This window comes from Salmo salar, chromosome 26, assembly GCF_965601325.2.
Source record: "Salmo salar chromosome 26, fSalSal1, whole genome shotgun sequence".
NCBI lineage: Eukaryota > Metazoa > Chordata > Actinopteri > Salmoniformes > Salmonidae > Salmo > Salmo salar.
The window spans coordinates 54,663,745-54,802,500 of NC_138316.1; the positions used below are offsets into that span (position 1 = coordinate 54,663,745).

The 138,756-nt window shown below is 41.9% G+C and overlaps 1 protein-coding gene and 1 pseudogene across 4 annotated transcripts; both read left to right on the forward strand.

The window, feature by feature from the left end:
* The first annotated feature begins 55,009 nt into the window (after positions 1–55,009).
* LOC106597058 (b(0,+)-type amino acid transporter 1) lies at positions 55,010–111,151 on the forward strand. Of its 3 annotated transcripts, none has more exons than XR_014382876.1 (15): positions 55,010–55,115; positions 64,680–64,753; positions 70,850–70,990; positions 82,918–83,065; positions 88,205–88,447; positions 88,698–88,823; positions 90,604–90,703; positions 91,222–91,266; positions 98,652–98,775; positions 98,943–99,046; positions 99,281–99,377; positions 107,954–108,103; positions 108,605–108,779; positions 109,366–110,046; positions 110,133–111,151. XR_014382876.1 is itself a non-coding variant. In XM_082969866.1 (14 exons), the coding sequence occupies exons 3-14, from the start codon at positions 70,856–70,858 to the stop codon at positions 109,425–109,427; spliced, it is 1,509 nt and encodes a 502-aa protein (XP_082825992.1). In that variant the 5' UTR covers positions 55,010–55,115; positions 64,680–64,753; positions 70,850–70,855; the 3' UTR covers positions 109,428–111,151. The 3 variants fall into 3 exon arrangements, 1 of the variants encoding a protein (XP_082825992.1); XR_014382875.1 differs by having other exon boundaries at positions 109,366–109,611; positions 109,783–111,151; XM_082969866.1 differs by having other exon boundaries at positions 109,366–111,151.
* Positions 111,152–111,287: 136 nt separating this feature from the next.
* On the forward strand, positions 111,288–119,059 carry LOC106606356 (acyl-coenzyme A diphosphatase NUDT19-like; annotated as a pseudogene). The gene is made up of 3 exons (XR_014382877.1): positions 111,288–112,270; positions 112,667–112,874; positions 117,329–119,059. The product of XR_014382877.1 is annotated as an acyl-coenzyme A diphosphatase NUDT19-like (transcript).
* Positions 119,060–138,756: the final 19,697 nt, after the last annotated feature.

Genomic DNA, 138,756 nt, shown 5'->3' on the forward strand with positions numbered 1-138,756 from the left:
AGCCCCACTCAGAACCCTACTGTATAGAGAATAGGGTGCCATCTACTACACAGCCCCAGTCAGCACCCTACTGTATAGGGAATAGGGTGCCATCTAGGACACAGCCCCAGTCTGCACCCTACTATATAGGAATAGGGGCAGGAGAATAGTGGTAAATTCAATTGATTTGCATGTCAGACCAAAAACCAAGCCATGAGATCGAAGGAATGGTCTCTAGAGCTCTGAGACAGGATTGTGCCGAGGCACAGATCTGGGGAAGGGTACCAAAACATTACTGCAGCATTGAAGGTTCCCAAGAACACAGTGGCCTCCATAATTCTTAAATGGAATTAGTTTGGAACCACCAAGACTCTTCCTAGAGCTGGCCGCCCGGCCAAACTGAGTAATCGTGGGAGAAGGCCTTGGTTAGGGAGGTGACCAAGATCCTGTTGGTCACTCTGACAGAACTCCAGAGTTCCTCTGTGGAGATGGAAGAACCTTCCAGAAGGACAACCATCTCTACAGCACTCCACCAATCAGGCCTTTATGGTAGAGTGGCCAGACGCCACTCCTCAGTAAAAAGCACATGACAGCCTGCTTGGAGTTTGCCAAAAGCCACCTAAAGAACTCAGGCCATGAGAAACAAGATTCTCTGATCTGATAAAACCAAGATTAAACTCTTTGGCCTGAATGCGAAGCGTCACGTCTGACGGAAACCTGGCACCATCCCTACGGTGAAACATGGTGGTGGCAGCATCATGCTGTGAGGATGTTTTTCGTGGGCAGGGACTGAGAGACTAGTCAGGATCGAGGGAAAGATGAACGGAGCAAAATACAGAGAGATCCTTAATGAAAACCGGCTCCTTAGCGCTCAGGACCTCAGACTGGTGTGAAGGTTCACCTTCCAAAAGAACAACAACCCGAAGCACACAGCCAAGACAACACAGGAGTGCCTTCGGGACATGTCTCTGAATGTCCTTGAGTGGCCCAGCCAGAGCCCGGACTTGAACCCGATCAAACATCCTTGGAGAGACCTGAAAATAGCTGTGCAGCGATGCTCCCTTTTCCAACCTGACAGAGATTGAGAAGATCTGCAGAGAAGAATGGGAGAAACTCCACAAATACAGGTGTGCCAAGCTTGTAGAGTCATACCAAAGAAGACCCAAGAAGAGGCTGTAATCGCTACCAAAGGTGCTTCAACACAGTACTGAGTAAAGGGTCTGAATTCTGATGTAAATGTGATGTTTGTTTTATTTTAAACACTACAGGTCAGAAGTTTTAGGACACACCTTCTCATTCCAGGTGTTTTCTTTATTTTTACTATTTTCTACATTGTATAATAATAGTGAAGACATCAAAACTAGGAAATAACACATATGGAATCATGTAGTAACACAGAAAAAGTGTTAAACAAATCAAAATATATTTAATATTTGAGATTCTTCAAATCGCTACACTTAGACCTTGATGACAGCTTTGCACACTCTTGGCACTTTGGGATAACTGTATTCATCTCTTATTACAGCATCTTGCTTTGTGGAGCGATTATTCCAACAAGACGCCAAATGTCATGCTTTCCAACCCTCCAACTCCACCTAAGCACTCATGGTACTGAACAGCTCTGGTCCAAAGCGTTAGAGACCGTTCCTCCACTAATACTACAGCGGCAAATTGTTGTCGTCGCAGGATGGACCAGAGCGAGGGAATGTTCAGCAAGGTTTGTTTTGGCTCCGCGACAAGAGGGTTCAGTCCCAAATGGCACCCTATTCCCCACAAAGTGCACTACAAAACCCTGGTCAGCTGTAGTGCACTGTATAGGGCATAAGGTGCCATTTGGGACGAGTAAGAGAGAGGGAGGCCAGCTAAAGATTAATTAGTTCCTGTGTAAAGGATTAGAAAACACAGGGGAAATGTTCTCACAGAAACAGTAAGTTTATATTATGTCTTAAATACTACTGGAGTTAAGCTATAAAACTACCGGAGTTACACTAGGATATAAACTACTGGAGTTACACTAGGATATAAACTACTGGAGTTACACTAGGATATAAACTACTGGAGTTACACTAGGATATAAACTACTGGAGTTACACTAGGATATAAACTACTGGAGTTACACTAGGATATAAACTACTGGAGTTACACTATAAACTACTGGAGTTACACTAGGATATAAACTACTGGAGTTACACTAGGATATAAACTACTGGAGTTACACTAGGATATAAACTACTGGAGTTACACTATAAAACTACTGGAGTTACACTAGGATATAAACTACTGGAGTTACACTAGGACATAAACTACTGGAGTTACACTATAAAACTACTGGAGTTACACTAGGATTTAACCTGTTAGGGCTAGGGGGCAGTATTGACACGGCTGGATAAAAAACGTACCCGATTTAATCTGGTTACCACTCCTACCCAGTAACTAGAATATGCATATACTTATTACATATGGATAGAAAACACCCTAAAGTTTCTAAAACTGTTTAAATGGTGTCTGTGAGTATAACAGAACTCAAATGGCAGGTCAAAACCTGAGAGATTCCTTTACAGGAAGTGGCCTGTCTGACCATTTCTGGAACTTCTTTGCCATCTCTATCTTTTACTAAGGATCTCTGCTCTAACGTGACACTTCCTACGTCGTCCATAGGCGCTCAGAGCTCGGGAAAAACCTGAATGTTGTCATCCCAGCCCCAGGCTGAAACACATTATCGCCTTTCTCAAGTGGCCGATCAAGGGACTGTGGGCTTAGGCGCGTGACCTGACCGCCCCCGTCTTTGTGATTTTTTTCCTCTGTTTGCCGAAAAGGAGATTCCCGGTCGGAATATTATCGCTTTTCTACGAGAAAAATGGCATAAAAATTGATTTTAAACAGCGGTTGACATGCTTCGAAGTACGGTAATGGAATATTTAGAATTTTATTGTCACGAATTGCGCCATGCGCACGACCCTTCTTTACCATTTCGGATAGTGTCTGGAACGCACGAACAAAACGCCGCTATTCGGATATAACGATGGATTATTTTGGACCAAACCAACATTTGTTAGTTATTGAAGTAGCAGTCCTGGGAGTGCATTCTGACGAAGACAACAAAAGGTAATCAAACTTTTATAATAGTAAATATGATTATGGTGAGTGCTAAACTTGCCGGGTGTCTAAATAGCTAGCCCGTGATGCCTGGGCTATGTACTTAGAATATTGCAAAATGTGCTTTCACCAAAAAGCTATTTTAAAATCGGACATATCTAGTGCATAGAGGAGGTCTGTATCTATAATTCTTAAAATAATTGTTATGCTTTTTGTGAACGTTTATCGTGAGTAATTTAGTAAAATGTTAGCGAATTCCCCGGAAGTTTGCGGGGGGTATGCTAGTTCTGAACGTCACATGCTAATGTAAAAAGCTGGTTTTTGATATAAATATGAACTTGATTGAACAAAACATGCATGTATTGTATAACATAATGTCCTAGGGTTGTCATCTGATGAAATCATCAAAGGTTAGTGTTGCATTTAGCTGTCTTCTTGGTTTTTGTGACATTATATGCTAGCTTGAAAAATGGGTGTCTGATTATTTCTGGCTTGGTACTCTGCTGACATAATCTAATGTTTTGCTTTCATTGTAAAGCCTTTTTGAAATCGGACAGTGTGGTTAGATTAACGAGAGTCTTGTCTTTAAATAGCTGTAAAATAGTCATATGTTTGAGAAATTGAAGTAATAGGATTTTTAAGGTTTTGAAAATTGCGCCACAGGCTTCAAGTGGCTGTTACGTAGGTGGGACGAATTCGTCCCGCCTAGCCCATAGAGGATAAACTACTGGAGTTACACTAGGATATAAACTACTTGAGTTACACTATAAACTACTGGAGTTACAATAGGATATAAACTACTGCAGTTACACTAGGATATAAACTACTGGAGTTACACTAGGATATAAACTACTGGAGTTACACTAGGATATAAACTACTGGAGTTACACTATAAAACTACTGGAGTTACACTAGGATATAAACTACTGGAGTTACACTATAAAACGACCGGAGTTACACTAGGATATAAACTACTGGAGTTACACTAGGATATAAACTACTGGAGATACACCGGGATATAAACTACTGGAGTTACACTAGGATATAAACTACTGGAGTTACACTATAAAACTACTGGAGTTACACTAGGATATAAACTACTGGAGTTACACCAGGATATAAACTACTGGAGTTACACTAGGATATAAACTACTGGAGTTACACTATAAACTACTGGGGTTACACTATAAACTACTGGGGTTACACTATAAACTACTGGAGTTACACTAGGATATAAACTACTTGAGTTACACTATAAACTACTGGAGTTACACTAGGATATAAACTACTGGAGTTACACTAGGATATAAACTACTGGAGTTACACTAGGATATAAACTACTGGAGTTACACTATAAAACTACTGGAGTTACACTAGGATATAAACTACTGGAGTTACACTATAAAACGACCGGAGTTAAACTAGGATATAAATTACTGGAGTTACACTAGGATATAAACTACTGGAGTTACACTAGGATATAAACTACTGGAGTTACACTATAAAACTACTGGAGTTACACTAGGATATAAACTACTGGAGTTACACCAGGATATAAACTACTGGAGTTACACTAGGATATAAACTACTGGAGTTACACTATAAAACGACCGGAGTTAAACTAGGATATAAATTACTGGAGTTACACTAGGATATAAACTACTGGAGTTACACTAGGATATAAACTACTGGAGTTACACTATAAAACTACTGGAGTTACACTAGGATATAAACTACTGGAGTTACACCAGGATATAAACTACTGGAGTTACACTAGGATATAAACTACTGGAGTTACACTATAAACTACTGGGGTTACACTATAAACTACTGGGGTTACACTATAAACTACTGGAGTTACACTAGGATATAAACTACTGAAGTTACACTATAAAACTACTGGAGTTACACTGGGATATAAACTACTGGAGTTACACTATAAACTACTGGGGTTACACTATAAACTACTGGGGTTACACTATAAACTACTGGAGTTACACTATAAACTACTGGAGTTACACTAGGATATAAACTACTGGAGTTACACTATAAAACTACTGGAGTTACACTGGGATATAAACTACTGGAGTTACACTAGGATGTAAACTACTGGAGTTACACTATATACTACTGGAGTTACACTATAAACTACTGGAGTTACTCTAGGATATAAACTACTGGAGTTACACTATAAACTACTGGAGTTACACTATACAACTACTGGAGTTAAACTTGGATATAAACTACTGGAGTTACACCAGGATATAAACTACTGGAGTTACACTATAAAACTACTGGAGTTACAGTAGGATATAAACTTCTGGAGATACACTGGGATATAAACTACTGGAGTTAAACTAGGGTATAAACTACTGGAGTTACACTAGGATATAAACTACTGGAGTTACACTATAAAACTACTGGAGTTACACTAGGATATAAACTACTGGAGTTACACTAGGACATAAACTACTGGAGTTACACTATAAAACTACTGGAGTTACACTAGGATATAAACTACTGGAGTTACACTAGGATATAAACTACTTGAGTTACACTATAAACTACTGGAGTTACAATAGGATATAAACTACTGCAGTTACACTAGGATATAAACTACTGGAGTTACACTAGGATATAAACTACTGGAGTTACACTAGGATATAAACTACTGGAGTTACACTATAAAACTACTGGAGTTACACTAGGATATAAACTACTGGAGTTACACTATAAAACGACCGGAGTTACACTAGGATATAAACTACTGGAGTTACACTAGGATATAAACTACTGGAGTTACACAAGGATATAAACTACTGGAGTTACACTAGGATATAAACTACTGGAGTTACACTAGGATATAAACTACTTGAGTTACACTATAAACTACTGGAGTTACAATAGGATATAAACTACTGCAGTTACACTAGGATATAAACTACTGGAGTTACACTAGGATATAAACTACTGGAGTTACACTAGGATATAAACTACTGGAGTTACACTATAAAACTACTGGAGTTACACTAGGATATAAACTACTGGAGTTACACTAGGATATAAACTACTGGAGTTACACAAGGATATAAACTACTGGAGTTACACTAGGATATAAACTACTGGAGTTACACTATAAAACTACTGGAGTTACATTGGGATATAAACTACTGGAGTTACACTATAAACTACTGGGGTTACATTATAAACTACTGGGGTCACACTATAAACTACTGGAGTTACACTAGGATATAAACTACTGGAGTTACACTATAAACTACTGGGGTTACACTATAAACTACTGGGGTTACACTAGGATGTAAACTACTGGAGTTACACTATAAACTACTGGAGTTACACTATAAACTACTGGAGTTACTCTTGGATATAAACTACTGGAGTTACACTATAAACTACTGGAGTTACACTATAAAACTACTGGAGTTACACTAGGATATAAACTACTGGAGTTACACCAGGATATAAACTACTGGAGTTTCACAAGGATGTAAACTACTGGAGTTACACTATGATATAAACTACTGGAGTTACACTATAAACTATATGAGTTACACTATAAAACTACTGGAGTTACACTAGGATATAAACTACTTGAGTTACACTATAAACTACTGGAGTTACAATAGGATATAAACTACTGCAGTTACACTAGGATATAAACTACTGGAGTTACACTATAAACTACTGGAGTTACACTATAAAACTACTGGAGTTACATTTAAACTACTGGAGTTACACTAGGATATAAACTACTGGAGTTACACTAGGATATAAACTACTGGAGTTACACTATAAAACTACTGGAGTTACACTAGGATATAAACTACTGGAGTTACACTATAAAACGACCGGAGTTACACTAGGATATAAACTACTGGAGTTACACTAGGATATAAACTACTGGAGATACACCGGGATATAAACTACTGGAGTTACACTAGGATATAAACTACTGGAGTTACACTATAAAACTACTGGAGTTACACTAGGATATAAACTACTGGAGTTACACCAGGATATAAACTACTGGAGTTACACTAGGATATAAACTACTGGAGTTACACTATAAACTACTGGGGTTACACTATAAACTACTGGGGTTACACTATAAACTACTGGAGTTACACTAGGATATAAACTACTTGAGTTACACTATAAACTACTGGAGTTACAATAGGATATAAACTACTGCAGTTACACTAGGATATAAACTACTGGAGTTACACTAGGATATAAACTACTGGAGTTACACTAGGATATAAACTACTGGAGTTACACTATAAAACTACTGGAGTTACACTAGGATATAAACTACTGGAGTTACACTATAAAACGACCGGAGTTACACTAGGATATAAACTACTGGAGTTACACTAGGATATAAACTACTGGAGATACACCGGGATATAAACTACTGGAGTTACACTAGGATATAAACTACTGGAGTTACACTATAAAACTACTGGAGTTACACTAGGATATAAACTACTGGAGTTACACCAGGATATAAACTACTGGAGTTACACTAGGATATAAACTACTGGAGTTACACTATAAACTACTGGGGTTACACTATAAACTACTGGGGTTACACTATAAACTACTGGAGTTACACTAGGATATAAACTACTTGAGTTACACTATAAACTACTGGAGTTACACTAGGATATAAACTACTGGAGTTACACTAGGATATAAACTACTGGAGTTACACTAGGATATAAACTACTGGAGTTACACTATAAAACTACTGGAGTTACACTAGGATATAAACTACTGGAGTTACACTATAAAACGACCGGAGTTAAACTAGGATATAAATTACTGGAGTTACACTAGGATATAAACTACTGGAGTTACACTAGGATATAAACTACTGGAGTTACACTATAAAACTACTGGAGTTACACTAGGATATAAACTACTGGAGTTACACCAGGATATAAACTACTGGAGTTACACTAGGATATAAACTACTGGAGTTACACTATAAAACGACCGGAGTTAAACTAGGATATAAATTACTGGAGTTACACTAGGATATAAACTACTGGAGTTACACTAGGATATAAACTACTGGAGTTACACTATAAAACTACTGGAGTTACACTAGGATATAAACTACTGGAGTTACACCAGGATATAAACTACTGGAGTTACACTAGGATATAAACTACTGGAGTTACACTATAAACTACTGGGGTTACACTATAAACTACTGGGGTTACACTATAAACTACTGGAGTTACACTAGGATATAAACTACTGAAGTTACACTATAAAACTACTGGAGTTACACTGAGATATAAACTACTGGAGTTACACTATAAACTACTGGGGTTACACTATAAACTACTGGGGTTACACTATAAACTACTGGAGTTACACTATAAACTACTGGAGTTACACTAGGATATAAACTACTGGAGTTACACTATAAAACTACTGGAGTTACACTGGGATATAAACTACTGGAGTTACACTAGGATGTAAACTACTGGAGTTACACTATATACTACTGGAGTTACACTATAAACTACTGGAGTTACTCTAGGATATAAACTACTGGAGTTACACTATAAACTACTGGAGTTACACTATACAACTACTGGAGTTAAACTTGGATATAAACTACTGGAGTTACACCAGGATATAAACTACTGGAGTTACACTATAAAACTACTGGAGTTACAGTAGGATATAAACTTCTGGAGATACACTGGGATATAAACTACTGGAGTTAAACTAGGGTATAAACTACTGGAGTTACACTAGGATATAAACTACTGGAGTTACACTATAAAACTACTGGAGTTACACTAGGATATAAACTACTGGAGTTACACTAGGACATAAACTACTGGAGTTACACTATAAAACTACTGGAGTTACACTAGGATATAAACTACTGGAGTTACACTAGGATATAAACTACTTGAGTTACACTATAAACTACTGGAGTTACAATAGGATATAAACTACTGCAGTTACACTAGGATATAAACTACTGGAGTTACACTAGGATATAAACTACTGGAGTTACACTAGGATATAAACTACTGGAGTTACACTATAAAACTACTGGAGTTACACTAGGATATAAACTACTGGAGTTACACTATAAAACGACCGGAGTTACACTAGGATATAAACTACTGGAGTTACACTAGGATATAAACTACTGGAGTTACACAAGGATATAAACTACTGGAGTTACACTAGGATATAAACTACTGGAGTTACACTAGGATATAAACTACTTGAGTTACACTATAAACTACTGGAGTTACAATAGGATATAAACTACTGCAGTTACACTAGGATATAAACTACTGGAGTTACACTAGGATATAAACTACTGGAGTTACACTAGGATATAAACTACTGGAGTTACACTATAAAACTACTGGAGTTACACTAGGATATAAACTACTGGAGTTACACTAGGATATAAACTACTGGAGTTACACAAGGATATAAACTACTGGAGTTACACTAGGATATAAACTACTGGAGTTACACTATAAAACTACTGGAGTTACATTGGGATATAAACTACTGGAGTTACACTATAAACTACTGGGGTTACATTATAAACTACTGGGGTCACACTATAAACTACTGGAGTTACACTAGGATATAAACTACTGGAGTTACACTATAAACTACTGGGGTTACACTATAAACTACTGGGGTTACACTAGGATGTAAACTACTGGAGTTACACTATAAACTACTGGAGTTACACTATAAACTACTGGAGTTACTCTTGGATATAAACTACTGGAGTTACACTATAAACTACTGGAGTTACACTATAAAACTACTGGAGTTACACTAGGATATAAACTACTGGAGTTACACCAGGATATAAACTACTGGAGTTTCACAAGGATGTAAACTACTGGAGTTACACTATGATATAAACTACTGGAGTTACACTATAAACTATATGAGTTACACTATAAAACTACTGGAGTTACACTAGGATATAAACTACTTGAGTTACACTATAAACTACTGGAGTTACAATAGGATATAAACTACTGCAGTTACACTAGGATATAAACTACTGGAGTTACACTATAAACTACTGGAGTTACACTATAAAACTACTGGAGTTACATTTAAACTACTGGAGTTACACTAGGATATAAACTACTGGAGTTACACTAGGATATAAACTACTGGAGTTACACTATAAAACTACTGGAGTTACACTAGGATATAAACTACTGGAGTTACACTATAAAACGACCGGAGTTACACTAGGATATAAACTACTGGAGTTACACTAGGATATAAACTACTGGAGATACACCGGGATATAAACTACTGGAGTTACACTAGGATATAAACTACTGGAGTTACACTATAAAACTACTGGAGTTACACTAGGATATAAACTACTGGAGTTACACCAGGATATAAACTACTGGAGTTACACTAGGATATAAACTACTGGAGTTACACTATAAACTACTGGGGTTACACTATAAACTACTGGGGTTACACTATAAACTACTGGAGTTACACTAGGATATAAACTACTTGAGTTACACTATAAACTACTGGAGTTACAATAGGATATAAACTACTGCAGTTACACTAGGATATAAACTACTGGAGTTACACTAGGATATAAACTACTGGAGTTACACTAGGATATAAACTACTGGAGTTACACTATAAAACTACTGGAGTTACACTAGGATATAAACTACTGGAGTTACACTATAAAACGACCGGAGTTAAACTAGGATATAAATTACTGGAGTTACACTAGGATATAAACTACTGGAGTTACACCGGGATATAAACTACTGGAGTTACACTAGGATATAAACTACTGGAGTTACACTATAAAACTACTGGAGTTACACTAGGATATAAACTACTGGAGTTACACCAGGATATAAACTACTGGAGTTACACTAGGATATAAACTACTGGAGTTACACTATAAACTACTGGGGTTACACTATAAACTACTGGGGTTACACTATAAACTACTGGAGTTACACTAGGATATAAACTACTGAAGTTACACTATAAAACTACTGGAGTTACACTGGGATATAAACTACTGGAGTTACACTATAAACTACTGGGGTTACACTATAAACTACTGGGGTTACACTATAAACTACTGGGGTTACACTATAAACTACTGGAGTTACACTATAAACTACTGGAGTTACACTAGGATATAAACTACTGGAGTTACACTATAAAACTACTGGAGTTACACTGGGATATAAACTACTGGAGTTACACTAGGATGTAAACTACTGGAGTTACACTATATACTACTGGAGTTACACTATAAACTACTGGAGTTACTCTAGGATATAAACTACTGGAGTTACACTATAAACTACTGGAGTTACACTATACAACTACTGGAGTTAAACTTGGATATAAACTACTGGAGTTACACCAGGATATAAACTACTGGAGTTACACTATAAAACTACTGGAGTTACAGTAGGATATAAACTTCTGGAGATACACTGGGATATAAACTACTGGAGTTAAACTAGGGTATAAACTACTGGAGTTACACTAGGATATAAACTACTGGAGTTACACTATAAAACTACTGGAGTTACACTAGGATATAAACTACTGGAGTTACACTAGGACATAAACTACTGGAGTTACACTATAAAACTACTGGAGTTACACTAGGATATAAACTACTGGAGTTACACTAGGATATAAACTACTTGAGTTACACTATAAACTACTGGAGTTACAATAGGATATAAACTACTGCAGTTACACTAGGATATAAACTACTGGAGTTACACTAGGATATAAACTACTGGAGTTACACTAGGATATAAACTACTGGAGTTACACTATAAAACTACTGGAGTTACACTAGGATATAAACTACTGGAGTTACACTATAAAACGACCGGAGTTACACTAGGATATAAACTACTGGAGTTACACTAGGATATAAACTACTGGAGTTACACAAGGATATAAACTACTGGAGTTACACTAGGATATAAACTACTGGAGTTACACTAGGATATAAACTACTTGAGTTACACTAGGATATAAACTACTGCAGTTACACTAGGATATAAACTACTGGAGTTACACTAGGATATAAACTACTGGAGTTACACTAGGATTTAAACTACTGGAGTTACACTATAAAACTACTGGAGTTACACTAGGATATAAACTACTGGAGTTACACTAGGATATAAACTACTGGAGTTACACAAGGATATAAACTACTGGAGTTACACTAGGATATAAACTACTGGAGTTACACTATAAAACTACTGGAGTTACATTGGGATATAAACTACTGGAGTTACACTATAAACTACTGGGGTTACATTATAAACTACTGGGGTCACACTATAAACTACTGGAGTTACACTAGGATATAAACTACTGGAGTTACACTATAAACTACTGGGGTTACACTATAAACTACTGGGGTTACACTAGGATGTAAACTACTGGAGTTACACTATAAACTACTGGAGTTACACTATAAACTACTGGAGTTACTCTTGGATATAAACTACTGGAGTTACACTATAAACTACTGGAGTTACACTATAAAACTAATGGAGTTACACTAGGATATAAACTACTGGAGTTACACCAGGATATAAACTACTGGAGTTTCACAAGGATGTAAACTACTGGAGTTACACTATGATATAAACTACTGGAGTTACACTATAAACTATATGAGTTACACTATAAAACTACTGGAGTTACACTAGGATATAAACTACTTGAGTTACACTATAAACTACTGGAGTTACAATAGGATATAAACTACTGCAGTTACACTAGGATATAAACTACTGGAGTTACACTATAAACTACTGGGGTTACATTATAAACTACTGGGGTCACACTATAAACTACTGGAGTTACACTAGGATATAAACTACTGGAGTTACACTATAAACTACTGGGGTTACACTATAAACTACTGGGGTTACACTAGGATGTAAACTACTGGAGTTACACTATAAACTACTGGAGTTACACTATAAACTACTGGAGTTACTCTTGGATATAAACTACTGGAGTTACACTATAAACTACTGGAGTTACACTATAAAACTACTGGAGTTACACTAGGATATAAACTACTGGAGTTACACCAGGATATAAACTACTGGAGTTTCACAAAGATGTAAACTACTGGAGTTACACTATGATATAAACTACTGGAGTTACACTATAAACTATATGAGTTACACTATAAAACTACTGGAGTTACACTAGGATATAAACTACTGGAGTTACACTAGGATATAAACTACTGGAGTTACACTAGGATATAAACTACTGGAATTACACTAGGGTATAAACTACTGGAGTTACACTAGGATATAAACTACTGGAGTTACACTATAAACTACTGGGGTTACACTATAAACTACTGGGGTTACACTATAAACTACTGGAGTTACACTAGGATATAAACTACTGGAGTTACAGTATAAAACTACTGGAGTTACACTGGGATATAAACTACTGGAGTTACACTATACAACTACTGGAGTTACACTAGGATATAAACTACTGGAGTTACACTATAAAACTACTGGAGTTACACAAGGATATAAACTACTGGAGTTACACTAGGATATAAACTACTGGAGTTACACTAGGATATAAACTACTGGAGTTACACTAGGATATAATCTACTGGAGTTACACTAGGATATAAACTACTGGAGTTACACTAGGATATAAACTACTGAAGTTACACTGTAAACTACTGGAGTTACACTAGGATATAAACTACTGGAGTTACACTATAAACTACTGGAGTTACACTATTAACTACTGGAGTTTCTCTAGGATATAAACTACTGGAGTTACACTATAAACTACTGGAGTTACACTATAAAACTACTGGAGTTACACTAGGATATAAACTACTGGAGTTACACTAGGATATAAACTACTGGAGTTACACTAGGATGTAACCTACTGGAGTTACACTAGGATATAAACTACTGGAGTTACACTATAAAACTACTGGAGTTACAGTAGGATATAAACTTCTGGAGTTACATTGGGATATAAACTACTGGAGTTACACTGGGATATAAACTACTGGAGTTACACTAGTATATATACTACTGGAGTTACACTAGGATATAAACTACTGGAGTTACACTAGGATATAAACTACTGGAGTTACACTAGGATATAAACTACTGGAGTTACACTAGGATATAAACTACTGAAGTTACACTATAAACTACTGGAGTTACACTAGGATATAAACTACTGGAGTTACACTATAAACTACTGGAGTTACACTAGGATATAAACTACTGAAGTTACACTATAAACTACTGGAGTTCCATTAGGATATAAACTACTGGAGTTACACTATAAACTACTGGAGTTACACTATAAACTACTGTAGTTACTCTAGGATATAAACTACTGGAGTTACACTATAAACTACTGGAGTTACACTATAAAACTACTGGAGTTACACTAGGATATAAACTACTGGAGTTACACTAGGATATAAACTACTGGAGTTACACTAGGATGTAAACTACTGGAGTTACACTAGGATGTAAACTACTGGAGTTACACTAGGCTATAAACTACTGGAGTTACACTATAAACTACATGAGTTACACTATAAAACTACTGGAGTTACAGTAGGATATAAACTTCTGGAGTTACACTGGGATATAAACTACTGGAGTTACACTAGTATATAAACTACTGGAGTTACACTAGGATATAAACTACTGGAGTTGCACTAGGATATAAACTACTGGAGTTACACTAGGATATAAACTACTGGAGTTACACTAGGATATAAACTACTGAAGTTACACTATAAACTACTGGAGTTACACTAGGATATAAACTACTGGAGTTACACTATAAACGACTGGAGTTACCTTATAAACTACTGGAGTTACTCTGGGATATAAACTACTGGAGTTACACTATATACTACTGGAGTTACACTATAAAACTACTGGAGTTACACTAGGATATAAACTACTGGAGTTACACTAGGATATAAACTACTGGAGTTACACTAGGATGTAAACTACTGGAGTTACACTAGGATATAAACTACTGGAGTTACACTATAAACTACATGAGTTACACTATAAAACTACTGGAGTTACACTAGGATATAAACTACTGGAGTTACACTAGGATATAAACTACTGGAGTTACACTAGGATGTAAACTACTGGAGTTACACTAGGATATAAACTACTGGAGTTGCACTATAAACTACATGAGTTACACTTTAAAACTACTGGAGTTACAGTAGGATATAAACTTCTGGAGTTACACTGGGATATAAACTACTGGAGTTACACTGGGATATAAACTACTGGAGTTACACTAGTATATAAACTACTGGAGGTACACTAGGATATAAACTACTGGAGTTACACTATAAAACGACCGGAGTTAAACTAGGATATAAACTACTGGAGTTACACTAGGATATAAACTACTGGAGTTACACTAGGATATAAACTACTGGAATTACACTAGGGTATAAACTACTGGAGTTACACTAGGATATAAACTACTGGAGTTACACTATAAACTACTGGGGTTACACTATAAACTACTGGGGTTACACTATAAACTACTGGAGTTACACTAGGATATAAACTACTGGAGTTACAGTATAAAACTACTGGAGTTACACTGGGATATAAACTACTGAAGTTACACTATAAACTACTGGAGTTCCATTAGGATATAAACTACTGGAGTTACACTATAAACTAATGGAGTTACACTATAAACTACTGTAGTTACTCTAGGATATAAACTACTGGAGTTACACTATAAACTACTGGAGTTACACTATAAAACTACTGGAGTTACACTAGGATATAAACTACTGGAGTTACACTAGGATATAAACTACTGGAGTTACACTAGGATGTAAACTACTGGAGTTACACTAGGATGTAAACTACTGGAGTTACACTAGGCTATAAACTACTGGAGTTACACTATAAACTACATGAGTTACACTATAAAACTACTGGAGTTACAGTAGGATATAAACTTCTGGAGTTACACTGGGATATAAACTACTGGAGTTACACTAGTATATAAACTACTGGAGTTACACTAGGATATAAACTACTGGAGTTGCACTAGGATATAAACTACTGGAGTTACACTAGGATATAAACTACTGGAGTTACACTAGGATATAAACTACTGAAGTTACACTATAAACTACTGGAGTTACACTAGGATATAAACTACTGGAGTTACACTATAAACGACTGGAGTTACCTTATAAACTACTGGAGTTACACTATAAAACGACCGGAGTTAAACTAGGATATAAACTACTGGAGTTACACTAGGATATAAACTACTGGAGTTACACTAGGATATAAACTACTGGAATTACACTAGGGTATAAACTACTGGAGTTACACTAGGATATAAACTACTGGAGTTACACTATAAACTACTGGGGTTACACTATAAACTACTGGGGTTACACTATAAACTACTGGAGTTACACTAGGATATAAACTACTGGAGTTACAGTATAAAACTACTGGAGTTACACTGGGATATAAACTACTGAAGTTACACTATAAACTACTGGAGTTCCATTAGGATATAAACTACTGGAGTTACACTATAAACTACTGGAGTTACACTATAAACTACTGTAGTTACTCTAGGATATAAACTACTGGAGTTACACTATAAACTACTGGAGTTACACTATAAAACTACTGGAGTTACACTAGGATATAAACTACTGGAGTTACACTAGGATATAAACTACTGGAGTTACACTAGGATGTAAACTACTGGAGTTACACTAGGATGTAAACTACTGGAGTTACACTAGGCTATAAACTACTGGAGTTACACTATAAACTACATGAGTTACACTATAAAACTACTGGAGTTACAGTAGGATATAAACTTCTGGAGTTACACTGGGATATAAACTACTGGAGTTACACTAGTATATAAACTACTGGAGTTACACTAGGATATAAACTACTGGAGTTGCACTAGGATATAAACTACTGGAGTTACACTAGGATATAAACTACTGGAGTTACACTAGGATATAAACTACTGAAGTTACACTATAAACTACTGGAGTTACACTAGGATATAAACTACTGGAGTTACACTATAAACGACTGGAGTTACCTTATAAACTACTGGAGTTACTCTGGGATATAAACTACTGGAGTTACACTATATACTACTGGAGTTACACTATAAAACTACTGGAGTTACACTAGGATATAAACTACTGGAGTTACACTAGGATATAAACTACTGGAGTTACACTAGGATGTAAACTACTGGAGTTACACTAGGATATAAACTACTGGAGTTACACTAAAAACTACATGAGTTACACTATAAAACTACTGGAGTTACACTAGGATATAAACTACTGGAGTTACACTAGGATATAAACTACTGGAGTTACACTAGGATGTAAACTACTGGAGTTACACTAGGATATAAACTACTGGAGTTGCACTATAAACTACATGAGTTACACTTTAAAACTACTGGAGTTACAGTAGGATATAAACTTCTGGAGTTACACTGGGATATAAACTACTGGAGTTACACTGGGATATAAACTACTGGAGTTACACTAGTATATAAACTACTGGAGGTACACTAGGATATAAACTACTGGAGTTACACTATAAAACGACCGGAGTTAAACTAGGATATAAACTACTGGAGTTACACTAGGATATAAACTACTGGAGTTACACTAGGATATAAACTACTGGAATTACACTAGGGTATAAACTACTGGAGTTACACTAGGATATAAACTACTGGAGTTACACTATAAACTACTGGGGTTACACTATAAACTACTGGGGTTACACTATAAACTACTGGAGTTACACTAGGATATAAACTACTGGAGTTACAGTATAAAACTACTGGAGTTACACTGGGATATAAACTACTGGAGTTACACTATACAACTACTGGAGTTACACTAGAATATAAACTACTGGAGTTACACTATAAAACTACTGGAGTTACACAAGGATATAAACTACTGGAGTTACACTAGGATATAAACTACTGGTGTTACACTAGGATATAAACTACTGGAGTTACACGAGGATATAATCTACTGGAGTTACACTAGGATATAAACTACTGGAGTTACACTAGGATATAAACTACTGGATTTACACTATAAACGACATGAGTTACACTATAAAACTACTGGAGTTACACTAGGATATAAACTACTGGAGTTACACTAGGATATAAACTACTGGAGTTACACTAGTATATAAACTACTGGAGTTACACTAGGATATAAACTACTGGAGTTACACTAGTATATAAACTACTGGAGTTACACTAGTATATAAACAACTGGAGTTGCACTAGGATATAAACTACTGGAGTTACACTAGGATATAAACTACTTGGGTTACACTATAAACTACTGGAGTTACACTAGGATATAAACTACTGGAGTTACACTAGGATATAAACTACTGGAGTTACACTAGGATATAAACTACTGGAGTTACACTATAAAACTACTGGAGTTACACTAGGATATAAACTAATGGAGTTACACTAGGATATAAACTACTGAAGTTACACTGTAAACTACTGGAGTTACACTAGGATATAAACTACTGGAGTTACACTATAAACTACTGGAGTTACACTATAAACTACTGGAGTTTCTCTAGGATATAAACTACTGGAGTTACACTATAAACTACTGGAGTTACACTATAAAACTACTGGAGTTACACTAGGATATAAACTACTGGAGTTACACTAGGATATAAACTACTGGAGTTACACTAGGATATAAACTACTGGAGTTACACTAGGATGTAACCTACTGGAGTTACACTAGGATATAAACTACTGGAGTTACACTATAAAACTACTGGAGTTACAGTAGGATATAAACTTCTGGAGTTACATTGGGATATAAACTACTGGAGTTACACTGGGATATAAACTACTGGAGTTACACTAGTATATATACTACTGGAGTTACACTAGGATATAAACTACTGGAGTTACACTAGGATATAAACTATTGGAGTTACACTAGGATATAAACTACTGGAGTTACACTAGGATATAAACTACTGAAGTTACACTATAAACTACTGGAGTTACACTAGGATATAAACTACTGGAGTTACACTATAAACTACTGGAGTTACACTAGGATATAAACTACTGAAGTTACACTATAAACTACTGGAGTTACACTAGGATATAAACTACTGGAGTTACACTATAAACTACTGGAGTTACACTATAAACTACTGTAGTTACTCTAGGATATAAACTACTGGAGTTACACTATAAACTACTGGAGTTACACTATAAAACTACTGGAGTTACACTAGGATATAAACTACTGGAGTTACACTAGGATATAAACTACTGGAGTTACACTAGGATGTAAACTACTGGAGTTACACTAGGATGTAAACTACTGGAGTTACACTAGGCTATAAACTACTGGAGTTACACTATAAACTACATGAGTTACACTATAAAACTACTGGAGTTACAGTAGGATATAAACTTCTGGAGTTACACTGGGATATAAACTACTGGAGTTACACTAGTATATAAACTACTGGAGTTACACTAGGATATAAACTACTGGAGTTGCACTAGGATATAAACTACTGGAGTTACACTAGGATATAAACTACTGGAGTTACACTAGGATATAAACTACTGAAGTTACACTATAAACTACTGGAGTTACACTATAAACGACTGGAGTTACCTTATAAACTACTGGAGTTACTCTGGGATATAAACTACTGGAGTTACACTATATACTACTGGAGTTACACTATAAAATTACTGGAGTTACACTAGGATATAAACTACTGGAGTTACACTAGGATATAAACTACTGGAGTTACACTAGGATGTAAACTACTGGAGTTACACTAGGATATAAACTACTGGAGTTACACTATAAACTACATGAGTTACACTATAAAACTACTGGAGTTACACTAGGATATAAACTACTGGAGTTACACTAGGATATATACTACTGGAGTTACACTAGGATGTAAACTACTGGAGTTACACTAGGATATAAACTACTGGAGTTGCACTATAAACTACATGAGTTACACTTTAAAACTACTGGAGTTACAGTAGGATATAAACTTCTGGAGTTACACTGGGATATAAACTACTGGAGTTACACTGGGATATAAACTACTGGAGTTACACTAGTATATAAACTACTGGAGGTACACTAGGATATAAACTACTGGAGTTACACTATAAAACGACCGGAGTTAAACTAGGATATAAACTACTGGAGTTACACTAGGATATAAACTACTGGAGTTACACTAGGATATAAACTACTGGAATTACACTAGGGTATAAACTACTGGAGTTACACTAGGATATAAACTACTGGAGTTACACTATAAACTACTGGGGTTACACTATAAACTACTGGGGTTACACTATAAACTACTGGAGTTACACTAGGATATAAACTACTGGAGTTACAGTATAAAACTACTGGAGTTACACTGGGATATAAACTACTGGAGTTACACTATACAACTACTGGAGTTACACTAGAATATAAACTACTGGAGTTACACTATAAAACTACTGGAGTTACACAAGGATATAAACTACTGGAGTTACACTAGGATATAAACTTCTGGAGTTACACTAGGATATAAACTACTGGAGTTACACGAGGATATAATCTACTGGAGTTACACTAGGATATAAACTACTGGAGTTACACTAGGATATAAACTACTGGATTTACACTATAAACGACATGAGTTACACTATAAAACTACTGGAGTTACACTAGGATATAAACTACTGGAGTTACACTAGGATATAAACTACTGGAGTTACACTAGTATATAAACTACTGGAGTTACACTAGGATATAAACTACTGGAGTTACACTAGTATATAAACTACTGGAGTTACACTAGTATATAAACTACTGGAGTTGCACTAGGATATAAACTACTGGAGTTACACTAGGATATAAACTACTTGGGTTACACTATAAACTACTGGAGTTACACTAGGATATAAACTACTGGAGTTACACTAGGATATAAACTACTGGAGTTACACTAGGATATAAACTACTGGAGTTACACTATAAAACTACTGGAGTTACACTAGGATATAAACTAATGGAGTTACACTAGGATATAAACTACTGAAGTTACACTGTAAACTACTGGAGTTACACTAGGATATAAACTACTGGAGTTACACTATAAACTACTGGAGTTACACTATAAACTACTGGAGTTTCTCTAGGATATAAACTACTGGAGTTACACTATAAACTACTGGAGTTACACTATAAAACTACTGGAGTTACACTAGGATATAAACTACTGGAGTTACACTAGGATATAAACTACTGGAGTTACACTAGGATATAAACTACTGGAGTTACACTAGGATGTAACCTACTGGAGTTACACTAGGATATAAACTACTGGAGTTACACTATAAAACTACTGGAGTTACAGTAGGATATAAACTTCTGGAGTTACATTGGGATATAAACTACTGGAGTTACACTGGGATATAAACTACTGGAGTTACACTAGTATATATACTACTGGAGTTACACTAGGATATAAACTACTGGAGTTACACTAGGATATAAACTACTGGAGTTACACTAGGATATAAACTACTGGAGTTACACTAGGATATAAACTACTGAAGTTACACTATAAACTACTGGAGTTACACTAGGATATAAACTACTGGAGTTACACTATAAACTACTGGAGTTACACTAGGATATAAACTACTGAAGTTACACTATAAACTACTGGAGTTACACTAGGATATAAACTACTGGAGTTACACTATAAACTACTGGAGTTACACTATAAACTACTGTAGTTACTGTAGAATATAAACTACTGGAGTTACACTATAAACTACTGGAGTTACACTATAAAACTACTGGAGTTACACTAGGATATAAACTACTGGAGTTACACTAGGATATAAACTACTGGAGTTACACTAGGATGTAAACTACTGGAGTTACACTAGGATGTAAACTACTGGAGTTACACTAGGCTATAAACTACTGGAGTTACACTATAAACTACATGAGTTACACTATAAAACTACTGGAGTTACAGTAGGATATAAACTTCTGGAGTTACACTGGGATATAAACTACTGGAGTTACACTAGTATATAAACTACTGGAGTTACACTAGGATATAAACTACTGGAGTTGCACTAGGATATAAACTACTGGAGTTACACTAGGATATAAACTACTGGAGTTACACTAGGATATAAACTACTGAAGTTACACTATAAACTACTGGAGTTACACTATAAACGACTGGAGTTACCTTATAAACTACTGGAGTTACTCTGGGATATAAACTACTGGAGTTACACTATATACTACTGGAGTTACACTATAAAATTACTGGAGTTACACTAGGATATAAACTACTGGAGTTACACTAGGATATAAACTACTGGAGTTACACTAGGATGTAAACTACTGGAGTTACACTAGGATATAAACTACTGGAGTTACACTATAAACTACATGAGTTACACTATAAAACTACTGGAGTTACACTAGGATATAAACTACTGGAGTTACACTAGGATATAAACTACTGGAGTTACACTAGGATGTAAACTACTGGAGTTACACTAGGATATAAACTACTGGAGTTGCACTATAAACTACATGAGTTACACTTTAAAACTACTGGAGTTACAGTAGGATATAAACTTCTGGAGTTACACTGGGATATAAACTACTGGAGTTACACTGGGATATAAACTACTGGAGATACACTAGTATATAAACTACTGGAGGTACACTAGGATATAAACTACTGGAGTTACACTATAAAACGACCGGAGTTAAACTAGGATATAAACTACTGGAGTTACACTAGGATATAAACTACTGGAGTTACACTAGGATATAAACTACTGGAATTACACTAGGGTATAAACTACTGGAGTTACACTAGGATATAAACTACTGGAGTTACACTATAAACTACTGGGGTTACACTATAAACTACTGGGGTTACACTATAAACTACTGGAGTTACACTAGGATATAAACTACTGGAGTTACAGTATAAAACTACTGGAGTTACACTGGGATATAAACTACTGGAGTTACACTATACAACTACTGGAGTTACACTAGGATATAAACTACTGGAGTTACACTATAAAACTACTGGAGTTACACAAGGATATAAACTACTGGAGTTACACTAGGATATAAACTACTGGAGTTACACTAGGATATAAACTACTGGAGTTACACTAGGATATAATCTACTGGAGTTACACTAGGATATAAACTACTGGAGTTACACTAGGATATAAACTACTGGAGTTACACTATAAACGACATGAGTTACACTATAAAACTACTGGAGTTACACTAGGATATAAACTACTGGAGTTACACTAGGATATAAACTACTGGAGTTACACTAGTATATCAACTACTGGAGTTACACTAGGATATAAACTACTGGAGTTACACTAGTATATAAACTACTGGAGTTACACTAGGATATAAACTACTGGAGTTACACTAGGATATAAACTACTTGGGTTACACTATAAACTACTGGAGTTACACTAGGATATAAACTACTGGAGTTTCACTAGGATATAAACTACTGGAGTTACACTAGGATATAAACTACTGGAGTTACACTATAAAACTACTGGAGTTACACTAGGATATAAACTACTGGAGTTACACTATAAAACGATCGGAGTTACACTAGGATATAAACTACTGGAGTTACACTAGGATATAAACTACTGGAGTTACACCAGGATATAAACTACTGGAGTTACACTAGGATATAAACTACTGGAATTACACTTGGGTGTAAACTACTGGAGTTACACTAGGACATAAACTACTGGAGTTACACTATAAACTACTGGGGTTACACTATAAACTACTGGGGTTACACTATAAACTACTGGAGTTACACTAGGATATAAACTACTGGAGTTACACTATAAAACTACTGGAGTTACACTGGGATATAACTACTGGAGTTACACTATACAACTACTGGATTTACACTAGGATATCAACTACTGGAGTTACACCTTAAAACTACTGGAGTTACAATAGGATATAAACTCCTGGAGTTACACTAGGATATAAAATAATGGAGTTACACTAGGATATAAACTACTGAAGTTACACTGTAAACTACTGGAGTTACACTAGGATATAAACTACTGGAGTTACACTATAAACTACTGGAGTTACACTATAAACTACTGGAGTTTCTCTAGGATATAAACTACTGGAGTTACACTATAAACTACATGAGTTACACTATAAAACTACTGGAGTTACACTAGGATATCAACTACTGGAGTTACACTAGGATATAAACTACTGGAGTTACACTAGGATGTAAACTACTGGAGTTGCACTATAAACTACATGAGTTACACTTTAAAACTACTGGAGTTACAGTAGGATATAAACTTCTGGAGTTACACTGGGATATAAACTACTGGAGTTACACTGGGATATAAACTACTGGAGATACACTAGTATATAAACTACTGGAGGTACACTAGGATATAAACTACTGGAGTTACACTATAAAACGACCGGAGTTAAACTAGGATATAAACTACTGGAGTTACACTAGGATATAAACTACTGGAGTTACACTAGGATATAAACTACTGGAATTACACTAGGGTATAAACTACTGGAGTTACACTAGGATATAAACTACTGGAGTTACACTATAAACTACTAGGGTTACACTATAAACTACTGGGGTTACACTATAAACTACTGGAGTTACACTAGGATATAAACTACTGGAGTTACACTATAAACGACATGAGTTACACTATAAAACTACTGGAGTTACACTAGGATATAAACTACTGGAGTTACACTAGGATATAAACTACTGGAGTTACACTAGTATATAAACTACTGGAGTTACACTAGGATATAAACTACTGGAGTTACACTAGTATATAAACTACTGGAGTTACACTAGTATATAAACTACTGGAGTTGCACTAGGATATAAACTACTGGAGTTACACTAGGATATAAACTACTTGGGTTACACTATAAACTACTGGAGTTACACTAGGATATAAACTACTGGAGTTTCACTAGGATATAAACTACTGGAGTTACACTAGGATATAAACTACTGGAGTTACACTATAAAACTACTGGAGTTACACTAGGATATAAACTACTGGAGTTACACTATAAAACGATCGGAGTTACACTAGGATATAAACTACTGGAGTTACACTAGGATATAAACTACTGGAGTTACACCAGGATATAAACTACTGGAGTTACACTAGGATATAAACTACTGGAATTACACTTCGGTGTAAACTACTGGAGTTACACTAGGACATAAACTACTGGAGTTACACTATAAACTACTGGGGTTACACTATAAACTACTGGGGTTACACTATAAACTACTGGAGTTACACTAGGATATAAACTACTGGAGTTACACTATAAAACTACTGGAGTTACACTGGGATATAACTACTGGAGTTACACTATACAACTACTGGATTTACACTAGGATATCAACTACTGGAGTTACACCTTAAAACTACTGGAGTTACAATAGGATATAAACTCCTGGAGTTACACTAGGATATAAACTAATGGAGTTACACTAGGATATAAACTACTGAAGTTACACTGTAAACTACTGGAGTTACACTAGGATATAAACTACTGGAGTTACACTATAAACTACTGGAGTTACACTATAAACTACTGGAGTTTCTCTAGGATATAAACTACTGGAGTTACACTATAAACTACTGGAGTTACACTATAAAACTACTGGAGTTACACTAGGATATAAACTACTGGAGTTACACTAGGATATAAACTACTGGAGTTACACTAGGATATAAACTACTGGAGTTACACTAGGATGTAACCTACTGGAGTTACACTAGGATATAAACTACTGGAGTTACACTATAAAACTACTGGAGTTACACTATAAACTACTGGAGTTTCTCTAGGATATAAACTACTGGAGTTACACTATAAACTACTGGAGTTACACTATAAAACTACTGGAGTTACACTAGGATATAAACTACTGGAGTTACACTAGGATATAAACTACTGGAGTTACACTAGGATATAAACTACTGGAGTTACACTAGGATGTAACCTACTGGAGTTACACTAGGATATAAACTACTGGAGTTACACTATAAAACTACTGGAGTTACAGTAGGATATAAACTTCTGGAGTTACATTGGGATATAAACTACTGGAGTTACACTGGGATATAAACTACTGGAGTTACACTAGTATATATACTACTGGAGTTACACTAGGATATAAACTATTGGAGTTACACTAGGATATAAACTACTGGAGTTACACTAGGATATAAACTACTGGAGTTACACTAGGATATAAACTACTGAAGTTACACTATAAACGACTGGAGTTACACTAGGATATAAACTACTGGAGTTACACTATAAACTACTGGAGTTACACTAGGATATAAACTACTGAAGTTACACTATAAACTACTGGAGTTACACTAGGATATAAACTACTGGAGTTACACTATAAACTACTGGAGTTACACTATAAACTACTGTAGTTACTCTAGGATATAAACTACTGGAGTTACACTATAAACTACTGGAGTTACACTATAAAACTACTGGAGTTACACTAGGATATAAACTACTGGAGTTACACTAGGATATAAACTACTGGAGTTACACTAGGATGTAAACTACTGGAGTTACACTAGGATGTAAACTACTGGAGTTACACTAGGCTATAAACTACTGGAGTTACACTATAAACTACATGAGTTACACTATAAAACTACTGGAGTTACAGTAGGATATAAACTTCTGGAGTTACACTGGGATATAAACTACTGGAGTTACACTAGTATATAAACTACTGGAGTTACACTAGGATATAAACTACTGGAGTTGCACTAGGATATAAACTACTGGAGTTAAACTAGGATATAAACTACTGAAGTTACACTATAAACTACTGGAGTTACACTAGGATATAAACTACTGGAGTTACACTATAAACGACTGGAGTTACCTTATAAACTACTGGAGTTACTCTGGGATATAAACTACTGGAGTTACACTATATACTACTGGAGTTACACTATAAAACTACTGGAGTTACACTAGGATATAAACTACTGGAGTTACACTAGGATATAAACTACTGGAGTTACACTAGGATGTAAACTACTGGAGTTACACTAGGATATAAACTACTGGAGTTACACTATAAACTACATGAGTTACACTATAAAACTACTGGAGTTACACTAGGATATAAACTACTGGAGTTACACTAGGATATAAACTACTGGAGTTACACTAGGATGTAAACTACTGGAGTTACACTAGGATATAAACTACTGGAGTTGCACTATAAACTACATGAGTTACACTTTAAAACTACTGGAGTTACAGTAGGATATAAACTTCTGGAGTTACACTGGGATATAAACTACTGGAGTTACACTGGGATATAAACTACTGGAGTTACACTAGTATATAAACTACTGGAGGTACACTAGGATATAAACTACTGGAGTTACACTATAAAACGACCGGAGTTAAACTAGGATATAAACTACTGGAATTACACTAGGGTATAAACTACTGGAGTTACACTAGGATATAAACTACTGGAGTTACACTATAAACTACTGGGGTTACACTATAAACTACTGGGGTTACACTATAAACTACTGGAGTTACACTAGGATATAAACTACTGGAGTTACAGTATAAAACTACTGGAGTTACACTGGGATATAAACTACTGGAGTTACACTATACAACTACTGGAGTTACACTAGGATATAAACTACTGGAGTTACACTATAAAACTACTGGAGTTACACAAGGAGATAAATTACTGGAGTTACACTAGGATATAAACTACTGGAGATACACTAGGATATAAACTACTGGAGTTACACTAGGATATAATCTACTGGAGTCACACTAGGATATAAACTACTGGAGTTACACTAGGATATAAACTACTGGAGTTACACTATAAACGACATGAGTTACACTATAAAACCACTGGAGTTACACTAGGATATAAACTACTGGAGTTACACTAGGATATAAACTACTGGAGTTACACTAGTATATAAACTACTGGAGTTACACTAGGATATAAACTACTGGAGTTACACTAGTATATCAACTACTGGAGTTACACTAGTATATAAACTACTGGAGTTACACTAGGATATAAACTACTGGAGTTACACTAGGATATAATCTACTGGAGTTACACTAGGATATAAACTACTGGAGTTACCCTATAAACGACATGAGTTACACTATAAAACTACTGGAGTTACACTAGGATATAAACTACTGGAGTTACACTAGGATATAAACTACTGGAGTTACACTAGTATATAAACTACTGGAGTTATACTAGGATATAAACTACTGGAGTTACACTAGGATATAAACTACTGGAGTTACACTAGGATATAAACTACTGAAGTTACACTATAAACTACTGGAGTTACACTAGGATATAAACTACTGGAGTTACACTATAAACGACTGGAGTTACCTTATAAACTACTGGAGTTACTCTGGGATATAAACTACTGGAGTTACACTATATACTACTGGAGTTACACTATAAAACTACTGGAGTTACACTAGGATATAAACTACTGGAGTTACACTAGGATATAAACTACTGGAGTTACACTAGGATGTAAACTACTGGAGTTACACTAGGATATAAACTACTGGAGTTACACTAAAAACTACATGAGTTACACTATAAAACTACTGGAGTTACACTAGGATATAAACTACTGGAGTTACACTAGGATATAAACTACTGGAGTTACACTAGGATGTAAACTACTGGAGTTACACTAGGATATAAACTACTGGAGTTGCACTATAAACTACATGAGTTACACTTTAAAACTACTGGAGTTACAGTAGGATATAAACTTCTGGAGTTACACTGGGATATAAACTACTGGAGTTACACTGGGATATAAACTACTGGAGTTACACTAGTATATAAACTACTGGAGGTACACTAGGATATAAACTACTGGAGTTACACTATAAAACGACCGGAGTTAAACTAGGATATAAACTACTGGAGTTACACTAGGATATAAACTACTGGAGTTACACTAGGATATAAACTACTGGAATTACACTAGGGTATAAACTACTGGAGTTACACTAGGATATAAACTACTGGAGTTACACTATAAACTACTGGGGTTACACTATAAACTACTGGGGTTACACTATAAACTACTGGAGTTACACTAGGATATAAACTACTGGAGTTACAGTATAAAACTACTGGAGTTACACTGGGATATAAACTACTGGAGTTACACTATACAACTACTGGAGTTACACTAGAATATAAACTACTGGAGTTACACTATAAAACTACTGGAGTTACACAAGGATATAAACTACTGGAGTTACACTAGGATATAAACTACTGGTGTTACACTAGGATATAAACTACTGGAGTTACACGAGGATATAATCTACTGGAGTTACACTAGGATATAAACTACTGGAGTTACACTAGGATATAAACTACTGGATTTACACTATAAACGACATGAGTTACACTATAAAACTACTGGAGTTACACTAGGATATAAACTACTGGAGTTACACTAGGATATAAACTACTGGAGTTACACTAGTATATAATCTACTGGAGTCACACTAGGATATAAACTACTGGAGTTACACTAGGATATAAACTACTGGAGTTACACTATAAACGACATGAGTTACACTATAAAACCACTGGAGTTACACTAGGATATAAACTACTGGAGTTACACTAGGATATAAACTACTGGAGTTACACTAGTATATAAACTACTGGAGTTACACTAGGATATAAACTACTGGAGTTACACTAGTATATCAACTACTGGAGTTACACTAGTATATAAACTACTGGAGTTACACTAGGATATAAACTACTGGAGTTACACTAGGATATAATCTACTGGAGTTACACTAGGATATAAACTACTGGAGTTACCCTATAAACGACATGAGTTACACTATAAAACTACTGGAGTTACACTAGGATATAAACTACTGGAGTTACACTAGGATATAAACTACTGGAGTTACACTAGTATATAAACTACTGGAGTTATACTAGGATATAAACTACTGGAGTTACACTAGGATATAAACTACTGGAGTTACACTAGGATATAAACTACTGAAGTTACACTATAAACTACTGGAGTTACACTAGGATATAAACTACTGGAGTTACACTATAAACGACTGGAGTTACCTTATAAACTACTGGAGTTACTCTGGGATATAAACTACTGGAGTTACACTATATACTACTGGAGTTACACTATAAAACTACTGGAGTTACACTAGGATATAAACTACTGGAGTTACACTAGGATATAAACTACTGGAGTTACACTAGGATGTAAACTACTGGAGTTACACTAGGATATAAACTACTGGAGTTACACTAAAAACTACATGAGTTACACTATAAAACTACTGGAGTTACACTAGGATATAAACTACTGGAGTTACACTAGGATATAAACTACTGGAGTTACACTAGGATGTAAACTACTGGAGTTACACTAGGATATAAACTACTGGAGTTGCACTATAAACTACATGAGTTACACTTTAAAACTACTGGAGTTACAGTAGGATATAAACTTCTGGAGTTACACTGGGATATAAACTACTGGAGTTACACTGGGATATAAACTACTGGAGTTACACTAGTATATAAACTACTGGAGGTACACTAGGATATAAACTACTGGAGTTACACTATAAAACGACCGGAGTTAAACTAGGATATAAACTACTGGAGTTACACTAGGATATAAACTACTGGAGTTACACTAGGATATAAACTACTGGAATTACACTAGGGTATAAACTACTGGAGTTACACTAGGATATAAACTACTGGAGTTACACTATAAACTACTGGGGTTACACTATAAACTACTGGGGTTACACTATAAACTACTGGAGTTACACTAGGATATAAACTACTGGAGTTACAGTATAAAACTACTGGAGTTACACTGGGATATAAACTACTGGAGTTACACTATACAACTACTGGAGTTACACTAGAATATAAACTACTGGAGTTACACTATAAAACTACTGGAGTTACACAAGGATATAAACTACTGGAGTTACACTAGGATATAAACTACTGGTGTTACACTAGGATATAAACTACTGGAGTTACACGAGGATATAATCTACTGGAGTTACACTAGGATATAAACTACTGGAGTTACACTAGGATATAAACTACTGGATTTACACTATAAACGACATGAGTTACACTATAAAACTACTGGAGTTACACTAGGATATAAACTACTGGAGTTACACTAGGATATAAACTACTGGAGTTACACTAGTATATAAACTACTGGAGTTACACTAGGATATAAACTACTGGAGTTACACTAGTATATAAACTACTGGAGTTACACTAGTATATAAACAACTGGAGTTGCACTAGGATATAAACTACTGGAGTTACACTAGGATATAAACTACTTGGGTTACACTATAAACTACTGGAGTTACACTAGGATATAAACTACTGGAGTTACACTAGGATATAAACTACTGGAGTTACACTAGGATATAAACTACTGGAGTTACACTATAAAACTACTGGAGTTACACTAGGATATAAACTAATGGAGTTACACTAGGATATAAACTACTGAAGTTACACTGTAAACTACTGGAGTTACACTAGGATATAAACTACTGGAGTTACACTATAAACTACTGGAGTTACACTATAAACTACTGGAGTTTCTCTAGGATATAAACTACTGGAGTTACACTATAAACTACTGGAGTTACACTATAAAACTACTGGAGTTACACTAGGATATAAACTACTGGAGTTACACTAGGATATAAACTACTGGAGTTACACTAGGATATAAACTACTGGAGTTACACTAGGATGTAACCTACTGGAGTTACACTAGGATATAAACTACTGGAGTTACACTATAAAACTACTGGAGTTACAGTAGGATATAAACTTCTGGAGTTACATTGGGATATAAACTACTGGAGTTACACTGGGATATAAACTACTGGAGTTACACTAGTATATATACTACTGGAGTTACACTAGGATATAAACTACTGGAGTTACACTAGGATATAAACTATTGGAGTTACACTAGGATATAAACTACTGGAGTTACACTAGGATATAAACTACTGAAGTTACACTATAAACTACTGGAGTTACACTAGGATATAAACTACTGGAGTTACACTATAAACTACTGGAGTTACACTAGGATATAAACTACTGAAGTTACACTATAAACTACTGGAGTTACACTAGGATATAAACTACTGGAGTTACACTATAAACTACTGGAGTTACACTATAAACTACTGTAGTTACTCTAGGATATAAACTACTGGAGTTACACTATAAACTACTGGAGTTACACTATAAAACTACTGGAGTTACACTAGGATATAAACTACTGGAGTTACACTAGGATATAAACTACTGGAGTTACACTAGGATGTAAACTACTGGAGTTACACTAGGATGTAAACTACTGGAGTTACACTAGGCTATAAACTACTGGAGTTACACTATAAACTACATGAGTTACACTATAAAACTACTGGAGTTACAGTAGGATATAAACTTCTGGAGTTACACTGGGATATAAACTACTGGAGTTACACTAGTATATAAACTACTGGAGTTACACTAGGATATAAACTACTGGAGTTGCACTAGGATATAAACTACTGGAGTTACACTAGGATATAAACTACTGGAGTTACACTAGGATATAAACTACTGAAGTTACACTATAAACTACTGGAGTTACACTATAAACGACTGGAGTTACCTTATAAACTACTGGAGTTACTCTGGGATATAAACTACTGGAGTTACACTATATACTACTGGAGTTACACTATAAAATTACTGGAGTTACACTAGGATATAAACTACTGGAGTTACACTAGGATATAAACTACTGGAGTTACACTAGGATGTAAACTACTGGAGTTACACTAGGATATAAACTACTGGAGTTACACTATAAACTACATGAGTTACACTATAAAACTACTGGAGTTACACTAGGATATAAACTACTGGAGTTACACTAGGATATAAACTACTGGAGTTACACTAGGATGTAAACTACTGGAGTTACACTAGGATATAAACTACTGGAGTTGCACTATAAACTACATGAGTTACACTTTAAAACTACTGGAGTTACAGTAGGATATAAACTTCTGGAGTTACACTGGGATATAAACTACTGGAGTTACACTGGGATATAAACTACTGGAGTTACACTAGTATATAAACTACTGGAGGTACACTAGGATATAAACTACTGGAGTTACACTATAAAACGACCGGAGTTAAACTAGGATATAAACTACTGGAGTTACACTAGGATATAAACTACTGGAGTTACACTAGGATATAAACTACTGGAATTACACTAGGGTATAAACTACTGGAGTTACACTAGGATATAAACTACTGGAGTTACACTATAAACTACTGGGGTTACACTATAAACTACTGGGGTTACACTATAAACTACTGGAGTTACACTAGGATATAAACTACTGGAGTTACAGTATAAAACTACTGGAGTTACACTGGGATATAAACTACTGGAGTTACACTATACAACTACTGGAGTTACACTAGAATATAAACTACTGGAGTTACACTATAAAACTACTGGAGTTACACAAGGATATAAACTACTGGAGTTACACTAGGATATAAACTTCTGGAGTTACACTAGGATATAAACTACTGGAGTTACACGAGGATATAATCTACTGGAGTTACACTAGGATATAAACTACTGGAGTTACACTAGGATATAAACTACTGGATTTACACTATAAACGACATGAGTTACACTATAAAACTACTGGAGTTACACTAGGATATAAACTACTGGAGTTACACTAGGATATAAACTACTGGAGTTACACTAGTATATAAACTACTGGAGTTACACTAGGATATAAACTACTGGAGTTACACTAGTATATAAACTACTGGAGTTACACTAGTATATAAACTACTGGAGTTGCACTAGGATATAAACTACTGGAGTTACACTAGGATATAAACTACTTGGGTTACACTATAAACTACTGGAGTTACACTAGGATATAAACTACTGGAGTTACACTAGGATATAAACTACTGGAGTTACACTAGGATATAAACTACTGGAGTTACACTATAAAACTACTGGAGTTACACTAGGATATAAACTAATGGAGTTACACTAGGATATAAACTACTGAAGTTACACTGTAAACTACTGGAGTTACACTAGGATATAAACTACTGGAGTTACACTATAAACTACTGGAGTTACACTATAAACTACTGGAGTTTCTCTAGGATATAAACTACTGGAGTTACACTATAAACTACTGGAGTTACACTATAAAACTACTGGAGTTACACTAGGATATAAACTACTGGAGTTACACTAGGATATAAACTACTGGAGTTACACTAGGATATAAACTACTGGAGTTACACTAGGATGTAACCTACTGGAGTTACACTAGGATATAAACTACTGGAGTTACACTATAAAACTACTGGAGTTACAGTAGGATATAAACTTCTGGAGTTACATTGGGATATAAACTACTGGAGTTACACTGGGATATAAACTACTGGAGTTACACTAGTATATATACTACTGGAGTTACACTAGGATATAAACTACTGGAGTTACACTAGGATATAAACTACTGGAGTTACACTAGGATATAAACTACTGGAGTTACACTAGGATATAAACTACTGAAGTTACACTATAAACTACTGGAGTTACACTAGGATATAAACTACTGGAGTTACACTATAAACTACTGGAGTTACACTAGGATATAAACTACTGAAGTTACACTATAAACTACTGGAGTTACACTAGGATATAAACTACTGGAGTTACACTATAAACTACTGGAGTTACACTATAAACTACTGTAGTTACTCTAGGATATAAACTACTGGAGTTACACTATAAACTACTGGAGTTACACTATAAAACTACTGGAGTTACACTAGGATATAAACTACTGGAGTTACACTAGGATATAAACTACTGGAGTTACACTAGGATGTAAACTACTGGAGTTACACTAGGATGTAAACTACTGGAGTTACACTAGGCTATAAACTACTGGAGTTACACTATAAACTACATGAGTTACACTATAAAACTACTGGAGTTACAGTAGGATATAAACTTCTGGAGTTACACTGGGATATAAACTACTGGAGTTACACTAGTATATAAACTACTGGAGTTACACTAGGATATAAACTACTGGAGTTGCACTAGGATATAAACTACTGGAGTTACACTAGGATATAAACTACTGGAGTTACACTAGGATATAAACTACTGAAGTTACACTATAAACTACTGGAGTTACACTATAAACGACTGGAGTTACCTTATAAACTACTGGAGTTACTCTGGGATATAAACTACTGGAGTTACACTATATACTACTGGAGTTACACTATAAAATTACTGGAGTTACACTAGGATATAAACTACTGGAGTTACACTAGGATATAAACTACTGGAGTTACACTAGGATGTAAACTACTGGAGTTACACTAGGATATAAACTACTGGAGTTACACTATAAACTACATGAGTTACACTATAAAACTACTGGAGTTACACTAGGATATAAACTACTGGAGTTACACTAGGATATAAACTACTGGAGTTACACTAGGATGTAAACTACTGGAGTTACACTAGGATATAAACTACTGGAGTTGCACTATAAACTACATGAGTTACACTTTAAAACTACTGGAGTTACAGTAGGATATAAACTTCTGGAGTTACACTGGGATATAAACTACTGGAGTTACACTGGGATATAAACTACTGGAGATACACTAGTATATAAACTACTGGAGGTACACTAGGATATAAACTACTGGAGTTACACTATAAAACGACCGGAGTTAAACTAGGATATAAACTACTGGAGTTACACTAGGATATAAACTACTGGAGTTACACTAGGATATAAACTACTGGAATTACACTAGGGTATAAACTACTGGAGTTACACTAGGATATAAACTACTGGAGTTACACTATAAACTACTGGGGTTACACTATAAACTACTGGGGTTACACTATAAACTACTGGAGTTACACTAGGATATAAACTACTGGAGTTACAGTATAAAACTACTGGAGTTACACTGGGATATAAACTACTGGAGTTACACTATACAACTACTGGAGTTACACTAGGATATAAACTACTGGAGTTACACTATAAAACTACTGGAGTTACACAAGGATATAAACTACTGGAGTTACACTAGGATATAAACTACTGGAGTTACACTAGGATATAAACTACTGGAGTTACACTAGGATATAATCTACTGGAGTTACACTAGGATATAAACTACTGGAGTTACACTAGGATATAAACTACTGGAGTTACACTATAAACGACATGAGTTACACTAGGATATAAACTACTGGAGTTACACTAGGATATAAACTACTGGAGTTACACTAGTATATAAACTACTGGAGTTACACTAGGATATAAACTACTGGAGTTACACTAGTATATAAACTACTGGAGTTACACTAGGATATAAACTACTGGAGTTACACTAGGATATAAACTACTTGGGTTACACTATAAACTACTGGAGTTACACTAGGATATAAACTACTGGAGTTTCACTAGGATATAAACTACTGGAGTTACACTAGGATATAAACTACTGGAGTTACACTATAAAACTACTGGAGTTACACTAGGATATAAACTACTGGAGTTACACTATAAAACGATCGGAGTTACACTAGGATATAAACTACTGGAGTTACACTAGGATATAAACTACTGGAGTTACACCAGGATATAAACTACTGGAGTTACACTAGGATATAAACTACTGGAATTACACTTGGGTGTAAACTACTGGAGTTACACTAGGACATAAACTACTGGAGTTACACTATAAACTACTGGGGTTACACTATAAACTACTGGGGTTACACTATAAACTACTGGAGTTACACTAGGATATAAACTACTGGAGTTACACTATAAAACTACTGGAGTTACACTGGGATATAACTACTGGAGTTACACTATACAACTACTGGATTTACACTAGGATATCAACTACTGGAGTTACACCTTAAAACTACTGGAGTTACAATAGGATATAAACTCCTGGAGTTACACTAGGATATAAAATAATGGAGTTACACTAGGATATAAACTACTGAAGTTACACTGTAAACTACTGGAGTTACACTAGGATATAAACTACTGGAGTTACACTATAAACTACTGGAGTTACACTATAAACTACTGGAGTTTCTCTAGGATATAAACTACTGGAGTTACACTATAAACTACATGAGTTACACTATAAAACTACTGGAGTTACACTAGGATATCAACTACTGGAGTTACACTAGGATATAAACTACTGGAGTTACACTAGGATGTAAACTACTGGAGTTGCACTATAAACTACATGAGTTACACTTTAAAACTACTGGAGTTACAGTAGGATATAAACTTCTGGAGTTACACTGGGATATAAACTACTGGAGTTACACTGGGATATAAACTACTGGAGATACACTAGTATATAAACTACTGGAGGTACACTAGGATATAAACTACTGGAGTTACACTATAAAACGACCGGAGTTAAACTAGGATATAAACTACTGGAGTTACACTAGGATATAAACTACTGGAGTTACACTAGGATATAAACTACTGGAATTACACTAGGGTATAAACTACTGGAGTTACACTAGGATATAAACTACTGGAGTTACACTATAAACTACTAGGGTTACACTATAAACTACTGGGGTTACACTATAAACTACTGGAGTTACACTAGGATATAAACTACTGGAGTTACAGTATAAAACTACTGGAGTTACACTGGGATATAAACTACTGGAGTTACACTATACAACTACTGGAGTTACACTAGGATATAAACTACTGGAGTTACACTATAAAACTACTGGAGTTACACAAGGATATAAACTACTGGAGTTACACTAGGATATAAACTACTGGAGTTACACTAGGATATAAACTACTGGAGTTACACTAGGATATAATCTACTGGAGTTACACTAGGATATAAACTACTGGAGTTACACTAGGATATAAACTACTGGAGTTACACTATAAACGACATGAGTTACACTATAAAACTACTGGAGTTACACTAGGATATAAACTACTGGAGTTACACTAGGATATAAACTACTGGAGTTACACTAGTATATAAACTACTGGAGTTACACTAGGATATAAACTACTGGAGTTACACTAGTATATAAACTACTGGAGTTACACTAGTATATAAACTACTGGAGTTGCACTAGGATATAAACTACTGGAGTTACACTAGGATATAAACTACTTGGGTTACACTATAAACTACTGGAGTTACACTAGGATATAAACTACTGGAGTTTCACTAGGATATAAACTACTGGAGTTACACTAGGATATAAACTACTGGAGTTACACTATAAAACTACTGGAGTTACACTAGGATATAAACTACTGGAGTTACACTATAAAACGATCGGCGTTACACTAGGATATAAACTACTGGAGTTACACTAGGATATAAACTACTGGAGTTACACCAGGATATAAACTACTGGAGTTACACTAGGATATAAACTACTGGAATTACACTTCGGTGTAAACTACTGGAGTTACACTAGGACATAAACTACTGGAGTTACACTATAAACTACTGGGGTTACACTATAAACTACTGGGGTTACACTATAAACTACTGGAGTTACACTAGGATATAAACTACTGGAGTTACACTATAAAACTACTGGAGTTACACTGGGATATAACTACTGGAGTTACACTATACAACTACTGGATTTACACTAGGATATCAACTACTGGAGTTACACCTTAAAACTACTGGAGTTACAATAGGATATAAACTCCTGGAGTTACACTAGGATATAAACTAATGGAGTTACACTAGGATATAAACTACTGAAGTTACACTGTAAACTACTGGAGTTACACTAGGATATAAACTACTGGAGTTACACTATAAACTACTGGAGTTACACTATAAACTACTGGAGTTTCTCTAGGATATAAACTACTGGAGTTACACTATAAACTACTGGAGTTACACTATAAAACTACTGGAGTTACACTAGGATATAAACTACTGGAGTTACACTAGGATATAAACTACTGGAGTTACACTAGGATATAAACTACTGGAGTTACACTAGGATGTAACCTACTGGAGTTACACTAGGATATAAACTACTGGAGTTACACTATAAAACTACTGGAGTTACAGTAGGATATAAACTTCTGGAGTTACATTGGGATATAAACTACTGGAGTTACACTGGGATATAAACTACTGGAGTTACACTAGTATATATACTACTGGAGTTACACTAGGATATAAACTATTGGAGTTACACTAGGATATAAACTACTGGAGTTACACTAGGATATAAACTACTGGAGTTACACTAAGATATAAACTACTGAAGTTACACTATAAACGACTGGAGTTACACTAGGATATAAACTACTGGAGTTACACTATAAACTACTGGAGTTACACTAGGATATAAACTACTGAAGTTACACTATAAACTACTGGAGTTACACTAGGATATAAACTACTGGAGTTACACTATAAACTACTGGAGTTACACTATAAACTACTGTAGTTACTCTAGGATATAAACTACTGGAGTTACACTATAAACTACTGGAGTTACACTATAAAACTACTGGAGTTACACTAGGATATAAACTACTGGAGTTACACTAGGATATAAACTACTGGAGTTACACTAGGATGTAAACTACTGGAGTTACACTAGGATGTAAACTACTGGAGTTACACTAGGCTATAAACTACTGGAGTTACACTATAAACTACATGAGTTACACTATAAAACTACTGGAGTTACAGTAGGATATAAACTTCTGGAGTTACACTGGGATATAAACTACTGGAGTTACACTAGTATATAAACTACTGGAGTTACACTAGGATATAAACTACTGGAGTTGCACTAGGATATAAACTACTGGAGTTACACTAGGATATAAACTACTGGAGTTAAACTAGGATATAAACTACTGAAGTTACACTATAAACTACTGGAGTTACACTAGGATATAAACTACTGGAGTTACACTATAAACGACTGGAGTTACCTTATAAACTACTGGAGTTACTCTGGGATATAAACTACTGGAGTTACACTATATACTACTGGAGTTACACTATAAAACTACTGGAGTTACACTAGGATATAAACTACTGGAGTTACACTAGGATATAAACTACTGGAGTTACACTAGGATGTAAACTACTGGAGTTACACTAGGATATAAACTACTGGAGTTACACTATAAACTACATGAGTTACACTATAAAACTACTGGAGTTACACTAGGATATAAACTACTGGAGTTACACTAGGATATAAACTACTGGAGTTACACTAGGATGTAAACTACTGGAGTTACACTAGGATATAAACTACTGGAGTTGCACTATAAACTACATGAGTTACACTTTAAAACTACTGGAGTTACAGTAGGATATAAACTTCTGGAGTTACACTGGGATATAAACTACTGGAGTTACACTGGGATATAAACTACTGGAGTTACACTAGTATATAAACTACTGGAGGTACACTAGGATATAAACTACTGGAGTTACACTATAAAACGACCGGAGTTAAACTAGGATATAAACTACTGGAATTACACTAGGGTATAAACTACTGGAGTTACACTAGGATATAAACTACTGGAGTTACACTATAAACTACTGGGGTTACACTATAAACTACTGGGGTTACACTATAAACTACTGGAGTTACACTAGGATATAAACTACTGGAGTTACAGTATAAAACTACTGGAGTTACACTGGGATATAAACTACTGGAGTTACACTATACAACTACTGGAGTTACACTAGGATATAAACTACTGGAGTTACACTATAAAACTACTGGAGTTACACAAGGAGATAAATTACTGGAGTTACACTAGGATATAAACTACTGGAGTTACACTAGGATATAAACTACTGGAGTTACACTAGGATATAATCTACTGGAGTCACACTAGGATATAAACTACTGGAGTTACACTAGGATATAAACTACTGGAGTTACACTATAAACGACATGAGTTACACTATAAAACCACTGGAGTTACACTAGTATATAAACTACTGGAGTTACACTAGGATATAAACTACTGGAGTTACACTAGGATATAATCTACTGGAGTTACACTAGGATATAAACTACTGGAGTTACCCTATAAACGACATGAGTTACACTATAAAACTACTGGAGTTACACTAGGATATAAACTACTGGAGTTACACTAGGATATAAACTACTGGAGTTACACTAGTATATAAACTACTGGAGTTATACTAGGATATAAACTACTGGAGTTACACTAGTATATAAACTACTGGAGTTACACTAGTATATAAACTACTGGAGTTGCACTAGGATATAAACTACTGGAGTTTCACTGTAAAACTGCTGGAATGGCGCCGACAGAGATGGTCTCCTCGCTTCGCTTTCTTAGTAAACTATACCATTTTTTTGTTTTTTTATGTATTATTTCTTACATTGTTACCCCAGGAAATTTTAAGTCTGAATACATACAGCTGGGAGGAACTATTGGATATAAGAGCAATCTCAAAGTACCAACATTACGACCAGTAATACGACTTTCCTGAAGCGGATCCTCTGTTTGGACCTCCACCCAGGACAATGGATCGGATCCCAGCCGGCGACCCAAAACAACGGCGCTGCAGATTGGGCAGACGGAGCGGTCTTCTGGTCAGGCTCCGTAGACGGGCCCATCGCGCACCGCTCCCGAGCATACAACTCACCAATGTCCAGTCTCTTGACAAAAAGGTAGATGAAATTTGAGCAAGGGTTGCCTTCCAGAGAGACATCAGAGATTGTAACATTCTCTGTTTCACGTTAACATGGCCCATTCCGGATATGTTATCAGAGTCGGTACAGCCACCCTATTTCTTCACGCATCGCGCCGACAGAAACAAACTTCTCTCTGTTAAGAAGTGCGGGGGGGTGTGCCTTATGATTAACGAATTGTGGTGTGATCATAACAACATACAGGAACTCAAGTCCTTTTGTTCACCTGACCTAGAATTCCTTACAATCAAATGCCGACTGCATTATCTACCTAGAGAATTCTCTTCGATTATAATCACAGCCGTGTATATCCCCCCCCAAGCAGACACCTCGACGGCCCTGAAAACTTAATTGGACTCTGTGTAAACTGGAAACCATATATCCTGAGGCTGCATTTATTGTAGCTGGGGATTTTAACAAAGCTAATCTGATAACAAGGCTCCCCTCCCCCGCCCTCCTTTCGGCAAATCTGACCACGACTCCATTTCGTTGCTCCCAGCCTATAGACAGAAACTAAAACAGGAAACGCCCGTGCTCAGGTCTGTTCAACGCTGGTCTGACCAATCGGATTCCACATTTCAAGATTGCGTCGATCAAGTGGACTGGTATATGTTCCTCAGACAATAACATTGATGCATACGCTGATTCGGTGAGCGAGTTTATTAACAACCTCAATTGGCAGCTTCTTTAAATAGTTACCCGCAAAACACCAGTCTCAACGTCAACAGTGAAGAGGCGACTCCGGGATGCTGGACTTTTAGGCAGAGTTGCAAAGAAAAATACATATCTCAGACTGCCATAAAAAAAGAAAAGATTAAGATGGGCAAAAGAACACAGACACAGGACAGAGGAAGATTGGAAAAAAGTGTTATTGACAGATGATTCTAAATATGAGGTGTTTGTATCAGCAAGTGCATCGTTGATGTTGTTCCCACGGTTACTATTAAAACCTTCCCCAACCAGAAACCGTGGATTGATGGCAGCATACGTGCAAAACTGAAAGCGCAAACCACTGCTTTTAATCATGGCTAGGCGACTGGAAACATGACCGAATACAAACAGTGTAGGTATTCCCTTCGCAAGGCAATCAAACAAGCTAAGTGTCAGTATAGAGACGAAGTACGAGACGTATGTGGCAGGGTCTACAGTCAATCAAAGATTACAAATAGAAAACCAGCCCCGTCGCGAACACCGACGTCTTGCTCCCAGACAAACTAAACAACTTCTTTGCTCGCTTTGAGGACAATACAGTGCCACTGACATGGCCCGCTACCAAAACCTACAGGCTCTCCTTCACTGTGGCCAACGTGAGTAAAACATTTAAACGTGTTAAGCCTCGCAAGGCTGCCGGCCCAGATGGCATCCCTAGCCGTGTCCTTAGAGCATGCGCAGACCAGCTGGCTGGTGTGTTTATGGACATATTCAATCAATCCCTATCCCAGTCTGCTGTTCCCACATGCTTCAAGAGGGCCACCATTGTTCCTGTTCCCAAGAAAGCTAAGGTAACTGAGCTAAACGACTATCACCCCGTAGCACTCACTTCCATCATCATGAAGTGCTTTGAGAGACTTGTCAAGGATCATATCACCTCCAGCCTACCTGACACCCTAGACCCATTCCAATTTGCTTACCGCCCCAATAGGTCCACAGATGACGCACTCGCAATCACACTGCACACTGCCCTAACCCATCTGGATAAGAGGAATACCTATGTAAGAATGCTGTTCATCAATTACAGCTCAGCATTCAACACCATAGTACCCTCCAAACTCGTCATTAAGCTCGAGACCCTGGGTCTCGACCCCGCCCTGTGCAACTGGGTCCTGGACTTTGTGACGGGCTACCCCCAGGTGGTGAAGGTAGGAAACAACATCTTCACCTCGCTGATCCTCAACACTGGGGCCCCACAAGGGTGCGTTCTCAGCCCTCTCCTGTACTCCCTGTTCACCCATGACTGCGTGGCCATGCACGCCTCCAACTCAATCATCATGTTTGCAGACGACATGACAGTGGTAGGCTTGATTACCAACAATGACGAGACGGCCTACAGGGAGGAGGTGAGGGCCCTCGGAGTGTGGTGTCAGGAAAATAACCTCACACTCAACATCAACAAAACAAAGGAAATGATCGTGGACTTCAGGAAACAGCAGAGGGAGCACCCCCCATCCACATCGACAGGACAATAGTGGAGAAGGTGGACAGTTTTAAGTTCCTCTGCGTACACATCATGGACAAACTGAAATGGTCCACCCACACAAACAACGTGGTGAAGAAGGCGCAACAGGGCCTCTTCAACCTCAGGAGGCTGAAGAAATTTTTCTTGTCACCAAAAACACTCACAAACTTTTACAGATGCACAATTGAGAGCATCCTGTCGGGCTGTATCACCGCCTGGTACGGCAGCTGCTCTGCCCACAACCGCAAGGCTCTCCAGAGGGTAGTGAGGTCTGCACAACGCATCACCGGGGGCAAACTACCTGCCCTCCAGGACACCCACAGCACCCGATGTCACAGGAAGGCCAAAAAGATCATCAAGGACAACAACCACCCGAGCCGCTTCCTGTTCACCCCGCTATCATCCAGAAGGCGAGGTCAGTACAGGTGCATCAAACCTGGGACCGAGAGACTGAAAAACACCTTCTATCTCAAGGCCATCAGACTGTTAAACAGCCATCACTAACATTGAGTGGCTGCTGCCAACATACAGACTCAATCTCTAGCCACTTTAATAATTAATAATTGTATGTAATAAATGTATCACTAGTCACTTAAACAATGCCACTTTCTATAATGTTTACATACCCTACATTACTCATCTCATATGTGTATATACTGTACTCTATACCATCTACTGCATCTTGCCTATGCCGTTCGGCCATCGCTCACCCATATATTTATATGTACATATTCTTAATCATTCCTTTACACTTCTGTGTATAAGGTAGTTGTGAAATTGTTAGATTACTTGTTAGATATTACTTCACGGTCGGAACTAGAATCACAAGCATTTCGCTACACTCCCATTAACATCTGCTAACTATGTGTATGTGACCAATAATATTAGATTTGATTTGGATGGCGGAAAATATTTTTACTTTTAAACTCGGACAAAACAGAGATCCTAGTTCTAGGTCCCAAGAAACAAAGAGATCTGATGTCCTTGTGAAGGACCTTGGCGATACTCTGGACCCTGATCTCTCTTTTGATGAACATATCAAGAATATTTAAAGGGGAGCTTTTTTCCATCTTCGTAAAATTGAAAAAATCTGACATTTTTTGTCCATAAATTATGCAGAAAAGCTAATCCATGCTTTTGTCACTTCTAGGTTAGCCTGTTGGGGCTAGGGGGCAGTATTTTCACGGCTGGATAAAAAAACGTACCCGATTTAATCTGGTTACTAATCCTACCCAGTAACTAGAATATGCATATACTTATTATATATGGATAGAAAACACCCTAAAGTTTCTAAAACTGTTTGAATGGTGTCTGTGAGTATAACAGAACTCATTTGGCAGGCAAAACCCTGAGACATTTTCTGACAGGAAGTGGATACCTGATGTGTTGAATTACCTTTAAGCCTATGCCATTGAAACACACAGGGGTTGATTAATGTTTTGGCACTTCCTATTGCTTCCACTAGATGTCACCAGCCTTTACAAAGTGTTTTGAGTCTTTTACTGTGAGATCTGACCGAACAAGAGCCATGGAACGGTGATGGCCGATTAGACTCTAGCGCGCGAGTTCATGTTGGGTACCCTCGTTCCAATACGTTATAAAAGAGAATGCATTCGTCCACCTTGAATATTATTCATGTTCTGGTTAAAAAAGGCACTAATGATTTATGCTATACAACGTTTGACATGTTTGAACGAACGTAAATATATTTTTTCCCCTCGTTCATGAAGTGAAGTCCGGCGGGCTTAGATCATGTGCTAACAAGACGGAGATTTTTGGACATAAATGATGAGCTTTTTTGAACAAAACTACATTCGTTATGGACCTGTGATACCTGGAAGTGACATCTGATGAAGAGAATCAAAGGTAATGGATTATTTACATAGTATTTTCGATTTTAGATCTCCCCAACATGGCGGCTAGTCTGTATCGCAACGCGTATTTTTCTGGGCGCAGTGCTCAGATTATTGCAAAGTGTGATTTCCCAGTAAGGTTATTTTTAAATCTGGCAAGTTGATTGCGTTCAAGAGATGTAAATCTATAATTCTTTAAATGACAATATAATATTTTACCAATGTTTTCTAATTTTAATTATTTAATTTGTGGTGCTGACTTGACTGCCGGTTATTGGAGGGAAACGATTTCCTCAACATCAATGCCATAGTAAAACGCTGTTTTTGGATATAAATATGAACTTGATACAACTAAAAATGCATGCATTGTCTAACATAATGTCCTAGGAGTGTCATCTGACGGAGATTGTAAAAGGTTAGTGCATCATTTTAGCTGGTTTTATGGTTTTGGTGACCCTGTCTTTGAATTGACAAAACATTACACACAGCTATTGTCAATGTACTCTCCTAACATAATCTAACTTTATGCTTTCGCCGTAAAACCTTTTTGAAATCGGACAACGTGGTTAGATTAAGGAGATGTTTATCTTTCAAAGGGTGTAAGATAGTTGTATGTTTGAAAAATTTGAATTTTGACATTTATTTGGTTTCAAATTTGCCGCTCTTGAAATGCACCTGCTGTTGATGGAGTGCACCACGGGGGGGACGCTAGCGTCCCACCTAGCCCATAGAGGTTAAACTACTGCAATGCTCTACTTTATCCGGCTACCCGGATAAAGCACTAAATAAACTCAGTTAGTGCTAAACATAGCTGCTAGAATCCTGACTTAAACCAAAACATTTAATCATATTACTCCAGTGCTAGCCTCTCTACACTGGCTTATTGCAGGTGTAGATAGTTAGAGCGTTGGGCCAGTAACTGGAAAGTTGCTAGATCGAATCCCCCGTGCTGACATGGTAAAAATCTGTTCTGCCCCCTGAGCAAGGCAGTTAACCCACTGTTCCCCCGGGCACCGAAGACGTGGATGTTGATTATGTCAACCCCCCCCTGCCCCTCTCTGATTCAGAACCACTCTGTCAATAATTATATCAACAATCTGCTGGACAGACAGTTTGGCAGGACTCACCCCAGACAAAATACTCCTGTTACACATCCTTCTCACCAATCGAATGGAACTGACCAACAACGACAACATCAAATTTGACATGGATCCACAAGAATAGCAGAAATTATGGTTGGCCACTAGGGGCAGTAGACTGGGTTCATCAGGGGCAGTAGACTGGGTTCATCAGGGGCAGTAGACTGGGTTCATCAGGGGCAGTAGACAGGGTTCATCAGGGGCAGTAGACTGGGTTCATCAGGGGCAGTAGACTGGGTTCATCAGGGGCAGTAGACTGGGTTCATCAGGGGCAGTAGACTGGGTTCATCAGGGGCAGTAGACTGGGTTCATCAGGGGCAGTAGACTGGGTTGATCAGGGGCAATAGACTGGGGTTCATCAGGGGCAGTAGACTGGGTTCATCAGGGGCAGTAGACTGGGTTCATCAGGGGCTGTAGACTGGGTTCATCAGGGGCAGTAGACTGGGTTCATCAGGGGCAGTAGACTGGGTTCATCAGGGGCAGTAGACTGGGGTTCATCAGGGGCAGTAGGCTGGGTTCATCAGGGGCAGTAGATTGGGGTTCTCCAGGGGCAGTAGACTGGGTTCATCAGGGGCAGTAGACTGGGTTCACTTCCTGTTCTGTATGACACAGGAAGGACTATACATGGTACCTTCTTTCTATAAACAACAGATCAGCTGATGTAATAGGGTATATTGGAAGATGGATGAAAGGGTATCTTGGGTTGGTCCACATTGGAAAAAATTAAGAATTGAGAAGCCATGTCAAAATGAAGATGTCATTTTCTAAGACACAAAACAACCACAGACAAATTGGCTACCTTTGTAGTTATATTGAGGGAAACCCAGGAGTCACGAGTCTTTGTAGTTATATTGAAGGAAACCCAGGAGTCTTGAGTCTTTGTAGTTATATTGAGGGAAACCCAGGAGCCATGAGTCTTTGTAGTTATATTGAGGGAAACCCAGGAGTCACGAGTCTTTGTAGTTATATTGAGGGAAACCCAGGAGTCACGAGTCTTTGTAGTTATATTGAGGGAAAGCCAGGAGTCACGAGTCTTTGTAGTTATATTGAAGGAAACCCAGGAGTCATGAGTCTTTGTAGTTATATTGAGGGAAACCCAGGAGTCACGAGTCTTTGTAGTTATATTGAGGGAAACCCAGGAGTCACGAGTCTTTGTAGTTATATTGAGGGAAAGCCAGGAGTCACGAGTCTTTGTAGTTATATTGAAGGAAACCCAGGAGTCACGAGTCTTTGTAGTTATATTGAAGGAAACCCAGGAGTCTTGAGTCTTTGTAGTTATATTGAAGGAAACCCAGGAGTCACGAGTCTTTGTAGTTATATTGAAGGAAACCCCAGAGTCATGAGTCTTTGTAGTTATATTGAAGGAAACCCAGGAGCCATGAGTCTTTGTAGTTATATTGAAGGAAACCCAGGAGTCACGAGTCTTTGTAGTTATATTGAAGGAAACCCAGGAGTCTTGAGTCTTTGTAGTTATATTGAAGGAAACCCAGGAGCCTTGAGTCTTTGTAGTTATATTGAAGGAAACCCCAGAGTCATGAGTCTTTGTAGTTATATTGAGGGAAATCCAGGAGTCACGAGTCTTTGTAGTTATATTGAGGGAAACCCAGGAGTCATGAGTCTTTGTAGTTATATTGAGGGAAACCCAGGAGTCTTGAGTCTTTGTAGTTATATTGAGGGAAACCCAGGAGCCTTGAGTCTTTGTAGTTATATTGAAGGAAACCCAGGAGTCACGAGTCTTTGTAGTTATATTGAGGGAAACCCAGGAGTCACGAGTCTTTGTAGTTATATTGAGGGAAACCCAGGAGTCACGAGTCTTTGTAGTTATATTGAGGGAAACCCAGGAGTCTTGAGTCTTTGTAGTTATATTGAAGGAAACCCCAGAGTCATGAGTCTTTGTAATTATATTGAGGGAAACCCAGCAGCCTTGAGTCCCATGGGGGAAACGATGATAAAGAACATGTAAAAAGAAGGGTGATTCGTCAGCAGGGTGATTCGTCAGCAGGGTGATTCGTCAGCGGGGTGATTCGTCAGCAGGGTGATTCGTCATCAGGGTTGGAAAGGTTATTTTCTAAATGTAATCCATAACAGTCACTAGTTACCTGTCCAAAATTGTAATCAATAACGTAACTTTTGGATTACCCAAAACTCAGTAATGTAATCTGATTACATTCAGTTACTTTTAGATTACTTTCCTCTTAAGCGGCGTTAGAAGAAGACAGAAAGGAAGGGGGACTTGAAGGGGGACTTGACTCTCGGAAGGGGAACTTGTCGGAAGGGGGACTTGTCGGAAGTGGGACTTGTCGGAAGGGGGACTTGTCGGAAGGGGGACTTGTCGGAAGTGGGACTTGTCGGAAGGGGGATTTGCCGGAAGGGGGACTTGCCGGAAGGGGGACTTGCCGGAAGCGGGACTTGTCGGAAGGGGGACTTGCCGGAAGGGGGACTTGCCGGAAGCGGGACTTGTCGGAAGCAGGACATGTCGGAAGGGGGACTTGTCGGAAGGGGGACTTGTCGGAAGGGGGACTTGTCGGAAGGGGGACTTGTCGGAAGGGGGACTTGTCAAATGGACCATTTTAATTAAGACAACTCAAAGGGCTGTTTTTCCACTACCTTAAGTGTTTTTAGGAATCATAGTGTAATCAATAGATAGACCGTGGCATTGGGTTTATTGAGACCATAAACATTCACAGCCACTTCTGCCCTTTTTTTAACTAATCAGCAGATGGCCGCTTTACTCCAATAAAGTTTAACCTTCCGCCTGTGGTCATCTCATCTGTGCTTTACAGGAAGCCTGAGACCTGCTCTATAAAACCTGCAGGTCATATAAACCTACACTTCTTCCCAAACCACACCCTATTCCTTAATGAAGTGCACTGATTTTGAGCAGGGCCCAGTAGTGCACTATGTTGGGAATAAGGCTCTGTTCAAAAAGTAGTGCACTATATAGGGAATAAGGCTCTGGTCAAAAAGTAGGGCACTATGTAGGGAATAGGGCTCTGGTTAAATCCTAGTGTAACTCCAGTAGTATATATCCTAGTGTAACTCCAGTAGTTTATATCCTAGTGTAACTCCAGTAGTTTATATCCTAGTGTAACTCCAGTAGTTTATAGTGTAACTCCAGTAGTTTTATAGTGGAACTCCAGTAGTTTATAGTGGAACTCCAGTAGTTTATATCCTAGTGTAACTCCAGTAGTTTATATCCTAGTGTAACTCCAGTAGTTTGTATCCTAGTGTAACTCCAGTAGTTTGTATCCTAGTGTAACTCCAGTAGTTTATAGTGTAACTACAGTAGTGTATAGTGTAACTCCAGTAGTTTATATCCTAGTGTAACTCCAGTAGTTTGTATCCTAGTGTAACTCCAGTAGTTTATAGTGTAACTACAGTAGTTTATAGTGTAACTCCAGTAGTTTATATCCTAGTGTAACTCCAGTAGTTTGTATCCTAGTGTAACTCCAGTAGTTTATAGTGTAACTACAGTAGTTTATAGTGTAACTCCAGTAGTTTATAGTGTAACTCCAGTAGTTTATATCCTAGTGTTACTCCAGTAGTTTATATCCTAGTGTAACTCCAGTAGTTTATATCCTAGTGTAACTCCAGTAGTTTATATCCTAGTGTAACTCCAGTAGTTTATTGCCTACTGTAACTCCAGTAGTTTTATAGTGTAACTCCAGTAGTTTTATAGTGTAACTCCAGTAGTTTATATCCTAGTGTAACTCCAGTAGTTTATAGTGTAACTCCAGTAGTTTATATCCTAGTGTAACTCCAGTAGTTTATATCCTAGTGTAACTCCAGTAGTTTTATAGTGTAACTCCAGTAGTTTATATCCTAGTGTAACTCCAGTAGTTTATAGTGTAACTCCAGTAGTTTATATCCTAGTGTAACTCCAGTAGTTTATATCCTAGTGTAACTCCAGTAGTTTTATAGTGTAACTCCAGTAGTTTTATAGTGTAACTCCAGTAGTTTATATCCTAGTGTAACTCCAGTAGTTTATAGTGTAACTCCAGTAGTTTATATCCTAGTGTAACTCCAGTAGTTTATATCCTAGTGTAACTCCAGTAGTTTATTGCCTACTGTAACTCCAGTAGTTTTATAGTGTAACTCCAGTAGTTTTATAGTGTAACTCCAGTAGTTTATATCCTAGTGTAACTCCAGTAGTTTATAGTGTAACTCCAGTAGTTTATATCCTAGAGTAACTCCAGTAGTTTATATCCTAGTGTAACTCCAGTAGTTTATAGTGTAACTCCAGTAGTTTATATCCTAGTGTAACTCCAGTAGTTTATATCCTAGTGTAACTCCAGTAGTTTATATCCTAGTGTAACTCCAGTAGTTTATATCCTAGTGTAACTCCAGTAGTTTTATAGTGTAACTCCAGTATTATATAAGACATAATATTAACTTACTGTTTCTGTGAGAACATTTGTCCTGTGTTTTCTAACCCTTCAACTCAGGAACTCCCTCGAACATTCCCTCGCTCTGGTCCATCCTGTGACGACATTAATTTGCCGCTGTACTTTGTTGACCACCTTTGGCAGTGATTACAGCATTGAGGCTACTTGGGTATGACGCTACAGGCTTGGCACACCTGTATTTGGGGATTTTCTCCCATTCTTCTCTGCTAATCCTCTCAAGCTCTGTCAGGTTGGATGGGGAGTGTTGCTGCACAGCTATTTTCAGGTCTCTCCAGAGATGTTCAATCGAGTTCAAGTCCGGGCTCTGGCTGGGCCACTCAAGGACATGCAGAGACATGTCCCGAAGCAACACCTGCATTGTCTTGGCTGTGTGCTTAGGGTCGTTGTCCTGTTGGAAGGTGAACCTTCACCCCAGTCTGAGGTCCTGAGCACTCTGGAGTAGGTTTTCATCAAGGATCTCTCTGTACTTTGCTCCATTCATCTTTCCCTCGATCCTGACTAGTCTCTCAGTCCCATAAACCCCACTCCATATAAGTGTCATGTAGTCATAATGCATGTTCCTAACAGAACCATGTTTTCCTGAGGGACCATAAATACATGTCCTAAATGGCATCCTATCCCCTATACAGTGCACTAGGTTTGACCAGGACCCTTAGGGCTCTGGTCAAACGTAGGGCACTACGTAGGGAATAGGGTTTCCTGTCGTAGTGTATTATATAAGTCATTATATTCATTTCAATAGGTAAGTGTTTTACAATGTTGTATTGCCAGCCTTGGTTTTTATGGCAATATGAGTACTGGAGAGAGTAGAGACAGAATGTAATGGGCAAGTCAAGGTTATGAAATTCACTTTATGATTAGTGACATTGTGTTTTATGTCCTATGAAATGCTTATTGCCGTCTATCAAGCTGATGTTTACTGTCCCATCTTGTACCACACCCATCACCTCTTCTACCTGACACACTACTACCTGCACTATAGACCCCACCCATCACCTCTTCTACCTGACACACTTCTACCTGCACCACACGATAGACCCCACCAATCACCTCTTCTACCTGACACACTTCTACCTGCACCACACTATAGACCCCACCCATCACCTCTTCTACCTGACACACTTCTACCTGCACTATAGACCCCTCCCATCACCTCTTCTACCTGACACACTTCTACCTGCACCACACTATAGACCCCACCCATCACCTCTTCTACCTGACACACTTCTACCTGCACTATAGACCCCACCCATCACCTCTTCTACCTGACACACTTCTACCTGGACTATAGACCCCACCCATCACGTCTTCTACCTGACACAGTTCTACCTGCACTATAGACCCCACCCATCACCTCTTCTACCTGACACACTTCTACCTGCACTATAGACCCCACCCATCACCTCTTCTACCTGCACCACACTATAGACCCCACCCATCACCTATTCTACCTGACACACTTCTACCTGCACTATAGACCCCACTTATGTGTCCTAGATGTCACCCTATTTACTATACAGTAGGGTGCTTGTCAAAAGTAGTGCACTATATAAGTATTAGGTGCCATTTGGGATGTACCCTAGATAGGTGCACTCTCCTGGCCAGGAATGACCAGCCCTACCTCCCTGTACCTCCCTATTCTCCAGCCATGCCTCCTCCTACCTCCCTGTTCTCCGCCCTGCCTCCTCCTACCTCCCTATTCTCCAGCCATGCCTCCTCCTACCTCCCTGTTCTCCAGCCCTGCCTCCTCCTACCTCCCTATTCTCCAGACCCTGCTTCCCTGTACCTCCCTATTGTCCAGCCCTGCCTCCTCCTACCTCCCTGTACCTCCCTATTCTCCAGCCCTGCCTCCTCCTACCTCCCTATTCTCCAGCCCTGCCTCCTCCTACCTCCCTATTCTCCAGCCCCTGCCTCCTCCTACCTCCCTGTTCTCCAGCCCCATGCCTCCCTGTACCTCCCTGTTCTCCAGCCCTTGCCTCCTCCTATCTCCCTATTCTCCTGCCCTGCCTCCTCCTACCTCCCTATTCTCCAGCCCCTTCCTCCTCCTACCTCCCTGTTCTCCAGCCCTGCCTCCTCCTACCTCCCTGTTCTCCGCCCTGCCTCCCTGTACCTCCCTGTTTTCCAGCCCCTGCCTCCTCCTACCTCCCTATTCTCCAGCGCTGCCTCCTCCTACCTCCCTGTTCTCCGCCCTGCCTCCCTGTACCTCCCTGTTCTCCAGCCCCATGCCTCCTCCTACCTCCCTATTCTCCAGCCCTGCCTCCTCCTACCTCCCTATTCTCCAGCCCATGCCTCCTCCTACCTCCCTATTCTCCAGCCCTGCCTCCTCCTACCTCCCTGTTCTCCAGCCCTGCCTCCTCCTACCTCCCTATTCTCCAGCCCCTTCCTCCTCCTACCTCCCTGTTCTCCAGCCCTGCCTCCTCCTACCTCCCTGTTCTCCGCCCTGCCTCCCTGTACCTCCCTGTTTTCCAGCCCCTGCCTCCTCCTACCTCCCTATTCTCCAGCGCTGCCTCCTCCTACCTCCCTGTTCTCCGCCCTGCCTCCCTGTACCTCCCTGTTCTCCAGCCCCATGCCTCCTCCTACCTCCCTATTCTCCAGCCCTGCCTCCTCCTACCTCCCTATTCTCCAGCCCATGCCTCCTCCTACCTCCCTATTCTCCAGCCCTGCCTCCTCCTACCTCCCTATTCTCCAGCCCTGCCTCCTCCTACCTCCCTATTCTCCAGCCCTGCCTCCTCCTACCTCCCTATTCTCCAGCCCTGCCTCCTCCTACCTCCCTGTTCTCCAGCCCTGCCTCCTCCTACCTCCCTATTCTCCAGCCCTGCCTCCTCCTACCTCCCTATTCTCCAGCCCTGCCTCCTCCTACCTCCCTATTCTCCAGCCCTGCCTCCTCCTACCTCCCTATTCTCCAGCCCTGCCTCCTCCTACCTCCCTGTTCTCCAGCCCTGCCTCCCTGTACCTCCCTATTCTCCAGCCCCTGCCTCCTCCAATCAGATGGAGTGTTGAGTCTCTGTTCCTCCTCCCATAATGTGTTCTTTGTCTCAGGGAGACAGCCAGGAGTAGTTGAGACCCACAGAGGAATGTGTTGTGCATCTTAGCAGATCTTTCTCTAGTTGATGATCTCTGCTGCTATCAGGTGAGTCTGTGTTGTTGACGCCAGCTGTGTCAGAGGAGAGGAATTTATGTCTGGGGGTTTCAAGTTTAGTCAGTGGGTCTGGAAATGGTGTGTTATGTGAGGAGGTAGAACAGTAGAACAGAACAGTAGAGGACAGTAGAACAGAACAGGACAGTAGAACAGTAGAACAGAACAGAAGAGGACAGTAGAACAGTAGAACAGAACAGAACAGTAGAACAGAACAGAAGAGGACAGTTGAACAGAACAGAAGAGGACAGAAAAGGACAGTAGAACAGAAGAGGACAGTAGAACAGAAGAACAGAACAGAAGAGGACAGTAGAACAGAAGTACAGAACAGAAGAGGACAGTAGAACAGAAGAGGACAGTTGAACAGAACAGAAGAGGACAGAAGAGGACAGTAGAACAGAAGAGGACAGTAGAACAGAAGAACAGAACAGAAGAGGACAGTAGAACAGAAGTACAGAACAGAAGAGGACAGTAGAACAGAAGAGGACAGTAGCACAGAAGAGGACAGTTGAACAGAACAGAAGAGGACAGAAGAGGACAGTAGAACAGAAGAGGACAGTAGAACAGAAGAACAGAACAGAAGAGGACAGTAGAACAGTAGAACAGAACAGAAGAGGACAGTAGAACAGAAGAGGACAGTAGAACAGTAGAACAGAACAGAAGAGGACAGTAGAACAGTAGAACAGAAGAGGACAGTAGAACAGTAGAACAGAAGAGGACAGTAAAACAGTAGAACAGAATAGAAGAGGACAGTAGAACAGTAGTACAGAACAGAAGAGGACAGTAGAACAGTAGAACAGAACAGAAGAGGACAGTAGAACAGTAGAAAAGAACAGAAGAGGACAGTAGAACAGAAGAGGACAGTAGAACAGTAGAGGACAGTAGAACAGAAGAGGACAGTAGAACAGAAGAGGACAGTAGAACAGTAGAACAGAACAGAAGAGGACAGTATAACAGTAGAACAGAAGAACAGAACAGGACAGTAGAACAGTAGAACAGAAGAGGACAGTAGAACAGAAGAACAGAACAGAAGAGGCCAGTAGAACAGTAGAACAGAACAGAAGAGGACAGTAGTACAGAAGAGGACAGTAGAACAGTAGAACAGAACAGAAGAGGACAGTAGAACAGTAGAACAGAACAGAAGAGGACAGTAGAACAGAAGAGGACAGTATAACAGAACAGAAGAGGACAGTAGAACAGTAGAACAGAAGAACAGAACAGGACAGTAGAACAGAAGAGGACAGTTGAACAGAAGAACAGAACAGAAGAGGACAGTAGAACAGAAGAGGACAGTAGAACAGTAGAACAGAACAGAAGAGGACAGTAGAACAGTAGAACAGAACAGAAGAGGACAGTAGAACAGTAGAACAGAAGAGGACAGTAGAACAGTAGAACAGAAGAGGACAGTAGAACAGTAGAACAGAACAGAAGAGGACAGTAGAACAGTAGTACAGAACAGAAGAGGACAGTAGAACAGTAGAACAGAAGAGGACAGTAGAACAGTAGAACAGAACAGAAGAGGACAGTAGAACAGAAGAGGACAGTAGAACAGTAGAGGACAGTAGAACAGAAGAGGACAGTAGAACAGAAGAGGACAGTAGAACAGTAGAGGACAGTAGAACAGAAGAGGACAGTAGAACAGAAGAGGACAGTAGAACAGTAGAACAGAACAGAAGAGGACAGTATAACAGTAGAACAGAAGAACAGAACAGGACAGTAGAACAGTAGAACAGAACATAAGAGGACAGTAGAACAGTAGAACAGAACAGAAGAGGACAGTAGAACAGTAGAACAGAACAGAAGAGGACAGTAGAACAGAACAGAAGAGGACAGTAGAACAGTAGAACAGAAGAACAGAACAGGACAGTAGAACAGAAGAGGACAGTTGAACAGAAGAACAGAACAGAAGAGGACAGTAGAACAGAAGAGGACAGTAGAACAGTAGAACAGAACAGAAGAGGACAGTAGAACAGTAGAACAGAACAGAAGAGGACAGTAGAACAGTAGAACAGAACAGAAGAGGACAGTAGAACAGAACAGAAGAGGACAGTAGAACAGTAGAACAGAAGAACAGAACAGGACAGTAGAACAGAAGAGGACAGTTGAACAGAAGAACAGAACAGAAGAGGACAGTAGAACAGAAGAGGACAGTAGAACAGTAGAACAGAACAGAAGAGGACAGTAAAACAGTAGAACAGAACAGAAGAGGACAGTAGAACAGTAGAACAGAAGAGGACAGTAGAACAGTAGAACAGAAGAGGACAGTAGAACAGTAGAACAGAACAGAAGAGGACAGTAGAACAGTAGTACAGAACAGAAGAGGACAGTAGAACAGTAGAACAGAACAGAAGAGGACAGTAGAACAGAAGAGGACAGTAGAACAGTAGAGGACAGTAGAACAGAAGAGGACAGTAGAACAGAAGAGGACAGTAGAACAGTAGAACAGAACAGAAGAGGACAGTATAACAGTAGAACAGAAGAACAGAACAGGACAGTAGAACAGTAGAACAGAACAGAAGAGGACAGTAGTACAGAAGAGGACAGTAGAACAGTAGAACAGAACAGAAGAGGACAGTAGAACAGTAGAACAGAACAGAAGAGGACAGTAGAACAGAAGTACAGAACAGAAGAGGACAGTAGAACAGAGGAGGACAGTAGAACAGAAGAGGACAGTAGAACAGTAGAACAGAACAGAAGAGGACAGTAGAACAGAAGAGGACAGTAGGACAGAAGTACAGAACAGAAGAGGACAGTAGAACAGAAGAGGACAGTAGGACAGAAGAGGACAGTAGAACAGTAGAACAGAACAGAACAGAAGAGGACAGTAGAACAGAACAGGACAGTAGAACAGAAGAGGACAGTAGAACAGTAGGACAGAACAGAAGAGGACAGTAGAACAGTAGAACAGAAGAGGACAGTAGAACAGTAGAACAGAAGAGGACAGTAGAACAGTAGAACAGAACAGAAGAGGACAGTAGAACAGTAGTACAGAACAGAAGAGGACAGTAGAACAGTAGAACAGAACAGTAGAGGACAGTAGAACAGTAGAACAGAACAGAAGAGGACAGTAGAACAGAAGAGGACAGTAGAACAGTAGAGGACAGTAGAACAGAAGAGGACAGTAGAACAGAAGAGGACAGTAGAACAGTAGAACAGAACAGAAGAGGACAGTAGAACAGAAGAACAGAACAGAAGAGGACAGTAGAACAGAAGTACAGAACAGAAGAGGACAGTAGAACAGAAGAGGACAGTAGAACAGAAGAACAGAACAGAAGAGGACAGTAGAACAGTAGAACAGAACAGAAGAGGACAGTAGAACAGAAGAGGACATTAGAACAGTAGAACAGAACAGAAGAGGACAGTAGAACGGTAGAACAGAAGAGGACAGTAGAACAGTAGAACAGAAGAGGACAGTAGAACAGTAGAACAGAATAGAAGAGGACAGTAGAACAGTAGTACAGAACAGAAGAGGACAGTAGAACAGTAGAACAGAACAGAAGAGGACAGTAGAACAGTAGAACAGAACAGAAGAGGACAGTAGAACAGAAGAGGACAGTAGGACAGAAGAGGACAGTAGAACAGAAGAGGACAGTAGAACAGAAGAGGACAGTAGAACAGTAGAACAGAACAGAAGAGGACAGTATAACAGTAGAACAGAAGAACAGAACAGTAGAACAGTAGAACAGAACAGAAGAGGACAGTAGAACAGTAGAACAGAACAGAAGAGGACAGTAGTACAGAAGAGGACAGTAGAACAGTAGAACAGAACAGAAGAGGACAGTAGAACAGTAGAACAGAACAGAAGAGGACAGTAGAACAGAAGAGGACAGTAGAACAGTAGAACAGAACAGAAGAGGACAGTAGAACAGTAGAACAGAACAGAAGAGGACAGTAGAACAGTAGAACAGAACAGAAGAGGACAGTAGAACAGAAGAGGACAGTATAACAGAACAGAAGAGGACAGTAGAACAGTAGAACAGAAGAACAGAACAGGACAGTAGAACAGAAGAGGACAGTTGAACAGAAGAACAGAACAGAAGAGGACAGTAGAACAGAAGAGGACAGTAGAACAGTAGAACAGAACAGAAGAGGAGAGTAGAACAGTAGAACAGAACAGAAGAGGACAGTAGAACAGTAGAACAGAAGAGGACAGTAGAACAGTAGAACAGAAGAGGACAGTAGAACAGTAGAACAGAACAGAAGAGGACAGTAGAACAGTAGTACAGAACAGAAGAGGACAGTAGAACAGTAGAACAGAACAGAAGAGGACAGTAGAACAGAAGAGGACAGTAGGACAGTAGAGGACAGTAGAACAGAAGAGGACAGTAGAACAGAAGAGGACAGTAGAACAGTAGAACAGAACAGAAGAGGACAGTATAACAGTAGAACAGAAGAACAGAACAGGACAGTAGAACAGTAGAACAGAACAGAAGAGGACAGTAGTACAGAAGAGGACTGTAGAACAGTAGAACAGAACAGAAGAGGACAGTAGAACAGTAGAACAGAACAGAAGAGGACAGTAGAACAGAAGTACAGAACAGAAGAGGACAGTAGAACAGAAGAGGACAGTAGAACAGAAGAGGACAGTAGAACAGTAGAACAGAACAGAAGAGGACAGTAGAACAGAAGAGGACAGTAGGACAGAAGTACAGAACAGAAGAGGACAGTAGAACAGAAGAGGACAGTAGGACAGAAGAGGACAGTAGAACAGTAGAACAGAACAGAACAGAAGAGGACAGTAGAACAGAACAGGACAGTAGAACAGAAGAGGACAGTAGAACAGTAGGACAGAACAGAAGAGGACAGTAGAACAGTAGTACAGAACAAAAGAGGACAGTAGAACAGAAGAGGACAGTAGAACAGAAGTACAGAACAGAAGAGGACAGTAGAACAGTAGAACAGAACAGAAGAGGACAGTAGAACAGTAGAACAGAACAGAACAGAAGAGGACAGTAGAACAGAAGAACAGTAGAACAGAACAGGACAGTAGAACAGAAGAGGACAGTAGAACAGAACAGAAGAGGACAGTAGAACAGTAGAACAGAACAGAAGAGGACAGTAGAACAGTAGAACAGAACAGAAGAGGACAGTAGAACAGTAGAACAGAACAGAAGAGGACAGTAGAACAGTAGTACAGAACAGAAGAGGACAGTAGAACAGTAGAACAGAACAGAAGAGGACAGTAGAACAGTAGAACAGAACAGTAGAACAGTAGAACAGAACAGTAGAGGACAGTAGAACATAACAGAAGAGGACAGTAGAACAGAACAGAAGAGGACATTAGAACAATAGAACAGAACAGTAGAGGACAGTAGAACAGTAGTACAGAACAGAAGAGGACAGTAGAACAGTAGAACAGAACAGTAGAGGACAGTAGAACAGTAGAACAGAACAGAAGAGGACAGGTACGTATATGTTTGTTGCACTAGATAGGGAATAGGGGGCCATTTGGGACATAACCCCTGTATCGGCCTGACTGTGGTGGCCTGACTGTGGTGGCCTGACTGTGGTGGCCTGACTGTGGTGGTCTGACTGTGGTGGTCTGACTGTGGTGGTCTGACTGTGGTGGCCTGACTGTGGTGGCCTGACTGTGGTGGCCTGACTGTGGTGGTCTGACTGTGGTGGCCTGACTGTGGTGGTCTGACTGTGGTGGCCTGACTGTGGTGGTCTGACTGTGGTGGCCTGACTGTGGTGGCCTGACTGTGGTGGCCTGACTGTGGTGGCCTGACCGTGGTGGTCTGACTGTGGTGGCCTGACTGTGGTGGTCTGACTGTGGTGGTCTGACTGTGGTGGCCTGACTGTGGTGGCCTGACTGTGGTGGCCTGACTGTGGTGGTCTGACTGTGGTGGTCTGACTGTGGTGGCCTGACTGTGGTGGTCTGACTGTGGTGGTCTGACCGTGGTGGTCTGACTGTGGTGTGTCTGTCCATCCTGTTGTATCTTTGTCTGTCCGTCTGTCAATCTGTCCTTATTTATCCGTCCGTCCGTCTGTCGGTGTCTTTTTGTCCGTCCGTCTGTCCTTATGCATCTTTCTGTCTGTGTCTTCCTGTCTGTCTCTGACTGATCTCTCGGTAAGAAAATACCTCAATCAGTTCTCTAACCTCTGAAATCCCCCCACCCAGTGCTCCTAAATTATTTGTAAATAAATAACTTAAATTGGTTCATGTTGTGCTTTTCTTGTGTTGTTCCAATGCCTGTTCAGTAATGATTGAGGCTTGTACCTTTTCAGGTGGTTATGTTTAGGTCTTCCTGTGCTCTTACAGAAACAAAACACAGTGCAACATGACAAGCAGAATGTCATCGAACAGCCTCTCTGTCTGTCTGTCTGTCTGTCTGTCTGTCTGTCTGTCTGTCTGTCTGTCTGTCTGTCTGTCTGTCTGTCTGTCTGTCTGTCTGTCTGTCTGTCTGTCTGTCTGTTTGTCCTGATCTGTCTGTCTGTCTGTCTGTCTGTCTGTCTGTCTGTCTGTCTGTCTGTCTTCCTGGCTGTGTCTGTCTGTCTGTCTGTCTGTCCTCCTGGCTGCCTGTCTGTCTGCCTTCCTTGCTGCCTGTCTGTCTGCCTGTCTGTCTGTCTTCCTGTCTGCCTGTCTATCATAGATGATGTAACAGATCAAGCATTAACAGAACCAGGTCATATAGAGTCATAAACCAATGACAGTAGTTCACAAAGTGTTAACTCTGTTTAACCCCAGTAGACCTTAACCCTCGTAGATGTCAGGCTGGCTGACCATCAGGAGAGCTGTTACAGTGTGTGTGTTGTTTGCGGTGTTGTCAAGCACTTACAGTGGCTTGCAAAAGTATTCGCCCCCCTTGGCATTTTTCCTATTTTGTTGCCGTACAACCTGGAATTAAAATAGATTTTGGGGGTGGTTGATTTACACAACATGCCCACCACTTTGAAGAAGCAAAATATTTGTTATTGCGAAACAAACAAGAAATAAGACAAAAAAAAATGAAAACTTGAACGTGCATAACTATTCATTCCCCCCCCCCAAAGTCAATACTTTATAGAGCCACCTTTTGCAGCAATTACAGCTACAAGTCTCTTGGGGTATGTCTCTATAAGCTTGGCAAATCTAGCCACTGGGATTTTTGCCCATTCTTCAAGGCAAAACTGCTCCAGCTCTTTCAAATTGGATGGGTTCCGCTGATGTACAGCAATTTTAAGTAATACCACATATTCTCAATTGGATTGAGGTCAGTGTCAGATATGGCCCTTGGTTCACTCCAGACTTGACTACCCTTGACCAGCGCAAAAACATCCTGTGTCGTACTGCATTAGCATCGAATAGACCCCGTGATATGCAACTTTTCAGGGAGGTTAGGAACCAATATAAACGGGCAGTTAGGAAAGCAAAAGCTAGCTTTTTCAAACAGAAATTTGCATCCTGTAGTACAAACTCCAAAAGTTTTGGGACACTGTAAAATCCATGGAGAATAAGAGCATGTCCTCCCAGCTGCCCACTGCACTGAGGCTAGGAAACAATGTCACCACCGATAAATCTACGATAATCGAGAATTGCAATAATCATTTTTCTACGGCTGGCCATGCTTTCCACCTGGCTACCCCTACCCCGGTCAACAGCTCTGTACCCCCACAGCAACTTGCCCAAGCCTCCACCATTCCTCCTTCACCCAAATCCAGCTGATGTTCTGAAAGAGATGCAAAATCTGGACCCTTACAAATCAGCCGGGCTAGATAATCTAGACCCTCTCTAAAATTATCCGCCGCAATTGTTGCAATCCCAATAAGGCAAATGTGATAACTAAGTGGCTCGGGGAACAAAACATCGATATTTTGGGTCCATGGCCAGGAAACTCCCCAGACCTTAATCCCATTGAGAACTTGTGGTCAATCCTCAAGAGGCGGGTGGACAAACAAAACCCCACAAATTCTGACAAACTCCAAGCATTGATTATGCAAGAATGGGCTGCCATCAGTCAGGTTGTGGCCCAGAAGTGAATTGACAGCATGCCAGGGCAGATTGCAGAGTTCTCGAGTCTTATATCTCCCTCACTAACTTTATGCATCAGCTGTCAAAGCAGCTTACCAATCATTGCAGCTGTACACGGCCCATCTGTAAATAGCCCACCCAACTACCTCAGCCCCATATTGTTATTTATTTATTTATTTTTGCTCCTTTGCACCCCAGTATATCTACTTGCACATTCATCTTCTGAACATCAACCATTCCAGTGTTTAATTGCTAAATTGTAATTATTTTGCCACTATGGCCTATTTATTGCCTTACCTCCCTAATCTTACTACATTTGCACACACTGTATATAGATTTTTCTATAAACAGTTGTCATGCTACAAAATAGGAAAAACGCCAAGAGGGAAAAATACTTTTGCAAGGCACTGTTAGTAAAAATACAGTAAGTAAAAGTAAAAAGTACTTAAGTCGATGTATTGGGTATATGCACTTTACTATTTAGATTTTTGACAACTTTTACTTCACTACATTCCTAAAGAAAATGATGTACTTTTTACTCCATACATTTTCCCTGACACCCAAAAGTACTCGTTACATTTTGAATGCTTAGCAGGACAGGAAATGGTCCAATTCACACACTTATCAGGAGAACATCCCTGGTCATCCCTACTGCCTCTGATCTGGAGGACTCACTAAACAGACAACATCCCTGGTCATCCCTACTGCCTCTGATCTGGAGGACTCACTAAACAGAGAACATCCCTGGTCATCCATACTGCCTCTGATCTGGAGGACTCACTAAACAGAGAACATCCCTGGTCATCCCTACTGCCTCTGATCTGGAGGACTCACTAAACAGAGAACATCCCTGGTCATCCCTACTGCCTCTGATCTGGAGGACTCACTAAACAGAGAACATCCCTGGTCATCCCTACTGCCTCTGATCTGGAGGACTCACTAAACAGAGAACATCCCTGGTCATCCCTACTGCCTCTGATCTGGAGGACTCACTAAACAGAGAACATCCCTGGTCATCCCTACTGCCTCTGATCTGGAGGACTCACTAAACAGAGAACATCCCTGGTCATCCCTACTGCCTCTGATCTGGAGGAATCACTAAACAGAGAACATCCCTGGTCATCCCTACTGCCTCTGATCTAGAGGACTCACTAAACACAAATGCTTTGTTTTTAAATTATGTCTGAGTGTTGGAGTGTGACCCTGTCTATCTGTACATTTAAAAAAAATAAAAAATGGTGCCATTTGGTTTCCTTAATAAAATTAATATATTTATTTTATTTTCAATTTATCAACTACATTTACTTTTGATACTTCAATATATTTAAAACCAAATACTTTTAGACTTTTACTCAATTAGTATTTTACTGGGTGACTTTCACTTTTACATTTTTCTATTAAGGGATCTTTACTTTTACTCAAGTATGACAATTGGGTACTTTATCCACCACTTTGTGTGTGTGTGTGTGTGTGTGTGTGTGTGTGTGTGTGTGTGTGTGTGTGTGTGTGTGTGTGTGTGTGTGTGGAGTGTGTGCGTGTGTGTGTGTGTGTGTGTGTGTGTGTGTGTGTGTGTGTAACCACTTCCAATGTGTGCATCTTTGTTTCAGCTTCCAGAGAGTTATCTGAAGACATCCCGGGGTTCCTGCATCAAACACAACTAAAAAAAATTCCTATACAGGAGGTGGGTATCATTCCTATACAGGAGGTAGGTATCATTTCTATACAGGAGGTGGGTATCATTCCTATACAGGAGGTGGGCATCATTTCTATACAGGAGGTGGGTATCATTCCTATACAGGAGGTGCATATCATTTCTATACAGGAGGTGGGTATCATTTCTATACAGGAGGTGAGTATCATTCCTATACAGGAGGTGGGTATCATTTCTATACAGGAGGTGGGTATCATTCCTATACAGGAGGTAGGTATCATTCCTATACAGGAGGTGGGTATCATTCCTATACAGGAGGCGGGTATCATTTCTATACAGGAGGTGGGTATCATTCCTACACAGGAGGTGGGTATCATTCCTATACAGGAGGTGGATATCATTCCTATACAGGAGGTAGGTATCATTCCTATACAGGAGGTGAGTATCATTTCTATACAGGAGGTGGGTATCATTTCTATACAGGAGGTGAGTATCATTTCTATACAGGAGGTGGGTATCATTCCTATACAGGAGGAGGGTATCATTCCTACACAGGAGGTAGGTTGAGATGCTATGAGTAAGGTTATAGATAACACCCAACATTAGCCTGGTCACAGATCTGTTTGTGCTGTCTAGTCAACTGACTCTTTAGCGAACCAGAGGACAGGGTAAGATTGTTCCAGCATTGGGAGGGGGAAGAGAGCAGCGTGGGGCAGTGAGGAAATAATCAGACTGGGGGAGAGTCTCTCTGGAAGAAACCGGGACCGAGGTTTGAGGGGGTCCCCCCCCCACAGTAACCCTATTGTCTGTTACAATTGACCGGGACATTTTGTGGCATACTGCCCTATTAAAGAAGAGCCAATGCAATGTAACCTCAGTGAAACAGAAGAAACTGATATATTGTATGCATGTCCTGTGGTAACCGCTGTACTTGAAAGACTAAGAAACTAACGTATGTGCATGGTGAAGGTTGAAGGGAAAGCGGTTGCAGCCCTGCTTGATTCCGGCAGTATGTCAACCTTGGTCGTTGCAAACCTAGTGCCGACTCATAAACTAGATGCAAGTCAGGATACCCGCTTGTACCCTACGGTCTTAGTGAGCATACAAACTGAGGACGGGCTGCTGGATTATGAAGATGGCGTGGTCCAGAAGATGGCATATGATATAATACTGGGTAGATATTTTCCTAACTTAGCGAGGTTTAGGCCAAAAGAACGGCATATTTGAGAAGCCCGACACCCCTGACCAAGCAGGAAGTAACATGTAGCCCTCAACTAAAGCCAAGAAAAGAGACGGACCAACCTCACAGGTGCTAGTAGGGGAGGATGAGGAAGAAGGGTCAGACCACGTCAATAACGGGCAGCCCGGTACTAGTCGGGTCAGGGTCCATCTAGATCCAGAGGGCGACAATCTAGAACCAACAGACCTGGCACGGTCCCTGACTAATTTGGGGACGGCCCAGAACCAGGATCCAACCCAGCAGCAAGTCGGAGCAGATGTGCAAGTCGTAGATGGTACCCCCATGTATGATAGGACGATGCCTAATAGTTTAACCCACTTCATCATGAAAAAGGGTTTGGGATACAGTGTCTCAAAAAATAAGGGTTGATGTGGTGGAACAGTTGTTGGTCCCCAGCGAAGGATATAGTGGGTCCGCTACCCAAATCTGCAAGAGGTTACCAATACATTCTGGTCATCCTAAATTATGCCACTCGCTACCCAGAAGCCATTCCCCTTCGGACGATGTTTTCCAAAAATATCGCCAAGGAATTAGTGCTCCTGTTCACCAGGGTAGGGATTCCAAAGGAGAGCCTTACTGACCAGGGGACCCCCTTTATGTTCCACCTTATGGTGGACCTTTGTAAGATGTGGCAGGTGAAACAGTTGAGGACATTGGTTTACCATCCGCAGACGGACAAGATGGTAGAGAGATTCAACCTCACCCTGAAGTCAATGCTCAGGAAGGTAATTGATAAGGGTGGTTAAAACCGGGATTACCTTATCTGATGTTTTCCATTAGAGATGTTCCACAAGCCTCTCTGGGGTTTTCACCCTTTGAGCTGGTATATGGGAGGCAACCCTGGGGAATCTTAGAAATCGCCCGGGAAACCTGGGACAGTAAGTAAGAATGAGAGACAGACAGATAGTAGGGTGGCACAAGACAGTCAGGTAGAGAGACAGACAGACAGCCTGTAGGGTGACACCAGACAGGCAGGTAAAGAGACAGACAGACAGCCAGTTGGGTGACATCAGACAGGCAAGTAAAGAGACAGACAGACAGCCAGTAGGGTGACATCAGACAGTCAGGTAGAGAGACAGACAGATAGTAGTGTGACATCAGACAGACAGACAGACAGACAGACAGACAGACAGACAGACAGACAGACAGACAGACAGACAGACAGACAGACAGACAGACAGACAGACAGACAGACAGACAGACAGACAGACAGACAGATAGTAGGGTGACCTGATCCTCTCAACCAGCTTCATGAGGTAGTCACCTGGAATGCATTTTAATTAACTGGTGACATCCTGATCCTATCAACCAGCTTCATGAGGTAGTCACCTGGAATGTATTTCAATTAACTGGTTTGTCTTTATTTCCTTCTTAATGCGTTTGAGCCAATCACTTGTGTTGTGACAAGGTACGGGTGGTATACAGAAGTTAGCCCTATTTGGTAAAAGACCAAGTCCATATTATGGCAAGAACAGCTCAAATAAACAAAGAGAAAAAACAGTCCATCATTACTTTAAGACATGAAAGTCAGTCAATACGGAACATTTCAAGAAATGTTTATGTTTCTTCAAGTGCAGTCGCAAAAACCATCAAGCGCGATAATGAAACTGTCTCTCATGATTACCGCCACAGAAAAGGAAGACCCAGAGTTACCTCTGCTGCAGAGGATAAGTTCATTAGAGTTAACTGCACCACAAATTGCAGCCCAAATAAATGCTTCACAGAGTTCAAGTAACAGACACATCTTAACATCAACTGTTCAGAGACTGGCTGAATCAGGCCTTCATGTTCGAATTGCTGTGAAGAAACAACTACGAAAGGACACCAACAAGAAAAAGAGACTTGCTTGGGCCAAGAAACACAAGCAATGGACATTAGACCAGTGAAAATCTGTCCTTTGGTCTGATGAGTCCAAATTTGAGATTTTTGGTTCCCACCGCTGTGTCATTGTGAGACGCAGAGTAGGTGAACAGATGATCTCCGTATGTGTGGTTCCCACCGTGAAGCATGGAGGAGGAGGTGTGATGGTGTGGGGGGGCTTTGCTGGTGACACTGTCAGTGCTTTTTTGGAATTCAAGGCACACTTAACAAGCATGGCTACCACAGCATTCTGCAGCAATACGCCATCCCATCTGGTTTGGGCTTAGTGGGACTATCATTTGTTGTTCAACAGGACAATGACCCAACACACCTCCAGGCTGTGTAAGGGCTATATGACCAAGAAGGAGAGTGATGGAGTGCTGCATCAGATGACCTGGCCTCCACAATCACCCCACCTCAACCCAATTGAGATGGTTTGGGATGAGTTGAACCGCAGAGTGACGGAAAAGCAGCCAACAAGTGCTCAGCATATGTGGGAACTCAAAGACTGTTGGAAAAACATTCCAGGTGAAGCTGGTTGAGAGAATGCCAAGAGTGTGCAAAGCTGTCATCAAGGCAAAGGTTGGCTATTTGAAGTATCTCAAATATAAAATATACTTTGATTTGTTTAACACTTTTTTGGTTACTACATCATTCCGTATGTGTTATTTCATAGTTTTGATGTCATCACTATCATTCTACATCGTAGAAAAGAGTAAAAATAAAGAAAAACCCTTGAATGAGTTTGTGTCTGTCACGTCCTGACCACTTGTATTTCTATGTTGGGTTTTGTTTGGGATGAACTCGAATTAGAGGCAGCTGGTCATCGTTGTCTCTAATTGGAGATCATACTTAAGTAGGTGTTTTTTCCACCTGGGTTTGTGGGAGATTGTTTTTGAGTTTGTTTCAACTCGGCATCACGTTTTTTTTTCTTTTTCGTTCTTTAGTTTATGTGTATGTATTGCATAGTTTCACAGTGAAAATAAAATGTGGAATGACACATGCTGCACTTTGGTCTGCTCCTTCCTACGACAACCGTGACAGAATCTCCCACCACCATAGCACCAAGCAGCGTGCCCAGGAGAAACAGGAATGGACCTGGGAGGAAATTCTGGACGGGAAAGGACCCTGGAGTCAGGCTGGGGAGTATCGCCGTCTTAAAGAGGAGATTGAGGCAGCAAAAGCGGAGCGCCGATATTACGAGGCACTATACCAACCACGAGGCAAGTGCGAGAGGCAGAGATTGGCAGAGTCAGGGTGGAGACCTGAGCCAACTCCCCGTGCTTACTGTGGGGAGCGAGTGACGAAGCAAGCACCGTGTTATGCGGTGATTCACAGCCCGGTGCGATCTGTGCCCGCGCCCAGCATTTGTTGAGCTAGGTTGAGCATTCAGCCAGGAAGGGTGTTGCCAGCTCAGCGCTCCTGGTCTCCAGTTTGCCTTCTCGGTCCAGGATATCCTGCGCCGGCTCTGCGCACTGTGTCGCCAGTGCGTATTCACAGCCCAGTGCGTCCTGTACCAGTGCCCCGCGTTTGCCAGGCGAAAGTAAGCATCCAGCCAGGACGGGTTGTGCCAGCTCTACGCTCGAGACCTCCAGTGCGCCTCCACAGCACAGTATATCCTGTACCTGCCCCACATACCCGGCCTCCAGTGAGTCTATCCAGTCTGGTACGCCCTGTGCCTGCTCCTCGCACTTGCCCTGAGGTGCATGTCACCAGTCTGGCGCCACCTGTGCCAGCCCCACGCATCAGGCCTCCAGTGCGCATTCCCAGTCAAGAGCTTCCGGCGACAGTTCCCAGTCAAGAGCTTCCGGCGACAGTTCACAGTCAAGAGCTTCCGGCGACAGTCTGGAACCTCCTGAGACGGCCCGCAGTCCAGAACCTCCTGAGACGGCCCGCAGTCCGGAACCTCCTGAGACGGCCCGCAGTCCGGAACCTCCTGAGACGGCCCGCAGTCCGGAACATCCAGCAGTGGTCCGCAGTCCAGAACCTCCAGCAGCGGTCCGCAGTCCAGAACCTCCTCCGGCGGTCCGCAGTCCAGAACCTCCGGTGATGATCCACGGTCCGGTGACACAAAAGCGGAGGGATCAGCGGGCGGAGTGGGGGTTACGCCCCGAACCGGAGCCATCTCCTCTGCTGGAGGATCCGCGGGATAAGAAGGTTCTGCGTACTGCACCAGAGCCGCCATAGACATTTGTCACCCTCCCTACCCTCCCTTTGTTTTTTTTGTTTTTTTGTTTAGGTGTGTTCGGAGTCCGCAACTTTGGGGGGGGATACTGTCACGTCCTGACCATAGAAAGCTGTTATTTTCTATGGTAGAGTAGGTCAGGGCGTGACAGGGGTTTTTTCTAGTTTAGTTTTTCTATGTTGTTATGTTCTAGTTTTGTATTTCTATGTTGGGTTTTGTTTGGGATGATTTCCAATTAGAGGCAGCTGGTCATCGTTGTCTCTAATTGGAGATCATACTTAAGTAGGTGGTTTTTCCACCTGGGTTTGTGGGAGATTGTTTTTAAGTTAGTGTATGTTTCTACTCTGCGTCACGGTTTGTTGTTTTTGTTCGTTCAGTTTATTGTGTATGTATCGCATAGTTTCACAGTGAAAATAAAATGTGGAGCGACACACACTCTGCACTTTGGTTCGCTCATTCCTACGACAACCGTGACAGTCTCCAAACTTTTAACTGGTACTGTACATCAGACAAGAGTCATAAAGAGAGAAGACAACACCATAGCATGGCAGAAACACATGAAAACACATGAAAACACAGCATGTCAGCAACACAACATGGTACAAAAATTATTGGGCACAGACTACAGCACAAAGGGAAAGAAGGTAGAGACAACAATATATCATGCGAAGCAGCCATAACTGTCAGTATGAGTGTCCATGACTGAGTTTTTTGAATGAAGGTGAATTGATGAGACCAGGTAGAGTACTGACTCAGTCATCTTTACATTGTCCTCTAACGTGTTTGTGTGTGCGTGTTTGTGTGTGTGTGTGTGTGTGTGTGTGTGTGTGTGTGTGAGCAGGGTGACATGGACGAGGACAGTGTGAGGAAGAGGAAGGACATGTTTAAGGGAGGCCCCGCCCCCGGCCCAACCTCCAATATGTCTGCCTCCCACTCCAAGCCTGCTGAGGAGGACGTGAAGGCTACCGTGCTACAGAAGGAGGTGAGTAATGTAGAGGACAGTATGTGTGTTAGGCTGCCTGTCTCTCTCTGTCTGTGTGTGTGTGTAATGCCGGACAAATGACCATTTTAAACCGGTCCCACTGCTCCTTTACCACATCAGATAATAATAAACCAGAATATATCAATCTGGGACCTTTACCACATCAGATAATAATAATAAACCAGACTAGATCAGTCTGGGACCTTTACCACATCAGATAATAATAAACCAGACTAGATCAATCTGGGACCTTTACCACATCAGATAATAATAAACCAGACTAGATCAGTCTGGGACCTTTACAACATCAGATAAAAATAATAATAATAATAAACCAGACTAGATCAATCTGGGACCTTTACCACATCAGATAATAATAAACCAGACTAGATCAATCTGGGACCTTTACCACATCAGATAATAATAATAATAATAATAAACCAGACTAGATCAATCTGGGACCTTTACCACATCAGATAATAATAAACCAGACTGGATCAGTCTGGAACCTTTACCACATTAGATAATAATAAACCAGACTGGATCAATCTGGGACCTTTACTACATCAGATAATAAAAAAAACAGACTAGATCAGTCTGGAACCTTTACCACATCAGATAATAATAAACCAGACTAGATCAATCTGGGACCTTTACCACATTAGATAGTAATAAACCAGACTAGATCAATCTGGGACCTTTACCACATCAGATAATAATAAACCAGACTAGATCAGTCTGGGACCTTTACCACATCAGATAATAATAATAAACCAGACTGGATCAATCTGGGTCCTTTACCACATTAGATAGTAATAAACCAGACTAGATCAATCTGGGACCTTTACCCATCAGATAATAATAATAATAAACCAGACTGGATCAATCTGGGACCTTTACCACATTAGATAGTAATAAACCAGACTAGATCAATCTGGGACCTTACCAAATCAGATAATAATAAACCAGACTAGATCAGTCTGGGACCTTTACCACATCAGATAAAAAATAAACCAGACTGTATTAATCTGGAACCTTTACCATATCAGATAAGAAACCAGACTAGATCAATCTGGGACCTTTACCACATTAGATAGTAATAAACCAGACTAGATCAATCTGGGACCTTTACCACATCAGATAATAATAAACCAGACTAGATCAGTCTGGGACCTTTACCACATCAGATAATAATAATAAACCAGACTAGATCAATCTGGAACCTTTACCACATCAGATAATAATAATAATAATAATAATAATAAACCACACTAGATCAATCTGGGACCTTTACCACATCAGATAATAATCAACCAGACTAGATCAGTCTTGAACCTTTACCACATCAGATAATAATAAACCAGACTATATCAATCTGGGACCTTTACCACATCAGATAATAATAAACCAGACTGGATCAGTCTGGAACCTTTACCACATTAGATAATAATAAACCAGACTGGATCAATCTGGGACCTTTACTACATCAGATAATAATAAACCAGACTAGATCAATCTGGGACCTTTACCACATCAGATAATAATAAACCAGACTAGATCAATCTGGGACCTTTACCACATCAGATAATAATAAACCAGACTAGATCAGTCTGGGACCTTTACCACATCAGATAATAATAAACCAGACTAGATCAATCTGGGACCTTTACCACATCAGATAATAATAATAATAATAATAAACCAGACTAGATCAATCTGGGACCTTTACCACATTATAATAATAAACCAGACTAGATCAGTACGGGACCTTTACCACATCAGATAATAATAAACCAGACTAGATCAATCTGGGACCTTTACCACATCAGATAATAATAATAAACCAGACTAGATCAGTCTGGGACCTTACCACATCAGATAATAATAAACCAGACTAGATCAGTCAGGGACCTTTACCACATCAGATAATAATAATAATAAACCAGACTGGATCAGTCTGGGACCTTTACCACATCAGATAATAATAAACCAGACTAGATCAATCTGGGACCTTTACCACATCAGATAATAATAATAATAATAATAAACCAGACTAGATCAGTCGGGGACCTTTACCACATCAGATAATAATAAACCAGACTAGATCAATCTGGGACCTTTACCACATCAGATAATAATAAACCAGACTAGATCAATCTGGAACCTTTACCACATCAGATAATAATAAACCAGACTAGATCAATCTGGGACCTTTACCACATCAGATAATAATAAACCAGACTAGATCAATCTGGGACCTTTACCACATCAGATAATAATAATAATAATAAACCAGACTAGATCAGTCTGGGACCTTTACCACATCAGATAATAATAAACCAGACTAGAGCAATCTGGGACCTTTACCACATCAGATAATAATAATAAACCAGACTAGATCAATCTTGGAACTTTACCAAAAACATGTATCCCAATTGTCTGTTTGACAAGTCTTTGGAGGTGAAGTAGAAACAATTGTGTTGCTCTTCAAATATAAAATTCTACAAATGATGTATGACATTGCATTCTTGTTCCATTCATGTTTATGGTCTCGCTTGCTTCAAGTACATAAGCTACTCAAGTGATGAACATCAATCATCCTGGCTTGTGTACATGGCCTTTGTATGGTAGTTATAAATGTATTATCCTGTTACAGTGCACAAGGTCACTGAGTGACTGAAGAATGTTAGAAAGCTGTTTATGGGTCAGTTCCTCTCAATAGAACTACTGCTTCATTCTGTAGTTTACACCGTGAGGCTCTCAGGAAACCAGGGTCGGTACCTCTCAATAGAACTACTGCTTCATTCTGTAGTTTACACCGTGAGGCTCTCAGGAAACCAGGATCAGTACCTCTCAGTAGAACTACTGCTTCATTCTGTAGTTTACACCGTGAGGATCTCAGGAAGCCAGGGTCGGTACCTCTCAATAGAACTACTGCTTCATTCTGTAGTATACACCGTGAGGCTCTCAGGAAACCAGGGTCGGTACCTCTCAATAGAACTACTGCTTCATTCTGTAGTTTACACCGTGAGGCTCTCAGGAAACCAGTGTCGGTACCTCTCAATAGAACTACTGCATCATTCTGTAGTATACACCGTGAGGCTCTCAGGAAACCAGGGTCGGTACCTCTCAATAGAACTACTGCTTCATTCTGTAGTTTACACCGTGAGGCTCTCAGGAAACCAGGGTCTGTACCTCTCAATAGAACTACTGCTTCATTCTGTAGTTTACACCGTGAGGCTCTCAGGAAACCAGTGTCGGTACCTCTCAGTAGAACTATTGAATTTTCCAGTGATTATGTAGATTAATTGTCACATTGTCCCCTTTTTTGTCGCTTGTGTGTGTCATTTTGACTCTACAGATGATTCTGTAAAGAATAAGACCCCTGAGCCCTTTGGGGATCTGTGCTTGTCTTACAAACCCCACTCTAGCTCCTTCCCCGTTAACCACACAGACAAACGGTTGGTATCTACGGACGCAGGAGAAACACACCATGTTTAAAAGGGGTTAGAAGTCCTAAATTACGCCGACTCATTGGGTTAACTACTCACTAACTCACACTACGCTGTGTTTATAAACAGGCCAGTCACTCATTGAATTAACTACTCACTAACTCACACTACGCTGTGTTTATAAACAGGCCAGTCACTCATTGAGTTAACTACTCACTAACTCACACTACGCTGTGTTTATAAACAGGCCAGTCACTCATTGAGTTAACTACTCACTAACTCACACTACGCTGTGTTTATAAACAGGCCAGTCACTCATTGAGTTAACTACTCACTAACTCACACTACGCTGTGTTTATAAACAGGCCAGTCACTCATTGAATTAACTACTCACTAACTCACACTACGCTGTGTTTATAAACAGGCCAGTCACTCATTGAGTTAACTACTCACTAACTCACACTACGCTGTGTTTATAAACAGGCCAGTCACTCATTGGGTTAACTACTCACTAACTCACACTACGCTGTGTTTATAAACAGGCCAGTCACTCATTGGGTTAACTACTCACTAACTCACACTACGCTGTGTTTATAAACAGGCCAGTCACTCATTGAGTTAACTACTCACTAACTCACACTACGCTGTGTTTATAAACAGGCCAGTCACTCATTGAGTTAACTACTCACTAACTCACACTACGCTGTGTTTATAAACAGGCCAGTCACTCATTGAGTTAACTACTCACTAACTCACACTACGCTGTGTTTATAAACAGGCCAGTCACTCATTGAGTTAACTACTCACTAACTCACACTACGCTGTGTTTATAAACAGGCCAGTCACTCATTGAGTTAACTACTCACTAACTCACACTACGCTGTGTTTATAAACAGGCCAGTCACTCATTGAATTAACTACTCACTAACTCACACTACGCTGTGTTTATAAACAGGCCAGTCACTCATTGAGTTAACTACTCACTAACTCACACTACGCTGTGTTTATAAACAGGCCAGTCACTCATTGAATTAACTACTCACTAACTCACAGTACGCTGTGTTTATAAACAGGCCAGTCACTCATTGAATTAACTACTCACTAACTCACACTACGCTGTGTTTATAAACAGGCCAGTCACTCATTGAATTAACTACTCACTAACTCACACTACGCTGTGTTTATAAACAGGCCAGTCACTCATTGAGTTAAGTACTCACTAACTCACACTACGCTGTGTTTATAAACAGGCCAGTCACTCATTGGGTTAACTACTCACTAACTCACACTACGCTGTGTTTATAAACAGGCCAGTCACTCATTGGGTTAACTACTCACTAACTCACACTACGCTGTGTTTATAAACAGGCCAGTCACTCATTGAGTTAACTACTCACTAACTCACACTACGCTGTGTTTATAAACAGGCCAGTCACTCATTGAGTTAACTACTCACTAACTCACACTACGCTGTGTTTATAAACAGGCCAGTCACTCATTGAGTTAACTACTCACTAACTCACACTACGCTGTGTTTATAAACAGGCCAGTCACTCATTGAGTTAACTACTCACTAACTCACACTACGCTGTGTTTATAAACAGGCCAGTCACTCATTGAGTTAACTACTCACTAACTCACACTACGCTGTGTTTATAAACAGGCCAGTCACTCATTGAATTAACTACTCACTAACTCACACTACGCTGTGTTTATAAACAGGCCAGTCACTCATTGAGTTAACTACTCACTAACTCACACTACGCTGTGTTTATAAACAGGCCAGTCACTCATTGAATTAACTACTCACTAACTCACAGTACGCTGTGTTTATAAACAGGCCAGTCACTCATTGAATTAACTACTCACTAACTCACACTACGCTGTGTTTATAAACAGGCCAGTCACTCATTGAATTAACTACTCACTAACTCACACTACGCTGTGTTTATAAACAGGCCAGTCACTCATTGAGTTAACTACTCACTAACTCACACTACGCTGTGTTTATAAACAGGCCAGTCACTCATTGAGTTAACTACTCACTAACTCACAGTACGCTGTGTTTATAAACAGGCCAGTCACTCATTGAATTAACTACTCACTAACTCACACTACGCTGTGTTTATAAACAGGCCAGTCACTCATTGAATTAACTACTCACTAACTCACACTACGCTGTGTTTATAAACAGGCCAGTCACTCATTGAGTTAACTACTCACTAACTCACACTACGCTGTGTTTATAAACAGGCCAGTCACTCATTGAATTAACTACTCACTAACTCACACTACGCTGTGTTTATAAACAGGCCAGTCACTCATTGAATTAACTACTCACTAACTCACACTACGCTGTGTTTATAAACAGGCCAGTCACTCATTGAATTAACTACTCACTAACTCACACTACGCTGTGTTTATAAACAGGCCAGTCACTCATTGAGTTAACTACTCACTAACTCACACTACGCTGTGTTTATAAACAGGCCAGTCACTCATTGGGTTAACTACTCACTAACTCACACTACGCTGTGTTTATAAACAGGCCAGTCACTCATTGAATTAACTACTCACTAACTCACATTACGCTGTGTTTATAAACAGGCCAGTCACTCATTGGGTTAACTACTCACTAACTCACACTACGCTGTGTTTATAAACAGGCCAGTCACTCATTGAATTAACTACTCACTAACTCACACTACGCTGTGTTTATAAACAGGCCAGTCACTCATTGAATTAACTACTCACTAACTCACACTACGCTGTGTTTATAAACAGGCCAGTCACTCATTGAATTAACTACTCACTAACTCACACTACGCTGTGTTTATAAACAGGCCAGTCACTCATTGAATTAACTACTCACTAACTCACACTACGCTGTGTTTATAAACAGGCCAGTCACTCATTGAATTAACTACTCACTAACTCACACTACGCTGTGTTTATAAACAGGCCAGTCACTCATTGGGTTAACTACTCACTAACTCACACTATGCTGTGTTTATAAACAGGCCAGTCACTCATTGAGTTAACTACTCACTAACTCACACTACGCTGTGTTTATAAACAGGCCAGTCACTCATTGAATTAACTACTCACTAACTCACACTACGCTGTGTTTATAAACAGGCCAGTCACTCATTGAATTAACTACTCACTAACTCACACTACGCTGTGTTTATAAACAGGCCAGTCACTCATTGGGTTAACTACTCACTAACTCACACTACGCTGTGTTTATAAACAGGCCAGTCACTCATTGAATTAACTACTCACTAACTCACATTACGCTGTGTTTATAAACAGGCCAGTCACTCATTGGGTTAACTACTCACTAACTCACACTACGCTGTGTTCATAAACAGGCCAGTCACTCATTGAATTAACTACTCACTAACTCACACTACGCTGTGTTTATAAACAGGCCAGTCACTCATTGAATTAACTACTCACTAACTCACACTACGCTGTGTTTATAAACAGGCCAGTCACTCATTGAATTAACTACTCACTAACTCACACTACGCTGTGTTTATAAACAGGCCAGTCACTCATTGAATTAACTACTCACTAACTCACACTACGCTGTGTTTATAAACAGGCCAGTCACTCATTGAATTAACTACTCACTAACTCACACTACGCTGTGTTTATAAACAGGCCAGTCACTCATTGGGTTAACTACTCACTAACTCACACTACGCTGTGTTTATAAACAGGCCAGTCACTCATTGAATTAACTACTCACTAACTCACATTACGCTGTGTTTATAAACAGGCCAGTCACTCATTGGGTTAACTACTCACTAACTCACACTACGCTGTGTTTATAAACAGGCCAGTCACTCATTGAATTAACTACTCACTAACTCACACTACGCTGTGTTTATAAACAGGCCAGTCACTCATTGAATTAACTACTCACTAACTCACACTACGCTGTGTTTATAAACAGGCCAGTCACTCATTGAATTAACTACTCACTAACTCACACTACGCTGTGTTTATAAACAGGCCAGTCACTCATTGAATTAACTACTCACTAACTCACACTACGCTGTGTTTATAAACAGGCCAGTCACTCATTGAATTAACTACTCACTAACTCACACTACGCTGTGTTTATAAACAGGCCAGTCACTCATTGGGTTAACTACTCACTAACTCACACTACGCTGTGTTTATAAACAGGCCAGTCACTCATTGAGTTAACTACTCACTAACTCACACTACGCTGTGTTTATAAACAGGCCAGTCACTCATTGAATTAACTACTCACTAACTCACACTACGCTGTGTTTATAAACAGGCCAGTCACTCATTGAATTAACTACTCACTAACTCACACTACGCTGTGTTTATAAACAGGCCAGTCACTCATTGGGTTAACTACTCACTAACTCACACTACGCTGTGTTTATAAACAGGCCAGTCACTCATTGAATTAACTACTCACTAACTCACATTACGCTGTGTTTATAAACAGGCCAGTCACTCATTGGGTTAACTACTCACTAACTCACACTACGCTGTGTTCATAAACAGGCCAGTCACTCATTGAATTAACTACTCACTAACTCACACTACGCTGTGTTTATAAACAGGCCAGTCACTCATTGAATTAACTACTCACTAACTCACACTACGCTGTGTTTATAAACAGGCCAGTCACTCATTGAATTAACTACTCACTAACTCACACTACGCTGTGTTTATAAACAGGCCAGTCACTCATTGAATTAACTACTCACTAACTCACACTACGCTGTGTTTATAAACAGGCCAGTCACTCATTGAATTAACTACTCACTAACTCACACTACGCTGTGTTTATAAACAGGCCAGTCACTCATTGGGTTAACTACTCACTAACTCACACTACGCTGTGTTTATAAACAGGCCAGTCACTCATTGAGTTAACTACTCACTAACTCACACTACGCTGTGTTTATAAACAGGCCAGTCACTCATTGAGTTAACTACTCACTAACTCACACTACGCTGTGTTTATAAACAGGCCAGTCACTCATTGAGTTAACTACTCACTAACTCACAGTACGCTGTGTTTATAAACAGGCCAGTCACTCATTGAGTTAACTACTCACTAACTCACACTACGCTGTGTTTATAAACAGGCCAGTCACTCATTGAGTTAACTACTCACTAACTCACACTACGCTGTGTTTATAAACAGGCCAGTCACTCATTGAGTTAACTACTCACTAACTCACACTACGCTGTGTTTATAAACAGGCCAGTCACTCATTGAATTAACTACTCACTAACTCACACTACGCTGTGTTTATAAACAGGCCAGTCACTCATTGAATTAACTACTCACTAACTCACACTACGCTGTGTTTATAAACAGGCCAGTCACTCATTGGGTTAACTACTCACTAACTCACACTACGCTGTGTTTATAAACAGGCCAGTCACTCATTGAATTAACTACTCACTAACTCACAGTACGCTGTGTTTATAAACAGGCCAGTCACTCATTGAGTTAACTACTCACTAACTCACAGTACGCTGTGTTTATAAACAGGCCAGTCACTCATTGAATTAACTACTCACTAACTCACAGTACGCTGTGTTTATAAACAGGCCAGTCACTCATTGAATTAACTACTCACTAACTCACACTACGCTGTGTTTATAAACAGGCCAGTCACTCATTGGGTTAACTACTCACTAACTCACACTACGCTGTGTTTATAAACAGGCCAGTCACTCATTGAGTTAACTACTCACTAACTCACACTACGCTGTGTTTATAAACAGGCCAGTCACTCATTGAGTTAACTACTCACTAACTCACACTACGCTGTGTTTATAAACAGGCCAGTCACTCATTGAGTTAACTACTCACTAACTCACAGTACGCTGTGTTTATAAACAGGCCAGTCACTCATTGAGTTAACTACTCACTAACTCACACTACGCTGTGTTTATAAACAGGCCAGTCACTCATTGAGTTAACTACTCACTAACTCACACTACGCTGTGTTTATAAACAGGCCAGTCACTCATTGAGTTAACTACTCACTAACTCACACTACGCTGTGTTTATAAACAGGCCAGTCACTCATTGAATTAACTACTCACTAACTCACACTACGCTGTGTTTATAAACAGGCCAGTCACTCATTGAATTAACTACTCACTAACTCACACTACGCTGTGTTTATAAACAGGCCAGTCACTCATTGGGTTAACTACTCACTAACTCACACTACGCTGTGTTTATAAACAGGCCAGTCACTCATTGAATTAACTACTCACTAACTCACAGTACGCTGTGTTTATAAACAGGCCAGTCACTCATTGAGTTAACTACTCACTAACTCACAGTACGCTGTGTTTATAAACAGGCCAGTCACTCATTGAATTAACTACTCACTAACTCACAGTACGCTGTGTTTATAAACAGGCCAGTCACTCATTGAATTAACTACTCACTAACTCACACTACGCTGTGTTTATAAACAGGCCAGTCACTCATTGGGTTAACTACTCACTAACTCACACTACGCTGTGTTTATAAACAGGCCAGTCACTCATTGAATTAACTACTCACTAACTCACAGTACGCTGTGTTTATAAACAGGCCAGTCACTCATTGAGTTAACTACTCACTAACTCACAGTACGCTGTGTTTATAAACAGGCCAGTCACTCATTGAATTAACTACTCACTAACTCACAGTACGCTGTGTTTATAAACAGGCCAGTCACTCATTGAATTAACTACTCACTAACTCACAGTACGCTGTGTTTATAAACAGGCCAGTCACTCATTGAATTAACTACACACTAATTCACAGTACGCTGTGTTTATAAACAGGCCAGTCACTCATTGAATTAACTACTCACTAACTCACAGTACGCTGTGTTTATAAACAGGCCAGTCACTCATTGAATTAACTACTCACTAACTCACACTACGCTGTGTTTATAAACAGGCCAGTCACTCATTGAATTAACTACTCACTAACTCACAGTACGCTGTGTTTATAAACAGGCCAGTCACTCATTGAATTAACTACTCACTAACTCACATTACGCTGTGTTTATAAACAGGCCAGTCACTCATTGATTGAGTGGTGACACAGGACATATTTATATCATAAAAATAATATATATATATATATATAAAACAATAACACAAAATGCAATAAGGGAAATAAACAGACTACATAAACTTAACGTAGACAGGGGTATTACATGTCAAAACAAAATGTACACATTAAGAGACATGGATGAGTGGTAAAACATTCACATTAAGAGACGTGGATGAGGGGTAAAACATTCACATTAAGAGACGTGGCTGAGTGGTAAAACATTCACATTAAGAGACGTGGCTGAGGGGTAAAACATTCACATTAAGAGACGTGGATGAGGGGTAAAACATTCACATTAAGAGACGTGGCTGAGGGGTAAAACATTCACATTAAGAGACGTGGCTGAGTGGTAAAACATTCACATTAAGAGACGTGGCTGAGTGGTAAAATATTCACATTAAGAGATGTGGATGAGGGGTAAAACATTCACATTAAGAGACGTGGATGAGGGGTAAAATATTCACATTAAGAGATGTGGCTGAGGGGTAAAACATTCACATTAAGAGACGTGGATGAGTGGTAAAACATTCACATTAAGAGACGTGGATGAGAGGTAAAACATTCACATTAAGAGACGTGGCTGAGGAGTAAAACATTCACATTAAGAGACGTGGATGAGTGGTAAAACATTCACATTAAGAGACGTGGATGAGAGGTAAAACATGCACATTAAGAGACGTGGCTGAGGGGTAAAACATTCACATTAAGAGACGTGGCTGAGGGGTAAAACATTCACATTAAGAGACGTGGCTGAGTGGTAAAACATTCACATTAAGAGACGTGGCTGAGTGGTAAAACATTCACATTAAGAGACATGGATGAGGGGTAAAACATTCACATTAAGAGACGTGGATGAGGGGTAAAACATTCACATTAAGAGACGTGGCTGAGGGGTAAAACATTCACATTAAGAGACGTGGATGAGTGGTAAAACATTCACATTAAGAGACGTGGATGAGAGGTAAAACATTCACATTAAGAGACGTGGCTGAGGGGTAAAACATTCACATTAAGAGACGTGGATGAGGGGTAAAACATTCACATTAAGAGACGTGGCTGAGGGGTAAAACATTCACATTAAGAGACGTGGATGAGTGGTAAAACATTCACATTAAGAGACGTGGATGAGAGGTAAAACATTCACATTAAGAGACGTGGCTGAGTGGTAAAACATTCACATTAAGAGACGTGGCTGAGGGGTAAAACATTCACATTAAGAGACGTGGCTGAGTGATAAAACATTCAAAGCTTCCCAACAGGAGACGGGGGTTTAATTGCCGGTTCTACCGCCTGTATCACCCTCTCAGGAAGTTGTCATGACCACTTCCTGTCTCTCTCTGCAGGTGGGCCTTTTGAGTGGGATTTGTCTGATCGTAGGAACAATGATCGGCTCCGGCATCTTCATCTCCCCTAAGGCAGTGCTGCTGGAAACGGGAGCCGTAGGACCATGTCTGTGTGTCTGGGCCGCCTGCGGGGTGCTGGCTACACTGGGTGAGGAGACAGACACACACACACCAACCCTGTCCTGGGTAATCTCTAACCAGTCACTAGTGGTGGGAAAGAATGATAGGAATCTCCTATATCAGGAATGACCAAAGTGCCGAGGCCCCGTGTGAGAAGGGCCCCGTGTGAGAAGGACTCCATGCATCCCAGATGGCACCCTAATCCTATGGGCCTGGTCCTGCTACCCCATAGAGCTCTGGTCTAAAGTAGTGCACTATATAGGGAATAGGGTTCCATTTGGGAGGCATATTGACTGTGAGAAAGATTGAGTCAGTGTGTTCAGGAACATGGACATAGTGCACCTAACATGAACCCTGCTGAGTTATTTAGAGGCTAGGAGGGAATTCCTCTCCCAACATGAACCCTGCTGATTTATTGAGAGGCTAGGAGGGAATTCCTCTCCTAACATGAACCCTGCTGATTTATTAACCTGTTAGGGCTAGGGGGCAGCATTGACACGGCTGGATAAAAAACATACCCGATTTAATCTGGTTACCACTCCTACCCAGTAACTAGAATATGCATATACTTATTACATATGGATAGAAAACACCCTAAATTTTCTAAAACTGTTTGAATGGTGTCTGTGAGTATAACAGAACTCAAATGGCAGGTCAAAACCTGAGAGATTCCTTTACAGGAAGTGGCCTGTCTGACCATTTCTTGAACTTCTTTTCCATCTCTATCATTTACTAAGGATCTCTGCTCTAACGTGACACTTCCCACGTCGTCCATAGGCGCTCAGAGCCCGGGAAAAAACAGAATGTCGTCATTCCAGCCCCAGGCTGAAACACATTATCGCCTTTCTCAAGTGGCCGATCAAGGGACACTGGGCTTATGCGCGTGACCCCGACCGCCCCCACCTTTGGGATTTTTTCCTCTGTTTGCCGAAAAGGAGATTCCCTGTCGGAATATTATCGCTTTTCTACGAGAAAAATGTCGTAAAAATTGATTTTAAACAGCGGTTGACATGCTTCGAAGTACGGTAATGGAATATTTAGAATTTTATTGTCACGAATTGCGCCATGCGTGCGACACTTCTTTACTATTTCGGATAGTGTCTGGAACGCACGAACAAAACGCCGCTATTCGGATATAACGATGGATTATTTTGAACCAAACCAACATTTGTTATTGAAGTAGCAGTCCTGGGTGTGCATTCTGACGAAGACAACAAAAGGTAATCAAACTTTTATAATAGTAAATATGATTATGGTGAGTGCTAAACTTGCCGGGTGTCTAAATAGCGAGCCCGTGATGCCTGGGCTATGTACTTAGAATATTGCAAAATGTGCTTTCACCAAAAAGCTATTTTAAAATCGGACATATCGAGTGCATAGAGGAGGTCTGTATCTATAATTCTTAAAATAATTGTTATGCTTTTTGTGAACGTTTATCGTGAGTAATTTAGTAAAATGTTAGCGAATTCCCCGGAAGTTTGCGGGGGGTATGCTAGTTCTGAACGTCACATGCTAATGTAAAAAGCTGGTTTTTGATATAAATATGAACTTGATTGAACAAAACATGCATGTATTGTATGACATAATGTCCTAGGGTTGTCATCTGATGAAGATCATCAAAGGTGAGTGCTGCATTTAGCTGTCTTCTGGGTTTTGGTGACATTATATGCTGGCTTGAAAAATGGGTGTCTGATTATTTCTGGCTTGGTACTCTGCTGACATAATCTAATGTTTTGCTTTCGTTGTAAAGCCTTTTTTGAAATCGGACAGTGTGGTTAGATTAACGAGAGTCTTGTCTTTAAATGGCTGTAAAATAGTCATATGTTTGAGAAATTGAAGTAATAGGATTTTTAAGGTTTTGAAAATCGCGCCACAGGCTGGCAGTGGCTGTTACGTAGGTGGGACGCAAGCGTCCCACCTAGCCCATAGAGGTTAAAAACTGTAACATCTTATGCTTCACGGAGTCGTGTTTGAACGACGACACTATCAACATACAGCTGGCTGGTTATACGATGTACCGGCAGGATAGAACATTGGCGTCTGGTACGACAAGGGGTGGCGGTCTATGCATTTTTGTAAACAACAGCTGGTGCACGATATCTAAGGAAGTCTCGAGCCATTGCTCACCTGAGGTAGAGTTTCTCATGATAAGCTGGAGACCACATTACCTACCGAGAGAGTTTTCGTCTAAATTCCTTGTAGCCACAGTCAGAGGCTGGCACTAAGACAGCATTGAATGAGCTGTATTCTGCCATAAGCAAACAAGAAAATGCTCACCTAGAGGTGGCGCTCCTAGTAGCCGGGGACTTTAATGCAGGGAAACTTAAATCAGTTTTACCTCATTTCTATCAACATGTTAAAACCTGTTGGGGCTAGGGGGCAGTATTTTCACAGACGGATAAAAAACATACCCGATTTAAACTGGTTACTACTCTTACCCAGAAACGAGAATATGCATGTAATTAGTAGATTTGGATAGAAAACACTCTAAAGTTTCTAAAACTGTTGGAATGGTGTCTGTGAGTATAACAGAACTCATATGGCAGGCCAAAACCTGAGAAGATTCCATGCAGGAATGCCCTGTCTGACAATTTGTTGTCCTTCTAGGGCATCTCTATCAAAAATACAGCATCTCTGCTGTAACGTGACATTTTCTAAGGCTTCCATTGTCTCTCAGAAGGCGCCAGAAAGTGGAATGAGAGCTCTGCAGTCTCTGGGCGAAAAACAGCAGGAGTTTTTGTGAGCGGTCAGGCAGGGAACAATGACACTGGAGTGCGCATGCACGAGAGGACTCCATGTTTTTCTTTCTCTCTTTGAACGAATACAACGTCTCCCGGTTGGAATATTATCGCTATTTTATGAGAAAAATCGCATAAAAATTGATTTTAAACAGCGTTTGACATGCTTCGAAGTATGGTTATGGAATATTTTGAAATGTTTTGTCACGAAATGCGCTCGCGCGTCACCCTTCGGATACTGACCTCAACGCATGAACAAAACGGAGCTATTTCAATATAACTATGGATTATTTCGAACCAAAACAACATTTGTTGTTGAAGTAGAAGTCCTGGGAGTGCATTCTGATGAAGAACAGCAAAGGTAATCCAATTTTTCTTATAGTTAATCTGAGTTTGATGAGGGCCAAACTTGGTGGGTGTCAAATTAGCTAGCCGTGATGGCCGGGCTATCTACTCAGAATATTGCAAAATGTGCTTTAGCCGAAAAGCTATTTTAAAATCTGACACTGCGATTGCATAAAGGAGTTCTGTATCTATAATTCTTAAAATAATTGTTATGTATTTTGTGAACGTTAATCGTGAGTAATTAGTAAATTCACCGGAAGTTTGCGGGGGGTATGCTAGTTCTGAACGTCACATGCTAATGTAAAAAGCTGGTTTTTGATATAAATATGAACTTGATTGAACAAAACATGCATGTATTGTATAACATAATGTCCTAGGAGTGTCATCTGATGAAGATCATCAAAGGTTAGGGCTGCATTTAGCTGTGGTTTTGTTTTTTGTGACATATATGCATGCTTTGTAAATGGCTGTGTGATTATTTTTGGAAGGGTACTCTCCTGACATAATCTAATGTTTTGCTTTCGCTGTAAAGCGTTTTTGAAATTGGACAGTGTGGTTAGATTAACGAGTGTCTTGTCTTTAAAATGGTGTAAAATAGTCATATGTTTGAGAAATTGATTTTTTAGCATTTATGAGGTATTTGTATTTCGCGCCACACGATTCCACTGGCTGTTGACTAGGTGGGAAGCAAACGTCCCACCTTGCCCAGGGAGGTTAAATATGCAACTGGCTTCATCAATAAGTGCATCGATGACGTCGTCCCCACAGTGACAGTACGTACATACCCCAACCAGAAACCAAGAATTACAGACAGCATCCTCACTGAGCTAAAGGCTTGAGCTGCCACTTTCAAGGAGCGGGACTCTAACCCGGAAGCTTATTAAAAATCCTGCTATACCCTCCAACGTACCATCAAACAGGCAAAGCGTCAATACAGGACTAAGATTGAGTCTGACGTCGGCTGTGGCAGGGCTTGCAAACCATTACAGACTACAAAGGGAAGCACAGCCGAGAGCTGCCCAGTGACACAAGCCTACCGGACGAGCTAAACTACTTCTATGTTCGCTTCGAGGTAAATAACACTGAAACATGCATGAGAGCACCAGCTGTACCGGAAGACTGTGTGATCACGCTCTCCGCAGCCGATGTGAGTAAGACCTTTAGACAGGTCAACATTCACTTGGCCGCAGGGTCAGCCGGACTACCAGGACGTGTACTGCGAGCATGTGCTGACCAACTAGCAAGTGTCTTCAATGACATTTTCAACCTCTCCCTGTCCGAGTCTGTAACACCAACATGTTTTAAGCAGACCACCATAGTGCCTGTGCCCAAGAACACTTAGGTAACCTGCCTAAATGACTACCGACCCGTAGCACTCACGTCTGTAGCCATGAAGTTTGAAAGGCTGATCATGGCTCACATCATTACCATTATCCCAGAAACCCTAGACCCACTCCAATTTGCATACCGCCCCAACAAATCCACAGATGATGCACTCTCTATTGCACTCCACACTGCCCTTTCCCACCTGGACAAAAGGAACACCTATGTGAGAATGCTATTCATTGACTACAGCTCAGCGTTCAACACCATAGTGCCCTCAAAGCTTATCAATAAGCTAAGGAACCTGGGACTAAACACCTCCCTTTGCAACTGGATCCTGGACTTCCTGACGGGCCGCCCACCAGGTGGTGAGGGCAGGTAACAACACATCCGCCACGCTGATCCTCAACACAGGGGCTCCTCAGGGGTGCGTGCTCAGCCCCCTCCTGTACTCCCTGTTCCCTCATGACTGCATGGCCAGGCACAACTCCAACACCATCATTACATTTGCCGACGACAACCAGGTGAGTTCCTAACTGGTCAATTTTCTAGGCCTTAATCGATTAGTTAAGAACTCACCTGGTTGTCTAGATCTTAATTGATTAGTAAGGAACTCACCTGGTTGCCTAGGTCTTAATTGATTCGTTAGGATCTCACCTGGTTGTCTAGGTCTTAATTGGACAAATTGAAAGGAAATCCCCTGAAGCAGCAGTAGGACTAGTGTCAACTGTCTGTCTCTGAGCCTGTCTGTCTGCCTGCAGGGGCGCTGTGCTACGCGGAGCTGGGCACCATGATCACTAAGTCTGGAGGGGCATACCAGTACCTGATGGAAGCCTATGGGTCAGTGATGGCCTACCTCTACTCATGGAGCACCATCATGGTCCTACAGCCCTCCGCCTTCGCCATCATCGCCCTAAGCTTCGCAGAGTACACCTCCACGCCGTTCTACCCAGGATGCACTCCTCCCATAGTGGTCACCAAGTGCCTGGCTGTAGTGTGCATATGTGAGTGTGAATTCTTCTTGAATTATGAAAAATCCTAATAGAAAACAATTGGCCCATTGTTCCAGCCTTGTGTGTGTGTGTGTGTGTGTGTGTGTGTGTGTGTGTGTGTGTGTGTGTGTGTGTGTGTGTGTGTGTGTGTGTGTGTGTGTTTGACAACAGCAGAGGACCAACTTCTGTCTCGTGTGGATTAATATAATATTCCTCCTCTCCTTCCTTCCTCTTCCTCCCCTTCCTCTTCCTCTTCCTCCAGTTCTGATAGTGTCGGTGAACTGTCTCAGTGTGAAGCTAGCCAGCTATGTCCAGAACTTCTTCACTGCAGCCAAGCTTCTCATCATCCTGGTCATCGTAGTGGCGGGAATCGTCCTCTTGGCACAAGGTTGGTACTTTACACATTCTGTCTGTCTGCAAAATGCCCCCCTATTCCCTTTATAGTGCACTACTTAAGACCAGAGCCCTATGGCACCTTATTCCCTATATAGTGCACTACTTTAGACCAGAGCCCTATGGCACCTTATTCCCTATATAGGGCACTACTTTAGACCAGAGCCCTATGGCACCCTATTCCCTATATAGGGCACTACTTTAGACCAGAGCCCTATGGCACCCTATTCCCTATATAGGGCACTACTTTAGACCAGAGCCCTATGGCCTGCATCAAAAGTAGTACACTATAAAGGGAATAGGGTATACCGCTGTATAGGGAATAGGGTAGACCGCTATATAGGGAATAGGGTGGACCACTATATAGGGAATAGGGTTTTGGAATATTTGTATTCTATACAGGCCTCCTTGTTTTCACTCTGTCATTTTGGTTACAATTTTGGAGTAACTACAAAGTTGTTTATCTGTCCTCAGTTTTCTCCTATCACAGCCCTTAAACTCTGTAACTGTTTAAAGTCACCATTGGCCTCCTTGTCAAATCCCTCAGTGGTTTCCTTCCTCTCCGGCAACTGAGTTAGAGGCATCCTTCCAATCTTTGTAGTGACTGGGTGTATTGATAAACCATCTAAAGTGTAATTAATAACTTCACCATGCTCAAATGGATATTCAATGTCTGCTTTTATTTTATTTTACTCATCTACCAATAGGTGCCCTTCTTTGCGAGCCATTGGAAAACCTCCCTGGTCTTTGTGGTTGAATCTGTGTTTGAAATTCACTGCTCGACTGAGGGTCCTTACAGATAATTGTATGTGTGTAGTACAGAGATGAGGTAGTCATTCAAAAATCACGTTAAACAATATTAGTGCACACAGATTCCTTGCAGCTAATTATATAACTTGTTAAGCACATTTTTACTCGTGAACATATTTAGGAGTGCCATAACAAAGGGGTTGAAAAGCCATCACCGGGGCCTCCCACTCCTTTTTCTATTCTGGTTAGAGCCAGTTTGTGCTGTTCTGTGAAGGGAGTAGTTACACAGCGTTGTACAAGATCTTCAGTTTCATGGCAATTTCTCGCATGGAATAGCCTTCATTTCTCAGAACAAGAATAAACTGACGAGTTATAGAAGAAAGTGCTTTGTTCCTGGCCAGTTTGAGCCTGTAATTGAACCCACAAATGCTGATGCTCCAGATACTCAACTAGTCTAAAGAAGGCCAAATTTTATTGCTTCTTTAATCAGGACAACAGTTTTCAGCTGTGCTAACATAATTGCAAAAGGGTTTTCTAATGATCATTTAGCTTTCTAAAATGATCAACTTGGATTATCTAACACAACGTGCCATTGGAACACAGGAGTGATGGTTGCTGATAATGAGCCTCTGTACGCCTATGTAGATATTCCATAAAAAATCTGCCGTTTCCAGCTACAATGGTCATTTACAACATTAACAACGTCTACACTGTATTTCTGATCAATTTGATGTTGATTTAGTGGACAAAAAAATTGATTTTCTTTCAAAAAGAAGGACATTTCTAAGTGACCTCAAACTTTTGAACGGTAGTATATATCCCTCAGTGCCCTATGGATCCTGGTCAAAAGTAGGGCACTTCTGTATAGAATAGGGTACCATTTGGGATGAAAACTTTGCCATTTATTCCAGTACCCACCCTGTATTATCATGCGGAAGTTTCAAATATCACTCTCTTTTGGGTACAACCTATTCTGGTCAAAAGTATGAATATTAAAATGTATATACTGTCACGTTTGTGTCCAGGAAACACTGAGAATCTGTCCAACCCATTTGAAGGAGCCTCAACCTCCTTTGGATCCATTGGACTGGCGTTTTACAACGGGCTCTGGGCCTACGATGGATGGTAAGACTACATCTGCATCCCAAATGGCACCCTACTTCCTATATAGGTCACTACTTTTGTACTCTAGTCAGGGGGGCCCGTAGTGCTCTAGTCAGGGAGGCCCATAGTGCTCTAGTCAGGGGGGGCCCGTAGCGCTCTAGTCAGGGGGGGCCCGTAGCGCTCTAGTCAGGGGGGGCCCGTGGCGCTCTAGTCGGGGGGGCCCGTGGCGCTCTAGTCGGGGGGCCCGTGGCGCTCTAGTCGGGGGGCCCGTGGCGCTCTAGTCAGGGGGGCCCGTAGCGCTCTAGTCAGGGGGGGCAGTAGCGCTCTAGTCAGGGGGGGGAGTAGCGCTCTAGTCAAGCCTATAATGCTCTAGTCTAAAGTAGTCCACTAAGTAGGGGATCAGGTACCATTGGGGATGCATCCTATCTCTCTGTTCTTATCACTTCCTCAATAAAACAGTTTTATGGTTTTGAGATTTCTGTTTTGAATGTCAACACAACCTGTTTAAAAGTGGGTCATTAAACACGTGTTTCTCTCAGGAATCAGCTGAACTTTATAACAGAGGAGCTGGAAAACCCATACAGGTGAGTGTCCATACAGCTGACATTTACCGTGCGTCCAAAATGGCGCCCTGTTCCCTGATGGGGCCCTGGTCAACAGTAGTGCACTATGTAAGGAACAGGGTGCCATTTGGGACGCAGCCTTACTGAGCCTGGATTTCCACTGTCATTCATCAGAGACTCCTGTCCAAAGTGACTACCAGTGCAGTGAGTGCCTCTTATACTGCTCACTAGTAGCAGTGCGTGAGTAATATCACTGAGGAAGCCAAGCGTGGGTAATATCCCTGAGGAAGCCAGCCAATCGCGGGTAGTATCACTGAGGAAGCCAAGCGTGGGTAGTATCACTGAGGAAGCCAAGCATGGGCAGTATCACTGAGGAAGCCAAGCGTGGGTAGTATCACTGAGGAAGCCAAGCGTGGGCAGTGACACTGAGGAAGCCAAGCGTGGGCAGTATCCCTGAGGAAGCCAAGCGTGGGTAGTATCCCTGAGGAAGCCAAGCGCGGGTAGTATCCCTGAGGAAGCCAAGCGCGGGCAGTATCCCTGAGGAAGCCAAGCGCGGGCAGTATCCCTGAGGAAGCCAAGCGCGGGCAGTATCCCTGAGGAAGCCAAGCGCGGGCAGTATCCCTGAGGAAGCCAAGCGCGGGCAGTATCCCTGAGGAACAAAAAGACAACAAAAAGACAACAGTCACACAGTGGAGGATTACATTCGTATGAACCACAAGTCCACAATTAAAGGAAATATTTCACGTAACAAACAGTTACATGACCTGCAGCACGTTCAAGCAAGTTAATGTTTCCCAACAGTTTACTAAACTAGTGATTTAGGAACCACAGAGTTACAGCAAGTCAACACAAAGACAAATCAAATCAAATCAAATGTATTTATAAAGCCCTTCTTACATCAGCTGATATCTCAAAGTGCAGTACAGAAACCCAGCCTAAAACCCCAAACAGCAAGCGATGCAGGTGTAGAAGCACGGTGGCTAGGAAAAACTCCCTAGAAAGGCCAAAACCTAGGAAGAAACCTAGAGAGGAACCAGGCTATGAGGGGTGGCCAGTCCTCTTCTGGCTGTGCCGGGTGGAGATTATAACAGCACATGGCCTAGATGTTCAAATGTTCATAAATGACCAGCATTGTCAAATAATAATAATCATAGTAGTTGTCGAGGGTGCAACAAGTCAGTAACTCAAGAGTAAGTGTCAGTTGGCTTTTTCATAGCTGATCTTTGAGAGTATCTCTACCGCTCCTGCTGTCTCTAGAGAGTTGAAAACAGCAGGTCTGGGACAGGTAGCACGTCCGGTGAATAGGTCAGGGTTCCAGCAGGTCTGGGACAGGTAGCACATCCAGTGAACAGGTCAGGGTTCCATAGCTGCAGGCAGAACAGTTGGAACTGGAGCAGCAGCACGGCCAGGTGAACTGGGGACAGCAAGGAGTCATCAAGCCAGGTAGTCCTGAGGCATGGTCCTAGGGCTCAGGTCCTCCGAGAGAGAGAAAGAAAGAAAGAGAAAGAGAGAATTAGAGAGAGCATATTTAAATTCACACAGGACACCGGAAAAGACAAGAGAAATACTCCAGATGTGACAGACTGACCCTAGCCCCCCGATACATAAACTACTGCAGCATAAATACTGGAGGCTGAGACAGGAGGGGTCAGGAGACACTGTGGCCCCATCCGATGAAACCCCCGGACAGGGCCAAACAGGTAGGACATAACCCCACCCACTTTGCCAAAGCACAGCCTCCACACCACTGGAGGGATATCTCCAACCACCAACATACCATCCCGGGACAAGGCCGAGTATAGCCCACAAAGATCTCCGCCATGGCACAGCCCAAGGGGGGGGGCGCCAACCCAGACAGGAAGACCACGTCAGTGACTCAACCCACTCAAGTGACGCACCCCTCCCAGGGACGGCATGGAAGAACACCAGAAAGCCAATTACTCAGCCCCCGTAATAGGGGTAGAGGCAGAGAATCCCAGTGGAAAGAGGGGAAACCGGCCAGGCAGAGACAGCAAGGGCAGTTCGTTGCTCCAGCCTTTCCGTTCACCTTCACACCCCTGGGCCAGACTACACTTAATCATAGGACCTACTGAAGAGATGTGTCTTCAGTAAAGACTTAAAGGTTGAGACTGAGTCTGCGTCTCTCACATGGGTAGACAGACTATTCCATAAAAATGGAGCTCTATAGGAGAAAGCCCTGCCTCCAGCTGTTTGCTTAGAAATTATAGGAACAATTAGGAGGCCCGCGTCTTGTGACCGTAGCGTACGTGTAGGTATGTACGGCAGGACCAAATCGGAAAGATAGGTAGGAGCAAGCCCATGTAATGCTTTGTAGGTTAGCAGTAAAACCTTGAAATCAGCCCTTGCCTTAACAGGAAGCCAATGTAGGGAGGCTAGCACTGGAGTAATATGATCAAATTTTTTGGTTCTAGTCAGGATTCTAGCAGCCGTATTTAGCACTAACTGAAGTTTATTTAGTGCTTTATCCGGGTAGCCGGAAAGTAGAGCATTGCAGTAGTCCAACCTAGAAGTAACAAAGGCACGGATTAATTTTTCTGCGTCATTTTTGGACAGAAAGTTTCTGATTTTTGCAATGTTACGTAGATGGAAAAAAGCTGTCCTTGAAACAGTCTTGATATGTTCTTCAAAAGAGAGATCAGGGTCCAGAGTAACGCCGAGGTCCTTCACAGTTTTATTTGAGATGACTGTACAACCATCCAGATGAATTGTCAGATTTAACAGAAGATCTCTTTGTTTCTTGGCACCTAGGACAAGCATCTCTGTTTTGTCCGAGTTTAAGAGTAGAACGTTTGCAGCCATCCACTTCCTTATGACTAAGACACAGGCTTCTAGCGTGGGCAATTTTGGGGCTTCACCATGTTTCATTGAAATGTACAGCTGTGTGTCATCCGCATAGCAGTGAAATTTAACCAAGCACAGAAAGCAGCTCTTTCAGTAGTTTAGTTGGAATAGGGTCCAGTATGCAGCTTGAGGGTTTGGAGGCCATGATTATTTTCATCATTGCGTCAAGAGATATAGTACTAAAACCCTTTAGTGTCTCCCTTGATCCTAGGTCCTGGCAGGGTTGTGCAGACTCAGGACAACGGAGCTTTGGAGGAATACGCAGATTTAAAGAGGAGTCCGTAATTTGCTTTCTAATGATCATGATCTTTTCCTCAAAGAAGTTCATGAATTCATCACTGCTGAAGTGAGAGCCATCCTCTCTTGGGGAATGCTGCTTTTTAGTTAACTTTGCGACAGAATCAAAAAGAAATTTCAGATTGTTCTTATTTTCCTCAATTAAGTTGGAAAAATAAGATGATCGAGCAGCAGTGAGGGCTCTTCGATACTGCACGGTACTGTCTTTCCAAGCTAGTCGGAAGACTTCCAGTTTGGTGTGGCGCCATTTCTGTTCCAATTTTCTGGAAGATTGCTTCAGAGCTCGTGTATTTTCTGTATACCAGGGAGCTAGTTTCTTATGACAAATGTTTTTAGTTTTTAGGGGTGCAACTGCATCTAGGGTATTGCGCAAGGTTAAATTGAGTTCCTCGGTTAGGTGGTTAACTGATTTTTGTCCTCTGACGTCCTTGGGTAGGCAGAGGGAGTCTGGAAGGGCATCAAGGAATCTTTGGGTTGTCTGAGAATTTATAGCACGACTTTTAATGCTTCTTGGTTGGGGTCTGAGCAGATTATTTGTTGCGATTGCGAACGTAATAAAATGGTGGTCCGATAGTCCAGGATTATGAGGAAAAACATTAAGATCCACAACATTTATTCCATGGGACAAAACTAGGTCCAGAGTATGACTGTGGCAGTGAGTAGGTCCAGAGACATGTTGGACAAAACCCACTGAGTCGATGATGGCTCCGAAAGCCTTTTGGAGTGGGTCTGTGGACTTTTCCATGTGAATATTAAAGTCACCAAAAATGTGAATATTATCTGCAATGACTACAAGGTCCGATAGGAATTCAGGGAACTCAGTGAGGAACGCTGCATATGGCCCAGGAGGCCTGTAAACAGTAGCTATAAAAAGTGAGTGAGTAGCTGCATAGATTTCATGACTAGAAGCTCAAAAGACGAAAACGTCGTTGTTGTTTTTTTGGGGGTAAATTTAAATTTGCTATCATAAATGTTAGCAACACCTCCGCCTTTGCGGGATGTGCGGGGGATATGGTCACTAGTGTAACCAGGGGGTGAGGCCTCATTTAACACAATTCATCAGGCTTAAGCCATGTTTCAGTCAGGTCAATCACATCAAGATTATGATCAGTGATTAGTTTATTGACTATAACTGCCTTTGAAGTGAGGGATCTAACATTAAGTAGCCCTATTTTGAGATGTGAGGTATCACAATCTCTTTCAATAATGGCAGGGATGGAGGAGGTCTTTATTCTAGTGAGATTGCTAAAGCGAACACCGCCATCTTTAATTTTGCCCAACCTAGATCGAGGCACAGACACGGTCTCAATGGGGATAGCTGAGCTGACTACACTGACTGTGCTAGTGGCAGACTCCACTAAGCTGGCAGGCTGGCTAACAGCCTGCTGCCTGGCCTGCACCCTATTTCATTGTGGAGCTAGAGGAGTTAGAGCCCTGTCTATGTTCGTAGATAAGATGAGAGCACCCCTCCAGCTAGGATGGAGTCCGTCACTCCTCAACAGGCCAGGCTTGGTCCTGTTTGTGTGTGAGTCCCAGAAAGAGGGCCAATTATCTACAAATTCTATCTTTAGGGAGGGGCAGAAAACAGTTTTCAACCAGCGATTGAGTTGTGAGACTCTGCTGTAGAGCTCATCACTCCCCCTAACTGGGAGGGGGCCAGAGACAATTAATCGATGCCGACACATCTTTCTAGCTGATTTACACGCTGAAGCTATGTTGCACTTGGTGACCTCTGACTGTTTCATCCTAACATCGTTGGTGCCGACGTGGATAACAATATCTCTATACTCTCTACACTCGCCAGTTTTATCTTTAGCCAGCACCGTCTTTAGATTAGCCTTAACGTCGGTAGCCCTGCCCCCTGGTAAACAGTGTATGATCACGGGATGATTCGTTTTTAGTCTATTACTGCGGGTAATGGAGTCGCCAATGACTAAGGTTTTCAGTTTGTCAGAGCTAATGGTGGGAGACTTCGGCGTCTCAGACCCCACAACGGGAGGAGCAGAGACCAGAGAAGTTTCGGACTCCGACTCGCTTAATGGGGAGAACCGGTTGAAAGTTTCTGTCGGCTGAATAAGTGACACCGGTTGAGCATTCCTACAGCGTTTCCCTCCAGAAGCCATGAGAAAGTTGTCCGGCTGCGGGGACCGTGCGAGGGGGTTTATACTAATGTTACTATCTGTACTTACTGGTGGCACAGACGTTGTTTCATCCTTTCCTACACTGAAATTACCCTTGCCTAACGATTGCGTCTGAAGCTGGGCTTGTAGCACAGCTATCCTCGCCGTAAGGCGATCGTTCTCCTGTACAATGAGTACAATGACTGCAATTAGAAGGCATCATGTTAATGTTACTTACAGCTTCGGCTGTTTGAAGTCCTGACGAACCATATCCAGATAAAAAAGTTGAATGAAAAAAGTAGAGTGAGGGAAAAACTAAAAATATAAACGGTAATGAAAAAGTAAAAACCGTGAAGTAGTCAGGTAGCAAAGTAAGATCGGCGAGCACCGCCTGCGTTATTCCTGCACCATTTAAACATCATCAAATCACCTGGGCTATAATCAGCTTAGTCTAACAAACCTAACCAGAACATAAACAACTTAGTCCAATCAACATGGCTAAATATCATGTGGCTGTCCATGGTACTGATGTGTGTGTGTGTGTGTGTGTGTGTGTGTGTGTGTGTGTGTGTGTGTGTGTGTGTGTGTGTGTGTGTGTGTGTAGACTAGCTGAACACCAGTACCATCCTCCTCTCTTTCATGTTCCCAACACGGTCTACGACTCTGTCAGAGAGAAGTACACGCTTTTAGTTTTTAGACTAGGCTACCTGGCTAAAATATATACTAGACTAGCTTCCTCGCTGGGCAACAATGAACCAGCTAAGTTATTTAGCTAGTTAATGTGATTTGATTGGTGTGAAGCCAAATCCAAAGTGGCTTCCCTTGTGGGGTGGTTTTGCTGCACCAGAACTGCCCACAGTTGAGCTCATCTCAATCCTGATTGGCTAATTATTGAATTTTTTTGAAATATCAAGGGAGGTCAAATGCTCGCTGGCGTCTGTCAATCAGTCATGAGTGTGGAGCCTCATCTCCCTCACCAGCTTTAAGCACCAGCTCTCAGAGCAGCTCACAGATCACTGCACCTGTACATAGCCCATCTGGAAACAGCCCATCTGGAAACAGCCCATCTATCTACCTCATCCCCATACTGTATTTATTTATTTATCTTGCTCCTTTGCACCCCAGTATCTCTACTTGCACATCTACCATTCCAGTGTTTAATTGCTATATTGTAATTACTTTGCCACCATGGCCTATTTATTGCCTTAACTCCCTTATCTTACCTCATTTGCACTCACTGTATATAGACTTTTTGTTTTATTTTTTTCTACTGTATTATTGACTATGTTTTGTTTATTCCATGTGTAACTCTGTGTTGTTGTTTGTGTCGCACTGCTTTGCTTTATCTTGGCCAGGTCGCAGTTGTAAATGAGAACTTGTTCTCAACTTGCCGACCTGGTTAAATAAAGGTGAAATAAAATCATATGCTACGGCGGCAACATGTCATACTCATTTTGGCCAGACAGCATCAGATACATCTGCTACCCATACTGAGACAGAGGGGCGCTGTTTCCCTCGCTAATATGATTTCTCAGATGAGATCATTTTCCTTTAATTCTCAAGTGGTTAGATCTATGAAAACAGAGACAAAAGATAAATTGTTTAATAATTGTATTTGTTTTATTGGTCTGATTTTCGGGGCTTCCCTTGGTATTCACGCGCCACTGCCTTTACTGGTAGGATGACAACAAGATATTTCTCAACTCTCTGTCTCTGTCTCCATCTGTGTGCTACATGATCCTCTAACACTGGTGTCTGTGTTACATGTGTTGGTTGTAGTCTCTCTATCTCACACTAACACTCTGTCTCTCTCTCTCTCTCTCTCTCTCTCTCTCTCTTTCTCTCTCTCTCTCTCTCTCTCTCTCTCTCTCTCTCTTTCTCTCTCTCTCTCTCTCTCTCTATCTCTCACTAACACTGTCTCTCTGTGTCTCTCTCTCTCTCTCTATCTCACACTAACACTGTCTGTCTGTCTGTCTGTCTGTCTGTCTGTCTGTCTGTCTGTCTGTCTGTCTGTCTGTCTGTCTGTCTGTCTGTCTCTCTCTCTCTCTCTCTGTGTCTCTCTCTCTCTCTGTGTCTCTCTCTCTCTCTGTGTCTCTCTCTCTCTGTCTCTCTCTCTCTCTCTAACAGAAACCTTCCCCTGGCCATTATCATTGGTATTCCCCTGGTGTCTGTGTGCTATGTGCTGGTCAACATTGCCTACTTCAGCGCCATGACCCCTACGGAACTACTGCAGTCTCCCGCTGTCGCTGTGGTAAGAGGGTCGTCATGGAGACGGAGAGGGACGGAGACAGAGGAAGCCATTGGTTTGGCTCATATATCTCCCTTATCAAGAAAGAGATGCATTCTTTCAACAACAAACAATTACATTTTATTTATTTTCTCCCCGTCTCCTCGGAGGAACTTGTTTGTGCCCCTTAGACTTTTGGTGACAGAGTGCTGTACCCCCTGTCGTGGGTAGTCCCTGTGTTTGTCGTCTTCTCCACCTTCGGGGCAGCCAATGGGAGCTGCTTCACTGCCGGCAGGTAAACAACTTCAGGAGGATATATTTTGCTAATCAAATTTAATCAAGCAAATGTATTTTATAAAGCCCTTTTTATATCAGCAGTTGTTACAAATTGTTTAACAGATCTGCTTTTCTAAAATAAGAGAGCACAAGCAGAGGTTAAAAATTGTGAAAAGAAAGCAAACAAAATTCAGGTTCAACATATTGCCAATATTATGTTGAACTAACGTGTTTGTGCCCTGTCCCACCTTAGGCTGACCTATGCGGCAGGAAGAGAGGGTCACATGGTAAAGATCTTGTCCTATATCAGTCTGAAGCGTTACACTCCTTCCCCCGCCATCATCTTCAATGTAAGTCTGAGATTCAGTGCCTTGCAAAAGTATTCATCCCACTTGGTGGTTTTTTTCTCCTATTTTGTTGGATTACAACCTGTAATTTAAATGGATTTTTATTTGGATTTCATGTAACGGACATAAACACAAAATAGCCCAGATTGGTGAAGTGAAATTAAATATAACTTCTTCCAAAAAATTCATGTATCTATAATTCTTAAAATAATTGTTATGTATTTTGTCAACGTTTATCGTGAGTAATTTAGTAAATTCACCGGAGGTTTGCGGTGGGTATGCTAGTTCTGAACATCACATGCTAATGTAAAAAGCTGGTTTTTGATATAAATATGAACTTGATTGAACAAAACATGCATGTATTGTATAACATAATGTCCTAGGAGTGTCATCTGATGAAGATCATCAAAGGTTAGTGCTGCATTTAGCTGTGGTTTGGGTTTGTGACATATATGCTTGCTTGGAAAATGGCTGTGTGATTATTTGTGTCTATGTACTCTCCTAACATAATCTAATGGTTTGCTTTTGCTGTAAAGCCTTTTGGAAATTCAGGAGAAGTGTATCTATAAAATGGTGTAAAATAGTCCTATGTTTGAGAACTTTGAATTATGACATTTTGTGGTTTTAAATTTGGCGCTCTGATTTGTCACTGGCTGTTGAATAGTGTGGGACGATTTCGTCCCACCTCCCCTAGAGAGGTTAACAATGTCATATCATGTCTCCTATTGCCCTGGAAGAGGTGGTCTCCACTGACAGACCATCTCTCATTAAATGTACACTACGCTTTGGTCCTATTATTGCTCAAGCAATATCTATTTGGTGGAAAATGTAACTGGGAATCAAAATGGCATACCCATACTCATATATTTCACAATAATGCCTTGCGATCTGGAGGGCGGTCCAAATGTAGAGTCTGTACCCTTAGAGATACCAATCTGTACCCTTAGAGATACCAATCTGTACCCTTAGAGATATCAATCTGTACCCTTAGAGATACCAATCTGTACCCTTAGAGATACCAATCTGTACCCTTAGAGATATCAATCTGTACCCTTAGAGATATCAATCTGTACCCTTAGAGATATCAATCTGTACCCTTAGAGATACCAATCTGTACCCTTAGAGATATCAATCTGGACCCTTAGAGATATCAATCTGTACCCTTAGAGATATCAATCTGTACCCTTAGAGATATCAATCTGGACCCTTAGAGATATCAATCTGTACCCTTAGAGATATCAATCTGTACCCTTAGAGATACCAATCTGTACCCTTAGAGATATCAATCTGTACCCTTAGAGATATCAATCTGGACCCTTAGAGATATCAATCTGTACCCTTAGAGATATCAATCTGGACCCTTAGAGATATCAATCTGTACCCTTAGAGATATCAATCTGGACCCTTAGAGATATCAATCTGTACCCTTAGAGATATCAATCTGGACCCTTAGAGATATCATGGACCGTAATGTTTTGAGAACATTCCAAGCTCTGAAAGACCCATTACCAGGCTCAAAGACACATGTACAGTGGGGGGGAAAAGTATTTGATCCCCTGCTGATTTTGTACGTTTGCCCACTGACAAAGAAAGGATCAGTCTAGAATTTTAATGGTAGGTTTATTTGAACAGTGAGAGACAGAATAACAACAAAAATATCCAGAAAAACGCATGTCAAAAATGTTATAAATTGATTTGCATTTTAATGAGAGAAATAAGTATTTGACCCCCTCTCAATCAGAAAGATTTCTGGCTCCCAGGTGTCTTTTATACAGGTAACGAGCTGAGATTAGGAGCACACCTTTAAAGGGAGTGCTCCTAACCGCAGCTTGTTACCTGTAAAAAAAGACACCTGTCCACAGAAGCAATCAATCAATCAGATTCCAATCTCTCCACCATGGCCAAGACCAAAGAGATCTCCAAGGATGTCAGGGACAAGATTGTAGACCTACACAAGGCTGGAATGGGCTACAAGACCATCGACAAGCAGCTTGGTGAGAAGGTGACAACATTTGGTGCGATTATTCGCAAATGGAAGAAACACAAAAGAACTGTCAATATCCCTCGGCCTGGGGCTCCATGCAAGATCTCACCTCGTGGAGTTGCAAAGATCATGAGAACGGTGAGGAATCAGCCCAGAACTACACAGGAGGATCTTGTAAATGATCTCAAGGCAGCTGGGACCATAGTCACCAAGAAAACAATTGTTAACCTGTCTGGGAACCTGGAACGCTTGTTCGATAAAGTTCATATTTATATATAAAAACAGCATTTTACATCGGCGCGTGACGTTCAGAAAATACTTTCCCTCATATGCTTCCGGTGATCACCGCTACAATTTACAAAATTACTATTCGAAAAAATTGTTAAAATGTAATATTGTCATTCAAAGAATTATAGATTAACCTCTTACATCTAGACATTCCGCTAGCGGAACACCTGCTCCAATATCCAATGATGGGCGTGGCGCGAATTACAAATTCCTCAAAAATACAAAAACTTCCATTTTTCAAACATATGACTATTTCACAGCATTTTAAAGATAAGACTCTCCTTTATCTAACCACACTGTCCGATTTCAAAAAGGCTTTACAGCGAAAGCAAAACATTAGATTATGTCAGCAGAGTACCAAGCCAGAAATAATCAGACACCCATTTTTCAAGCTAGCATATAATGTCACAAAAACCCAGAAGACAGCTAAATGCAGCACTAACCTTTGATGATCTTCATCAGATGACACACCTAGGACATTATGTTATACAATACATGCATGTTTTGTTCAATCAAGTTCATATTTATATCAAAAAACAGCTTTTTACATTAGCATGTGACGTTCAGAACTAGCATACCCCCCGCAAACTTCCGGGGAATTTGCTAACAATTTACTAAATTACTCACGATAAACGTTGACAAAAAGCATAACAATTATTTTAAGAATTATAGATACAGAACTCCTCTATGCACTCGATATGTCCGATTTTAAAATAGCTTTTTGGTGAAAGCACATTTTGCAATATTCTAAGTACATAGCCCAGGCATCACGGGCTAGCTATTTAGACACCCGGCAAGTTTAGCACTCACCAATATCAGATTTACTATTACAAAAGTTTGATTACCTTTTGTTGTCTTCGTCAGAATGCACTCCCAGGACTGCTACTTCAATAACAAATGTTGGTTTGGTCCAAAATAATCCATCGTTATATCCGAATAGCGGCGTTTTGTTCGTGCGTCCCAGACACTATCTGAATGGTAAAGAAGGGTCGTGCACATGGCGCAATTCGTGACAAAAAAATCTAAATATTCCATTACCGTACTTCGAAGCATGTCAACCGCTGTTTAAAATCCATTTTTATGCCATTTTTTCTCGTAAAAAAGCGATAATATTCCGACCGGGAATGTCCATTTAGCTAAACAGAGGAAAGAAAACAAACCTTTCGGTCGACGCGGGCACGAGCCTGAGTCTCACAGTACTGTAACCAGCCACTACCCAAACGCGCTACTTTGTTTCAGCCAGAGCCTGCAAAGCCATGATTCCGCTTTTTGCTGCCTTCTGAGAACCTATGGCAGCCGTAGGAAGTGTCACGGGACAGCTAAGATCCTCACTCTTCAATAAACAGAGACAAGAAGAACGACACCTTGTCAGACAGGCCACTTCCTGCATGAAATCTTCTCAGGTTTTTGCCTGCCATATGAGTTCTGTTATACTCACAGACACCATTCAAACAGTTTTAGAAACTTTAGGGTGTTTTCTATCCAAAGCCATCCAAGCTATCCAAATAATTATATGCATATTCTAGTTACTGGGCAGGAATAGTAACCAGATTAAATCGGGTACGTTTTTTATCCAGCCGTGAAAATACTGCCCCCTAGCCATAACAGGTTAACATCTCGTGAATGCAACCGCATTGCCAGATTTAAAAATAACTTTATTGGGAAATCACACTTTGCAATAAACGAGGTGCTATGCTCAAAATAGGCTAGGCGATACAGGTTAGCGCCATCTTGGGGCCATCTTAAATCAAATATACTATTGTAAATATTCCCTTTCCTTTGATTATCTTCATCAGAAGGCACTTCCAGGTATCCCAGGTCCACAACAAATGTAGTTTTGTTCGAAAAAGTTTAATAATTTATGTCCCAATAGCTCCTTCTTGTTAGCGCGTTCTGAAGGCTACTCATAATGTACTGAAGCGCGCGGGACTTGTCGTCACGAATGTGCAAAAAATATATATTTACGTTCGTTCAAACATGTCAAACGTTGTATAACATAAATCTTTACGGCCTTTTTCAATCAGAGCTTCAATAATATTCAAGGCGGACGATTGCATTGTCTTACTAAATGTTTCAGAACGAGAGGGTAGCCACGGGCACCCGCGTCATAGTAGTAATGGCCCTCCCCCTATGACCAACTTTCCAAGCCTCTCTTTGGGTCAGTTTCTACCATAGAAGACTCAAACCACTTTGTAACAACTGTTGACATCTAGTGACAGCCTTAGGAAGTGCTAAATGAATCCTAACTCACGGTGTGTTTCATAGGCAAAGTGTTGAAGGTGATTCCACAAATCAGATTTCCACTTCCTTCATGGAATCTTCTCAGGTTTTGGCCTGCCATATGAGTTCTGTTATACTCACAGACATCATTCAAACAGTTTTAGAAACTTTAGAGTGTTCTCTATCCACATCTACTAATTGTATGCATATTCTAGTTACTGGGCAGGAGTAGTAACCAGATTAAATCGGGTACGTTTTTTTATCCGGCCGTGCAAATACTGCCCGCTAGCCCCAACAGGTTTTAACACACTACGCCGTGAAGGACTGAAATCCTGCAGCGCCCGCAAGGTCCCCCTGCTCAAGAATACATATACATGCCCGTCTGAAGTTTGCCAATGAACATCTGAATGACTCAGAGGACAACTGGTGAAAGTGTTGTGGTCAGATGAGACCAAAATGGAGCTCTTTGGCATCAACTCAACTCGCCGTGTTTGGAGGAGGAGGAATACTGCCTATGACCCCAAGAACACCATCCCCACCGTCAAACATGGAGGTGGAAACATTATGCTTTGGGGGTGTTTTTCTGCTAAGGGGACAGGACAACTTCACCGCATCAAAGGGACGATGGATGGGGCCATGTACCGTCAAATCTTGGGTGAGAACCTCCTTCCCTCAGCCAGGGCATTGAAAATGGGTCGTGGATGGATATTCCAGCATGACAATGACCCAAAACACACGGCCAAGGCAACAAAGGAGTGGCTCAAGAAGAAGCACATTAAGGTCCTGGAGTGGCCTAGCCAGTCTCCAGGCCTTAACCTCTATGGGCTAGGTGGGACGCTAGCGTGACACCCGTGGTGCACTCCATCAACAGCAGGTGCATTTCAAGAGCGGCAAATTTGAATCCAAATAAATGTCAAAATTCAAATTTTTCAAACATACAACTATTTTACACCCTTTGAAAGATAAACATCTCCTTAATCTAACCACGTTTTACAATTTCAAAAAGGTTTTACGGCGAAAGCATAAATTTAGAGTATGTTAGGACAGTACATTTACAAGAGTTGTGTGTAATGTTTTGTCAATTCAAAGACCGGGTCACCAAAACCATAAAACCAGCTAAAATGATGCACTAACCTTTTACAATCTCCATCAGATGACACTCCTAGGACATTATGTTAGACAATGCATGCATTTTTAGTTCTATCAAGTTCATATTTATATCCAAAAACAGCGTTTTACTATGGCATTGATGTTGAGGAAATCGTTTCCCTCCAATAACCGGCAGTCAAGTCAGCGTCACAAATTAAATAATTAAAATTAGAAAACATTGGTAAAATATTATATTGTCATTTAAAGAATTATAGATTTACATCTCTTGAACGCAATCAACTTGCCAGATTTAAAAATAACCTTACTGGGAAATCACACTTTGCAATAATCTGAGCACTGCGCCCAGAAAAATACGCGTTGCGATACAGACTAGACGTCATGTTGGGGAGATCTAAAATCGAAAATACTATGTAAATAATCCATTACCTTTGATTCTCTTCATCAGATGTCACTTCCAGGTATCACAGGTCCATAACGAATGTAGTTTTGTTCAAAAAAGCTCATCATTTATGTCCAAAAATCTCATGATCTAAGCCAGCCGGACTTCTCGTCATGAACGAGGGGAAAAAATATATTTACGTTCGTTCAAACATGTCAAACGTTGTATAGCATAAATCATTAGGGCCTTTTTTAACCAGAACATGAATAATATTCAAGGTGGACGAATGCATACTCTTTTATAACGTATTGGAACGAGGGTACCCAACATGAACTCGCGCGCCAGGTGTCTAATGGGACATCATCGTTCCATGGCTCTTGTTCGGTCAGATCTCCCTCCAGAAGACTCAAAACACTTTGTAAAGGCTGGTGACATCTAGTGGAAGCAATAGGAAGTGCCAAAATATTCCTCAGCCCCTGTGTTTTTCAATGGGATAGGTTTAAAGGTAATACAACACATCAGGTATCCACTTCCTGTCAGAAAATGTCTCAGGGTTTTGCCTGCCAAATGAGTTCTGTTATACTCACAGACACCATTCAAACAGTTTTAGAAACTTTAGAGTGTTTTCTATCCATATATAATAAGTATATGCATATTCTAGTTACTGGGTAGGATTAGTAACCAGATTAAATCGGGTACATTTTTTTTATCCAGACGTGCAAATGCTGCCCCCTAGCCCTAACAGGTTAATCCCATAGAAAATCTGTGGAGGAAGCTGAAGGTTCGAGTTGCCAAACGTCAGCCTCAAAACCTTAATGACTTGGAGAAGATCTGCAAAGAGGAGTGGGACAAAATCCCTCCTGAGATGTGTGCAAACCTGGTGGCCAACTACAAGAAACATCTGACCTCTGTGATTGCCAACAAGGGTTTTGCCACCAAGTACTAAGTCATGTTTTGCAGAGGAGTCAAATACTTATTACCCTCATTAAAATGCAAATCATTTTATAACATTTTTTAGATGCATTTTTCTGGATTTTTTTGTTGTTATTCTGTCTCTGACTGTTCAAATAAACCTATTATTAAAATTATAGACTGATCATTTCTTTGTAAGTGGGCAAACGTACAAAATCAGCAGGGGATCAAAAACTTTTTTCCCCCACTGTACACCAGGCTCAAAGACACATGTATGTTACCAAGCTCAAAGACACATGTACATTACCAGGCAAATCCTTTTTTCTGTATTTACATCTTAGGTCAGCCATGCTGGCCTCTGGAGTCCCTTGGGAAATACAACTACTGAACCATCCTATGATAGGATATATAAATACATTTCCTGGGCTCCTGAAAGGACTGATCTTTATATATAAACAACTCTTGGAAAGCTCATATTCTGAGCATTAAAAAAGTATAGTCCACAGATCTACATGAATCTGAACAGCCTTTTAACTGGAACAGAATATGGAAAAATATGACCTTGACATCCTGTAATCCAAACTATGAAGTTATACATTTTAAGTTCATTCACAGGAAACGTTTTAAGATGAAATTGGCCCAACTGTTCAATGAAACCTGTAGGAAACTGAAATTCCCATAGAAGAACTTTGTTTCATAATGTTCTCTGAACTATTTGAGAACATTTCCAATGTCAGACCAGTCGGAGAACGTTGCTAGAACATTACCAGAAATGAAATGGAACTATGTTTGTACTTTTAGGAAACATTCTGTTGAAGTAATAAAGTACCACTTTGTCAAGTTCCTTAAATGTGATTTGGTCAAATTTGAAATTGTGTTTTTTTACTTTGGATAGAAGTAGAGACTCAGAGCTACAACATTGTATATCATACACTGCAGTTGAGGAATAATGGGAAAGTAATTCTGCTTTGAAACTTGATTAACTTGTAACCTCACTTTTGAGAAAATGACCCTTGAATATTTTTGGCACACCTACTGCAGAGTTCCTCTTTGTCTACACCCATTCAGCATCGTTCACACACTCTCAAGTCATAGCCCCACCTATCTCTTTAACGATTCACATCGTTAAAGATTGAGTAAACAAGGAAACAGATCATACACGTAATGTTAGGTAGCGAGCCAGCAAACTAACGTTCGCTAGCTAACAGTACTCTTTAACTTACAATGAAAAAACTACTTTCTGACAAAATGTGAAACTTATGATATTTGAAAATGTAGCTACTCTTACCCGTATACATGGCTGAACACTTCACGGCGGACTGGAACCCCTTTAACTCCGTTGTGTTTGTACAGCTTGTTTGGCCCGCGTGTTGTCAAGTCACTCTGGTTCATACTGACCGTGTGCAGAAAGTAGTCCATCACAACTTTTTCCCACTGATCTTTCTCAATAGTGCCTGCTAAATTCAGGGCAGCAATGTTTTTTGAGAGCAGTAGAAACACTTTGGCAAGTTGATCAACTTAATAAAAAGCAGAATTACTTTCCCATAGTTCTCAAATGCAGTGTATGATCTACCATTTTGTAGCTCTGAGTCTCTACTTTCATTGTAAAACAAATACCATTTCCCATTTTGCTACATAAGACCAAATCCAGGTGGTGAGTCACCTCTGTTGTTGTTGTGGTTGTAGGGTATTCTGGCCGTACTCTACATTATCCCAACAGACATCAGCACGCTGATCAACTACTTCAGTTTTGCCGTGTGGGGTTTCTACGGTCTCACAGCTCTCGCTCTCATCGTCATGCGCTTCACCAGGAAGGAACTCAAGAGGCCCGTCAAGGTAAGACTAGACTCACAGTGTCATACATCCAAGTCCTGTATATTAATGTTTGTATTTAACCTTTATTTAACTGGGCAAGTCAGTTTAGAACAAATTCTTATTTTCAATGACAGCCTAGGAACAGTGGGTTAACTGCCTTGTTCAGGGGCAGAATGACAGATTTTTTTTACCTTGTCAGCTCGGGGGATTCTATCTAGCAACCTTTCAGTTACTGGCCCAAAGCTCTAACCAGTAGGCTACCTGCAGCCCCTCATCTCTTGGCTATTGGAAGAACATAGTTATAACTATCAGGTTGAACTCATGGATGGTCAGTCCTAACATTCATAGCTCTGTCTATACATTTTAGAGTGGTTACATTTCTCCAGCCACATCCCTCAGCTGGTTACCACTTTGATGTGTTTCTGAATCCTAGATTCCCTTAACCTGTTTTTAGAGCAATACTGTCCCAGATCTCCTCCTTTGAGACTGACAGGTGGTTATGTTCTGGTTGTCCCCCAACAGTGTCCCATGCCCATAGCAGTGCTGGTGGTGATAGTGTCCTGCTACCTGGTCCTAGCACCTATCATAGACAAGCCAGAGCTGGAGTATCTGTACTGTACCATCTTCATCCTCAGCGGTCTGCTGCTCTACTTCCCCTTCGTACACCGCAAGTTCAGCTGGACGCGCAGGGTCATGAGTGAGTAACGACCCACCGCTCAGAGATGTTGACACTTGAGGGTTGGAGAGAGCCTTTATCCCAAAATGGCCCCCTATTCCCTGTGTAGTGCACTAGAAGACAACACTGCCTTTATCCCAAAATGGGCCCCTTATTCCCTGTGTAGTGCACTAGAAGACAACACTGGCTGTGTCCCAAATAGCCCGCTGTTCCCTCTGTAGTGCACTAGAAGACAACCCTGTCTGTGTCCCAAATAGTTCACTGTGTAGTGCACTACCCTATGGGCCCTGGTGAAAGGTAGTGCACTATAATATAGGGGATAGGGTGCCCTTTGGGAAGCAGACTTATCTTATCTTATCTTCTGCAACTTCAGTCTTTTTTAATGAATCAAAATGTTTTATTCCTCAGTGAGGGTACTGGAGTTCTTCCCCTTTAGATAATTCCAGTCATTGTGGAGTTCAACTCAGAAGGTCACAGAGCCTGTAGATCATGCTGTGATTGGGCTGATGTCACCTTTATTAACCTGTTTTATTAAAGTTATTTATTATTAACCTTTAATTAGCCTGATTGGTCCAATCTGACCTTTAACCTTTCACCTCCCCTGCAGGGCCAATCACCATGCACCTCCAGCTGCTGATGGAGGTCGTTCCTCCTGAGAAAAACGAATAGAGGAAGATAATAAACAGCCTAAACTGACTGATGTGGACAAATGTCTTTTAGTGCATCCCAAATGGTACCCTATTCCCTGTGGTGCACTAACCTATAGGCCCTAGTCAAAAGCAGTGCACTACATAGGGAATAGGGTGCCATTTCAGACACAGACTTAGAAAACACAGACTGTCTCATAATGAAGGTAATGTACTGTCTCATAATGAAGGTTCTGTACTCTCTCATAATGAAGGTCTGTCTCATAATGAAGTTAATGTCTCATAAAGAAGGTTCTGTACTGTCTCATAATGAAGGTTCTGTCTCATAATGAAGGTACTGTCTCATAATGAAGGTAATGTACTGTCTCATAATGAAGGTACTGTCACATAATGTTCTGTCCTGTCTCATAATGAAGGTAATGTACTGTCTCATAATGAAGGTAATGTACTGTCTCATAATGAAGTTAATGTCTCATAATGAAGGTAATGTACTGTCTCATAATGAAGGTTCTGTCTCATAATGAAGGTACTGTCTCATAATGAAGGTAATGTACTGTCTCATAATGAAGGTAATGTACTGTCTCATAATGAAGGTAATGTACTGTCTCATAATGAAGGTAATGTACTGTCTCATAATGAAGGTACTGTCTCATAATGAAGGTAATGTACTGTCTCATAATGAAGGTCCTGTCTCATAATGAAGGTTCTGTACTGTCTCATAAAGAAGGTAATGTACTGTCACATAATGAAGGTACTGTACTGTGTCATAATGCTGGAAATGCTGGAATCCTGTCTGTTTCTCTCCTATGAGACTATCGCCAATATAGATGGTCTATATAATGCCCCTGTGTGTTTAAATTCTGCTTAGGAGGACATATTTGCTTTTAGGACACTGCCATAATATATATTTAAGACACAGAGGCTCTGCTTGGCAGGTTGGCAGCAGCTGATAATGAAGGTAGTGTATCATAATGAGAAAGAGGCTCTGCTTGGCAGGTTGGCATCAGCTGATAATGAAGGTAGTGTATCATAATGAGAAAGAGGCTCTGCTTGGCAGGTTGGCATCAGCTGATAATGAAGGTAGTGTATCGTAATGAGACAGAGGCTCTGCTTGGCAGGTTGGCATCAGCTGATAATGAAGGTAGTGTATCGTAATGAGACAGAGGCTCTGCTTGGCAGGTTGGCATCAGCTGATAATGAAGGTAGTGTATCATAATGAGAAAGAGGCTCTGCTTGGCAGGTTGGCATCAGCCGTCTACACGGTCTGGATCCCAAACGAATAAACTGGATACAGGAGGTCAACGGCAGCGTCTCAAATCGCACCCTATGCCCTAGGGAACGGGGCGCCATTTGAGACGCTGACAATACGCTGTTCTTGTACATGACTAGAGAGAACATAATAGACCAAAATGATGTCATTATTTTTTACTTGTCCTCGACATTGTTTAAAGTGCCTCATGTTTGCGCTGTTCAAGCACTTCTATATTATCTATGGTTTTAATAGTTATTTGACAAGTTAAAAGACATATTTGTCCCTTGTTGTCTTCTATCTCGTCCACCAGCGGCCAGATGAACCTGGGGACACGGTTCATCTTATACTGCCTACTGTGTGATGTCACTCTAAACTGAATGTAGATTTTATACTACTGAATTCAACGTTTCAAAAACCTCTTCTCTTCTTGGACTTGAAAAGTAGATAGTGAGTTGTTGAGTTTGTGAATAAAATGGCTTTCCCTTCAATTGTAATTCAATCCCACAAATCAATTCATTTTTGTCATGTCATAAAAAGTTGACGGTATCTGTTTACTAACCACAAACATCAATCACTTTCCTGAACTTTAACCTTCACCCCCAGTTTAATCACCATCATGAACTGCGTTGATAGAGGCTATGGTGAGATCAGTCATCCACACCAGTAGGTGGCGTAGTAACACAACACACCGGAAACACGGTTCTTCTTCTACGCCCTTGACCTTCCTGCTCGTATGACGACACATCAAAACAATAACATTTGCTGATGTGAACTTTTTGTTTCTGAATAACATGATTGGAAATGAGAGAATAAAAGGATGAATACGGCTCTGAGACACTGGAAGGAAGCCGCGACGGTCATACTAGCTGCTGGTACGAGACATAAACTCCCTGTAGATAGTTTGACAAGGTGTGTCGATAAAGGCACCTCTCCACATGAGATCAGTGGACATCCCAACTTGCCTGACAGGTTCGCCTTCGACTATGAAGTGTTGTTGTTGAAACGAAGCGGTACGAGTGGTTTCATGCCGAATGCTTATGTCTTTCCCGGCGGTATGGTGGATCCGTCAGATTTCTCAAGTCAATGGCTTGATCTTTTTAAATCTTTTCGGAGCTCACTGAATTTTGGACTGGGATTTGTGAAACAGCCGCCGGAGACGAGACCTCCTATCTTCTCCACGGACAGAAAGAAACTGGGTTCTCCCGTTCCAGGAGACGTCGCATTGAGAATCTGTGCAGTGAGGGAAACGTTTGAGGAGTCAGGTGTACTTTTAGCCGTGACAAAAGAGGAAGAGAGTATTTTACTGAATAACAACATCGAGAACAACAGATACAGTCCGTCTGAATTAACCAGAATAACCGATCTCTGTGACGAGAGTGAATTGGCTAAATGGAGAATGTTGGTAAACGAGAACCCCTGTAACTTCATCAGGATGTGCAGAGAGCTGGAGTGTCTACCTAACATCTGGGCTCTGCATGAATGGGGTAACTGGCTGACCCCTACTGGTGTGTACGGGAAACAGAGGAGGTACGACACAGGCCTTCTACATCTGCTGCTTGCAGGAAACACCACCTCACACCCTACAAGACCAGAAGGAAATTGTGCACTTTAAGGTGATACCATAGCTTAGTAAGGTGAAAATGTATTTTATTGTTGTGTTTCAAAGTGTTAAGCGACTCTGTATTCATTCATGATGTATTCATCAGTACATAATATTGTTGTAAACTGTTAATTTAATCTTAGTTGAACCTAAACCCCCTCTCCCTCCCTTCCTCTCCTCCCGTCTCTCTTCCCCTCTCTCTTCCCCTCCCCCTCTCCCCCTCTCTCCCCCTCTCTCCCCTCTCTCCCCTCCCCTCTCTCTCCTCCCCTCCCCTCTCTCCCCTCCCCTCTCCATATCTCCCTCTCCTCCCCTCTCTCCCCTCCCCTCTCTCTCCTCCCCTCCCCTCTCTCTCATCCCCTCCCCTCTCTCTCCTCCCCTCTCCATATCTCCCTCTCCTCCCCCCTCTCAGTGGTCCACCCCCTCAGAGGTCCTCCACAGCTACCAGGCCAGAGAGATGTGGATAGCCCCTCTACAGTTCTATGATCTCAGCCGTATGTGCCGGTTCCCCTCCCTGCAGGACCTCCACAGCTTCTCCAGACAGAGAGCTTCAGAGGGCTGTGAACAGTGGCTCCCTGTCCGCATGGTGTCAGACAGCTGCTACATATCCCTCCTCCCAGGTTAGGGTCTACATGATGGGTCTGATTACTACATATCCCTCCTCCCAGGTTAGGGTCTATATGAAGGGTCTGATTACTACATATCCCTCCTCCCAGGTTAGGGTCTATATGAAGGGTCTGATTACTACATATCCCTCCTCCCAGGTTAGGGTCTATATGAAGGGTCTGATTACTACATATCCCTCCTCCCAGGTTAGGGTCTATATGAAGGGTCTGATTACTACATATCCCTCCTCCTCCCAGGTTAGGGTTTACATGAAGGGTCTGATTACTACATATCCCTCCTCCCAGGTTAGGGTCTACATGAAGGGTCTGATTACTACATATCCCTCCTCCTCCCAGGTTAGGGTTTACATGAAGGGTCTGATTACTACATATCCCTCCTCCCAGGTTAGGGTCTACATGAAGGGTCTGATTACTACATATCCCTCCTCCCAGGTTAGGGTCTATATGAAGGGTCTGATTACTACATATCCCTCCTCCCAGGTTAGGGTCTATATGAAGGGTCTGATTACTACATATCCCTCCTCCCAGGTTAGGGTCTATATGAAGGGTCTGATTACTACATATCCCTCCTCCTCCCAGGTTAGGGTCTATATGAAGGGTCTGATTACTACATATCCCTCCTCCTCCCAGGTTAGGGTTTACATGAAGGGTCTGATTACTACATATCCCTCCTCCCAGGTTAGGGTCTATATGAAGGGTCTGATTACTACATATCTCTCCTCCTCCCAGGTTAGGGTCTATATGAAGGGTCTGATTACTACATATCTCTCCTCCTCCCAGGTTAGGGTCTATATGAAGGGTCTGATTACTACATATCCCTCCTCCCAGGTTAGGGTCTATATGAAGGGTCTGATTACTACATATCCCTCCTCCTCCCAGGTTAGGGTCTATATGAAGGGTCTGATTACTACATATCCCTCCTCCCAGGTTAGGGTCTACATGAAGGGTCTGATTACTACATATCCCTCCTCCTCCCAGGTTAGGGTCTATATGAAGGGTCTGATTACTACATATCTCTCCTCCTCCCAGGTTAGGGTCTATATGAAGGGTCTGATTACTACATATCCCTCCTCCCAGGTTAGGGTCTACATGAAGGGTCTGATTACTACATATCCCTCCTCCTCCCAGGTTAGGGTCTATATGAAGGGTCTGATTACTACATATCCCTCCTCCTCCCAGGTTAGGGTCTATATGATGGGTCTGATTACTACATATCTCTCCTCCTCCCAGGTTAGGGTTTACATGAAGGGTCTGATTACTACATATCCCTCCTCCCAGGTTAGGGTCTACATGAAGGGTCTGATTACTACATATCCCTCCTCCCAGGTTAGGGTCTACATGAAGGGTCTGATTACTACATATCCCTCCTCCCAGGTTAGGGTCTACATGAAGGGTCTGATTACTACATATCCCTCCTCCCAGGTTAGGGTTTACATGAAGGGTCTGATTACTACATATCTCTCCTCCTCCCAGGTTAGGGTCTACATGAAGGGTCTGATTACTACATATCTCTCCTCCTCCCAGGTTAGGGTTTACATGAAGGGTCTGATTACTACATATCCCTCCTCCTCCCAGGTTAGGGTCTACATGAAGGGTCTGATTACTACATATCCCTCCTCCCAGGTTAGGGTCTACATGAAGGGTCTGATTACTACATATCCCTCCTCCCAGGTTAGGGTCTATATGAAGGGTCTGATTACTACATATCCCTCCTCCTCCCAGGTTAGGGTTTACATGAAGGGTCTGATTACTACATATCCCTCCTCCTCCCAGGTTAGGGTCTACATGAAGGGTCTGATTACTACATATCCCTCCTCCTCCCAGGTTAGGGTTTACATGAAGGGTCTGATTACTACATATCCCTCCTCCTCCCAGGTTAGGGTCTACATGAAGGGTCTGATTACTACATATCCCTCCTCCCAGGTTAGGGTCTACATGAAGGGTCTGATTACTACATATCCCTCCTCCCAGGTTAGGGTCTATATGAAGGGTCTGATTACTACATATCCCTCCTCCCAGGTTAGGGTTTACATGAAGGGTCTGATTACTACATATCCCTCCTCCCAGGTTAGGGTCTATATGAAGGGTCTGATTACTACATATCCCTCCTCCCAGGTTAGGGTCTATATGATGGGTCTGATTACTACATATCCCTCCTCCCAGGTTAGGGTTTACATGAAGGGTCTGATTACTACATATCTCTCCTCCTCCCAGGTTAGGGTCTACATGAAGGGTCTGATTACTACATATCCCTCCTCCCAGGTTAGGGTCTACATGAAGGGTCTGATTACTACATATCCCTCCTCCTCCCAGGTTAGGGTTTACATGAAGGGTCTGATTACTACATATCCCTCCTCCTCCCAGGTTAGGGTCTATATGAAGGGTCTGATTACTACATATCCCTCCTCCCAGGTTAGGGTCTATATGAAGGGTCTGATTACTACATATCTCTCCTCCTCCCAGGTTAGGGTTTACATGAAGGGTCTGATTACTACATATCCCTCCTCCCAGGTTAGGGTCTACATGAAGGGTCTGATTACTACATATCCCTCCTCCTCCCAGGTTAGGGTCTATATGAAGGGTCTGATTACTACATATCCCTCCTCCCAGGTTAGGGTCTACATGAAGGGTCTGATTACTACATATCTCTCCTCCTCCCAGGTTAGGGTCTATATGAAGGGTCTGATTACTACATATCCCTCCTCCCAGGTTAGGGTCTATATGAAGGGTCTGATTACTACATATCCCTCCTCCCAGGTTAGGGTCTATATGAAGGGTCTGATTACTACATATCCCTCCTCCCAGGTTAGGGTCTATATGAAGGGTCTGATTACTACATATCCCTCCTCCCAGGTTAGGGTTTACATGAAGGGTCTGATTACTACATATCCCTCCTCCCAGGTTTACATTTACTTAATTCAGAGCGTTGTCAGATTGTCCATTCGTGAATTCAGGGCCTTCTGCTCTCGGAGCGTTCAGAGAGCACACTGGACACTCTGGCCGAGGAGTAGGGTTGATCTGAGCGTTCTGACCAAACAACAGCAGTCAAGCACCCAAGCTAACTGGCTATGCTAACTGGCTATGCTAACTGGCTATGCTAACTGGCTATGCTAACAAATAAATTACGATTTTCTTGCCAACGTTTACTGACACCGGCCATATTCAACGGGTATTGAGCGTTTGTAAATTAGTCAGTTATTCTGGCTCTGGCACATTCAGACGAGAACGCTCTGAAAACGGAGTAGATAGCCAGAGTGAATTTTACAAACGCGTACTAAAACGGATGTACCAATAAACGTTCATTCTAGAAAATTAATGCTCAGTTTGTCACACTCGCATTACGGTTCCACGTATCGCTTGCAGCATTTTAGTCAAATAAAGATTGTTATACTAGCTGTTTAGTCTGTTTTATAAAATGACAACTCGTTCTCATTCTGAGAAAAATAAGGTAGGCCATTTAAATTCAACATGTGAACAAAGTGGACAGGCTAACATGCTGTTCAAACAGGGTGCTGTGTTCATAACAATTTACTGTTTTTCCATGTTTACTGAATTCAGAACTTGTAAAATTATACCTTACATTTTACAGCAGACGCTCTTATCCAGAGCGACTTACAGTAGTGAATGCATACATTTCATGATTTTTTAAAATTTTATTTATGTAATTTTTTAGTACTGGCCCCCCGTGTGAATCTTACCCACAACCCTGGCGTTGCAAACACCATGCTCTACCAACTGAGCCACAGGGAACACCTTGATCCAAGTTGGCTAAACTTGGACTATAAAAGATTAGCTGGCTACTCACTAGCACGTGGGCCTGAGAGATTGTTGATGAGAACCAGTGTTATGTTCTATAACACCTGCTACATTATTAGTGAATGTGCGTTATTCATGGTTCTGGTTAGATAGGGCTACATGTCACATCACTCCTGCCTGGTTTCAGATGTCTCGCGCCCTTTATTCACGTCTCCCCGCGCCCTTTATTCACGTCTCCCCGCCCCCTTTATTCACGTCTCCCCGCCCCCTTTATTCACGTCTCCCCGCCCCCTTTATTCACGTCTCCCCGCGCCCTTTATTCACGTGGCCCCGCGCCCTTTATTCACGTGGCCCCGCGTCCTTTATTCACGTCTCCCCGCCCCCTTTATTCACGTCGCCCCGCGCCCTTTATTCACGTCTCCCCGCGCCCTTTATTCACGTCGCCCCGCGTCGCCCCGCGCCCTTTATTCACGTCTCCCCGCGCCCTTTATTCACGTCGCCCCGCGTCGCCCCGCGCCCTTTATTCACGTCGCCCCGCGCCCTTTATTCACGTCGCCCCGCGCCCTTTATTCTGTCAATCTGTCAATCTGAACTGTCAATCTGATTCGATACGGTTACTGCCGGATGATCGTTTAACGTGTGTGTGTGTGTGTGTGTGTGTGTGTGTGTGTGTGTGTGTCTCCTCTTACCAGGTGACGAGCTGTACCCAGAGGAAGGGTCGTGTCAGATGGATGTGACCCTGAACACAGACCAGAGCCTTGATGAGATACATCAGGGCCTTGATGAGATAGACCAGAGCCTTGATGAGATAGACCAGAGCCTTGATGAGATAGACCAGAGCCTTGATGAGATAGACCAGAGCCTTGATGAGATAGACCAGAGCCTTGATGAGATAGACCAGAGCCTTGATGAGATAGACCAGAGCCTTGATGAGATAGACCAGAGCCTTGATGAGATACATCAGGGCCGCTCAGCACTGCACCGTATCGTAGCCTTGGACCCCTACACCGCTGCTGCCGTCGTCACCATCACACCCAAATACAACCACCTGCCGCCCTTCACACGGTCCATCCTGAGGACCAGCAGTCAGCTCTGAGAGATGGGTTGACACTCAAATGGAAACCCTATTCACAATTACTTTACAGCAGAGATACACAAATATCTGGTTAACAGTAGTGCACTACATAGGGAATAGGGTGCCATAGGGCTCTGGTATAAAGTAGTGCACTATATATAGGGAATAGGGTTCCATAGGGCTCTGGTATAAAGTAGTGCACTACATAGGGAATAGGGTGCCATAGGGCTCTGGTCTAAAGTAGTGCACTATATAGGGAATAGGGTCCTATAGTCTCTGGTCTAAAGTAGTGCCCTATATACAGTGGGGCAAAAAAAGTATTTAGTCAGCCACCAATTGTACAAGTTCTCCCACTTAAAAAGATGAGAGGCCTGTAATTTTCATCATAGGTACACGTCAACTATGACAGACAAAAATTAGAAAAAAAAAATCCAGAAAATCACATTGTAGGATTTTAAATGAATTTATTTGCAAATTATGGTGGAAAATAAACTTTTGTTATTGACCAAATACTTATCTCAATACTTTGTTATATACCCTTTGTTGGCAATGACACAGGTCAAACGTTTTCTGTAAGTCTTCACAAGGTTTTCACACACTGTTGCTGGTATTTTGGCCATTCCTCCATGCAGATCTCCTCTAGAGCAGTGATGTTTTGGGGCTGTCGCTGGGCAACACGGACTTTCAACTCCCTCCAAAGATTTTCTATGGGGTTGAAGTGTACCTATGATGAAAATTACAGGCCTCCCTCATCTTTTTAAGTGGGAGAATTTGCACAATTGGTGGCTGAATAAATACTTTTTTGCCCCACTGTATAGGGAATAGGGTGCCATAGGGCTCTGGTCTAAAGTAGTGCACTACATAGGGAATAGGGTGCCATAGGGATCTGGTCTAAAGTAGTGCACTATATATAGGGAATAGGGTGCCATAGGGCTCTGGTCTAAAGTAGTGCACTATATAGGGAATAGGGTGCCATAGGGCTCTGGTCTAAAGTAGTGCACTATATATAGGGAATAGGGTGCCATAGGGCTCTGGTCTAAAGTAGTGCACTATATAGGGAATAGGGTTCCATAGGGATCTGGTCTAAAGTAGTGCACTATATAGGGAATAGGGTGCCATTTATGACTCGACCCATCTATACTGCTATGGTCTTGCTGCTGGTTTCCCTACTACTGTGTTCTACTACCTGCCAAAGGGTTCCCGAGTGGCGCAGCGGTCTAAAGCAGTGCATCTCAGTGTTAGAGGTGTCACTACAGACCCTGGTTCGATTCCAGGCTGTATTACCTGACTTGCCTAGATTAAACAAAGATTAAATAAATAAATGTATTAAATTCTGGGACAATGCAAATTGATCTTGTTTTCAAATACTTCTCAATGTATTATTTTTTTGTCCATAATTGTACAGATTTATTTAATCAGTGGGGTTTTGTATGAAACATTCTTTAGAACTATCACACCATTATACACTGAGTCTACAAAACATTAAGAATATCTGCTCTTTCCATGACAGACTGACCAGGTAAGTCCAGGTGAAAGCTATGATCCCTTATTGATGTCAGCTGTTAAATCCACTTCAATCAGTGTAGTTATAGGGGAGGAGACCGGTTAAAGAAGGATTTTCAAGCCTTGACACAATTGAGACATGGATTCTGTATGTGTGCCATTCAGAGGGCAAGACAAAATATTTAATGCCTTCGAACAGGGTATTGAAGTTTGTGCCAGTGTCAAGAACTGCAAAGCTGCTGGGTTTTTCACACTCAACAGTTTCCTGTGTGTATCAAGAATTGCCCATCACCCAAAGGACCTCCAGCCAACTTGACATAACTGTGGGAAGCATTGGGGTCAACATGGCCCAGCATCCCTGGAGTCAACATGGCCCAGCATCCCTGTGGAACGCTTTTGACACAATGCCAGTTCCTGCCCGACGCGCCGAGGCCCTTCCAGACGCGTTGAGGCTGTTCTGAGGGCAAAAGGGGGTGGTGTAACTCTATATTAGGAAGGTGTTCTTAATGTTTTGTCACTCAGTATGTCTAGCTAAAAAAATGCAGTATTTGAGTTGTACAATTAAAATATATCAGCCAATTGATTCAGAAATACTGTGGATCATGGAGACACAAGCTGCACGAGCACCAGGTAGTCATGACAACGAGACGCATCTCACTAGGTGTTCCAGGTAGTCATGACAACAAGAGACACATCTCAATAGGTGTTCCAGGTAGTCATGACAACAAGAGGCACATCTCAATAGATGGACAGGCAGTCATGACAACAAGAGACACATCTCAATAGGTGGTCCAGGTAGTCATGACAACAAGAGGCACATCTCAATAGGTGTTCCAGGTAGTCATGACAACAAGAGACACATCTCAATAGGTGTTCCAGGTAGTCATGACAAGAGACACATCTCAATAGGTGTTCCAGGTAGTCATGACAAGAGACACATCTCAATAGGTGTTCCAGGTAGTCATGACAACAAGAGACACATCTCAATAGGTGTTCCAGGTAGTCATGACAACAAGAGACACATCTCAATAGGTGTTCCAGGTAGTCATGACAACAAGATGCGCATCTCAATAGGTGTTCCAGGTGGTCATGACAACAAGAGGCACATCTCAATAGATGGACAGGCAGTCATGACAACAAGAGACACATCTCAATAGGTGGTCCAGGTAGTCATGACAACAAGAGGCACATCTCAATAGGTGTTCCAGGTAAACTGTCCAGAGTAGACCCACTACTGATCCTTATCAACTGTCCAGAGTAGACCCACTACTGATCCTTATCAACTGTCCAGAGTAGACCCACTACTGATCCTTATCAACTGTCCAGAGTAGACCCACTACTGATCCTTATCAACTGTCCAGAGTAGACCCACAACTGATCCTTATCAGCAGTCCAGAGTAGACCCACTACTGATCCTTATCAACTGTCCAGAGTAGACCCACATTACTGATCCTTATCAACTGTAGAGAGTAGACCCACTACTGATCCTTATCAACTGTCCAGAGTAGACCCACTTCTGATCCTTATCAACTGTGGAGAGTAGACCCACAACTGATCCTTATCAACTGTCCAGAGTAGACCCACTACTGATCCTTATCAACTGTCCAGAGTAGACCCACTACTGATCCTTATCAACTGTGGAGAGTAGACCCACTCCTGATCCTTATCAACTGTCCAGAGTAGACCCACTACTGATCCTTATCAACTGTCCAGAGTAGACCCACTACTGATCCTTATCAACTGTCCAGAGTAGACCCACTACTGATCCTTATCAACTGTAGAGAGTAGACCCACTACTGATCCTAATCAACTGTCCAGAGTAGACCCACTACTGATCCTTATCAACTGTCCAGAGTAGACCCACTCCTGATCCTTATCAACTGTGGAGAGTAGACCCACTCCTGATCCTTATCAACTGTCCAGAGTAGACCCACTACTGATCCTTATCAACTGTAGAGAGTAGACCCACAACTGATCCTTATCAACTGTCCAGAGTAGACCCACTACTGATCCTTATCAACTGCAGAGAGTAGACCCACAACTGATCCTTATCAACTGTAGAGAGTAGACCCAATACTGATCCTTATCAACTGTCCAGACTAGACCCACTACTGATCCTTATCAACTGTCCAGAGTAGACCCACAACTGATCCTTATCAACTGTCCAGAGTAGACCCACTACTGATCCTTATCAACTGTCCAGAGTAGACCCACATTACTGATCCTTATCAACTGTCCAGAGTAGACCCACTACTGATCCTTATCAACTGTCCAGAGTAGACCCACATTACTGATCCTTATCAACTGTCCAGAGTAGACCCACTACTGATCCTTATCAACTATAGAGAGTAGACCCACATTACTGATCCTTATCAACTGTCCAGAGTAGACCCACTACTGATCCTTATCAACTGTCCAGAGTAGACCCACTACTGATCCTTATCAACTGTCCAGAGTAGACCCACTACTGATCCTTATCAACTGTCCAGAGTAGACCCACTCCTGATCCTTATCAACTGTCCAGAGTAGACCCACTACTGATCCTTATCAACTGTCCAGAGTAGACCCACAACTGATCCTTATCAACTGTAGAGAGTAGACCCACAACTGATCCTTATCAACTGTCCAGAGTAGACCCACTACTGATCCTTATCAACTGTAGAGAGTAGACCCACAACTGATCCTTATCAACTGTGGAGAGTAGACCCACTACTGATCCTTATCAACTGTCCAGAGCAGACCCACTACTGATCCTTATCAGCTGTCCAGAGTAGACCCACTACTGATCCTTATCAACTGTAGAGAGTAGACCCACTACTGATCCTTATCAACTGTCCAGAGTAGACCCACTACTGATCCTTATCAACTGTCCAGAGTAGACCCACTACTGATCCTCATCAACTGTCCAGAGTAGACCCACTACTGATCCTCATCAACTGTCCAGAGTAGACCCACTACTGATCCTTATCAACTGTAGAGAGTAGACCCACTACTGATCCTTATCAACTGTAGAGAGTAGACCCACTACTGATCCTTATCAACTGTAGAGAGTAGACCCACTACGATCGTGTTGTTGTAGACTAGTCTACGGAGGATCATTGTATTGTTGTAGACTAGTCTAGGGAGGATCATTGTATTGTAGTCTAGTCTAGGGAGGATCATTGTATTGTTGTAGACTAGTCTAGGGAGGATCATTGTATTGTTGTAGACTAGTCTAGGGAGGATCATTGTATTGTTGTAGACTAGTCTAGGGAGGATCATTGTATTGTATTGTTGTAGACTAGTCTAGGGAGGATCATTGTATTGTATTGTTGTAGACTAGTCTAGGGAGGATCATTGTATTGTATTGTTGTAGACTAGTCTAGGGAGGATCATTGTATTGTTGTAGACTAGTCTAGGGAGGATCATTGTATTGTTGTAGACTAGTCTAGGGAGGATCATTGTATTGTAGACTAGTCTAGGGAGGATCATTGTATTGTAGACTAGTCTAGGGAGGATCATTGTATTGTAGACTAGTCTAGGAAGGATCATTGTATTGTTGTAGACTAGTCTAGGGAGGATCATTGTATTGTAGACTAGTCTAGGGAGGATCATTGTATTGTTGTAGACTAGTCTAGGGAGGATCATTGTATTGTTGTAGACTAGTCTAGGGAGGATCATTGTATTGTTGTAGACTAGTCTAGGGAGGATCATTGTATTGTATTGTTGTAGACTAGTCTAGGGAGGATCATTGTATTGTATTGTTGTAGACTAGTCTAGGGAGGATCATTGTATTGTTGTAGACTAGTCTAGGGAGGATCATTGTATTGTTGTAGACTAGTCTAGGGAGGATCATTGTATTGTAGACTAGTCTAGGGAGGATCATTGTATTGTAGACTAGTCTAGGGAGGATCATTGTATTGTATTGTTGTAGACTAGTCTAGGGAGGATCATTGTATTGTATTGTATTGTAGACTAGTCTAGGGAGGATCATTGTATTGTAGACTAGTCTAGGGAGGATCATTGTATTGTATTGTTGTAGACTAGTCTAGGGAGGATCATTGTATTGTATTGTTGTAGACTAGTCTAGGGAGGATCATTGTATTGTATTGTTGTAGACTAGTCTAGGGAGGATCATTGTATTGTATTGTTGTAGACTAGTCTAGGGAGGATCATTGTATTGTATTGTTGTAGACTAGTCTAGGGAGGATCATTGTATTGTATTGTTGTAGACTAGTCTAGGGAGGATCATTGTATTGTATTGTTGTAGACTAGTCTAGGGAGGATCATTGTATTGTTGTAGACTAGTCTAGGGAGGATCATTGTATTGTAGACTAGTCTAGGGAGGATCATTGTATTGTATTGTTGTAGACTAGTCTAGGGAGGATCATTGTATTGTATTGTTGTAGACTAGTCTAGGGAGGATCATTGTATTGTATTGTTGTAGACTAGTCTAGGGAGGATCATTGTATTGTTGTAGACTAGTCTAGGGAGGATCATTGTATTGTATTGTTGTAGACTAGTCTAGGGAGGATCATTGTATTGTGTTGTAGGTAGCCTGGCGGGCAGCTATTCCTCTGTTATGGGGCTTCATACTGACCATTGGTGCAGCTATTCCTCTGTTATGGGGCTTCATACTGACCATTGGTGCAGCTATTCCTCTGTTATGGGGCTTCATACTGAACATTGGTGCAGCTATTCCTCTTATGGGGCTTCATACTGACCATTGGTGCAGCTATTCCTCTGTTATGGGGCTTCATACTGACCATTGGTGCAGCTATTCCTCTGTTATGGGGCTTCATACTGACCATTGGTGCAGCTATTCCTCTGTTATGGGGCTTCATACTGACCATTGGTGCAGCTATTCCTCTGTTATGGGGCTTCATACTGACCATTGGTGCAGCTATTCCTCTTATGGGGCTTCATACTGACCATTGGTGCAGCTATTCCTCTGTTATGGGGCTTCATACTGGACATTGGTGCAGCTATTCCTCTGATATGGGGCTTCATACTGGACATTGGTGCAGCTATTCCTCTGATATGGGGCTTCATACTGGACATTGGTGCAGCTATTCCTCTGTTATGGGGCTTCATACTGGACATTGGTGCAGCTATTCCTCTGTTATGGGGCTTCATACTGAACATTGGTGCAGCTATTCCTCTATGTTATGGTTGTCGTAGGGTTTAGACCAAAACGCAGCGGGAAAATGTATACTCATCTTCTTTTATTTTAGTGAAGAAGGAGAACACAAACAACGTATACAAAAAAACAAACGAACTGGACAGTCTCGTCAGGCACACTGCAAAACAAGAAACAATCTCCTACAAAATCCCATGACAAACAAACTCCTAATTATAGGACCTTCAATCAGAGGCAACGATAACCAGCTGCCTCTGATTGAAGGTCCAACCCCCAATAACCTAAACATAGAACATAGAAATATACTAACATAGACTAACAAACATAGCCCGAACCACATAAAACAAACACCCCCTACCACGTCCTGACCAAACTACAGTAACAAATAACCCCTATTACTGGTCAGGACGTGACAGTACCCCCCCCCCCAAAGGTGCAGACCCCGGATGCACCTCACACAAATAACCAAAAAATAACCCCCAAAACAAAAATAAATCCCAAAACTACATGGGAGTTTCTCACTCGGTTCCGGACTGTAGGCCGTCTCACTCGGTTCCGGACTGCACACTGTCGCCGGACACTCTGGACGGGGCATTGTCGTCAGAAGCTCGGGACTGGGCTGACGCACTGGAAGCCTGATGCGTGGGGCTGGTAGTGGAGGTACCAGACTGGGGACACGCACCTCAGGGCTAGTGCGGGGAGCAGGAACAGGACGAGTTGGACTGGGCTGAACCACTGGAAGCCTGGTGCGTGGTGCTGGTTTAGGAGACGCCAGACTATGGATACGCACCTCAGGGTCAGCACGAGAAGCAGGAACTGGATATACCGGGCCATGGGTAAGTACTGGAGGTCTGGAGCGCACCTCTTGCACAACCCGTCCTGGCTGGATGGAAATAGCAGCCCTGCACAAGCGGAGTGCTGGTACAGGGCGAACTGGGCTGTGCAGAGGCCTGATGGTTGCCGTGCGTAGAACAGGCGTAAGGTAGCCTGGGCCTAGGAGGCGCACTTGTGGCCAGATGCGCTGTGCAGGCATCCTCCTTCCATGCTGGAAGTGACACCTCTATGTTATGGGGCTTCATACTGAACATTGGTGCAGCTGTGAATTATCTGATGTGATATGAGTCTACTTTGCTTTATAGCCTGGCGGGTAGGTAGGCAGCCTGGCAGGTAGGTAGATTGGTAGCCTGGCAGGTAGGTAGGTAGGTAGCCTGGCGGGCTGGTAGGGAGGTAGGTAGCCTGGCAGGTAGGTAGGTAGCCTGGCAGGTAGGTAGGTAGCCTGGCAGGTAGGTAGGTAGCCTGGCAGGTAGGTAGGTAGCCTGGCAGGTAGGTAGGTAGGTAGGTAGCCTGGCGGGCGGGTAGGTTGGTAGGGAGCCTGGCGGGCGGGTAGGTAGGTAGGGAGCCTGGCGGGCGGGTAGGTAGGTGGGTAGCCTGGCAGGTAGGTAGGTAGCCTGGTAGGTAGGTAGGTAGGTAGGGAGCCTGGCAGGTAGGTAGGTAGGTAGCCTGGCAAGTAGGTAGGTAGGTAGGTAGCCTGGCGGGCGGGTAGGTAGGTAGGTAGCCTGGCAGGTAGGTAGGTAGGTAGGTAGCCTGGCGGGTAGGTAGGTAGGGAGCCTGGCGGGCGGGTAGGTAGGTAGGTAGGTAGCCTGGCAAGTAGGTAGGTAGGTAGGTAGCCTGGCGGGCGGGTAGGTAGGTAGGTAGCCTGGCAGGTAGGTAGGTGGGCAGCCTTGCAGGTAGGTAGGTAGGTAGGTAGCCTGGCGGGTAGGTAGGTAGGGAGCCTGGCGGGCGGGTAGGTAGGTAGAGAGCCTGGCGGGCGGGTAGGTAGGTAGAGAGCCTGGCAGGTAGGTAGGTAGGTAGGTAGCCTGGCAGGTAGGTCGGTAGGTAGCCTTGCAGGTAGGTCGGTAGGTAGCCTTGCAGGTAGGTCGGTAGGTAGCCTGGCAGGTAGGCAGGTAGGTCGCCTGGCAGGTAGGCAGGTAGCCTGGCAGGTAGGCAGGTAGCCTCGCAGGTAGGTAGGGAGCCTGGCGGGTAGGCAGGTAGCCTGGCAGGTAGGTAGGGAGCCTGGCGGGTAGGTAGGTAGCCTGGTGGGCAGGCAGCCTGGCGGGTAGGAGCGTTGGGCCAGTAACCGAAAGTTTGGTGGATTGAATCCCAGAGCTGACAAGGTAAAAATCTGTCGTTCTGCCCCTGAGCAAGGCAGTTAACTCACTGTACACCGGGTGCCTTTGACGTGGATGTTGATTAAGGCAGCCCCCCCCCCCCCCACCTCTCTGATTCAGAGGGGTTGGGTTAAATGCAGAAGACACATTTTCAGTTGAATGCATTCAGTTGTACAACTGACTGGGTATCCCCCTTTCCCTTTGATTGCTAGTTAGCCTATTGCAGATGTGGACAAACAATCAAATCAAAGTTTATTGGTGACGTACACAGATTTGCAGGTGCAGCGAAATGCTTATTTTTCTAGTGTTTCTTGTCAGTATGAATGGTGGATAGCGGGCAGGATAGCAGACTGGTAGACTATATTGACCAGTGGTATAGTAATAGTTAGCACTCGGGAAAAGCGTAGTGCGTAAGAGAAGTATCACAACAACTTGATTCACGGGAAGCGCATGCAAGCTGATGAGGATATTTGCTAGGATAGAAGACATTATATAGTGAAACTTGCAAAGGGGCGAATGTAAACCAGGGAGAAAACACCGTATCCTGGAGAAGGCCAGAGGTGCAAGGTGTCCACAGGTGGTAGTCCAAGAATGGGAGAAGGCCAGAGGTGAAACGAGCAGCAGAAAGATACAGGATCATCTCTCTGTGTGCAGCTGGAAGAGACTGGTCTAAGCACCTGGTCCAAACCAGGTAACTGTCTACAGCTGGAGGAGACTGGTCTAAACACCTGGTCCAAACCAGGTAACTGTCTACAGCTGGAGGAGACTGGTCTAAACACCTGGTCCAAACCAGGTAACTGTCTGCACCTGGAGGAGACTGGTCTAAGCACCTGGTCCAAACCAGGTAACTATCTGCACCTGGAGGAGACTGGTCTAAGCACCTGGAGGAGACTGGTCTAAGCACCTGGAGGAGACTGGTCTAAACACCTGGTCCAAACCAGGTAACTGTCTGCAGCTGGAGGAGACTGGTCTAAGCACCTGGTCCAAACCAGGTAACTGTCTACAGCTGGAGGAGACTGGTCTAAGCACCTGGTCCAAACCAAGTAACTGTCTGCACCTGGAGGAGACTGGTCTAAGCACCTGGAGGAGACTGGTCTAAGCACCTGGAGGAGACTGGTCTAAACACCTGGTCCAAACCAGGTAACTGTCTGCAGCTGGAGGAGACTGGTCTAAGCACCTGGTCCAAACCAGGTAACTGCCTACAGATGGAGGAGACTGGTCTAAGCACCTGGAGGAGACTGGTCTAAACACCTGGTCCAAACCAGGTAACTGTCTGCACCTGGAGGAGACTGGTCTAAGCACCTGGAGGAGACTGGTCTAAACACCTGGTCCAAACCAGGTAACTGTCTGCAGCTGGAGGAGACTGGTCTAAGCACCTGGTCCAAACCAGGTAACTGCCTACAGATGGAGGAGACTGGTCTAAGCACCTGGAGGAGACTGGTCTAAACACCTGGTCCAAACCAGGTAACTGTCTGCACCTGGAGGAGACTGGTCTAAGCACCTGGAGGAGACTGGTCTAAACACCTGGTCCAAACCAGGTAACTGTCTGCAGCTGGAGGAGACTGGTCTAAGCACCTGGTCCAAACCAGGTAACTGCCTACAGATGGAGGAGACTGGTCTAAGCACCTGGAGGAGACTGGTCTAAACACCTGGTCCAAACCAGGTAACTGTCTGCAGCTGGAGGAGACTGGTCTAAGCACCTGATCCAAACCAGGTAACTGCCTACAGATGGAGGAGACTGGTCTAAGCACCTGGAGGAGACTGGTCTAAACACCTGGTCCAAACCAGGTAACTGTCTGCACCTGGAGGAGACTGGTCTAAGCACCTGGTCCAAACCAGGTAACTGTCTACAGCTGGTTGGCTTCTTATGTCATGTGATCAGCATCACCGTTGCCAGGCTGCATGCAACCAATCAGAGTTTAGTTGGCCAAGGTTATGGAGTGGAGAGAGTTTAACAGACAGACAGACCACCTTAGCATCAGAGTGGGTTAGATATCAGAGTGTTGCTGTTTAACAGACAGACCACCTCAGCATCAGAGTGGGTTAGATATCAGAGTGTTGCTGTTTATTAACAGACAGACCACCTCAGCATCGGAGTGGATTAGATAGTGTTGCTGCAGAAACTTCTACGTTTTGAAGCCACAGGGGTTTTGACAAGGTAGAGTACAGTTTATGGCAGATTTGACCTTTCGGAGCAGGTTAGGAGAATCAACATAGCAGGTTAGGAGAATTCAACTGTCCAGAGTAGACCCACTACTGATCCCACTACAGCAGGTTAGGAGAATCAACATAGCAGGTTAGGAGAAGGAACGCAGCAGGTTAGGGAGAATGAACCCAGCAGGTTAGGAGAATGAACCCAGCAGGTTAGGGAGAATGAACCCAGCAGGTTAGGAGAATGAACGCAGCAGGTTAGGAGAATGAACCCAGCAGGTTAGGAGAATGAACCCAGCAGGTTAGGGAGAATGAACCCAGCAGGTTAGGGAGAATGAACCCAGCAGGTTAGGAGAATGAACCCAGCAGGTTAGGGAGAATGAACCCAGCAGGTTAGGGAGAATGAACGCAGCAGGTTAGGGAGAATGAACGCAGCAGGTTAGGAGAATGAACCCAGCAGGTTAGGGAGAATGAACCCAGCAGGTTAGGGAGAATGAACCCAGCAGGTTAGGAGAATGAACGCAGCAGGTTAGGGAGAATGAACCCAGCAGGTTAGGGAGAATGAACCCAGCAGGTTAGGAGAATGAACGCAGCAGGTTAGGGAGAATGAACCCAGCAGGTTAGGGAGAATGAACGCAGCAGGTTAGGGAGAATGAACCCAGCAGGTTAGGGAGAAGGAACGCAGCAGGTTAGGAGAATGAACGCAGCAGGTTAGGGAGAATGAACCCAGCAGGTTAGGAGAATGAACCCAGCAGCTTAGGAGAATGAACCCAGCAGGTTAGGGAGAATGAACCCAGCAGGTTAGGAGAATGAACGCAGCAGGTTAGGGAGAATGAACCCAGCAGGTTAGGGAGAATGAACGCAGCAGGTTAGGGAGAATGAACCCAGCAGGTTAGGGAGAATGAACGCAGCAGGTTAGGGAGAATGAACCCAGCAGGTTAGGGAGAATGAACGCAGCAGGTTAGGGAGAAGGAACGCAGCAGGTTAGGGAGAATGAACCCAGCAGGTTAGGAGAATGAACCCAGCAGGTTAGGGAGAATGAACCCAGCAGGTTAGGGAGAATGAACCCAGCAGGTTAGGGAGAATGAACGCAGCAGGTTAGGGAGAATGAACCCAGCAGGTTAGGGAGAATGAACGCAGCAGGTTAGGGAGAAGGAACGCAGCAGGTTAGGGAGAATGAACCCAGCAGGTTAGGAGAATGAACCCAGCAGGTTAGGGAGAATGAACCCAGCAGGTTAGGGAGAATGAACCCAGCAGGTTAGGGAGAATGAACCCAGCAGGTTAGGAGAATGAACCCAGCAGGTTAGGAGAATGAACGCAGCAGGTTAGGAGAATGAACCCAGCAGGTTAGGGAGAATGAACCCAGCAGGTTAGGAGAATGAACGCAGCAGGTTAGGGAGAAGGAACGCAGCAGGTTAGGAGAATGAACATAGCAGGTTAGGAGAATGAACGCAGCAGGTTAGGAGAATGAACGCAGCAGGTTAGGAGAATGAACGCAGCAGGTTAGGAGAACGAACGCAGCAGGTTAGGAGAACGAACGCAGCAGGTTAGGGAGAAAGAACGCAGCAGGTTAGGGAGAATGAACGCAGCAGGTTAGGGAGAATGAACGCAGCAGGTTAGGAGAATGAACCCAGCAGGTTAGGGAGAAGGAACGCAGCAGGTTAGGAGAATGAACGCAGCAGGTTAGGAGAATGAACGCAGCAGGTTAGGAGAATGAACGCAGCAGGTTAGGAGAATGAACCCAGCAGGTTAGGAGAATGAACGCAGCAGGTTAGGAGAATTCACGCAGCAGGTTAGGGAGAATGAACGCAGCAGGTTAGGGAGAATGAACGCAGCAGGTTAGGGAGAATGAACGCAGCAGGTTAGGAGAATTCACGCAGCAGGTTAGGAGAATTCACGCAGCAGGTTAGGAAAATTCACGCAGCAGGTTAGGGAGAATGAACGCAGCAGGTTAGGGAGAATGAACGCAGCAGGTTAGGAGAATTCACGCAGCAGGTTAGGAGAATGAATCCAGCAGGTTAGGGAGAATGAACGCAGCAGGTTAGGAGAATGAACAGAGCAGGTTAGGGAGAATTCACGCAGCAGGTTAGGAGAATGAACGCAGCAGGTTAGGGAGAATTCACGCAGCAGGTTAGGGAGAATGAACGCAGCAGGTTAGGAGAATGAACGCAGCAGGTTAGGAGAATGAACATAGCAGGTTAGTAGAATGAACGCAGCAGGTTAGGAGAAGGAACGCAGCAGGTTAGGAGAATGAACATAGCAGGTTAGTAGAATGAACGCAGCAGGTTAGGAGAAGGAACGCAGCAGGTTAGGAGAATGAACATAGCAGGTTAGGAGAATTAGGTTAATGTTAGGAAAAGGGTTAGCTAAAATGCAAACATTTTCCACTTTTGATGTGATGTTGACATAAACCCACAGGGGGTTTTCCGCACCTGCTTTGATCTGAAATTTGATTGGTCGACAGTCCACCTTTTCTGTTGTGAGATTTGATTGGTCGACAGTTCACCTTTTCTGTTGTGAGATTTGATTGGTCGACAGTTCACCTTTTCTGTTGTGAGATTTGATTGGTCGACAGTTCACCTTTTCTGTTGTGAGATTTGATTGAACGGTGAGTGTTTGGAGAACTAATCTGAGATTCGCCTGGCACATTCGCACCGAGAAGCAATCTTAGAACAATAGAAACTAGAATTTTATTTTATTTTTTTTAAATATGGATTTCTACACCCAAAGAAAACAGTCAAAACCAGTCAAAACCAGTCCTTTTCATTGGAAACAGTGTTTAAGTCCCAAATGGCACCCTATTCCATACAGGCTCTGGTCAAAAGTAATGCACTATATATAGGGAATAGGGTCCCATTTGGGACGCAGAGGACCGTATTCCTCTTCAACCTTTTCCTTCTGTCTGATTGCAATCCCGTGTGAAGCTTCCACTCTCATAACATCCTGAGAGCACTCGTCTGTGTGACCTGCCTGAAGAACCAACAGGACAGTCTGCATAACAATGGGGACCAGCGTAACAGCCGTTCAGCGAGACAGGAAACTATCCTGACATTTATGCTAATCAGTTCATCCATACAGAGAGACGTGTGTTTTTTCCTTCTACATGAGGACGTTGCATAGCCTAATGTAATGTACGACTCCGATCATATGGTGTGATTGTTGAATGACATTCATTCTGTCGTACGCCACCTTCCGGAGACACCTGAAAAACCCCACCTCTTTAAGGAATACCTGGGATAGGATAAAGTAATCCTTTTAACCCCCCCCCCCCCCCCCCAAAAAACAATATAGAGATGTACTATTGTAAAGTGGTTGTTCCACTGGATATCATAAGGTCAATGCACCAATTTTGTAAGTCGCTCTGGACAAGAGCGTCTGCTAAATGATGTAAATGTAAATGTAAGGTCGTAGTGGAGGTCTATATGTTGGACAAATTATTAAACGTGTTGTTCTTGTGTCCAAGTGCCATTTACTATCTCATTTATTATTCATACGGTAATCATAATTTATCATCATTATTCATGATTATTCATCAAGTATCTAGTGATGTCAGAACAGCAGGTAACCTGTCATGATACAACAGGACCATCTACCTAGCGATGCAACAGGACCATCTACCTAGCGATGCAACAGGACCATCTACCTAGCGATGCAACAGGACCATCTACCTAGCGATGCAACAGGACCATCTACCTAGCGATGCAACAGGACCATCTACCTAGCAACAGGACCATCTACCTAGCAACAGGACCATCTACCTAGCGATGCAACAGGACCATCTACCTAGCAACAGGACCATCTACCTAGCAACAGGACCATCTACCTAGCGATGCAACAGGGCCATCTACCTAGCGATGCAACAGGACCATCTACCTAGCAACAGGGCCATCTACCTAGCAACAGGACCATCTACCTAGCGATGCAACAGGGCCATCTACCTAGCAACAGGGCCATCTACCTAGCGATGCAACAGGGCCATCTACCTAGCGATGCAACAGGACCATCTACCTAGCGATGCAACAGGACCATCTACCTAGCAACAGGACCATCTACCTAGCGATGCAACAGGACCATCTACCTAGCGATGCAACAGGACCATCTACCTAGCGATGCAACAGGGCCATCTACCTAGCGATGCAACAGGACCATCTACCTAGCGATGCAACAGGACCATCTACCTAGCGATGCAACAGGACCATCTACCTAGCGATGCAACAGGACCATCTACCTAGCGATGCAACAGGACCATCTACCTAGCAACAGGACCAACTACCTAGCGATGCAACAGGACCATCTACCTAGCGATGCAACAGGACCATCTACCTAGCGATGCAACAGGACCATCTACCTAGCAACAGGACCATCTACCTAGCGATGCAACAGGACCATCTACCTAGCGATGCAACAGGGCCATCTACCTAGCAACAGGACCATCTACCTAGCGATGCAACAGGACCATCTACCTAGCGATGCAACAGGACCATCTACCTAGCGATGCAACAGGACCATCTACCTAGCGATGCAACAGGACCATCTACCTAGCGATGCAACAGGACCATCTACCTAGCGATGCAACAGGACCATCTACCTAGCAACAGGACCATCTACCTAGCAACAGGACCATCTACCTAGCGATGCAACAGGGCCATCTACCTAGCGATACAACAGGACCATCTACCTAGCGATGCAACAGGGCCATCTACCTAGCGATGCAACAGGGCCATCTACCTAGCGATGCAACAGGACTAACTACCTAGCGATGCAACAGGACCATCTACCTAGCAACAGGACCATCTACCTAGCGATGCAACAGGACCATCTACCTAGCGATGCAACAGGACCATCTACCTAGCGATGCAACAGGGCCATCTACCTAGCGATGCAACAGGGCCATCTACCTAGCGATACAACAGGACCATCTACCTAGCAACAGGGCCATCTACCTAGCGATGCAACAGGACCATCTACCTAGCGATGCAACAGGACCATCTACCTAGTGATACAACAGGACCATCTACCTAGCAACAGGACCATCTACCTAGCGATGCAACAGGACCATCTACCTAGCAACAGGGCCATCTACCTAGCGATGCAACAGGACCATCTACCTAGCGATGCAACAGGACCATCTACCTAGCGATGCAACAGGACCATCTACCTAGCAACAGGGCCATCTACCTAGCGATGCAACAGGACCATCTACCTAGCGATGCAACAGGACCATCTACCTAGCGATGCAACAGGACCATCTACCTAGCGATGCAACAGGACCATCTACCTAGCGATGCAACAGGACCATCTACCTAGCGATGCAACAGGACCATCTACCTAGCAACAGGACCATCTACCTAGCGATGCAACAGGGCCATCTACCTAGCGATGCAACAGGACCATCTACCTAGCAACAGGGCCATCTACCTAGCGATGCAACAGGACCATCTACCTAGCAACAGGACCATCTACCTAGCGATGCAACAGGACCATCTACCTAGCGATGCAACAGGACCATCTACCTAGCGATGCAACAGGACCATCTACCTAGCAACAGGACCATCTACCTAGCGATGCAACAGGACCATCTACCTAGCGATGCAACAGGACCATCTACCTAGCGATGCAACAGGACCATCTACCTAGCGATGCAACAGGACCATCTACCTAGCGATGCAACAGGGCCATCTACCTAGCGATGCAACAGGACCATCTACCTAGCGATGCAACAGGACCATCTACCTAGCGATGCAACAGGACCATCTACCTAGCGATGCAACAGGACCATCTACCTAGCGATGCAACAGGACCATCTACCTAGCGATGCAACAGGACCATCTACCTAGCAACAGGACCATCTACCTAGCGATGCAACAGGACCATCTACCTAGCAACAGGACCATCTACCTAGCAACAGGACCATCTACCTAGCGATGCAACAGGACCATCTACCTAGCGATGCAACAGGACCATCTACCTAGCGATGCAACAGGGCCATCTACCTAGCGATGCAACAGGGCCATCTACCTAGCGATACAACAGGACCATCTACCTAGCAACAGGGCCATCTACCTAGCGATGCAACAGGACCATCTACCTAGCGATGCAACAGGACCATCTACCTAGTGATACAACAGGACCATCTACCTAGCAACAGGACCATCTACCTAGCGATGCAACAGGACCATCTACCTAGCAACAGGGCCATCTACCTAGCGATGCAACAGGACCATCTACCTAGCGATGCAACAGGACCATCTACCTAGCGATGCAACAGGACCATCTACCTAGCAACAGGGCCATCTACCTAGCGATGCAACAGGACCATCTACCTAGCGATGCAACAGGACCATCTACCTAGCGATGCAACAGGACCATCTACCTAGCGATGCAACAGGACCATCTACCTAGCGATGCAACAGGACCATCTACCTAGCGATGCAACAGGACCATCTACCTAGCAACAGGACCATCTACCTAGCGATGCAACAGGGCCATCTACCTAGCGATGCAACAGGACCATCTACCTAGCAACAGGGCCATCTACCTAGCGATGCAACAGGACCATCTACCTAGCAACAGGACCATCTACCTAGCGATGCAACAGGACCATCTACCTAGCGATGCAACAGGACCATCTACCTAGCGATGCAACAGGACCATCTACCTAGCAACAGGACCATCTACCTAGCGATGCAACAGGACCATCTACCTAGCGATGCAACAGGACCATCTACCTAGCGATGCAACAGGACCATCTACCTAGCGATGCAACAGGACCATCTACCTAGCGATGCAACAGGGCCATCTACCTAGCGATGCAACAGGACCATCTACCTAGCGATGCAACAGGACCATCTACCTAGCGATGCAACAGGACCATCTACCTAGCGATGCAACAGGACCATCTACCTAGCGATGCAACAGGACCATCTACCTAGCGATGCAACAGGACCATCTACCTAGCAACAGGACCATCTACCTAGCGATGCAACAGGACCATCTACCTAGCAACAGGACCATCTACCTAGCGATGCAACAGGACCATCTACCTAGCGATGCAACAGGACCATCTACCTAGCGATGCAACAGGACCATCTACCTAGCAACAGGACCATCTACCTAGCGATGCAACAGGACCATCTACCTAGCGATGCAACAGGACCATCTACCTAGCGATGCAACAGGACCATCTACCTAGCGATGCAACAGGACCATCTACCTAGTGATGCAACAGGACCATCTACCTAGCGATGCAACAGGACCATCTACCTAGCAACAGGACCATCTACCTAGCGATGCAACAGGACCATCTACCTAGCGATGCAACAGGACCATCTACCTAGCGATGCAACAGGACCATCTACCTAGCGATGCAACAGGACCATCTACCTAGCGATGCAACAGGACCATCTACCTAGCGATGCAACAGGGCTAACTACCTAGCGATGCAACAGGACCATCTACCTAGCAACAGGACCATCTACCTAGCGATGCAACAGGACCATCTACCTAGCAACAGGACCATCTACCTAGCAACAGGACCATCTACCTAGCGATGCAACAGGGCCATCTACCTAGCGATGCAACAGGACCATCTACCTAGCAACAGGGCCATCTACCTAGCAACAGGACCATCTACCTAGCGATGCAACAGGGCCATCTACCTAGCAACAGGGCCATCTACCTAGCGATGCAACAGGGCCATCTACCTAGCGATGCAACAGGACCATCTACCTAGCGATGCAACAGGACCATCTACCTAGCAACAGGACCATCTACCTAGCGATGCAACAGGACCATCTACCTAGCGATGCAACAGGACCATCTACCTAGCGATGCAACAGGGCCATCTACCTAGCGATGCAACAGGACCATCTACCTAGCGATGCAACAGGACCATCTACCTAGCGATGCAACAGGACCATCTACCTAGCGATGCAACAGGACCATCTACCTAGCGATGCAACAGGACCATCTACCTAGCAACAGGACCAACTACCTAGCGATGCAACAGGACCATCTACCTAGCGATGCAACAGGACCATCTACCTAGCGATGCAACAGGACCATCTACCTAGCAACAGGACCATCTACCTAGCGATGCAACAGGACCATCTACCTAGCGATGCAACAGGGCCATCTACCTAGCAACAGGACCATCTACCTAGCGATGCAACAGGACCATCTACCTAGCGATGCAACAGGACCATCTACCTAGCGATGCAACAGGACCATCTACCTAGCGATGCAACAGGACCATCTACCTAGCGATGCAACAGGACCATCTACCTAGCAACAGGACCATCTACCTAGCAACAGGACCATCTACCTAGCGATGCAACAGGGCCATCTACCTAGCGATACAACAGGACCATCTACCTAGCGATGCAACAGGGCCATCTACCTAGCGATGCAACAGGGCCATCTACCTAGCGATGCAACAGGACTAACTACCTAGCGATGCAACAGGACCATCTACCTAGCAACAGGACCATCTACCTAGCGATGCAACAGGACCATCTACCTAGCGATGCAACAGGACCATCTACCTAGCGATGCAACAGGGCCATCTACCTAGCGATGCAACAGGGCCATCTACCTAGCGATACAACAGGACCATCTACCTAGCAACAGGGCCATCTACCTAGCGATGCAACAGGACCATCTACCTAGCGATGCAACAGGACCATCTACCTAGTGATACAACAGGACCATCTACCTAGCAACAGGACCATCTACCTAGCGATGCAACAGGACCATCTACCTAGCAACAGGGCCATCTACCTAGCGATGCAACAGGACCATCTACCTAGCGATGCAACAGGACCATCTACCTAGCGATGCAACAGGACCATCTACCTAGCAACAGGGCCATCTACCTAGCGATGCAACAGGACCATCTACCTAGCGATGCAACAGGACCATCTACCTAGCGATGCAACAGGACCATCTACCTAGCGATGCAACAGGACCATCTACCTAGCGATGCAACAGGACCATCTACCTAGCGATGCAACAGGACCATCTACCTAGCAACAGGACCATCTACCTAGCGATGCAACAGGGCCATCTACCTAGCGATGCAACAGGACCATCTACCTAGCAACAGGGCCATCTACCTAGCGATGCAACAGGACCATCTACCTAGCAACAGGACCATCTACCTAGCGATGCAACAGGACCATCTACCTAGCGATGCAACAGGACCATCTACCTAGCAACAGGACCATCTACCTAGCGATGCAACAGGACCATCTACCTAGCGATGCAACAGGACCATCTACCTAGCGATGCAACAGGACCATCTACCTAGCGATGCAACAGGACCATCTACCTAGCGATGCAACAGGGCCATCTACCTAGCGATGCAACAGGACCATCTACCTAGCGATGCAACAGGACCATCTACCTAGCGATGCAACAGGACCATCTACCTAGCGATGCAACAGGACCATCTACCTAGCGATGCAACAGGACCATCTACCTAGCGATGCAACAGGACCATCTACCTAGCAACAGGACCATCTACCTAGCGATGCAACAGGACCATCTACCTAGCAACAGGACCATCTACCTAGCGATGCAACAGGACCATCTACCTAGCGATGCAACAGGACCATCTACCTAGCGATGCAACAGGACCATCTACCTAGCAACAGGACCATCTACCTAGCGATGCAACAGGACCATCTACCTAGCGATGCAACAGGACCATCTACCTAGCGATGCAACAGGACCATCTACCTAGCGATGCAACAGGACCATCTACCTAGTGATGCAACAGGACCATCTACCTAGCGATGCAACAGGACCATCTACCTAGCAACAGGACCATCTACCTAGCGATGCAACAGGACCATCTACCTAGCGATGCAACAGGACCATCTACCTAGCGATGCAACAGGACCATCTACCTAGCGATGCAACAGGACCATCTACCTAGCGATGCAACAGGACCATCTACCTAGCGATGCAACAGGGCTAACTACCTAGCGATGCAACAGGACCATCTACCTAGCAACAGGACCATCTACCTAGCGATGCAACAGGACCATCTACCTAGCAACAGGACCATCTACCTAGCAACAGGACCATCTACCTAGCGATGCAACAGGGCCATCTACTTAGCAA

Coding starts and splice junctions, on each gene's coding strand:
- LOC106597058 (XM_082969866.1), top strand. CDS start 70,856: ATGGACGAGGACAGTGTGAGGAAGAGGAAGGACATGTTTAAGGGAGGC. Junction 90,704..91,221: donor CTCTGGGCCTACGATGGATG/GTAAGACTACAT, acceptor TGTTTCTCTCAG/GAATCAGCTGAACTTTATAA. Junction 108,104..108,604: donor AACTCAAGAGGCCCGTCAAG/GTAAGACTAGAC, acceptor GTCCCCCAACAG/TGTCCCATGCCCATAGCAGT.